The sequence below is a fragment of the Megalops cyprinoides genome, chromosome 23 (genome assembly GCF_013368585.1).
Source record: "Megalops cyprinoides isolate fMegCyp1 chromosome 23, fMegCyp1.pri, whole genome shotgun sequence".
Taxonomy (NCBI): domain Eukaryota; kingdom Metazoa; phylum Chordata; class Actinopteri; order Elopiformes; family Megalopidae; genus Megalops; species Megalops cyprinoides.
In genome coordinates this window covers 16,887,057-17,029,930 of record NC_050605.1, presented here as the reverse complement: position 1 = coordinate 17,029,930, position 142,874 = coordinate 16,887,057, and the positions used below count along the sequence as shown (strand labels likewise).

General features: G+C 45.8%; 7 protein-coding genes across 9 annotated transcripts in view; 3 read left to right on the top strand and 4 right to left on the bottom strand.

Annotated features, from left to right (window-relative positions):
* The window catches only part of LOC118770184 (G1/S-specific cyclin-D2), a 169,985-nt gene extending 138,410 nt beyond the window's left edge, over positions 1-31,575 (top strand). Inside the window, exons 1-5 of one of the 3 annotated variants that reach the window (XM_036517703.1) lie at positions 9,906-10,298; positions 11,740-11,955; positions 17,219-17,378; positions 24,796-24,944; positions 31,212-31,575. In XM_036517703.1, the coding sequence (XP_036373596.1) occupies positions 10,104-10,298; positions 11,740-11,955; positions 17,219-17,378; positions 24,796-24,944; positions 31,212-31,385 (894 nt within the window). In that variant the 5' untranslated portion in view covers positions 9,906-10,103 and the 3' untranslated portion in view covers positions 31,386-31,575. Of the gene's footprint in view, positions 1-9,905; positions 10,299-11,739; positions 11,956-17,218; positions 17,379-24,795; positions 24,945-31,211 lie in introns of those variants that run through there. The other 2 variants (XM_036517704.1, XM_036517705.1) reach the window with 2 other exon arrangements.
* A 7,200-nt stretch (positions 31,576-38,775) lies between these two features.
* LOC118770549 (probable fructose-2,6-bisphosphatase TIGAR A) lies at positions 38,776-44,766 on the top strand. The gene is made up of 6 exons (XM_036518289.1): positions 38,776-38,891; positions 39,869-39,906; positions 41,052-41,173; positions 41,691-41,768; positions 42,111-42,221; positions 43,242-44,766. The coding sequence occupies exons 1-6, from the start codon at positions 38,860-38,862 to the stop codon at positions 43,653-43,655; spliced, it is 795 nt and encodes a 264-aa protein (XP_036374182.1). The 5' UTR covers positions 38,776-38,859; the 3' UTR covers positions 43,656-44,766.
* A 6,295-nt stretch (positions 44,767-51,061) lies between these two features.
* Positions 51,062-53,522, bottom strand: fgf23 (fibroblast growth factor 23). Its single transcript, XM_036518316.1, has 3 exons — positions 52,534-53,522; positions 52,098-52,201; positions 51,062-51,505 (listed from the first exon to the last, which is right to left on the bottom strand). Exons 1-3 carry the CDS (start codon positions 52,769-52,771, stop codon positions 51,062-51,064), a joined length of 786 nt encoding a protein of 261 aa, XP_036374209.1. The 5' UTR covers positions 52,772-53,522.
* Positions 53,523-59,733: 6,211 nt separating this feature from the next.
* fgf6a (fibroblast growth factor 6a) lies at positions 59,734-63,856 on the bottom strand. The gene is made up of 3 exons (XM_036518281.1): positions 63,483-63,856; positions 62,870-62,973; positions 59,734-59,987 (listed from the first exon to the last, which is right to left on the bottom strand). Exons 1-3 carry the CDS (start codon positions 63,820-63,822, stop codon positions 59,811-59,813), a joined length of 621 nt encoding a protein of 206 aa, XP_036374174.1. The 5' UTR covers positions 63,823-63,856; the 3' UTR covers positions 59,734-59,810.
* A 5,370-nt stretch (positions 63,857-69,226) lies between these two features.
* LOC118770512 (solute carrier family 45 member 3) lies at positions 69,227-98,161 on the bottom strand. Its single transcript, XM_036518235.1, has 5 exons — positions 98,086-98,161; positions 79,397-79,694; positions 72,847-73,677; positions 70,361-70,626; positions 69,227-69,681 (listed from the first exon to the last, which is right to left on the bottom strand). Exons 2-5 carry the CDS (start codon positions 79,542-79,544, stop codon positions 69,253-69,255), a joined length of 1,674 nt encoding a protein of 557 aa, XP_036374128.1. The 5' UTR covers positions 79,545-79,694; positions 98,086-98,161; the 3' UTR covers positions 69,227-69,252.
* A 3,982-nt stretch (positions 98,162-102,143) lies between these two features.
* c23h12orf4 (chromosome 23 C12orf4 homolog) lies at positions 102,144-115,556 on the bottom strand. The gene is made up of 14 exons (XM_036518420.1): positions 115,468-115,556; positions 114,633-114,825; positions 114,078-114,223; positions 112,877-113,058; positions 112,253-112,352; positions 111,918-112,039; positions 111,038-111,144; positions 110,665-110,862; positions 110,082-110,210; positions 108,816-108,887; positions 108,461-108,663; positions 106,297-106,354; positions 105,852-105,919; positions 102,144-103,000 (listed from the first exon to the last, which is right to left on the bottom strand). The coding sequence occupies exons 2-14, from the start codon at positions 114,808-114,810 to the stop codon at positions 102,908-102,910; spliced, it is 1,656 nt and encodes a 551-aa protein (XP_036374313.1). The 5' UTR covers positions 114,811-114,825; positions 115,468-115,556; the 3' UTR covers positions 102,144-102,907.
* Positions 115,557-116,167: 611 nt separating this feature from the next.
* rad51ap1 (RAD51 associated protein 1) lies at positions 116,168-120,655 on the top strand. Its single transcript, XM_036518489.1, has 9 exons — positions 116,168-116,184; positions 116,721-116,758; positions 117,107-117,248; positions 118,563-118,666; positions 119,073-119,159; positions 119,313-119,477; positions 119,797-119,979; positions 120,175-120,312; positions 120,519-120,655. Exons 1-9 carry the CDS (start codon positions 116,168-116,170, stop codon positions 120,653-120,655), a joined length of 1,011 nt encoding a protein of 336 aa, XP_036374382.1.
* Positions 120,656-142,874: the final 22,219 nt, after the last annotated feature.

The following is a 142,874-nucleotide window of genomic DNA, read 5'->3' as shown; positions in this document are numbered from 1 at the left end:
TCAGGCATTTTAGAAAAAGTCATGCTTGCAAGAATTCTCTTTTCAAAGCAAAGTAAAAAGACAAAATGCGCTTCTGTTTTGGTTGTGTTTAAGCTTGCAATGATTAATGTTGCAAATAGTGATGTCCCAGGTAGTATTCTTCAGAGAGTTCCTGTTTTTTTTTTCTGGAGAGCAACAGCCAAGCTTGCCAAGGGAGTCAGGAGGGCATTTGTGTGAGAATGAATTCTTTAGGGTACACAACCTGCCCCCTCTAAGGCCTTGCATTCTGAACCAAGGCCCCTCCAACAATGTCTTTCTTCACAGTCTCGCTCGCGACTTGCAAAGGAAGGGAGGGAGAGAGAAAACTGGGCTCTTGTGTGGTATCAGCAAGCAGCTGCTGCGCGAGTGATGAAGTCAAGGGCTGCCGATACGCAGTATGGGAAAATCCTGGGGAGGGGGGGGGGCACAGCAGCTGAACTGCTCCACACACACACACACACAAGCATGCACACGCCCACATGCCCACACCCACACGCACACACGCACACACGCACACACACATACATACTTACATACACACACACGCACACACACACACACGCATGCACAGATACGAACACCGGGACCGAGTCTCGACAAGCGCATGAAAGGGTATTGGTGGAGTTCAAAAGGCCGGGTCAAGCATGCGAAAGGAGGGGGGTTAGGGAAAGGTAAATGAATACCAGATCAGTGCTCTTCTGCCGGTGGAGCGCTCGCCGCTCGTCCTCTCCACAGACATCCGCATTGTCACGCCGAGCAGGAGCGGCTCCCGGGCGCTGGTCTCCCTCCGCCGACAACCTCACGCTTCCTTTCAGCACGTCAGGGGACGGCCGCGTCTTTTTCATCTGTTTGCATCTACCCGTGCCTCATGTCTGTTATTATACAGTAGCGTCCCTTTAGGAATTAACTTTTCAACTCCCTGCACATCTCTAAATAATAATTAAAAGAAAGTTGCGGGGGTTTCTTTTCAACAAGGGTGCTTGTGTGTTGTTGGCGGATTGAGCATGATTCAGAGCATCTTCTACTGCGGCACATGGACATACATGGCTGTATAATAATGCTATGATCTGCAAAACTTTCACTCATCTTAACAGGAGTCTTATGAGAAAAGATGTGGTAATAGCAGTGTAATCCTGTTGTAGCCATCTGTTTTACAGAGGGAAGTCCATACCTTTCACCTTTACAGCAGCACCTTAGCACTGGAACAGTGATGCTATTCACCTTTCCCAGTCAGCCATCACTCACACAGCCCGGTCCTGACTTCAGAGGAGCCGGCAGAGCACAATCAAACCCTGTTCTTCCTCTCCGGCCTTGTTTCCTAACGAGTTAACGAGATAAGAGTTGGTTTTAAAGAATTCGGGAGGATATCTGGGCATGAACAATGTCCGAGGGAGGGTTGCAATTCCAGAGATGTGCTCCTTTGCTCCGAAGCTACGGAGCTGCCAAATCTGAAATAGCCGTAATGTACCCACCCTCCTCTTTCCATGTTGTGATAAAACAGGTGATTATGAGATTAATCTTACATATTAATCTTACACTATATAAAAAATCCAAAATGCCATAACATAATAAAACACGCCAAAGCCCACATAAAAGGGCATCCCCTTAGGTTAAGAATGCAGTGTGTGCAACAGCTGGTGGAAAACAACCCAAACATCCAAAGCGCCAGCTTCATGCTTGTAGCAGCGACTGGGACGAACAGCCTTCATGCTTCACATTTTATCTTCTGGGACCTCCATGAGTTCTTCATGCCCGTGCTTCTTTTTAGACCAAGATTATGTTGTTTCCACTTTCCTGTTGGTTGACTTTCAACATCTGAAACTTTCTCTGGACACATTTATCCGATTCAAAAGGAACACCACTAAACTTTTGGAACGTGGTCGTGCAGCTCGGTCTTACATCCTGGGTCAATATTCTCAAACCAAGTGACCGTACATGTTTTCAGAGGTCACACTGCTGAATTCCCCGAGGTGGACCTCACAGAGTCACAAAGCCTGTCCAAGGTTATGTGCGCTACGATTGTTCATCGGTAAGGAGACATGGATCACGCGAAGCAGAGTAAAAACAGCAGCTTACCTGTCAGGGGCTGTTTTCACCTGACGTTGGGCAGCCGCGTCAACAGGACCGGGAGAACAGAGCAAAGACATCCATGTAAACCTCTGACAAAGTCTGTAGTTTTAATGCTGTGATTCACAGCATGCTGTGAATTGCTGATTGCAACAGCTATGTGCATGACATAGTTACATTTGTGCTGAAAGCTGAATGGACTGCCAGGAGGGTTGTTGTGTTGATGTTGCCTTGGCATCATGGGTAGAATGAATGGGGGTGGTGTGCAAGTCTTATGGTTTGGTGCATAGGGCACCAGTCGGGCTAGAGTGAGCAGATCAGAGAATGGCCTTTACCAACCTTTTTGGTCTCCACCGATTTTGGTAGTATTGTATAATAAGGCGCTGGTTTTGGGACAGGTGTGTGGTTAAAAGTGTGTGAATGTGGAACAACAGCTGTAATCACTGCTGAGAGGGGCTGTTGTTTTGCCAGGTTTAGTCAAGTTAATAAACAAGCCAGCTTACCATCTTTCTTTGGCAATGACATCCTGAAATACGTGTGTTTTAATGGCCCCTGCATCTTACTTTTTGTCCGCTTGTATCAATAAGAGAACATTCACTTCCAGCCATGCTTATGCACATGAATTCCATGGACCTTTTTATGATAAACTCTGTGTGGAACAAACAGAGTTACAAGCTGACATGAATCAAAGATGCCGCTGCTTTGACAATATTGAATCACATTTGACATGGTTTACGGTCAAGGATGTTGTTCACACTGCAGATTCCATGACTGCTTTGACATTACACTGACACAATTGACACCATGGTGAATGAAAGAATGAATGAATGAATGAATGAATGAATGGGAACTGATGAATGAACAAATGCATGGATGGATGGCTGGATAGATGAATGAATGGATGGATGAATGAATGAAAGGACAATAGTATTTCTTTTAGATGCAATCCATTATGAGACAATAACAACAATACTAAAAGGGAACATCACAAGTGTGTAAGTGATGTTAAGTATGTTTCATCAGATTACTGGAACAGAGGATGGGTAAAAGGTCTTGTTGATGTAGTGGAGAGGGACGGAGGGAGAGAAGTTGACTAGGGCCAGTTGGAAGTGAGGGCACAGTTTGTGGACTGGCTGAATTCTGCTAGTGGGATCCAGGTCCAGCAGCTCCTAAAGACTTAACAGACAAAGGGCATTACTGGAGAGGAACGTCAGCTTCCACTGGGTGTATCAAAGCATCAGACCTCCCTCTGAATTACAACTGTAATGAGGTTGTGAATAGTTTCGTGTATGGCCAACCAGTGAAGCATGACATGCCGCACTATAATGAATGATGGAGTTTTATCTTGTGCTATTGTTCTGCACCGACATCTGCATTTGTTCAACCAAAAAATCCTGAGGAAATGCCCTCTTGTTTTCTTTCTGGAACATACAGTAATACAGTCAATAAAGTTCGCTCTTCATTTGCGCAGTTCATGACTTCATGGTTTGCCAACGCTCTGTTTTTAGCTTGAGACACTATGGGAGGATGTCCATGATCATGTTCTGTTTTAATGGCAAGTTTGTGAACAATTGTGAAAACCTAAGTGTCATAATAAATGGCCAACATCAGAAGAATTCCAAGGAAATGTGTTTCTTTTGCTGGAAGTGACATGACGAATTTGGTATCCAAACAAAACCTGTCTGTGGTCTAAACCTGCCGTGCATTTTAGACAAATGGACACTTTGCATTTTTTACTCTTCAGATAATCTTTGAAATGTTTAGATGAGGGGAGTCCTACTCAATTTGTCAGGGTGCCTCTCAGTTGCTGAAATCGGAGCACTGAGGAGGAAAATGAGGAAGGGAAATGTGGATTTTTCAAAGAGCTAAAACAAGCTTTCTCTCTGGAGCTCACTCAAGGGCTTTAAGCTTTCACACTCCTAGTGTCGGGTTTTCTGACCCAAATACGCACTGGATCTAAATAACTTACCAAAGGTAGTAGTCAATGTTTTTTCACTTCTTGTTTTTTTTTTATTTGTGTGTCTTCATTTGTTCTGAACTGTGAGGCAGGCTTGTGGCCATAGGTACCTGGGATGATAGTTTAGGACAATACTGACAGGAAAAAGCACACAGACACACACGCGCACACACACACACACACACACACACACACACATACACACACACACACACATTTTAACGCATACATACACAGACATATGTAGACATAAACATACACACATGCACATATGTACACAAAAAACACAAATACATAAATTCATACACATGCACAAGCGCACATTCACCTGTGCATACACACAGGTAGGATTCAGATTCAGTATGCCCTGCAGGTGTATGAATGAGAAATGAAGATATTTATTATATTGTCTCTAATCATGTTATTTATCTTTGTTCTACCTAAATATCCTTTTTGTCTCTGCTGTGTTAGCTCCTTCAGTCATGCTCCTTAATGACAGTGTTTGATTCTCAGTTAACATCATGCATTTTTATAGTCTCTGTGATTCTTACGTTTCTTTTTCTGTAGTCTTTCGATTGTGTGTCCCTACATGTGTGTCCCTTTATTTATTTTTTTTTTATTGTTAAAACTAGATTCCCTTAGTTTCATCCATTTAACATAAAGGACAACTGGTTGAGATAGAAAGACCAGAAATATAGTAGCAATGCCATTTTTTACACAGAAAAGCACAGGTACTATTAGAAATATGAAATTCTAAGTATTCTCATTTCTGGAGTTATTGTTATAAATTTTTAAGGAGAAACTGGTTGTCTTTACAAAGTGTAAAGACAAAGTGTAAAGTAAAAACTCAAATGTGTCAGTAATTCAAAGTATAACAACATAAAATAGTTTTGGAACAGCTCTAAAATTGATATGAAAAAATGAATGAAGTTGCACACTCCCATTTTCGCAAAATGCATAAATTTTTATATTTTGGAAATAGGAAGAAGTGAAAAACATTGCTCATTCTGCGTGTCTGTAGCATGTTTCAATGCACTTGCATGTCAGTTTTCTCCTGCAGCTGTTTTGGTTTTTGCTGCAGGTGTGTTCCTGGGCTGTAGAAAATTAGCCACATGAATGTGTTTTTGTTTCTCAAAATTGTACTTCTTTAACCAGCTGTTCAAATGTGACCTGTTTTGCAAAACCAACTTTTGCACAACCTAATTATGTCTCAGGGACATTTCCTATTTTTAGAGCACCTATTGTCTCATATTTAATCTTTGAACTTTTCTGTGGTTTAAAATACAGCTACTTCACGTTTAAAATCAGACAAAAAACATAAGGCCACCAACGTTTGTTTGGAATGTGCACATATACATTTACAAAACAGAATTAACAGTTCTTTTTAAAAAGATATAAATAAGACTTGTCTATTTAACAGGTAGATCAAGTTAAAGTATTATCATGCATTATACTACACATATAAAATATATTTTAAAAAATGTGTTCACTGGAAAAGTAAAAATTATGTAGTGGTCTATGATGGTGGCAGTATTACTTTTTAAACTATCCATTTTTGTCCTCAAAAAGGGAACAAATTCCGGGAATTCCTTGATCCAGCATAAACAGTGTTTAAAGAAATAGTTTTAAAAACACGTACATTTGTTAAAAAATCTACTTGCCAAAATATGACTTACATACGAAATAAAAATTCCGTTTTTTTTTTCTTTCACGTGACATGTTTCGTTCTGTTGAATACACGTTTCCCCAGTGTTTGAGATTCCCGTTCTAATAACGGTCTCAGACAGGTACACTGTAGCCTATGAGCATTAGTCACGCTAAGCATGTGGAAAACGAGGAGCGCGCATTTGGAGAAATGCGCAGCACAGCAGGCTCCAGTAAGCTTTAATGTCCGGAAGAAATAATGTCAGGTAAACTGCAGCACGTCAAAAAATAATGAAATATATAAAACTTAAATAACAGAAAATAAATTGTATTATCTTTCTCCTTCTGTTTCTTTTATAATCCTAAATGGTCGAGTGCCCTAAGCCTTCACCCAAATAGAGCACCTGTTCATGAATTTCGGTTTGGCGGGAAGTGCAAATAGCGCTGACCATCAATAAGATTAAAAAAAATGAAATATTAACAAATGTTTATTATGTAGCCGCGGGGATTAGAAAGAACGAATTCAGGACTCCGCCGTTGAAATTTCCATAGTAAATCCTTGTACTGTTTGAGGCGCAAAATGTCAGGTGACGTCATTAATCCGAAAAAAACACAGCATGTTCAGTGTTTTGTCTCGGTTGGACAACGATGGGCTTCAGAAAGTCGTAATATAGAAGACAAAATGCGGTCAGTCACTGCACATTGTAATCTATAAATTATTAAAGTTGAGTCTTGACTATAGCTTCAGTTATATGAATTCGTGAAGGTAGCCCACTGTATTTCAAACTCAGTTCTAAAATGGGGGAAAAATGGTTATGAATACGTTAGACTGAAGAAGCCAAAAACGAATAAAAGTAGCAAACAATTCTCTTTTATTTAATTTTATTTCGATGGCAGCTGTTCTCTTACATTGCTGAAACTACACAGTGTCATTTAACCCCAGTTGTCCATATCTGAAATAGATGCGCTTAACTTTTTTTCTTCTTTTTTTTCCTGGCGGGGGATAACATATGGCACACTTTTCTCTTTTGAGCCTAGACTGTTAAACATCTGCTGTCCCAGAAATGTCATTAAATATGAAAAAAAAAAACATCAATGCGATGCCCCCGGCACGTGCGTGAATAGTGTAACAATGGGATAGGTTCAAGCGCGTTTGTTACCTGGGACAATGATGTGTGGAGAAATAAAAGAAAAAAAGTTACCTATAACACTTATTAATAAATGGGAAGACAATTGGACGAACTTCAGGTACTTTGTTAAAAAAAAGTGTTATGAATAGCTTCAAAGAGGGACAAACTTTATACTCATTCAGAGAGTCGCACGCTGCCTTCTATGAGTGCCCATAGGGCGTGAGAGCTGCGTCACACGTAACACGTCATTTCAATTTATAGGAAGAGACTATTGCTTACTGCCACATATAGCTATAACACCCATCAGGATATCGTAGGTGTGACCACTTTTATTTCCACGCATCTGCAGTTCTGCAGCTCACTTTAAACGTGTCCCCAGTAGAAGCCTAAGAATTCTTTCAAGATATCGCCCATACATTTTGCGCCGCGTTTAACGTTCAGATTCTCGATGAAGAGGTGTTGATTGGTGCAGCTTGGTGGTCCGGTTTCTGAATTGTCGGCTAGTAAGATCTGAGAATTCCGTAATGAGTTGCGCCGAGATTCTGCACAGAAAATAGACACTAGGGGAACTAGTTGCCTTCACCGCCATACAATGACTTAAGTTACCGAACGGAAGGATGCTGGTCATATTCAAGAACAGAAGTCGCCGAATAATATGTGATGTTCTGTTGTCTGCATATTTATTAGCCTACACTGATTAAATAGTTAATTAAACTTGTTGATTCAGTCCGTGTGGTAATAAATTCTAGAATCTGAATCAAAGATCTGTCTACTTTTCTTCCCCTTACATTATTACGGGGGGGAAGATCAAATACGTGCATTTCAATTAGCCAGCACTGAGATGCATGCCATGCCGAAAACAGTTTGCAGCCGCCTCCCAGAGTACTAGCGAGTCATTCATTGACCGCAAACGACTTAAACCGAGACATAAGACCTATTTTCTTACGTTTATGTTTTAATATAGAATACTTGACAGTCAGCTCACGGCACTGTTAAAATAGGTAATTAGACAGCTCGTTGATATATATATTTTTCATGACATTGATTCTGAAGACATACATGTATTCATGTTTTATTGGAACAAAGGTAATGACTGTCTTAACTACTACTTGCTGTAAATTGATCTATCTAATGCCAATTCTTACAGTTTAACCTGCTATACTTCAAAATTGGGATGTAGGGATATTTCGAATTATTGTAGACGGGTACTGCTACAACATGTTTAAACAGACAGAACAACATTTTGTCGAAGTCATTCATTCATTTTCACCGTTATCTAAATCAGATGAATTCGCGTGCTCAGTTTACGCTTCTACCGTTCTGTACTCTGCTCTAATTCTGATTTAATTAAATTTGTCAACTTTTGTTTTGTGTTTTTGTGTGCCATTGTCTTGGCGCGTCGGCTGCACTGTACTGTACGCACACGAATCCCCTGATTGATAAAGTGCCAGTGATGGGTGGCCCTTCCTGCCGCAGACGAGGAATGCTCGTAAAGAGCTACAGAAGTCTGCCCAGTAACAATCCGCGTGCCTCGGTCGCGCGCAGAAGAACTATTGGCTATGCAAATTGTGACAAAGGGGAGGAAACAATCTAGAAACAAAAAAAAAAAATGCTTTAAAGAGACATTTTCCACTTCTCTCAAAAGTATTTAGAAAATTGCCCCGGTCACTTCTGTCGTTGGTTTGTAAACGGCAATGCTTTGCGAACACCTTGAAAGGTGTGCCCCTTTCTTCTCACATATCCACGCCAGTAGTCAATTAATGATGGAATCTCCGTTTGCGTCCAGGTAAATCAGAATCGTAGCCTTTCTGTAAGGCAAACCGACTCATGGCATAACACGTGCAGTACATTTTAAGGCTTGTGTTCCTGCCATTGTGAGCCCCCAAACGTCTCAAACCGGCCATTCCAATGTTCCTCACTGGCTTACATTGCAAATTCTATAATGTATTGCCGTTGAACTTTTTCTTCACATTTTGGTGTAAGAATACACATAACCATCACCATGCAAGGAGGTTTAAATACGTGGAGCAAACAAGCACATTCTCTGTCTTCATCTGCGCATCTGTTCTTGTTCCACGTGGATGTGTCAATGAAACCATTGTCGATATGAGTTCTTTATAAAATATTGCAGCTGAGCTTCAGTCGAAATCATAGTTAGAGCTCGATGGACTATCTCCACTGCGCTATCTCTGCAACGCAAGCTTGTTCTTACAACTTTGCTCTGTTTCCTAGAAAGCTATCTCCTTCACCACAAGCGCTGCTGCTATATAAAAGATAGTTGTGCTAAGACATGTTGCGTGTGTGTGGTGGTTGTGGCAGTGGTGGTGTGTGTGTCTGTGTGTGTGTGTGTGTATATGTTGGGGGGGGGGGGGGGGGGGGGTCATATGTAAAGATCGCTAAAAGTGTAATTAAGATTATGTGAAAACTAGCATCAGTTTAGGAAGTGCTTTGCCTGCAATTAATGAAAGCCCTTTGAAGAAAACATGAGGTTATACAGAGGTGAGAGAAATAGATGTAATGAATGAATCATGTCTAATCTTTCCAAATTTTATACAACTAGTTTTTTTCTGCAGCCACCATCCTATAACTTCAGTCACTGTACCCCACCCCCACCCCCAAACACACTCACACATATACCACCAATACATCCATATAATACCTTCTTTGTTTTTCGATACATGAAAATATGCACCGCGGAACGCCAACATCTAACGCGGTCTTTCTTTATTTGGTCACTACTGTCATAAACATTGCCCTGGTTTCCAGTTTTTGCTGCTCATGAGTGTATGTATGCATGTGTGAGCGTGTGTGCGCAAGACTGTGTGTATTCGGGAGAAAGGGGAGGGGAGCTGTCTGAGGGTGGTCGTTTAGGGTTTTTTTTTAACAATTAATATTATATCCATAAAAAGGTGACATCTATTTATCTCTACGAAGGCCTCTCAGTTCCTTATTACTTTACTGAACAAGAAGAAGAAGAAGGGAGAAAAAAATGTTTGATGTGTGCATGCTAGGTCTAGCCAACTGTTCTACATAATGAGATCGGCTGTGAGAGGCTTGCGTCACTTGCTCAGCATTAAGTAGGCTTCAAATGTAGCGAGAGGAAAGTAAAAGCGCTAAGGGAGAGGAGAAAGTTCGCAAGGAGAGGCAGGACTCTACTGGATAGCCCTGCAGTCTCACTTTATATGGTTCCAAAAAGACTTTTCTTCCAGTCGCTTTGCATTTTCTATTGTTATTTTATATTTTAAAAGATTACGCTGAATTTGAAACGGAACAGAACTGAAACAATCATGGAACTCCTTTGCCTCGAAATGGACACCGTCATAAGAGCCCGTCCCGATCCGAATCTTCTCTATGATGAGAGGGTTTTACAGAGCCTGTTGACCATCGAAGAAAGGTTTTTGCCCCAGTGTTCGTATTTTAAATGCGTCCAGAAGGATATTCAGCCTTTTATGAGGAGGATGGTTGCAACTTGGATGCTGGAGGTTTGTACTGAGAACCCCGTTTAACTGCATTTCCGTGCCCACACCTCCCTTTAAAACCTTCTAAACTGATTTCACTCGTTTTCGTTCTGTCCTTATTTCATACCGAGTGAGAATAAGCTGGTTGCTTTCTCAATTCTGGCGTTACATTCCCGGTGTAATGAGATTCTGTGTTTAAAAAAATATTTAAAAACTATTTTTGGAGTGAGTCGAGCTTCTCTTTCCGAAACAGCCAAGGAAGATGGTGAGAAACGTATAAAACAGAAAGGAAGAAGGCATGCTTCATGTATAATTGCATAAGCGTGGTTTGCAAAAGGTGTTTTGAGTCAAAATGATAATATTTATTTTTTTCGTATAAATATTTCCGTGCACACGTATGCAGTTCAATACGTACCCTTATTCCATAATATAACCATAACGCCATGTTGGTTTCTCACCAAGTTTCTGGCTGCAGATCTTTTCGGACGACTTTTTAGACACATGAATCACCGTAACAGTCATTACAATATAGATGTGTGTATAGATCAGCGTTTGTTCTACACGATCCTTGTGAAAATGTACACAGGAAATGTAACGAAAATTTTGTATATTTTTTTCAAAGTATTTCTTCACGGAAGGGGCGCGGGCCCTAGTCCTTCTCTACGCACTATCCCTCTTCGAAATCCCTCACCAAAGAATTAAGTTCGATAATTGACAACCCCTTAGACATTTCCTTTCAGGAATGGTCGGAAAACAAAGACGACCACCTGAGCTTTATTTTCATGTGAAAATTGTTCATTTTACATGTTCGAAGGATTTTAAACAATTTTTCGAAATAATTATTTCGACTCGGCGGTGACGCACTCGTCAGCGAGCACATGCCACCTCGTTTTATTTTTGGCGTTTTTTACGTATTTAACTTCGATCTTCGATGTTATCAATTGTCGGGAATGATGTAAAAAGGGCTGACGAACATTTGGAGGTGACAATATGGGCTCTAGATAATTTATTTCTATTTTTAAATATTTTATGAAAATATGACGAATTAAAAAAAGAGTTCCCGAACTGTGCGGCATGGGTGTTTTTTGGCTTGGGTGATTGTGACTTGAATTCATTTCTTACTGAATGAACTGAAGGAATGCGAGTGTATTGACAGCCTCTGCTTTAGACCTTTATCCAACCTTCAAGAATATGCTGTTTTGAACTTATTGATAATGTTTCACCAAACTGGGGCTGACTTTAAGTCTACATGGTATTGCGACGGTTTCCAAGGAGATAAAGATATATGATGCTGCTGTTATTGTTCTCTTTTTAATATAAAAAAGCTTAGATTTAATGTTTTGCATTGTGTTGTTTGCTGTAACCAAGTACGCATTTTAAAGTAAATTAAAGAACGTGAAACGCGGTGCCACGTGCTGCACATACTGTAACAGCAACCGCAGTCATTCGATGTCTTTTTCTCTAGGTTTGCGAGGAGCAGAAGTGCGAAGAGGAGGTTTTTCCTTTGGCAATGAACTACTTGGACAGATTTTTAGCCGTGGTACCCACCAGAAAGTGCAATCTGCAGCTGCTTGGAGCGGTTTGCATGTTTCTTGCATCTAAGTTGAAAGAGACGCGTCCATTAACGGCAGAAAAACTCTGCATCTACACTGATAATTCCATCAAACCACAAGAGCTGCTGGTAAGCGACAGTTGGTTTCCACGGATAACTTGTTAATTCAATTTAACAAGGCTTATTAAATGTCTTGTCGAACGTGATTATCTTTAACCAATATCTACCATTACATGAATACATTTGCCAATATTATATCTTTAAGCAATAGTGATTATGATACCATTAAACTTAGCAATAAATGTGTCCATGTATTCTCGTTTGAGATTATTATTTTAGCATCATTGTAGACTATTTAGTTATACCATAATCGTGGTATCTGATAAAAAAGACATCTTTGTGGAGAGAGTATATGTAATCATAATGCAGATTGCATACTTGTATGTATAATGAACGTGACATAGTTTGTATTAAGAAAACCACCACATGGACGTCAAATTCAGGTGAATTAAGGGAATATCACGTGTTAAAAGTATGTACAGTAATAAAAATAACTACCAAGATTTTACAGTGTCATACTCTGTAAAGCGGTCTCTATCGCCACCTGCTGGCAAAAATGCCGCGCTCGGCACCGAGATCTGTGTTGAGCGGAAGCCAGATCCTGGATGTCTGCCATGCAAAGGTGGACCAGAGAGACGAAGGACGAAGTGATTTCAGGTCACCGCTGTGCTCAGCGTTCACTCCGTGTGGTTCAAACGAGTGCGGTTGTGCGCTCAAATGCTGATGCCTTCTATAACAAAATATGGATAATCGTATGCTTCGCAGTGGCCCGGACCAGGGTGCGGTATCAGAATATGATTTTTTTTTTAAGTTGCCCTGGTCTAATTGTTCCATCTGTTGACACCCCATATTGTGCCATCTCTTATGTACCTCCATTTTGGAACAGAGGAACAGTGTGTTGTACTCTGGGGGTGTGCACATTTGACACACCATAGGGTTGATTCTTGTGCAGCAGTGGCGTGTTAGTCTTGAGCCGGGTATCCTACAACAACCCAGCGAAAGACATTGAAATATAAATAGGAATTATATGAACAGATTAGTTTGTCTTTCTGTCTGTGTATTGGGGGTGTGAGAACACAGCATGGTACAGGCTGAGGACTTGCTCTGTGCCATGATACCGCCACAAAAAAAGGTCTTTCTGCTGAAGTCAGACAGAATCACCTGAGCAGGAATCCAGAGTTCTGCTTGCTCATACAAGTGGGGCTGAGGGCTGACAAGTCTGCTTCCTCACAGCCAATCAAATCTAAGGCCTCAGTCCTCCAAGGGTTGCATATTTGCTATGGCCTTTCACTCATGCTGCCAAACATTTTTCGGATAGTTTTAGATGTTCATGTTGGTTTCTCTTGGAAGAGGACCTGTATGTTTTTTTTTCCCTGCGTGTGGAAATTAAACCACAGTTTATACACCAGAATCCTTACAGTCCGACACCTTAAATGAAATGAAGTGTTTTGTATCAGATTATACCTTTATATCCACCTGTCCAGAGTTTTGTTATTTCAGCTTGTGCTGTGGTTTCTTTGTCATGATGATGTAAATTTTCTTTCCCTGCCCATTTTGACCCATAAAATTTTGTGACAACCCTCTCATTACCTAGCATCATACCGTGAGATCTCTCAGAACCTGATACCAAGGTCTGAGAATTTCACATTTGCAGATGCATGTGCAACTGCGATTGATCCGAGTTCATTTTCACAGAATGATTACTGAAACTGGAGTTGAGCTAGCCGCACGTAGCATCCAGCAGCAAGTGTCAGCAGCTGGTTAACACAGGCCTTTTTGAGTCCCGTCCTGATCAGATTGCTCCTCTGAGCTGATCCAAGGTGGCATCTTGCGTGTGCCTCTTCTCTCCAGTGTGACGGTCTTTGACCAGGCTGCCGTTGCCAAGGAGTGTCTGCTTCTCAATAAATCAGCCCTGCAATGGCGGCAAAATTAAATGTGTCGGTTTCTCACATCAGATAAGTATTTCCTCTTTAGCATTGCGTAAACATCTTTTGGTAAACAGTGCATCCCACCCATGTTGTAAGAGAGCCTTGGGTGTATCGGCAGAGTGTGGGAAGCTGGGTAGCGGCATGCACGCTCTCCGATGCAACCGGCCGCGGGGCCAGGAGTAAGGCAGCATGTGCCCTGGGTGCTCCCTCTGCACATCAGCCTTGCCCGTGCACGTGAGGGAAGGGATTCCGTGGGTGAGGATTTCGGAGGCCCCGGGTGCAACTGCGGTGGCATCCCCACCCACCTCCCCTCCCCTCCGCCTCCCCACCTCCCCGAAGCCGTGGCCTCGCTGCAGTGAACCGAGGCTGTGTTTTCGCGAGCGCGTCCTCGGGCTTTCGAGGGGATTTCTGCGGCTTTCTCGGGCAGGCTTGTGTAAGGAAGTCAGGGAGGGAAGCCCACCTCAGCCCCACTCCCCTCTCCTCATTCAAGATTCTTCTCAGCCCAAGCATCTATTTAAAGGTATTGTCGGAGGGGGGAGGGGGGTGGCGGGGTTGTCTGAACAAGGAACCTAGCAGGGGTAATGAGCTCTGAGAGTAGCCTGCCCTGCCACCGCCCCGAAACACAAGTTGCGGGTGGAGGGGGGGGGCTGTCCCTCAAGCTGAGGGAGGTCTGATGAGCTCGGGTGTTGGTAATGTCTTTATATGGCTTTCCTTTGGTTGACGGATTGAAAAAAAAAGAAGAAAAAAAAAAAGGAAACTGGTGATCAGCTGAATTAGTCACATCACTTCTTTTTTTTCCCCTTTTCGGGTGATGGCTTCTCGTAAAAGCCGCCACAGCGATGGAGAAGGTGCGAGCGGGGTGGGTCTGGTAGCGGATGCTGGCTGGGAGGAAGTGGGCTGCTGATGGTGCTTGGAAGGGGGTGCGCAGCCTAGGCCGACCAGCTGGCAGCGACCATGGACAGGCCATGAGCGCGCTGCAGCGGTTTGAGCCCGGGCGATGAGAGAGCGGACGAGGTCAGCTAGGAGACGCAGTTGGTCGTAAAGGGAGGGGGGCGGAGGTGGCGGTGGGGGGGGGTGGGATCGGGGGGATAGAGAGAGGAGAGAGGAATGTGTGGAATTATCCAGACATAGCTGAATGAGGCTTAGCCGATCTTCGTTTCAGTGTTACATCAGGGCCAGCTGGTCTGGATGTTGATAACGCTGTGGGAGTTCTGCTTCGGCTGAAACACTGCTAGTTACGTGGCAGGCATGACTGGGTGTTGCAGTTGTGGTACAATTTGATCACCGAGATCTGTGCTGATTCTCAGCGCAGTAACTTCTGCAAGCAAATGCAGTAAGTGTAAGCAGTGAATGGACGTGGGTACGGAAATACCCACTGCGAAATAAAGTGACCAGTGGTAGCGTGCCCTTTATTGTCCGTTTCCTGGTGGTTGCCCATTATTTTGTAGCCACACACTAAGCAGTGGTTGCTTACTAATTGCATTATCCTTTGTTCGGCAGACACTCTTATTCAGAGTGACCACTTGGGAGTTGTTCATTACTTGGCAGTGGCACGTTGCCTCTTAGTTGTCCATTATCATGCAGTTGCCTGTGTGCTGATGGTTGCTTATCCAGTGGTTGTCTGCTAGCACCCCCCCCACTCCGTTTCTGTTGCGGTGGAATGTTTTTCCTCCCTCTCTTGTGAATTTACCCCATGGGTAATTGTTAATCCCTGTGAGTTGGGTGGTGTCCTTTGTCGGGGTGTAGTAACGCCAGGATGGTAATCAGTTTACTGCTAATTTTACCACCACGGCGCTCGTAAGGAGAGACCCTTTACGCCCAACCCCCCCCCTCCGCCCCACCTCCTCGTGTCCCAGTCTGCGTCCCTCGCACTCAGGAACATCGGTTTGTAGGAGAGGGATGAGGGGGGGGTTTGTGGTGAGCTATCATTGTGTATCTGCTGACAGGGACTGAATGCCCTGGTCTGTGGAATTGGTCTGAAACGTCGGGCATTTCTGGCTGGCTGTCATTGTGCGGATGCAGAAGCCTCAAGGCACTGAGCTCACCTGGGGTGAGCGTTGGTCAGCGGCACAGAGCAGGCCACCACCGGGCTGAGAGACAGAGCGGGTTAATGGGTACCATGTTTGACCACCCTGTGACTAACTGTGGCTCACTGGTGGGGGGAAACCAACATCCCCCCCATCCGCCGGTCACAAGAAAGCAAGCGCCGGATCTCTCGCAAATTACTCACTAACTGCGCCTCTTACTCATGCCTTTTCTGAGAAGAGACAGGGACAAACAGCGCTTAGCTCCTGCCTCTCCTGCTGCCTCCCCGCCGCAGACTCAGAGAGGAAAATGTAAATACAGGGCGAAATGTCACCGCACAATGGCACTGGCAGCTGTGTGCCGGGAGGACGCTTGTGGGATTCGCTGTCTTAAGCGGCGAAGACGGAGGAAGAAGAAGGAAAGTTCCGGTTTTAGCATCACAGATGAGCCCAAGTAGCCATCTGTCGGGGCGACTGTGGGGCATCCTATAATGTTGGAAAGGGCTGTTTTGTCTGTGGGTCAGGCAGTCCCCCGGTGGCAATGCAAGGATTATGATACTAATAGCAGCAGTGTGGCTTATTGGTGAGGAACAGGGCTTGCAACCAAAAGGTTGCTGGTTTGATTCCCTGCTGGGGCACTGCTGTTCTACCCTTAGGCATAGTGCTTAACCCACGATTGCCTCAGTAAATACCCAGCTGTGTAAATGGATAAAATTGCAACATATTTAAGTCGCTCTGGATAAGAGCGTCTGCTCAGTGATAATTACGTGGAGTAACATAACATAAACTTCAAGAGAGAGAAGTTAAAATTTGAAACCATGGGTGGTGGCCTGCACACCAGAGCCTGCAGGAACAGTCGAAGTGAAGTGTAAGTGTAGGACCGTTTGCAGCTGGTGCGTGCTGTGAAGTTCACCATCGCGTTCATGGACTATTGACCAGATACCACAAGTGATCTGTTCTTGGGTCACTCTCACCGGTCCCCCTGGAGCGACGTCTGACGACCGAGTTCTGAGCATTGCGTACCTCCTGCGTGCCTCACGAGCAGAACTGCCAGGCGTCAGACAGACATGGTGTCAGACATGGCTTTGTTGGTGTGTCAGAGCTGGCACCGCTCTCGACGCAGTCTGCTTGCGTTTTACTCCGGAGTAACGTAGCGGTGGCCTCACACCTCGCACCTCACACCTCACACCGCGCACCTCCAGGCATGTCCAGGGGCCAGCAGAAGCCGGCTCGGAGGCAGGATGAGGGCCAGTTGGAGAGCCGTCCCCGCCGGGAGCTCTTTTGGCAGTAGGTCGGCGGCGGCACTCGCCCGAGCGACACCCCTGAGAGCCTCTTGTACCTTGTTTGTTTTGCTCCCTCTCTCTCTCTCTCTCTCTCCAGGAGTGGGAGCTGGTGGTCCTGGGGAAGTTGAAGTGGAACCTGGCAGCCGTCACCCCCAACGACTTCATCGAACACATCATGAGGAAGCTGCCGCTGCCCAAAGAGAAGCTGGCGCTGATCCGCAAGCACGTGCAGACCTTCATCGCCCTTTGCGCCACAGGTACCGCACCACGGGCCCCCGGCACCACGCAGGGCACCTCTGCCCTCTCACCAGAGCGATCCTTTGTTGAATGTTCCCTTTTTTGAGTGTGTGAAGTGCTGTCTTTGCTACGCTACTGAAGGTGCATATACTGTAGAGCTATGTTGGTCTTGTGGGGAATGTGTATTTAAACAAGGAGGAGGAAAACAGACAGACAGCACAAGCAGTATTGACAGTGTGCTGGTAGGAATCCCAGGTGGGCTGGCTGGCCTTGCCAGGCACCCTCCCTGCCCTACCGGCTGCCCTCCCTCTCTCCCTCTCACCACAGCACCGCTGTGTTATGGCTGTGACCCTCCAGGCATGGCTGTGGAAACACTGACTTTGGTACGATCGAACCCTTTACTCCACCAAAAGGAAGAAAAAAAACAAAAAAACAAGAGAAGATGTGAGCGAGTGGCAGCCGTTCGCCCGTTGTGTCACAGCGTTTCTTCTTTTCCTTCTCCTTCCATTTTGTAATTCGGAGCGATAAAGGCGGCCGCTGCCAAGCGAATTGCCGCTATCTTGCATCAACCTCTCTGTGAATGTTGCAATGCAGTATCTGCCCAGCCCTGCCCCCCCCCCCCCCCCTCCCCCCTCCCCAACATGAAATAAGAGTGGACTTCTGAGGAAATATGACTGCTGTAACCTCGCTCACTCCGCTTTATTCGTCGGTCACGTATTGTCATGCATTGTGCGCCGACCTAAAGCGAGGGAGATGCGACGTAATGCATCGCCGAAGCTATGCGCGGTGAGAAGAGGGCGGGTAAGATGGAGGGTATGTCTGAGCGCCTGTCCTCTTGTTATTTTTTTCTTCTTCTTCTCCTTCTTCTTCTTCTGGCTGGCATGTTCATGTTCTGGGGGCATGTCGGGGCGTCTGCTGAATGGAGTGTCACTTCAAAGGGGTCGCCGCGTGCTCCGAGGCCCCGGGGCATTCCCCCGTCCGCCGGGGACCAATGGAGGCTCTCGCTAGGGGTGGGAAGAGGACATTGGCCGCGTTCTCAAGGTGGATCGCTCCTGGGAGATCAAGTGGAGAGCCGTGGGAGGGACAGGAGGCTTAAATCTGATCTAATGTGTTGGAAGGGAGGGAGGGAGAGGGAGGAGAGGGTGGAGGGGGCAGGGGCGGGACGTTGTTCCTTACAGAGGCGTATGCCTGAGCCTGTCATGTTTTCATATCTCCCTCTCGCTCTCCGTCTCCATTCTCACGCCTCTCAGCTGCTCTAGGGCGCCTTCGGCTTTCCCATGTTCTGGGTCTTTCGCGGGGCCGGCTCACCCCCCCGCCCAGTGCTCTCCTTCTCTCCGGTTTTTTGGGATAATGAGATCCAGAACAGCCCCTCGGCGAGTTCCCCCTTCTGGCCGTGTTTCCCCCCCCCCACCCCGCCCCCCGCCTCCTCCGGGGGCCGTTCCCGGAGAGCGTTCCGCAGAGCGTCGTTATGGCGGGATGATTGATGCAGGCCGAAGGGGGAGTGACAGGTCTTTAAAACGCGCCACGGTTTTTTTTTTTTTTTTTGATGTGGAATCCCCTTTCTGATTGTGCAATGGATATTGTCAGTGTGGGGTTGTGTTGTGAAAGTTCTCTGACACGGGGACACTCAAGGTATTCCATGGGAACTGGCTGGGATCCTATTGAAGACACCCTCAGCCATCTCTCTCTCTCTCACACACACACACACACACACACACACACACGTTCTCTTCTCCTCCCCTTAGAGGTATTACTCAGGAAGGAATGCCTGTGTCAGTGGTCAGAGCCTTTTTCCCAAACATATTGCACAAGTGTCCGGCTGAACTTTTGCTTAATTCCTTCAGTGGAACGACTGTGGAAACTTATTTTCTGTCTTGGAATTTCAGCATACATGTCTTGCAGGGGAGCGCAACTATTGATGTGTGAGATAGCGTGGATTAGTAATTGGCTGTTTGTCAGCAGATCCATTTCATCGTCTCGCTCAGATTAAAAGAGCAAAAAGAACTGGTTCTTGGAAATGCATCCATCTGTCCGTTTATTTCCAAACTGAATGTACTGTGTATGAAATGGCTCCAAACTTGCAGTCAAGGTGGAGCTGGTAAAGTAAACTAAACTCCCACCTGGTTTTTAATTGCAGCACACCCAATAATGGAAGCTTCTGCTGCATCTTGTAGCGTGTGCTTTGAAATTCAATTTCTGTCTGTCCCCCCGCCCTTCCACCAACCCCCCCCCACACCCACCCCTCCATTTTCCTTTAAAATCATTGTGAACCGAAGCTTCTGTAGTTTAAAAACAAGAAAAGGAGTGGGGGGAGGTGGGGGGGGGGGGGGGGGGGAGAAAAAGGCAGTTCATTTTTAATGGTTCCCCGCTTTTGATGAAACAGTTCCGTTCGAGGCACTTGGTGGGATTTTGTCAGGCGGCGCAGGCTAGTTCAGTATTAATTAATAACATCGGAGGGCCATTCAGAACTATGCAAATGGTCTGGGGCTCGGCGAGGGCCCGAGAGAAAGGAGACAAAGGCCGGCCCTACATTTCATATGCAGAGGCATGTACGGGTCAGCGCAGCGGGAGCACTTGATAGGAAGCGCCGGCGTTTCTCTGGGCAGCGCGCGGGGTAATGCCGGGGGAGAAACAAGCTCATTAAGGGAGATTATGCTGGATCTTTCCTCAGAGACACCGAGCGCTCCTTGTTTTCCCCCAGCTCCATTCACGGGGCGGTAAACAGGGGCCCTCGGGCCCCCGTCTGCCGGGGTTCAGCAGAACCAGCCTCCGCTGGCTCGCCCCCGCGGTCCGCTCGGGACAGGCGGGCGTAGCGTCAAGGGGAGCCGAGGGGGGGGGGGGGGGGGGTAGATTGATATTTTTGAGAAGCTGGAGTAGCTGGGAGGATGTTGACCTGGCAGGGAGGTTTAGGGGAAAGTCGGCTTCCAACAAGGACTGACCTGGGGTCAGTTTTCATCCTGATCGGCTGAGTGATCCCGCTGCAATGGCAGCTAGATGGTTTGAATTAGGTTTTGGGCCCCTGCCTGTGAAAGGCTTGTCTTGCGTTATGGATGGTTCATTTTACAGTGATGGGATGCCTGAAAAAAGAATACTGTCCTGTTCAGAATTCCTCCCGCATTCCTCCGATGCCATTCCAAAACCACATGACATCATTAGGCTGTGACGCTCAAATCCCCGCTGTCTGCCGATATCCTGTTGGGATGTTTGGGGGGATTTTTAAGGTCAGGGGGGCCGTGCCTGATTGCAGCTAAGCTGCCGTGCGTACAATATGAGAATCTTGTGAGAACACCTTTCCTGGAGACTGGATTGTTTGGATTCTGGATAGATTCCGGTATGGTCCCCCCCTCACAAGTGAGAACCCCTGCACCCCCCCCCCTTCACCCAGGGATCTGTGATTCAGATGCAGCTGGACTGCAGGCCTGCTGTGCTGTTTGTTGACAGAGGAGCTTCCAGGTTCGATTACTCAGAGTTTGCAAACAAATTATGTCCCTTCCTCTCCATTCCTCTGTGTTTCTCGGCTTAAACTGCTGCAGCCGTGTACCGCGACTGCGCTTAAATACCCCAGGGAGCGGCTCACAAACAATGCGTGACTGTGGCCTGACTCATCCTTGCAGCATACCGCCGTGGTATTGGTCTGTCTGCCCCCGTAGCTCTTCACGCACCAATCAGGACCCCAGCAGCGTTAAGGTGGGCCTCCTCGAGCGTCACGCCGGGACGACGAGAGGCCGGTCCGTTTTCGCATCGGGGCGTCTTGTTGCCGCTCGTTCTTCTCATTCATAAACTTAAAAAGTTATTTTGGAGCACGAGAAGACCACAATACAAAAAAAGAGGGCCCCATGGTTTAGAGTGAAGTAAATGGTTGCGGTCGCGGGGTTTTTAAGTTTGCGCCGAGCGCCGCCTCACGACTCAGACCTCTTCCTGCGCGCAGCTGGTCGTCTTTGGAAGGAGATGCTCCCCGGCTCTTCCCCGGGTGTTTATGCAGGGCTATCAGTCACATCCTCTCTGAAAAAAAAAAAAAAAGCCCACCAAAGCCTGGGGATTCGGCTCGGGCCTGAAATGGAAGCTGCCGGGTTTCTCTCGGTCCCCTTTCCTCCCACGCCGGCCCTCCCGCTGTTGCTCAAGTCTTCCTCTGCTGTGAGGCAACACTGAGGCAAGTTCCTACAAGAACTCTGCTGACAGCTTCAGGAAGAATCCTGTCCGAGTGTCTGTTGCACCATAGTTAACTGTGCCACTCTCGCTCGCCTCCCGCGCCCTGTTTGCGGTACAGCTGGAATAAAAAGGAAGCATCGTGACACTGAACACTGTTGAGTCTTGTGATCCTAAAAATACACACTGTCGTGAGAAGCGGCCGTCGATGGGTTTGGATAGTGAAATGAAGTTATCATTTTAGTTATTTGGTCCTTAGCACCTCTTTCTGGCGCGGGGTAACCACGCAGTTAAGCTTTATTTCTGCAAGACCCCCCCCCAACACACAAAACATTACACTCAATGCATTTGTCTTTAAAGACCAATCCTAAAAATGTTGTTTACAGTTTTTGAGTTTGTTTGTGCACAGCCTTCGTCAGTCAGCAGGAACCTCAAAAATTCCTCCAGATTTAAGCGTTTTTTCTTTTTTTTTTCTTGATTAATAAGCTTTTACGTCCGTATAAAATACAAGTGCTTGATTTATTGCCGTTTTAGACCTCTTCTGGCTGTTTTTCAACTTTCCAGCCTTTAATTAATTTACAAGTTAAATGTGTATACAGTGCGCCTGACCCACCCAGGAGTTGGCTGAGCCCGGGGATGTGTAGAGCTTTGGAGATTCAGAGGAGAATGGGCTATTGAAAGGTGAAAGGCCCGGGCGGCTTGGGCAGCCAGCGCTGTTCGTGAGGAGTCTCTCAGGACAGGCGTCCCCACTCAGCCACATACACTGGTCATTCTCCGCATGAATATCAATGAAGAGGCGGAAAATGCGGCCATTCTCGCCCGCCGGAGTGTCACGCTGCCGGCGCGGAGCATCCACGCTCCTGCCCTCGCTCCCCCAACAGACCTGTCTTGTCTCAAGTGCGGAGAGTCAGTCTTGCTGGCTGTTGCCTCAGTCGGCTTTGTGTGTGTGTGTGTGTGTGTGTGTGTGTGTGTATCCGTCTGTGTCCATGTGTGTGCGGACACTCATGTATATATACACGCACACATACTCACACACAAATGTACGCATTACATAAATACAAGTTTTATTTCTTTTTTTTAAAAGCATGAACAGAAAGTCATGGTAAAGGCTGTGCCATGCATGTCTGCAGCCCTGTCTGCTTTCACTTGAGTTGGTCTTTAATAACTCACCCTCTGGCCCGGACCCAGCTCTCAACACAGGAGTGTATAATAAGTTCATTTATTTGTCAACACAGACTCACCAAGATGAGAAAGCGCCTGGTTCTGAATGTTAAAAAGGCAGTGGAGGGCTGCCTCTTTGATTTTTTTTTTTGAGGTGGGGGGGGGGGTGTGAAAAAAAAGAGAGAAAAATCCTTAGAATCATCGAACACAGTTTGCTTTGCAATTGAATATGGCAATATGGTAATGCATAGACTGTTCTGGTGCCTCTGCCCTGTCCTCAAGCCCCTAGGTGGCCCGGCAAAAGAGGAATGGTGGGGGGGGGGTTTCTTTAATCATGAAAACACTCAACAGGGTCTGGACACAGACTAGAGAACGATGCGCAGCAAAGGGATGGCCCCCCTTCCACCACTCCACCCCCCCCCCCCCCCAAACCCTGCTGCCTCCCCTCCCTGCCTTTGTGCGGCCCGTCGGGTTGAATTGGTATCAGCGCAGAGAGGTCAGTGCCATGACACTCAATGGCGTGAGATGAGGTGATGACTCCAGACAATGGAGTCACACTCTCCTGTTCACCGCGCTCGGGCTTGCCAGCCGAGGAACTCAATTAATATGCTAAAAAAAAAATAGGAGCCCCGCTAATACAAATCGCTGCCCGTTGTAGCAACAAAGGCTGGGCATGTGTGCCATTCAGCAGCCCAAACCCGTGTGGCTTGTTTCTGGTGGGGGGGGGGGGGGGGGGGGGTCGAAAAGGGAGAGAGGGAGAAGGGAGGGGGGAGGGGGGGACAGGGGGCTGATAGACATTGTGGAGGAGAGCCTGAATCCTGAGTACCCTTTTTTCTCTCTCTCTCTCTCTCTCTCTAGCGCTCTCTCTCTCTCTCTCTCTCTCTCTCTAGCGCTCTCTCTCTCTCTCTCTCTCTCCCTCTCTCTCTCTATCTCTCTCTCTCTCCCTCTCTCTCTCTAGCGCTCTCTCTCTCTCTCTCTCTCTCTCTCTCCCTCTCTCTCTCTCTCTCTCAGCCAGTTGCTCTTTCAGGCTTCTGGCCCATTCGCAAGCTGTCTTATTTGCATTATGAATGACAGTGAGGGGAGCTAACAAGGTTATTGGGCTTTGAGACGCACGCCTGCGACCACACGTGGAAAAAGGACCTACAGCAGAGAGCGCTGGCATGGGGACTGTGGCTCTTTATTCCACCCTTTTCCAAGGGCTGGGGAGCTTTCTCTCTCGGCTGCTTTTTTTTTTCAGGGAGCACACGATTTACTCCATAGAGGGAAGAAAAGGGGGGGGGACGGGGAAAAGGGGGGGGGGGTGGCCTGGGCAGGATGACTCGGGGGGCCTTTTCGGCCCCATCGCAAGCCAAGTGAACTCTCGTTATCCTCCTGCCTCCATCGTTAGCAAGAGGCTGCGCGCGGAGAGAGTGGAAAAGTGCTTTATTTATCACCGCGAGATTGCCATGGCCTCTCTCTCGGGGTGCACGGCAGCTTAATTTTTTTTTGAAAAGATTCACATATTATTTATTAAGTTCATTTTTTTTAGCGATTTAGCAATGGGTCCCTCTTTTTTTTCTCTCAAGTGTATAGCTGCCATTTTAAGTAAGTAGCACAGCTGTGCTTAGGCAAAGCACTGGGGTAACTGTGGAGGGTGCCCAGAGAGAAAGTGAGTGATGGAAAATAACCTGGGGATAAACAGGTGAGCGAGGGAGTCTTGGAAAGAGTTTTGAAGGTCCTTTTGTCTGTTAAAAAAAAAAATCGCTGCCACTTAGAGCAATTAATGATTATAAGTGTCTGAATCTTTTCTTTTTTAAAGACTCCGTCTTCAGTGTTGGAAAAGCTCTGCACTGCATGTAATGGAATATTGGATGCATAGCCCAGTGCATGAGTCAGAGCGAGGAACAGGCAGGAGTGTGTATAATGTTCGAGTGGGGAACACTTCATCAGTAAATGCATTTTCCCTGTTTTTTTTTTTTTTTTTTTGCGCGTCTGTGTATTTGCTGAGTATAACAACATGCCGATTCCCCTGATGTGAATATTTCCCCTCTGTCCCTCTGTTCCACTAGTACTGTGGCTTTACGTATGAATAACGGAGAGCTTTTTCTGCATCCACCCAACCCCACCCCCCCCCCCCCACCCCCCCCACAGATTTCAACTTTGCGATGTACCCTCCTTCCATGATCGCCACTGGCAGTTTTGGGGCGGCCATCTGCGGACTCCAGCTGGACGACGGCGACCAGTCCCTCTGGGGGGACAACCTGACAGACCTGCTAGCCAAAATCACCAACACTGAAGTGGTGAGTGCCTTCGGGGCTCCTTCATCGCTGTGACCGCGGCCTGACACTGACACCGTGGTCAGACGCTCTGCTCTGAAGGAGGGGAGCAGTCTTAGCCTGGAGTCTTCGGCCGTTGTTATTCTGTGTGTGCGGTGTGCTGCTCTTGGTTTGAGTGAGCGATGTTAACCCTTTCCTGTCAGCACAGTCAGCCTCACAGCGCCCTTGTTTGCCGTAAAGCTCAAATGGACTGACCTGCTCCCGAAATAAGTTGCACCAGGTTTAGTGTGGAGGATTGCAGTGAGACTCTCTCAGCAGTGAGACCTTGCAGAAATAACTGGAATGTTTCTCCCCCGAAAGAATTGGAAACAGAGCGCTGAAGGGTTGCCAGTCTGAGAGGCAATCACAGAGACAAGCCTGTGATTGTTCTCTCCTCCCACAGACACCTGTGGTGTTGTGTGAGGGGTAAGAGGAACAGTATGCACTCAGTCCAATCTGATTGGCTGCGCTCTTTGTTTTTGTGATTCCGTGGTAACCTTGGCGATGGCCGCAAAACACCGCCTCGGATCCCCTTCGGGGTCATGTGACCGCCTTGCTCGCTCAGTGGGGGGTGGGGGGTGCCGGGGGGCGGGATGGGGCCCGAGCGGGACGGAGCCTGGCCCACACCTGGAGTGGAAATGTGGGCAGGAGCTGGCGCTGGCGGACGGGCATCGTGGCCGTGATGTTCCCATACCAACCTGGCGGTGACTCCCGAGCGGCACTGGCCGAAGCCATGCGGAGCGTGCCAGAGGGAGAGAGGCAGCTCGGGGCCAAAATCAATGACACCTCAGATGTCTGAGGTTTTCAGCCTCAGGTTTCAGCCTGAGGCCGGCGGGTGCCTCTCGGCCCCTTGGCGGGAGTCGCTGTACCGTTCCGTTCACGTTCGCCTCCGCAGCACCCAATCCCTGCAGAGTCTGAGCCACATCTGTGCGGCTTCGGGACAGAGGCAGCGTAAATGGGGCGGCAGTATGGTGTAGTGGCAAGGACTCGTAACTGAAAGGTTGCTGGTTCAATTCCCTGCTGGGGCACTGCTGCTGTACCCTTGGGCAAGGTACCTAACCCACAGTTGCCTCAGTAAATACCCAGGTGTATAAATGGGTGACACGTAAAATATTGCAACTTATGTAAGTCGCTCTGGATAAGAGCATCTGCTAAATGCCAATAATGTAATGTAATGTAAATGAGATGCCCTGTGATTATCCCAACGGTCCCGGTCCCCTCCCAGTCCTCTGACGAATAATGACTTAATCCAGCCAGGATGGAAGGGAAGGCGGAGGCGGGCAGAGCGACAGCGCTCACAATCCAAACAGAAGGGGATGCAGGGCTGGGCGCACAGGCCTGGCTTTTGTCAAGGTGTTGGCTCGCTGCAGGGTGGTGGTGGTGGTGGGATGGGGCGGAGGGGGACAGCGCTTTAATTTGGAACAGAGGCGCACAAATGGTAGGCCTGCCCTGGGGTTCGTCGGTAGCATCTTCGTATCTTTCAGGTTCCCCACTTCTGAATTCTTCCCCTCGTGGGGCCGAAGTGACCAGCGATCAGCATGTGATCCCGGTCCTTTCCCCGCCAGCCGCGTTCCCCCGCACTGGCCTGCAGAGGGCGAGCTGTCACAGGACCCGCCGGCCACCGCCGCCGGGGAAAAGAGGATCCGGTAAACGCGCGTAAAAGCAAACAGGGAGCGCTCGGCGTGCGTCGGGTCTCGGCTGACCCCGCGGAGGACCGCGTCGCCGCGGGAGACGCCCCACCTGTCAGCGAGTGCGGCGTGTGAGCGTCCACGCTGCGGCAGAGAGAAGGAAACGGCGTGCCTCGGCGGTGCAGCACCGCGCATGTGTGTGTGTGTGTGTGTGCGCGTCAGGGTGCGGAGCCTGAGTCAACAGGCCTCAACTCCCGGACCTCTGATCAGCGCCTGTCGAATTCCTCTGCACCAACCAGCCATGCTATCAGAAAACATGCCGGGGCGATCCCTGTGACGCAACGTTTTTTTAAAACATAAAAAAAGAATGACATGAATGACATCTGAGGCATAAATTAAATTTATGAAATTTGTGATGTTGAGCGTCAGGGATGAACCAGCGATGAGCCTCTATTGAAAACACAGACCGATGTTTTGGCTGTACCTGGCTGGCCCGTCCCTTATAGAAACAAGGTATTATTTGTTGCAGGCCGCCTACATTTCAATATGCAAGGAAGCTGCTGACAAAAACAGCACTCAGAGGGGAAGACGGGGGGGAGACACATTCCTAGTTTGTCTCTGCTTGACTTGGCAACAGCTCCTTACTCATTCATCTTTTTCACTCACAGTAACAGCCCCCCCCCCTCCTCCTCCCCCTGCTTCGCCCCCTCTTCCACCTCTTCCCCCTGACCCCCGCACACTGCCCCCCCCCAGCCGTGGGGGCATGTGTGGTGACAGAGAGGGGACAGGCCGAGAGCGTGGCCTCCGCTATTTTCAGGGGTCGCCTCGAGTTTCATTCAAAAATAAGAGGAAGCTCTTGAGCCTCATTGACAACCATCCAGCTTACACAGGAAGTTGAGGCAGCATATTTTAGCTCAATGAGAGAGAAAGAGAGAGAGAGGTGGGCCTCCTGGCTTTTGTGCACGTGTGTGTGAGTGTGTGTCTGTGCTGGTCGGGGTATTTGTGTGAGTGCGTCTGACAGTGCCTGTGGTAGTTTTACTGTTCTTTTTAAATTTAGAATCAGCTTGCTTTCTTTTCGGGCAGGCCTCGCTCGCTCGCTGTGCTTCTTGCATTGGGGCTGAAGAAAAGGCTTGGTGCTGCCTAATGCTCACTACAGCAACACTCTTAAATCATGTAGAAATGGAAGACTTGATGGGTCTTTTGTTTCAATTCTGTTTTTTTTTTTTTTTTTTTTAATAAAGTCTTTTTCCTTTATTCTCGCAACGTTTCTGCCTTGGCGTCTGTTATGAAAGCGTTATCAGAGATGGGGAACACGCTTAAGTCATGGTCGCATTAAGCCTGAGTCATCAAAAACCTTTTGTACCCTTGTCATTTAAACAGAAAATTTAGAAGGGTTTCCATAATAACATTCTACAGGAGTTCTTCTGATTTATTAAAATCAGAAGTAAAATACTTTGTGTGCGTGCATGGATCTTGAAATAGTTTTACAGGAAGTGGCAAAGTGTCTGACGTTTTGCAGTGTGAGACTGGAGTGAATTCCAGATAAGAGCTGGGGTGCCTGTACCCTTGGGGTCATATGATTATGGATTGGGGCTCCTCTGACGTGCAGGGTGATCCTAAACCTTCGCATCACCTCTTCTAGCAAGCCCAGAGACCTACGGTTCCTCTGTGTCTGGCGCTTTTGAAAGCAGGGCCAAGGCCATTTTTACCACTGGGTGTCTTGGTCCATACGGCTTCCTCTTTGAAAGGTTTGCCGTCATAGCGATTGCTGGTGGGTCCTGAGAGGAGCATCCTGTTTAATTAACAGTAGACGGAGGATACTGTACGCTGCGTACTGACCTGGCCGTGCAAGAGAGGGAGGAGGGCGGGGCCTGTGTGCGGATTCACCACTGGACACCGACCTCACGTCAGTCTTCCTGCGGCGGAACCCTCCCAGAGCACAAGCAGGAAGAACCTTCCAGAAAACAATATTCCCGTTTCCAGTAGTCACACATTGAAACTATTAAAGTTTCTTGAATTAAGCCTTTGGGTCTTGGCACGGGATCCACGGTGTTGCTATAAAGAGCAGCGGAGAGGGAACGTCTTTAAAGAAATAAGGCCCCGCATTCCTGCGGTAAGACACAGGCAGCTCCTTTATATGTTTTATGCTTTAGTTAATATTCTGGGAGGAATTTATTCTTTATGACTAATGGAGCACATCTTGATGGGAAGAGGGGAGCCCTGGAGGAGATTACGACGACGCTGGTCGGCTTCCACCACGTCGTTAGAGGAGACAGGGACTACACCCTCCCCGGGGTTTGCTGCTCTTCTGCAGTTGACCTTTTCCCAGCGAGTGCGGGAAAGCTGTGTGTAATGTGCGTATATCATGCAGTCGTCTCGACACGGCTCTGCGGGTGCAGGCCTACAGAGCGTGTGCGTCAAGAAATGCCAGGGCGCTAAAGACGAATGAGTCTCCCACACCTTTAGTGTCGCTCAGAGGCCCAGGTCAGAGTGTATGTGGGTCTGATGATTTCCGGGTCAGGGGTTTCCCTGCCCGCCTAGGTGATGTCTCACTCTTCATGGCAGGCTACAGAGTGGGTTGCGAGTAAAAACCGCTTTGCCGGTCACCAGTATAGTTCTCTGTGAAAATCTTGCTAAGATCTTGGAAAGGTTTTGTTGGACGCCTTGCAAAACACTGTCCTGTGCACCACCTGCTCCACCATTCAGAGCCTTACTTGGTCTTTCAGGCACTCTCTGGGGGGGGGTGGGGGGGGATTGTTTCCTGTGAGTGAGCTTTCTGTAGGCGCAGACCTGTTTCCAGGGCCAATATGCGCGGCAGCCTTGATGTAGCTGTTTGTCCCCTGTAACCCTCGGCACTTGCCTGTGACAGGCCTGTGTTTTTATTCCATCCAGGCAAGGGCTCGTCTGGGCCCCGCCAGTCATAATACAGACTCAGACTGTGGCCCATCGTGTTTTAATTAGCTGCAAATTTCAAAAGAATGTTTGCCGCTCCGCAAGCAGTATACATTCTTCAGAACCCCTGGCTGCGGGGCTCTGAGAGACGATCTTCTCACATCCGTCTTGTGCTCTGGAGAGAGAGAGAGAGAGAGAGAGGGAGGTAGAGAAGGGACGGGAGGGGGGACTACTCTGAGGCAGGGTGTTGCAGTACTGTTTGCCGCCACCAGGGGGCAACTGTCGCGCACAGTGTGTTTGCAGTAAATACCAGTGCAGAGCTTTTTCTGTGGGAACCGTCAGACCGGACCGCATCAGTATTTTCTTCCTTTCCCATCCCTACAGCAAGAGCTCCACCCTGAACCTCAGTCAGGCCACAGCTCTGTAACTCTCACCTCCCTCCCAAACACAAGCATAGTCCTCCTCTTCCCAGTTACTGATTTTTCCCCGTTTTGTTTCCTCTCCTCTCGTCCCACCATAGTGGCTGAGATTGTGGGGGCGTAGGCTCTTGAGGGGGCCTCTCGCTTCCCCCCCCCGGTCACTCTTTGAAGCTGTAACCGGAGCTCTGTGGGTCTCAGGTGGAACCCCCTGCAGGCAACGCCTGGCTCTCGTTAAAGAACACCTCCCTCGCGTTCCCATGAGATGTGGATGTAATTAACATAGTTTCGGGTAATACCTGTGTTTTTAACGGTCGTCAAGGCTACTGGCTGTGTGAGGAAGGCTCGGCTCCAGCCCGCTGACGTCATGCCTGGACCGCCGGCAGACCGCGGAGGCGGGGGGGGGGGGTCATCCAATACCTGCACCCCCTTCCCCACAGGCCCCGTCCAGCCCTAGGAATAGTGCCCAGTCGCCGGACTACCTAATATCTCCCTCTGCTGCCGCGGCCTGATGCGGAGATGAAGGATTAGTTTCATCAGCAATTGCACTGCAATAACTCCAGAACGGTCCGTTGGAGCCAGATGGATTTTTATCCGTGGGATTGACTGAGCCGGGGCCGTAATTTACATTTCGGGGACTCTGTTATGTCACGAGTCGTAACTTGCTGCATTATGTCATGGCCGTTTCCCCCTTCCTTGCCTTTTTCCCTGCTCTGGTCTCCAGGAACAGCTTGGATTCCGCCTGCCTTCTTAGAAAACTCCCTGGGTCTCTGTGAGACACTTCTGTGTCTCATCCAGAGCGCAGGAGCAGGTGTGCTCTGCTGTCTGAAGTCCCATAATTTCTTTCAGACCCGCTGACCTGTCAGTATTCGAGAATGTAGCGTTCCCATTGGATGCTGCAGCGGTGACCTCACTGTGTTGCTGGGCTGTGTGCAAGAGTGGAGGAGCTAGTAGGAGGTTTAAGTGCTGTATGTGTGAGGGAAGTCAGACGTCTCCCAGACATACATTACATTACATTATTGCCATTTAGCAGACACTCTTATCCAGAGCAACTTACTTAGGTTACCATTAGGGTAGCATTTTTACATGTTATCAATTTATACAGCTGAATATTTACTGAGGCAACTGTGGGTTAAGTACCTTGCCCAAGGGCACAGCAGCAGCGCCCCAGCAGGGACTCAATCCTTTCGGTTTCGAGCCCTGCTCCTTACCACTATACTACACCGCCACCCACTATACCCCGCTACCCTCATGCAGCTTTTGACAGCGCGGGCGTGTTGCAGGGACAGAGGTGACTCTGTATGTCTCCGCTGCAGGACTGCTTGAAGGAGTGTCAGGAGCAGATCGAGAGGGTGCTGGTGAGCAGTCTGCGGGAGGGCCGGCGGCAGCAGCAGCAGCAGCAGCAGGAGCAGGCTGGGCCCAGGAGCAAGGCCCTGGACGAGCTGGACCAGTCCAGCACCCCAACAGACGTTCGGGACATCGACCTGTGAGCCCCGCGTGGGAGCGTCCGCACCGCACCGCACCGGGACAAGTCCTCAAACCAATCAAAACCAGAAAAAAAAAACAACAAAAAAACGAAAACAAGAAAAAAAGAAAAAAACAAAAAACCCCAACAACAAAGTGCTTGCTAGTATTGTCTAGAAAGATGTTCTTGTTTTTTGTTTTTGTGTTATGAAGCCTGCTCCCATATATCTTCCAAAAATACAAGCTATTTTAGATTATGAAATAAATATTTTTAAAAATTTTAAATTGAAATGAAAAAAAGATGTATGGTGCCTCAGATTTACAGAAGGGAAACCTATCATATTTTGCATACTTGCTGTTTATTGATTGTATATCCATAACAAAGGTATATTTAAGAAGAAAAATATGATAAACTCAAGAAAAATATGATAAGCTCACAAAAAAAAGCTTTTGGAAATTGTGGGCAAACCATTCAAGGCTTGCATTTGTGGGATGAAAACAGTAGCAAATTTTTTTTTTTTTTTTTTTGTTTTTGTTTTTTTTTTTTTTTTTCCGGTGCAAGGCGTGCATGCCTGGGAGCTGAAGCACGCATACTGGGTTTCCATTGGGTGAAAATGGGATAGCTCCGCCCCACCACCCGGGCTGAATAACGTGCATAGGGGCCATGTGTTTGTGTGTGGGAGTCTGTGAGCCTGACCGGGAGGGCTTGCAGCTGGAGGAACTTTACATAGCAATGCTCTGAGAGAAGGACAGGAAAGGTCCTTCAGCCAGGGAGGCCGCCGAGTGTGAAAACGTTTAACAATGCAGCAGCGGGCAGTAGTAAAGAATCAAGTCTGTCGTTATTATAATTATTATAATAATTATTGTCTATTATTATTATTATTATTGTCTATTATTATTATTATTATTATTATTATTATTTTCTCTTGGATTCTATTTTCATAATTCCGTCACAGTGAATGCTTTCAACGCATAGACATCAATAAGCTTAACTTTTTTCTGTTGTCAGGAAATGGCTGCTTCCTTTGTGCGTGTCTGCGTGCGTGAGTCGTGTCTGCGTGCGTGAGTGTGTGCAGGCCTGCCTGTTTGTGTCCGTGTGACTGCGTGCGTGTGTGTATGTGTGTATGATTAGGTGGGGCTGGGCGTGGGGGGGAGGGTGGTGCACACAGCATTTAGAGGAACTGCAGGATGAAGGGAATTAGGGAAGGGGTGCTTGGTCCGCCTGCTTTGTAGTGTGCCTGTATCACGGCCTACTATTGATACGCTTCTATATTTGCCTGAAACTGGGAGAGGGCGGAGCCCGCTCAGTATGCAGGGGGGGGTGAGTAGGAGTAGGGGTGGGGAGCCCACAGAGACCATGTAAGATAAGGCTGTTTCTGAGGTGAGGGGCAGCAGCCATTGTGCCTGCAATTGACTAGGGCATGTGCTGAGGGTGGAGTATCGGTGTGTCGCGTTTTGTTGCCAATTTACCAAGCAGAGATTGCCATTTATTATATACAAGACAGCATATCTTTATTTTATTTTATTATTTGGTTTGTTTTGTTTTATCAGTTGCGGAGCGCCGTAACGGAGGAGGGTATCCCCAGAGGGGGGCGCTAGTGCCTCAGTAGTGGGAGAAAGGAGTTGCCGCGCTGTGGGTGACAGATGGACAGGTAGAGACAGACGCTGGGCGAGCCGGGCGTCAGTGGGTGGACAGGGTGAGAGAGCAGGAGTCTGGGTAAGCAGGTAGAGTGTAGTTGTGAGCTCGGAGTAGCGGGCGACTGGAGTTTTGGGGTGGAGAAGAGGAGTGTAGAGGAAGCGAGAGCATGCTGCTTTTGTGGGGGGAAAGACATTGAAGAGACGGTGGCTGGGAATAGGTGGAGGAAAAGGGCCAGAGTCCCCTTGCCATCAGATTATACCTTTCAATTCTGGGTTTGTGTGCATGTCCTCTGTCCATGAATCAAGCAGATTTAACACTGCCTGGTTATCAGAGTTGATTTGTTTTCTTTTTTTTCGTTGTTGTTTAAGTTCAACGCGGGAGCAGTTCGGAGTGGGGGAACACTTTGCGCCTCTATAGTTCCGTGTAGTAAGCATCTTCCCACCACTTGCTGTGTAACTCGTTTCAATAGAAAAGCACTTTGAAAACAAGCTCCCCAAGGGACAAATGAAGTGGTCAGCATAAGAGGGGACGTAGGGATGTCGTTTAATTTCTCCTTCGAGTTATTATTTTTTGTAGGGCTGGTTTCCCCGCATTAGGTGTTCCCATGGCAACAGCACGCAGGTGTTGGCGGTCATTCCTGACACCTGTGATAGAGGACATTCCAACCGAAAAACATTCCAAAAATGTCAGCTGGAGAGAGGTCAGACCATTTCATGTGTTATGTTAAAAAATGAAACAAGTCCACCATTAAAAATGCAAAATTAAAAAAGAGAAACAGGCAAAGTTTTGATTTATTGTTTTAGGTTGTTTGTTTGTGGTTTGTTTGTTTTTTTTTTTTTGATGTTTTATTTTTTTATTGATCAAATTATTAAAAAAATATTCATTTTACTTGAATTGTTGTCTGCTCCATCGCAAAATCACTTGGATAGAATACAATACAGAAAACCGTTACAGCAACTTTTGTTATTTGATAGTTTTTTTGTTTTTTTTTTTGCACATGTTCTGAGAGCAATTTGTGTTCTTTAAAAAAGACAGCTGTTCTATGCCAGAAGCCACCTTTTTAACAGACTTTTATTTAGCGTCTTGCCTCTTTGTCTGCTGTCACATCCTTTGTGCTGCGTCATGTTCCTAAGCCCTTGCTGGTCTAATGTCTGAGCAATCTGTCAGTGCTACCATATAGATACGCTGCTTCCAGTGGTTACATTGGCAGGGCTAGCAACAGGCCCTCCACACCAAGGAGCAATACTCACTGAGTTTTAAAGATCGCAAAATCGAGTAACGTTTTAGTCAGTGGTGTGTTCTTCGCCACCCACCCCCGTGTGTCACTGCGCGGCCTTTCTTCGCCTGCGCGCAGATCGTCCAGCTCGGCGCGATTTCTGTCGCGTCGCTCGGCGGCGTCCGCCTGTTCAGGGGCGGAGTCTGGCGACGGCCTCGCCAGACCGACACGTGGGCCTGCCTCCAAAAAAAAAGGCGTGGTTCTGGTGTGGAAATGCAGTGCGACAAGCTGTTGCAAGTGAACTTTGGTATGGAAGGCATTCCCCCAAAGCTCGGCGCAAGTTAGCTTAGCACAGGTTAGCTTAGTGCAAGTCAGCACAGTTAGTTAAGAGGCATAGCGGGTGGAGCGAACAGCACGTAAGCAGAGACGGGGGGGCCATCTGGCGTGCAGAATTCGAGGCCGGCTCAAAGAGACTGTCTCGTCTCTTGAATTTGGAGGGGTGGGTGGTGTTGCCTTGGTTTGTGTATGTCTGTGGATGGCAGCGTAGGAGGGGAAGTGTGGGGTTTAGCGTGTTATACGTTTTTTTGGTAGTAAACCAGCCCACTTGCGTTGTCCACACCAGCCTCATCAGAATGGCATCCTCTGCACACACCCCACCCTTGCCATTCATTGTAACGATGTTATTTTATTGTTTTACTGTTCTCTGGTCAGAAAATCAATTAAGATTTTGAAATTTCTTATTGAGGTGGCTTTGAGGTTTTAAAAATTGCTACGAACAGAAAAAAAATGAATGCGCAGTTTTGTCTTGTTTGTTAGTTTTTTTGTTTTTTTTTGTTTTAATTTTATGAATGGGTGAAATGTGGCGGGGTATAGATAATGTATTCCAAAGTGAAGAGGGCAGAAAGGAGTGATGACATCATCAAGTCTATTGTATTGAGTTTTTTTTTTTTTTTTTTTGCGCTGCTAAAAAGCTATGATTTTGTTTCATTCGTATACACAAAATAACATTACCTAGTTGTGATGTCACTTGAGTGTGCTGCTATTTTATAAACATTTTTACTATAATATAATTATTTTACTGCTTAAAAAAATACTGAATACTGAAGTAGATGGTAAAAGAAGAACCTGAATTGAGTATTCGACTGGAAATGCTCTCTGTACAGTTTGTTGAAATAGCATGTTTCTGTTATCTTTTTTTTTTCCTTTTTTCCCCCTCATTTCTTTTTCCTGTCACATTCTGCAAATGCGGTATTTCTACACCTCAGGATTACTGGACATAAAAAAAGAAAAGAAAAAATCAACGAAATACCCTGTCTTTCAATACCTCACAACTCTGCAGTTTTTTCAGGGAACCGGCAAAGTTGTAAGGCAAAGCAGAAGTCATTGTTCTGTTATGCAGTCAGCTGGTGGGGAAGGGTTTCCCCAGAGGAGGGTTCTGAGGGATGTGTGGCTCCCGCCTGGACTTAAACATAGCGGAGGGGGACAAGAACACTGATACACCCGTGGAACTTCATTGATCGATTTATGGGCATGAAAATATTTGTGGTAATCAGCGCTTATCATGTACATTGAGTAATGGTGCTAAAAGTGAGACAGTGGGAAGCTGTTGAGAAAGGGCAATATTAAGGGAAAATATGTGCACACATATGTTCACATATTTTCATTTCATTTTTCCTGTGAAGACTACAGTCTACAGGCTACAGTGTAAACCCATCAAATTGACATACTGAAGGGTCGGTGAATTGGGATCAGTCATACTTTATTTGGTGAGCGGTCCATTTAGCTTTCACTAAATGAAAAATGAGGCGGCCTTGCTTGAATTCTGTATAAGTTTTCGTGGTCAGGCCTGTCACTCGGACACATGAATGCACAAGGCTCTCAGTGGTGGTCAGACCAGTGAGTGTGTCCGCAGCACAATTATGACATCATCATCGTCCACCCATGAAGTTCTGAGAAGAACATGGATTTCACCTTCATTGCTCCCCTCCCCTATGAACCACATCATTGTACCTCAATAATGTCTGTTGCACAATCTCTGTTAAATAAACTTCTGCTTTAAAGAGTGTGACGCCATAAACGTTATTCTCACATCTGTTTTTTTTTTTTTTCCTTTTTCTTTGTTTTTAAATTAAAGTGATGAAAAAAAGTGAAGCGGTGTGTGGGGTGTAAATACAGTGAGGTGGGCTTTGCAGAGCGCTGTACTGATGAAGTGAGCAGCATGCTGGTCAGGGGAGGGAGGTGAGGAGGTGTTTGAGGGGGTGGTGGATGGAGGGGGGGGGTGTCAAATTTTAATACTTGTTGGGTGACCAGTAGGGACAGAATTTGTATTTTTCATAGTTGAAATACACAAGTTCATAAAACAGAACATCTGAAATTTTTTCTGCCTGGAAACCCCATAGAAACATGAAATTGCTGAACCCAGATACACGGGGGGGGGGGGGGGGGGACTTATAGTTTCTGTAAAAAAAAAAAAAAAGTAAAACAAACAAAAAAGAAACAGCACGGTTGATCATTTGTCATCTATATGTTTTCCATGGTTTCTGGGCAGATAGGACTTGCATGTTGCATATTGGTGATAGGTCAGTTCTTTGCAGCCCCCAACCAGGTGTTCTGTGTTTGATCACTCAGACACACGCCCCCAAAGTACCAGTATGGGGAATGGATGGTGTAGTATGTTAACAAGTCAGTTTCAGAGTTAGTGTTAAATTCAGTATTGACAAGTCTCTCTGTGATTAATCAGTTCTTTATCGACCTGTTTGAGGAGGATTCATTTTTTTTAAAGTGTTGTGAAGGATATAGGCATGCTGTACGGTCAATAAACTCACCATGAATGAAACACTATTCTTGTTTTATTTGCATGTGGTTGTCTTTCCCACAACAGTCTAGGTTTTATGGCTGGTTTGTTTCGCAAACACCCACCATGCTTTACCGCCCATGATGCAGGCACATTGGTACACTAGATAAGGCATGGTTTGTAATTATCACACAGTATCCAGAGTCCTTTAGCTTTGGTATTTTAATTTTTCTTCAGTTTTTTTATGATGTATGTGTATGCATCATGCATTTAGAAATGGCCTTAACTATATTACCACCACTATATTATATTATCTCCAGCTGTGTCAATTAAAATGATGCGTTGAATACATCATTCACATTTGCATCACAACATGGTTTCAGGCATCTCCCAACACATGCTTCACAGTATATTAAGGTCAAAGTCACCTGAAAGGGACATTAGTCATTTTTGCTGTTAACATCCAGTCAATGTAAACAATAAAAAAGACAATAAATTGTCATAGATATGTAAATATTGTTCATTCTTGTGAGGTTGATGTGGAGGAGGCTGAAATCTTTTTTTTATGATTGTGTAATTAACAACTATCAATTTCAAGAAAGGTCTCTTATCTGATTCCATTTTCACTTGAGGGTGACATTACTTTTGAGCACATCACATTAAATAATTATGACAAAGACATTGGCTTACATTAAATACATTTGCCAAAAACAGACATCAGACTGATCTCTTTTGTTACAATTTGAGAACACAAAGCTTTCAAAGGTAGTGCTGCTAAAATGCCATTAAACATCAGTATGAAATCTATGATGCTTTACAAATTCTATGATTTTGATTTGTCTATGATACACAAACCAAATCCCATGGTAGTTACGTCTGCCCCCATTTCTTTTCTTTTTTTTTACACAAATTTGTCTGCCGTCTTTGTCTAGCCCTACATCATCAGTTTTGAAACCACTGAAGAGCCTTCACGTATTCCCCGCAAAAATTGTTAAATGATTGTTTAAATGTCCAATAAGATCCTTCTCTTTCTATTTACTACTTTTCAGTGTTTGAGCCCATTCCTATCAATTCCCAATTGCATTCTCAATAGGTTAATTGTTTAATTGTCTGTGATTATAGTGGTCATTGTCTGTCTTAATTGTAATAGACCAGCTATTGATTGATGACCTAAACCCGCTTCATTAAGGATGGTTAAATATAGGTGTGTGACTGGTGATGAGCTTACTGCTGTCCAGCGGTGTGCTCAAGGCTGGTTCCTTTTGTTCCTGGTTTTTTTTAAATAAATTGTTTTTGTGAGTTGTGCTTTTTGTGTTTGTTTTTTCTGGACGCGTCGGCCAGCTTCTCTACAGTCACTGTAGACACATATTGCATTATGGAGGGGAGAATTGCCTGTATTCGCAATGCCTTTATTATTTGCATTATTATAAGTGAAGAGAACTTCTGCGTTAGCGGCCAATCACTTTGGAAAGCGTTCCTCCGTCATCAGTACGCGCGCCGTGGTACCTCATCAAAGATGTTTGAGTTTTCACAAGATAGGCTAATACCTCCATTAACTCGGAATTGTTTTATTTCCTTTGAGCAAATCCCCTATGCCCCTATCGCCCGCTGACGTGTCAGTAGATTGAACAAATTGTCGAGTATCAAACCTTATTGGGGGGGGGGGGGGCATTTCCGTTCATCTCCGTTCCGAGCGGAGCCCCATTATTCACGAAGGGAGTAGAGAATCTTTTTACGTTCACCATCTTTCGCCGCATACCATGCGAATGGGACCGGTGAACAGTTAGCGACCTACGATCGAGAGACAGGAAAGGTTACTGTAGCCAGCTACCTCACATATCAAGCACAGAAATGTTTACATTCGGCATAACAATAGTCCGGCAGTAAGTAGATCACATCTCCGTGTTGTGACTGTATCTGTGTAGTCTTGGCCTATTCCTTATTTCCGGACTGGGAGGTTTGCGGTCATTTCTGTCCGTTGAATGTCGGTGTGTCCGCGCACGTCAGCCTTGATAACGTGTGCCCGCTCTGCCTTTTAACGTTAACTAGCTAATAACATTGTAGGTGTAGATTGTACCTAGCTAATACCAAACCGATGTTATGTGTGCGAACTAATAGCGTGCGGTGCTGCTGAATGTGCTTAGGGATCCTACCATGATTTGCTAGTTCATAAGGTAGTGGATGGGTACGTTCAGTTTCCGTAGCATAACGCTGACTATAACATTAAGAGGCTAAGTATTCACTCTGTGTCCCGACAGTGTTTAGCCAAAAATGAAAGCTGGTACATGTGTTACAGTGAACGGGGCTAGCTATATGTTGGGTAAACCGGGTAAGCCGCTTCCGAAATCCTGTGGCCGCTAGCTATGTACCTGGTGTCGGATAGCCAATCTAAGTGTCGCCATGGCTACAGAAGTAGTTCTTGCCACTATACTGTAATAGTGGCGCTCTTCACACTATATTCGTCTGCAAGTTATTCAAGCCCAGTGCATGATTATTATTTTTTTTTATATTCTGGTTCGTCTTGCTTTTGATCAGGGAAGTGCTGTTAAACGTGAATCAATATGTGAACTGTTTGCTGTAGCAAGTGGGCCGTAATTCTGTTGGTCTCACCTTGCAAACTTCTAACTGGTGCGATTGCCTGTCAGCTGGTGTTCTGGAGAATACCGAAGCCCTACATACCGTTCCTTCGATGCGGCTTAGTAAACGTGGTGGGAAAGTGCTCTAGGATTTTGCTCTAACTTTGACGTGGGATGTGTTAAGCATTGTATATGTATTCAGCTCTGTCGGATGTCATGTGTTTATGTTATACGCAACTAACACGTGTTTAACCTGCAACGCACTCTCCTTTATTGATTTCTAGTGGCGAAACCCAGTACAATAAGGACAAGCTGCTTCAAGGTATAAATATTGCATGTTTCTATGTTTCAAGAAACCAATGTAATTATTCAGCCAGCATATACAATGATTTCAGTTTGATCCTCAAATATTAATTCATATCGCATATTCCTAGGTGTCGCACTTTCAAACATTAATATCCAGGTTCTTGAATAACATGTGGCTAGAGGTCACATTGGAATTTATTATTAGGTTCATGTTTAGATGGCCAAACAAGGAAATTCCAAAGAACGTTGTTAGCGAGAATTCTCAGAAATGTTACTTTGAATTCCTCATGCGGCTTAAACCAGATACCTATCAAGCTCCTCATTTTCCTGTTTGGATCTTCCCCCTTCTGTTGCATCACTGCAGGCGAACCCGGCTGACCTCACCATTACACATGAATCTGGAATATAATATCAGGAATATACGTTACATGCAGCCATCTACGATCAGACACCCACTCTGGTAGCGTGTGGGATGTCGTAGGTATACCACGGGCAGTTGCAGGGTTTAGAGAGTACCCACCAATGAGCTGCTGCAGTTTCCTCCAGCGGTGGTCCTGGGGTCAGACTGTGTAGAGCTTGCTGGTTTCTGGATCCAGCTGAGCTCTTTATTACTTCTGTTTGGTTAAACTGTTAATTGATTACTGATCCAGGTTCAACACCTCGTGGTGTGCAGGAGATTTGGAATTGTACATAATATGGCTGCAAAACCCTGTACTTGAGTTCATACCTGTCAGTGTGCAAGTGTGCGGTGTACGTCCAGTATTTAATCACGTGTATCAGATATAATAAGAAGCAGATGGAAGCAGAGCCAGCATTACACTTTGTGCCCCCAGGACTAAAGCTAGAGAACATACAGCTGCTGCTTTCCTGCGGCTCTAACAGGTACAAGTAAGATGGCTTCCTTAGTTGAGGCAATTAAGATGTGAGACAGAACAAAAACCAGAACAGCCAAAGGCAGGATGGTAATTGCCCAACCCTGTATGAGTTCCACTGATCGCATTCAGTGCAAACGTATAATGGTTAGAAAATAGTGTATACCATGGAGTCATGGGAAATTTCAGAGACCCAACAATCTAGGACTGGGTGGTCCCCACTTCATCTGTGTAGTTTAGTCCTAAATGTGGGCTAATTTGGGTGATGTTGCTGATCTTACCCCACCAGGTCAGGGTGTAGACCTGCCCCTGTCTGAGACGGGGGTGCAGCAGGCGGAGGCTGTGGGACACTACCTCAGGGACCTGAAGTTCACCAACTTGTTTGCCAGCGATCTGCAGCGGGCCAAACAGGTGAGGCCTGTGACTGACTGGTGGTGAAAGAGGGAGACAGTGTTGCTGTTGCAGGCTTTTTCTGTTACATGTTTGACATTTTTACATTGTTTTACTAGTAAAGCAAACATTTTTTTTTGTCACACATCATTAATCACACTTCTGAGTGGGTGGGGTGAGTGGGGGGGGGGGGGGGGGGGGGATGGGGGGCTTTGCACAGGTGAAAAACATTTCCCACTTCATTGTTTCAGCAGTGTATATTCAGTTATCGGAGATCACAGTGTGCTGCAGTGTTGCGTTGGTGATACTTGAATCAGAGATGCCTCCTTACACAATATAGCTTACAGTCCACATATTTGATATGTGCACTAAATATTTTTAGCATTTTTATTAAGGATATGTGTATTGTTAACAGAATTTGGATTCAATCAGTGCTCATTGCATGGGTTAAATTTCTGTTTGGATGCTCAGACAGTATTTCGCAGTTGGCTGGCTTTTGTCGCAGTTGGTCAGAGTCTGTTTCTCTGTTGTGTTTCAGACGGCAGATATCATTGTGAAGAACAATGTGCACTGCTCTGGCATGGCAATCGTCTCGGACCCCTTGCTCAAAGAGAGGGTGAGTGATATCAGCCCATGGGGAGGGGTGTTTCCACCTCCGCAAGACCTGAGGCAGGCTGTGTAAATACTGTTAGCTAGCTTATCTTCTCAACATGCTTCTGTGACGCAAATAAATGGCCATGTTCCTCATTGTTGTTTCCCAGCAATACCTTGGTGTGTGTGAGTGTGTATAGGGTGCTACATGTGTACAGCTGTAGGAATGTGATTTTATTGTCGTGTTGTATCATAAACAGCAATGGGGGGGTTTGTTAAAGTGTGTGTGTAGGAGTGTGGGCGCTTGCATGTGCATGTGTACACCTGAGGTTTCAGTCAGAGAGGGAAATCACTTGTTCCCGTGCAGAGTTTCGGGGTTGCCGAAGGAAGGCCGGTGGATGACCTGAAGAACATGGCGAAAGCTGCCGGTCAGTCTTGCCCCAGTTTCACGCCCCCTGGGGGGGAGACGCCAGAGCAGGTGAGCCAGCAATCCAGGGCAGAGAGTCAATTCACAGTCTCAGCTCTCTCTCTTCTCTCACCCCTCTGACAGTGAGCTTCAAACAAAACATGGAACTGATCTGAATTCTAATATCATTATGCCTTCTTTTAATCGTGGGCATACATGATTAACAAGCATGGCACTCTGAAAAAGGATCACCCCTTACCAGCTGAATAAGCTTTCACTATACAGTATTTAATGTGCTTGTTCTACCTTTCTTTGCCTCGCGTGAGGTTCATTTTTAAATGCTATGTTAATTTCCAGTTTTTGTTGTATTCAAAATTATTTAACATAAACCGACGTCTTTGTTATAATTGAAATTGTTTTGAAGTGACCTGAAGACATGATATGGTACCACACTCTACAAAGTCAAATAAAAACGAATGAACTGCTAAAGGGTGATCCTTATTTAAGGGTGTGCTATGAAGTACCTGAAAATAAATAAGGAACTGGTTTGACAAGCAATACCTCCAAGGAACACTAGGTGGTGATGTTACACCAAGAAAACCAGCTGCAAATCGTCTTGTCTTTGTCAAACTCATGTCTGTGATGTAAGTCTACAGATTTATAAAAGTAGGCTCCTTAATTCATAACAGCCTAAATGGAGCTGGCAACTGCTGTTGAAGAAGGGATAAAACCATCTGTATGTTGTTTAACAGTCTTAAGAGATCGCCACTCAGATGGAGAGCACCCAGCAAGAAAGCAGAGGATGGTCTTTTGACCGATGACTCAGTTTTCACCCAGCCAATCATAACTGGGGCTGCTGATGATGCGTTGCGTGCCATGTGACCCTGTTGAGTCACAGTAGGCGTAGACGTGCCGTAAGCAGGCGATGATCACAGGTGGGGACGTGTCTCGGAGCCGGAGCGAAGCTGCACTGCCTGGCTTGGATCTGGCTCATTAAGGTAGCGCGTGCTGAGTCCGGATGGAACCGGCTCTGGGCAGGTGTTTGTTTCGGGGGAAAGTGAGGGTAAAGAGCTGTCTGTGTGATCCGCCCAGGTGAAGCTTCGCATTCATGAGTTCATGGCGGCCCTGTACCGGCGCATGGCGGCCGACCACTGGCGGGACGGGGAGAGCGCCCCGGCCGGGGGGACCGCGTCGGGGGCGGGGTCCGGGACAGACGGGTGCCCCTGCGGCCAGCCTGACGACGGGCTCCACGGCGTCGCCGCCCATGCCCTGGTGGTCAGCCACGGCGCCTACATGCGCCTGGTGGTCCGCTACCTGGTGGAGGACCTGCACTGTTCTGTACCCCACAGTTTGAGGACCTCCCACTTGTTCTCCGCCTGTCCCAACACGGGGGTGTGCAGGTTCGTCTTCACCCTGAGGCGCGGCGACGGCGGACTTGCGCCCGCCTCCATCCACTGCGTCTTCGTCAACCGGAAGGACCACCTGAAGACCAAAGAGGGGAAATAGCAGAGGGGCGTGGGGCAGGGAGGGGGACCCAGAGCACAGAACTCAAAACGCCGCACCTGCACACAGGGCTGTGAACACCAACTTTTATCTCAAAACTTTTCCAGTTGTAATTCAGTACATACTTACCCCCCAAAAAATGAATGTTATCTGCTTTAAAACTTTTAACTGATGCATGGATAAAATTGCTGACCATTACAGAAAAGATAAAGTCATTTGAAATCAACAGGAGCTCTTCCATAGCTTAGCATATCTGTCATGAAGAATACGCAGCGCTGCTGTCTAATTAGCATGTGATCATCCCAGGATGGTAGATTCCTCCATGCATGAAATAACTCTAAGACACCAGTGAAACCACAGTGAAGCTTCAGCATTTCTTTGCGAGTCATTCAGAAATGCACTTTTTCCATGATCAAGCTGAAGCAGATCTTTATATAAAAAAGTTTTTCATTATAATAAAAAAAAAACAAAAAACAAAAATGCCCCTGCAGGTCTTTTTGAGGAGAGGCATTGTGGTTTTGCTCGGTATTACCAGGCAGTCAGGCCTTCCCTTTCGGCCTCACTGCCTTCAGAGAGATGGCCTCGCTCCCAGATGCAGGGCCTCCCTGGTCATTTCCTCTGTGGTGTACAGTGGTCATGTGCTCATGTTGGCTAAACACAGCGTATCGTTTCCAACCTGGTCGATCATTGTGTAGAAAACAAATCGATGGATCTTTTTTTTTTTTCCCTGAAGGTCCAGCATGTGGCAGTCCAGTGGGGCTCCGGGTTGCAAGTCTGTTTAATGAGATTGAGACGTAACTGCAAATGATCCGATCCGAATGTATTTACGATGCTGTGGTTTGTGATGACATGGCATTGTGGGGGGTGTGTGTGTGGGGGGGGGTTGGCTGTTCATAACTGATACTGTCCTCCTCTGAATGGCTGTTGCTTGTTGTTCCAGACTAGAGCACATCACAGGCCAATAGGGCACACTCCAGAAGAGAGAGCCATTTTGCATCCTAACAGCCACTGTACTACTCCCCACCCCATCCAAGGTTGTCTAGTCAATCAGTCAGTAGGCTAGTACAGTAGGCTCTGTCTGGTCACAGAAACGAGTCCTTAAGGCTGACTTGAGGGAGGGATTTTTGTTTTAGTTCCTCAGTCACATACCTCTTCTACAATGAAAACATTTGTAATTGCTGTAGGAAAAGTTGACGTGTACAGGGTATTACAATAAAAGTCATTTTTTAAAATTGTATCGTTTTAACTATTCTTTTAATCTTGAAAATTGTTTAAATGTAATAACAGTGTGAAGATGTTTCGCATCACTAAACATATTTGGTGTTTCCAAGCAGTGATGTAACACAGCATGGTTGAAATTTGACAAGTAGAAGAAATCGCATCTCACATTCTCACAGAGTACATAAAAAAACAGAAACTTGGCACAGAAGCTACTCAAATGAATTTGTCACTGGAGATGAGATCAGGTTTTTACTTTAGAATTTTAGTGCAGATAGACGTTCTGACGGCCTCATGCCTCCACTGTGACATCATGTGTCACGTGACAATCACCAAGCTGGTTTCGGGGTTCTCATGAACAGCAGGTTGCCAATTGCATTAAGACATCAAAATTCGACATACTGTATGTGGTCATTTCTGTTGCCCTGGTGATTAATAGTCTTCTTAAAGGCTGTAAAGGTGGATTTGCTTTTTTGAAACACATTTTGCGCTCAGGCTGTGATTGTGCTATGTCATTGTTTATACTTGGCGTTTCTGCTTTGACCTCAGTTCCCCTCAGCCTATTGCAGCTTGATTACTGCAGTCTGAAGCTCTTGTTTGGTCATCACTGATTGACTGTTGTGCGCCTGGCCTTTCTTTTTTTCGGCTCGCCTCTTACTATATTTATCCTGTGAAACTGTACATCCCCTCCGAAACTGTATGGTGGGGCACGTAGAAAAACTGCACTGTTGATGGTTTTATGAGGAATAAGTCACTTTTTCAAATTTGTGAAACAAACCAAAAGTATCCAGCTCTGAAGCGCGGCTGCACTACCAGACGAACACGTTTCTACACATTGACAGGTTCTTTTTTCTTCTCATGGTTGTACATTGACCATTTTCACTGTAGATGCTCTCATGGCTTCTTTTGGTTTTGTATTTGTTGTATTGCTGGGTGACATGGTCACGACTGAATGCACACAAACCATGCACACAGTTACCTAAACATGCAGAAATCCGTTAGTTAAAACCCTTTGACAAGCGCGGGGCAAAACTAATACTGGATCACAGACTTGCGGAGCCACTAATATTTTAAATGAATAGATATCCCCTCATTCAGCCTGAAGGACACTTAGGAAACATATATGAAAGCACTGTAATGTCTGTTTATTAAAAGCTAGGGTCTGTTAGTTTTAGAATGGGATGTTGATGTTGGACAATCGGAAGTGAAGACAAATGTGTGTGTTGCACCTACCTCCGCATGTGAGTTTTAGATCATTGCTGGTCCCACTGATGATGCAAAAGGAAAAGCTTTGTGTGGTGAAAGGGACGGATCTCATCCGAAAAGCTGGAGGGTGGAAGACTGTTGGTTTTCTTATCTCTACATTGATAAACAATGTGAAATGCTTGCATGTTACTAGTTAGTTTGTGAATGGAAGTTTGTGGGGGAAAAAAACTGACGACAGTGTGTACAAATCTGTCCTGGGACATCTGTTATGTGAAACGTTTAAATCTTTCGATGTCTAGGAGGCCATTGCGGGATTATAATGAGCCATGTCTGGCATTCAGCAAGCGATAGGCAAATGAGGCCTCATGAACCCCGAAATGAGTCAAGCTATTGTGATGTCACTGACTTGCTGTTTTGCACTGATTTGTACCAATCACAGTGGTCTGCTATGGAGCGTTAGGTCTTTTGATTGGTTAATACAGATCACTGTTCAACAGCATATGGTGGCTCCACCTGTTTTGAGATTCAAGAAGCCTCACTCTCATCACTACCTGTGGTTCATTGAATGCCTGAAGGTGCTCTGTCTTTTGTTTAGCGAGCTCAGTCTTACCTGGGTTCCAAATGTAATGTTGTTCTGTGAAGGATGCTCTCAATAGCAGTTTAGCTGCCCTGTTGGAAAGCTGGAGGCTAACAGTGTGATTCAGCCAGCCGTTATCATCCTGATTGCTGGTTCTCTTCTTAAACCCTCTGCACTGACTACATTGCACAGGTTAGAAGTGCTTGAGTGGTTTCTCAGAAAATCCACTTGCCCCTAATGGTGTCAGTTGTTGGTCTGGCAGGCTCAGTGTTTCATATTTCCACCACCCTTCCACCCACATGTTTCAGGTGGCTAAAAGTGGAGTACAGGTGTGAATTAGGACTACAGGTGTGGATTAGAGCTACAGGTGTGGATTAGGACTACAGGTGTGGATTAGGACTACAGGTGTGAATTAGGACTACAGGTGTGGATTAGGGCTAGCTGAATGTTTTTCCAGTTATTCATTGTTACCCATACCCGTTTCCCTCAGATAAAGATCATAACCTCACCTCTCTGAATATTCTTTGCTTCCCCCTGCCTTATCAATCAAATTGATTTTATAATTTTATTTCTATGGTGGTTTCATTGGTTGGTCTATCAATGCTGTGACAGTTTTGTTGGTTGGTCAACAGCCTTAGGTTGAAACACACTGGTGTTTTTTTTACTAATAAATATTGTTTTATCCAAAGAAGTTCATTTTGTTTTGAAATTAGCAGTAAAATTGAAATTGAAATAGCAGTAGACCTGTTATAACCCTTTGGATTAAATCAGGTGCATGTTTTCCCATGCAAAAATGAAATGTAATGTAATGAGAAATACGTTGTTCAGCTTGAGAATATATTACAAATACATTTAAATCTATTCATACAAAGCAGAAATATGTTGCAAATACCAAAAAAAGTCAATAATTTACATATATTTTTAATATATTAATTGGGTTAAAAAATGTGTAAAATACATTCAACATACACTCAGTGTAGTTGTGTGAAATGTCTGGGCCTTATCCTGCATTTCTTTCTGCCCCATCTTCTTTTCTCCTACCTCCACTTCAGCGTCAGACACACCAGCTCTCAGTAAGAATGCCTTTCCCTCGGGGTGCAGAATGAGGAGCAGCTTGCACAACAAACCCTTGTTTTCGTCAATGGGCCGGTAGTACTGCAATATACAAATTACCATGAGTCATCCTTAACTGTTGCCACCGCTAAACTGGGGTAAAGGTGTCTGAACAAGTGAGAGGATAAAATTACTCATTATACAGGTTCACTGCCATTAGCATAACCGACAGGGTTGTTCGGTCTTCTTAAATCGTCTTTATAAAGGATGGGCTAGCAAAGCCGTGACAGAGATGGAGATGAACTCATAACATCCTGCCTTTGGGGAGAGCCCCCCATGGGATACACCATAGAGGATTTTTCTGTTTGAAGCCCTTAACCTACTGTGTGTATCTAAGGAGTTTTTTTAGCTGTTTGTTAGAATGTACACAATTTGCAAATACATTATTAGTAAAAGAATGGTTGTTTGAACTGATGTAGGGGACAGAGTGGGTGAACTTGCGCTGGTGATCATATCCCATTTAACTATTGCCCTTCTGTTGCTGAGACAAGCCAAATGCATTGTTGTTCCATGCTGTAGGCAACAATTCAGAGCAATCCCAGCTCATCCATTTTCCCCAGTTGTGTGAATAGCCCTTTTCTCGCTCTCTGATTCTCTGTGTTGCCCAGAATGGGAACAGTGACGCTCCTGACATGAGATGAACAGGCTTTGGGTCCCTGTGTTTTCCAGTGGGTGAACCATTTAAAGACAAGAGTGCCTGCAGGCCACAATAAGCAGTTACAATGATGGAACATGTCTGGGTGGCAGCGACATGTGTTCCAGAGAGACGCGGGGTGATGATGTCATGGAATCCTGATAGAGATCGCAGTGGCCGCAGTGTTCGATGAAGCGATGGACATTTTACCATTCGTCGGAAGAAACATCAACAGCTTTACTAGACCGGACAACAACCCAGGCTCTAAAAATAGACTCAGGTGTACATGCGATTCTGGGAACCTGTGAGTGGAAAACCTGTTTGTTTTCAGACAGATCCGATGTGGGAGCGTTCACATCCCACCAGTGATTTTTCCTACAGCTGCAAGTCATGTGACTTGTGACCTGTTTGCACATCTGCGACCTTTTGGATTCACAAACGCGCCACATCCGAGCTGCGTGCATTTATATGAAGTTATAGTTCACGGACAGTAAAATAAACTCACATGAAAATAATTCAAAAAGCTGTTGCACTGAAGAATAAAAATGGATGGGATTGTCAGATCATCTATATTTAACGTGGATTTCGCAGGTCATCATAAGAAATTACCCAAGACTTTGTCATTGACCTTGATATTAGTTACATTACATTACATTGCTGGCATTTAGCAGATGCTCTTATCCATCATTTACAGTTTAGTTATTTTACAATGTTATCCATTTATACAGCTGGATATTGTACTGAGGCAATTGTGGGCTAAGTACCTTGCCCAAGGGCACAGCAGCAGCGCCCCAGCATGGAATCAAGCCAGCAACTTTTCGGTTACGAGTCCCGCTCCTTAACCACCATGCTACCATGCTACACTGCCACCACTGCCACTTAATACTACTTAACACATTCCATGTAACATTCTGCTGTTTTTACTCAGGTATTCTCAAGCCCTTTCTTGTACTGATGGTTTGGTTTAGTCATTGCTAAACATATCAGGCATTGGTCATTGATCCTGCATAACATAGAGCGGAGCTCGACGATCCTGCGTTTCGCTCTCGAAATAGCTACACACAGTAACCAAAGTTAGTAAAACAGATGCTCCAAAAATAGTAAACAGAATATTTATTTTTGGAACAGAGTGTGCGGGGCCGTGACACCCATATGTATCCCTTTTAATTCTAAACTAAACCGGAAGATGAAACACACACCTTAACAGCACAAATTTCAAAGCCAGGAAGTCAATGTTAAACTGAAAATGTGAATTATTTAAGGCAAACGAATAGCAGTTGCCTTCAGCAGGAGGCCTTTGTATGCAGATGCTGATAATGTTTGATATGTTTTGCTAAAGAGTACATGTGTCACTGAACCTGTTTCATAATTAGCAAAACTGACAAAGGATAATAAGAAGCAAGAAATAAGTAAAATGACACAGCATCTTATATTCAATATCTTTTATTTCTCAACAAGGTTGTAAGAATCCAAAAGAAAAAATACATAAAAATGTTTACCCAATCTTAAGATATCCATATAAATATTATAAATAACAATACATGAATACATTTAAATAAATAAATACTTGGTTTGATGTGTTGTTCGCTGGTGGTGTCCAGCACCTCTAACAAAGGATTTTTAATCCCTCTCTAACAAAGATAGATTGGAGCTTGGCACTACAGTACCATTGAGAATAACCTGCCATTTAAAAAATGGTGTACAACGAGAACCTTTTACCTCTCACATCCACTGTAGGCTATGCCTTGAAGGCATAAAAGATACCTGACAGAAATGTTATTAATGGATGTTGCTGGCATATAATGACATGGATGTAACAACCTCTAACTATATATTCTAAAGGTCTCAAAATTGGAAGATTTTAATTGTTCATGTTTCCAGTATTGGAGGTTATTGCAACTACAGGTCAACTATTTTAATTTAACTGTAATTTCACACACAAAGTATCTATTACTGTGAAAATGAATTGTGCATTTCAGTTAAATACAAAACAAATTGTTAGGACAACACAGGTGTGTTTTTGCAATAAAGACCATATTAAAACAGCTTTAAGTTCACTGTGGTCCCCCGTTTAAAGTTTAACTCTGAGTAAAAAAAAATTGGGTGAAAGGACATAAGTACTGACTATCTTCATATTGGCATCAGGGTACACTTAAAAAAAACAGATTTCAGTACATCATGTATATTAACAATATTACCTTCCTTCCTGGTTATAAACAAAGTTTTTCTCACAATGAGCTGTCAATATTCATGGACTACAATAAGACTCCTGATGGAGGAAAAAAAACATACCACGATGTTCCATTTAGTAATGCAAATGTGTCAAAGTGCATCTCGAAATCTTGCATAAGCAGTATTTTTGTATTGCCTTCCCTGATGGTTCAGTCTGCTCCAGCTAGTCTACATCCTTCATGTGGCCTGATACAGATTCTGAAGTGGAAGCTTTAAAACTTGCCGGGATCTATGCTGTTAACACAGGAAGAGAGGTAAAAGGTCCGGTACCGTCGTCAGAAGGATTCTCCTGGTAGTAGCTTGTAAAATCTAAATCAGTGGGTTTTTCAGACCAGCTGTAATAGAGACCCCCCTACTCTCACCCTCCACCCCCGCTGCCCCCTCCCCCCCCACACACCTGCCCCCAGCACCCGACCCCCGCCTCTCCTCTCAGCCCAGGGTTCCCGTTATCCGCGGGCTGCTGGGGTTCATGGAGTGGAGCACCTGCAGAGGGTCGTCATGGAAGGCCGAGGTGATGGTCTCCTTGGAGACGGCGCGGCCCGGCTCCGAGGGGTCCCCGTCCTGGTTCTGCTCCTGCTCCTGGTCCTGGTAGGCCTGGGAGTCGGAGCCCTCTCCGGGCTGGGTGAGCATGCGCAGCGGGTCCGACGGGTCCACCTGCCGGGTCCTCTTCTCCCTGTGCAGCAGACGCTCCAGGGGCACTGTGTTCTTCTCCGACAGGAAGAGGGAGGAGGCTGGCAGGTTCTGCCCGGCCACGAACGCCTGCTTGGCCCCCTCCAGGTTGAGCAGCAGGCCGCTCCTGCAGGAGTAGTACACGTCGTGGTGGTTCTCCAGCAGCTTGTGGTGGAAGAGACAGTCATCCTTGCTGCAGACAGTCTGAAGAACAGAAGGACATAATATTGCTTATGGTGTGCCGTTACACACCTGACATAATCCTGGCCACTCGTTTGTAAGCAATACAATGGAGGGGAATGGTGTAAATGTATTTCGAGATTTTCTAACAGTAGACAGTGGCAGTGTAGCACAGTGGTAAGGAGTATGGCTTATAACCAAAAGGTTGCTAGTTCGCTTCCCCACTGGAGCACTGCTGCTGCACCCTTGGGCAAAGTACTTAACCCACAATTGCCTCCGTAAATGTCCAGCTGTGTAAGTGAATAACATAAAAATTGTAACCTCTGTGAGTCGCTGTGGATAAGAGCGTCTTCTAAATAATGAAAATAATGTAATAATGTAATGTAATGTAATGTAGACAGGCGTGGTAGTATACATATGCAAAAAGGCCATTTATAAATATATCATAAATTAATATTTGATGCATATCTGATGAATTTATTTCTCGCAAGTAAAAGAAATAGCGGATTTAAACTTAAAATTGGATTACGCTGGCTGCTACTTCTCTCGAAGACTGCGCAAAACGTCTAAGAATGACACACTTCTGCTGGCGCAAACTTGGAAGTCAGTTACTTACAGAGCTGAAAGGGTTGCCCTCGGCGTCCAGGCATAAGTAGCGGTTACTCTTCACGCCAAATATTGCCAGACGATCTCTTGCTTCCGCTTTCAGCAAAACCACACCTGTTCAGGAAGAAACGTGGATTAGACAAATCTGAGGAATAAAAGTGAATACATAACAATTATTACTCAATTCATCAGAGCAAATAGCTTTTGCTAAAAGACTATAGGAAAAATAAGAATTTAGCAGATGTTAAAATGCAAAGCAATAAAATAATCCTGTTTAGTATAAAACATCCCAACCAAAATCATTATTTATTCCAATATAAAAGCTTGCCTAAAATGAATGCAATACATATGAAAAACTGTAATCAGACTACATGAAAAGTCATTCATTACTTCCCTATACCAATTAAATTATAAAAAGTTATTAACTGACATATATGTATACTTACTGTAGGAACTACGGCTGGTAGTTTTCCTTACTTGACCACTCAAAGTGATTTCCAAGTAAAAGTTGCTGATGTCCGACGATGTCTGCAGGTGTACGTATCTTTTGGGGTTCCCCCAGTTGGACCCGACTAGCGGAGATGGGTTGGGGAAAGCGTCCACCAATCTGAAGCACTGAAGAGCGGCCAGGCAAAGCGCGATGAACGAGGAGTGCATGTTCGGGCTAGACGCAGCGTTCCACATGATTCTCCGAGAGATCCGAGTCCCTGTGTAAATTATCACAATAAAAAAAAAGAGTCCTAAGGTTGTATTTGCAGCTGGAAAATCCACTGTTGGTTATTCCCTGTCAAGAGACCGAAGTTGCTCTGATGCCCCAAAGTTTTAGTGGCAGCTTTTTAAAGCCACAAGTGTCCACACCTCGCTCGCATCAGTGACAGCCAAACTCGCCCCCTAAACAGATGTGTAGAGGTCCCAAGGGAGCACCGGAAGGAAGAAGGGGCATCGAGAATCCGAAGGCTTTCCCACTACTGTCTATTTACTTTGAAGGTAATTGGTCCGGGCGCGCACAGCGGTTACGCATTGAGCAATCACCATTTAAAGTGAACCAGCTTACTTTTCGTCACCCTCCCACTCAGGCTCTTGAACCTCTTTTGAATCCTAGCAGGTCATTTGTAATTCTCAGACGCGCGCATTACTGAAGTAATGCTTTACACACTGTGTATATTCGAGAAGGGGAATGATACGCGTGTACTGGAAGTTGCGCGCGTTTCATTTTGAATTATCTGTTGGACGTGAAGACAGAGACAGCAACCAGGAACATGTAAGCCTGTTGTCAATTATATTGTGTAAGCAGTACAGCACTTACAACTTATATTTCTGAACATGGATTATGTAGACCTTACCTGATGATGAAGAGGCCACTGCCTGCCCAGTGGGTAAATTAAAATTTACCTATGGTTTATAAACAAACAATTTCTTACCAATGTCAGTTTTGCCGGGCCGAGAATCAAGGAAATGTATAAATCAAATAATAACACTATATTAAAAGAACAATGTGTAATGACAAGCACAATACTGAAAGCTGTGTTGGGCAAGCGTCTGAATTTAACACTGGTAACATGACGATTCCGAAGCTCAAGTTTAGTTACAACTTAGTTTACAATTTTCTATAAGGGCAACCTTCATGTGTTTCAAGAACAAGCGTTCTTACTACGCAAAAATCGCCTTTACAATACTGTGGTAATGCTCAATGCTGTGTCCCATAGAATAAATGTTAGGGTAAAAAAATGTCCCGAGAATTGGTTGAACTTTTAAGGTGTGACGGACAGCCGTTCTTCGAAGCAAATTCGCGTTTCCTTATTTTTACCAGAGGAGGGAGCCATACCTCCAATTATATCAAGCGACAGACCCCTTCATTCACGTGAAATGAGTTGAATGCGGAGTTCGATTAATAGATCACTCGAAACCAGTGATTTTGTCGTTATATCCGTCAAATCTTCAAAGGAGTTTTGTGGAAATTAATGTGCACCTCCAGAGAAAAGTATTCTGATTTATAATTCATTCTGGTGGTTTATTTTGATTGCAAGCTAGTTTATATTGGATCCACGCTGTCCTCCGTATTTTGTGCTGCGTTCCTAAGGTAAAGCGGGCGTGATTGAAATACTAAAGGTGGTTAAGCAAAATGTGATGTTCCATAGCCTAATACGATGTATTCAGTGAAGAAAAATTAGTCTGTTTTCGCATGCATTATGTCCATTACAAAATACTTTAACCATGTTCTTCATGAAAGTTGGTCCTAGGTCATTTTCTTTACAGATTCATTGCATGTCGGTATTTAGAAATTAAAGATGAGTTTTTACGAAATAAAACTGGACCAGTGAAAGTTGTCGATTCTAGGTCTCTACCTGTGGTTTTGAAAACAATTGGAATGCTATCAATTAAAGGGATAAATGTTTCATTCAGCGCACAGTATTCGCATTGGCTTTTCATTGGCTCAAGTGCGTGGCTTAGTCAATCCGAGTTACAACCAGAACTGCAGGGCAAAGCAGTGGACTTTGATGTTCAATTTCATATTTACTTTGGCTGACGCAATTCTGGCGGCGTAACGTATTTTACTTCTTGCCTTTTTTCATCTTGTGTTTTGCCTTCTCCCGAACCGCTCAGCTGTGGAAGTTGAAGGAACTGTCAACAAACATTAGCACTGCAGTCTCTTGTCAACTTTTACCCCGTTTAAGACGTAGCTCTTCACACACCTAACCCTACCAGCCTCCATATTTCTACTACTGTCAACATCTCATTCTCATTTAATGCTGTAATACTACAGCTGCTTGTCTCTTGAGTTTGTTCACAACCCATATGATAGAGTGAGTATTTAATTTCTGCTATTTCCATTTTTACATGTATAAGATGATGTTCTCATCCAGTCAAGTGTACCTTTTTCAAATTTTATTCAAGATTTAATTTAATATTACATTTTTATTGCACAAACTGTAAGTCTCCCTGGATGCAGTGAGAATTAAATGGTTATTCATAGTACTACTACCAGTAGTAGTTATACTGTTACTAATAATAATATTATAACCTTAAATTGTTTTAAAATAATTTAATAATAATTTTTAAGTAGTAAAAAAATACACGCAACAACCCATAAAAAACAACCTTTTATTGTTATTTCAGGAATACAGTAGACTGCTGTGCACAGCACATACGTACAAAAATAAAAGGAAAACCACTTTTTTAATATATTAGTATTCTTACTATAATCATTAGTTTTCAGAAACAAATGATTGGAGAAGTCTGTTGTTTCCTACTAATTTACAATCATCGTAACAAATCGGAACTAAGGCAGAAGGTGAGGTATATGTTAACAGAGAGGGGCAGGGGGCCGGGAGGAAACGCCGCCCCCCGCCCCTCAGTGCAGGAATACAAAACTGAGCGAACACAAAGGATGCCGACACACACAGACACGCCGCTCCGCCCCCCTCTGAGGTGCCCCGCCCTGAACGGTGCGCCCCGCCCCTGTGAATCGCAGGCCCGAGGCCTCCCATAATTCAGCCTGGCATGGTCTGGCAGCAGCGGCCTCTTCCTGCTGTCGCTCCACGGTGTGTTCCGTGTCCTACGGCTCCGGGCCTCTTTCAGATAAAGGCGTACAGCGCAGGGCAAGGACCCCCCACCCCCCAGGGAGCGGGAGGGAAATACTCACACGCACGAACGTGTCAATGTCAGTCCGAAAACATTGTCATAAAGCATTGTGTCCTGTTGCCCATATGGACCGGCACAAAAAAAAAACCAACAAAACAAAACAAAAAAAAAAAAAACTATGAATTGAATACATACATGGTAGATAGATAAATAAACAAGGTTCTCGTCACCTTCGTGAACATTCACATCGTGGGTCTCATTTCTCCTTTGCTTTTCGTACAAACAGGAGGATTGGAAAGGATCGGTGAGTCATTTTTAGACTGACAAGTGATCAATGTTCACCCCACTGTACCTCGGAGCACGTCCCAAACTGACTGAAGCAGACAGACAATCCTGCGTTCTGTTCAGACGGATATGTACACAAGCTACAGTTCGACCGTGCATTCTGCAGCTGACTTTCCACAGAATGACGAACGCCTACCATCAGTCATCACTTGGACTCACACAGTACGCTCCACTTATCAGAGTCCACAGCGACAGCCCTGAACAAACACAGGAGCAGTTTTTTTTCTCTTCTTCTTATGGCCATTATATTTCACTGGCGTTTAAAAGATAATTCCACAAGGCCGACAACAATGTGGTTAAATGCTCTATTCATTGTTGCCAACCACTCTGGCAACAATGTACCGTAAAAGACACCTCTCCCAGCTTAGGGTGTTGGCACAATTCCTGAAGAAGCTAGAATCTCCTCAGCCATCATTATGCAGTTAATCTTTCCTTTTTTATCATTCTTCTATTCACAACTTTCTACTTCAAATACACAGAGACAAGACTGGACTCTATCAGCATAAAAGATCTTATCCATTTTCTTTTTTTTTCTTCATCAGGGTAAAAAGCCTATTGTTGCAAATTTAAACAGCATTTAATACATTCACCCAGGCTTCTGGAGTTTAACTTGTCTCTTTAGAAAGTGTTTTACTTTCTGCAGAATTTGACCCAGTCAGACTGAGCAAATCCTTACCAACAGATTCTCAGTGACTTTGTGACATGATGCACACCCCCCATACGTGGACACACCCCCCCCCTCCCTCCATTACTAGTCCAATGCACCCTTTATCCTGTTTGGATAAAGTTCACACCAGGTGCCACACCCCTAGTTTTACGTTACATTGTTGGGAGTTTGTGAATACGCTACACAGAGATGGAGTTACACCCCAGGGGAGAGTAACCGTGTCTGACTGGGACTACTGTCTGAATGTCTCCTACAGATCACTGCGGGTCTCCCCTGGTCCCCACCCACCCCCTCCCCAAACATCAGACACCTGTCTGTGATCGTCCACGGGGGATTATCTCTTTAAATAGCAGGGTGAGACAATGCCAGGTGATCTCCGAAGTGCAGTAAACTGATCTCACCACATCTTTCAGGGGCTGCAGCAGCAGCAGCAGAGAATGATGGGAAAAAAACAGTCTTTCTGTGATTCGGCTGTTTTTTTTTTTTACTCTCCCTTCACTGCGTCAAGCCTGCAGATGCCCCCTCCAGAGCAGACTCGGATGTTCACTAGGGTGGGGTCCAGCAGCAAAAAAGCTGCCGTTTCAACAAAGCACAGAGGGTGAGGGGTGGTGGGGAGGGGTGCACCCACCTACCCACCCGAAAAAAAAAAACGCTCGGATTTCACCGCACTCTGGATTGAATCAGATCTGACGATCAACAAAAATGCAGCCCAGAAGGAACAGGAATTCTCAGCCATTCGGAAATGACAATAGGCAGCCCGGCCGCCTTCCCAGCAGCATAACACGGTCTCAGCCGTTCAGGATGTGCTCCAAGACACAGGCGCGAGACATTGGTGCTTGTCCTGCTTTGAATGTTAAACACAGTGTTACAGACGGGGACGTCACTCATCGAACCACATTGCAAATGGGAGGTCCAGAACAGTCCCTTCCTTTCCTCCAATCAATAACAAACAGATTAACATTTACAAGTAATTTTAATACACTCAGTATCTCAGACTTATTCATCCGTGCAAGGTTTTGTTATTATTATTGTTATTTTTTGTTTAGCTGTGCAGTATTATTATAGAAATTAAGGAATAAACTGACAAGTGGGGAAGGAATTGAGGCGTTAAAGGTAACCGGGGCAACCTGAAGATATGACCCCCCCCCCCGCCGGACACAGAAGTGCTTAAGTGCCTTTGGCTCTGACCTTGGCCTAAAAAGGGCCTGGGCAGCGAGGAGATGCTCCCGGCCACTTCAGGAATCTCAAGGCCTCTGCTCCATTGCGGCTTTTATAGTGACAACTTGCCCGTGGGGGGTCTGCTCAGGTATGTGGGGAGTAGCCTTGCCACCCCGGTGGGATGCGCATTCTGACAGGGTTACACAAACAGGGGGTGCCGCATGCACTGTCCCATAAGTCTTTTTTCCCGGTTAAAATAGGCACGTTTCCTTTTCTGCTCCGCGGGAGGACAGCTCGGGGGTCACGCAGAGCGGCCTTTGCGCTCGGGTAGGAGGGCCGACGTGCGGTACGAAACTACAAGCCTGTCAGAGCCCTTGGAAGAACCGCATCGCGTCTCTCTGTTTTGCGCTGCAAACGGCATACGCTGTCAAACCCCCAACGACATTGCAATAATACCCAGCTACAGCCACCGCAGCAACCACCCTCGCCTCGTCCTCCAAACAGGGACCGGTGCTGACACTAGGTACTGCGGTCCAAGGACACTTGATGAGCAGTTTACACAAGCCACAGAGCAGCAAACGCATTAGGCAGGAGAAAAGACCCATGAGACCAGTCTTTGTGACCTAAATATCAAGACCATCACTGACAGCCAGATTGTGCAATATGAAATATTGTTTAGCCATTCTCGATCATTCACTGTGAAACAAGCAATGAAAAGCTCCTGTTTTTCCCAGTGGTTTATACTATCGTTATTTACACTTTTTTTTTTTTAATTGCGTGGCAGGCGCCTCTTACCTAGAGCAGCTTGTAGTGCTTGCAATCTTACATTTAACACATTGCATGACCCATTTTTTCAACTGAACATTAACAATTTAGGTAAGCACCCACCTAGATTAAATATGACAGCAATGACCAAATTCATTGGTAGGATTTTTCCAGCTATGGTTAAATAAATTATTAAGAAGGCTCCACCTTTCAGTCCAAACACCTTGACAGTTTGGAGTAAAGTTACAACAAAAAAAAAACTGCTATACCAGGACTGACAGTATCAGTGCTTGGGGATGGAAAGCCAGGATTGTCCAGGTCACCCACGTGGGTGTCCTGGGGGGATCTCTGGTTCCTGGCTTCCCAAAATCAACCTCTTTGGGCTCCTCTGGGCTCTGTCCAACACAGGGTCTCAATTACTTAATTTATCTAATTATGGAAAAAATATAAACTGAAAGTACTCCTGGCCTTCTAGGAATTGGGCCAGAGCCGCCCCCCCAGGGGGGTATCCAGGAGTCGCGTGGCTAGCGTGTCAGCCCTATTTCTGACCGCCGGGGGGGCGTTTTTCAAATGCAAGCAGAGAGGCCACAAGTAGGAAGCTTAAGGCACCATCTCATCACATGGCAAGGGAACTGAGATTAAGTGCTTCCATTTCCCTCACTTGACAGTGACAATGGTGACGGGGGGGGGGGGGGGGGGGGGGGGCAAAAAAAAAAACAGGGAAACGTTCTATTTCTTGGCAGAGGGGGGTTTAAAAAATAAGGGGGGGGGGTCAAGTAAGCGGATGTTCTATTCAGCATAACTTCATGCATCCCTTTTCAGACAGGAGGTGGCTGTTTGAGGTAATAAAAAGTATCCGTTTCACTTCTAAAAAGCGGAGGATATCAGTCATGACCAATGACAGGGTGGAGTCTCGGCCAGCTATGGCAAGCACCCATGTAAAGTGAAGAGGTCAGCAGAGCCTCTTGCTCCTTATATAATGTTAATAAAAATAATAAGCAGCAAAGTATGGCATTTACACAAGTTCTAATACAAAGTGAGCTACCCAAATATACATATATAAAGACAGAATAAATACTAGTATGTATAGTGTTATTTTTGCAGTCAGTTTGTAGTTGTGTGTGTGATATATGTATGTATATATACATATATATTACCTGGGAGAACATCCACATGTGCAAATGAGTGAGTTATTGCAAGTTTTGTTCATATTCGCGGGAGGAAGTGTGTGACGGTCATGGCGGGCGTGGCCTTGTTTCCTCTCTTCAGCCGGCCGTGCTTGCTGAGGGCGATGTAGAAGCCCCTGTAAACGGAAGACTCATAGGCGTTGTAGTTATTTGGCAGCAGGGTCTCCTTGAACTTGCACTCGTTGTGGAAGACCGCCTGAAAATGGCAACGGACAAAAGGTCAATAAAAATGCCATGCTAACAGGCCTGGGACAGGCATCAGGCCACGGAGCATTGTATAGGCAAGGCACAGAACATACAGACACAGGTGGTTACACGCATTCAAACACACAAAGACACGTGGAACGCACACACGCGTTAACATTTCCACTCCTCTCAATTTTTGATTCTCCAATCAAAAATTTGATTCTCCAATTTCCCACAGTCGGGCGATTGTAGAAGAGTAGAAACTGTTCGCCAAAGTCCAGCAACCTGTTTCTTTCATTATCTTCAGTCCCCTGGGAAAATGATTAAGTGCAATTTTTATTTGCTGTTTTGAACTGCACTCCAAGCTGTCTCTGAATTTAATTTACGTCAAATCTCCACACATGAGCTTGTCTGCTGACAGCGTTAATTTTATCAAAGCATCCCTCATCCTTATGCCAACAAGGAATGCAATGGTTGTTTTTGAAAATGGACAACTATATATGTACTCCTACAATTCATTTTGACACTGATGATAGTAATGTCTCTACTCTTAGCCTAATTTTTTCATATGTACTTTTGTGAGTCACTCTGAATAAGAGCATCTGCTAAATGACTAAGGTTTGCACCTTAGTCCTTTAATATGCAGGTGAGCACACTGAACAGTCAATAGCTGAATTGCTCTCTGGCACTTAGTCACCGTTTGATTGTCTGCTTTGAACGGAAAGGCACTTTAACATATCTTGCCATGACAGCCTTTTTAGTTGCGCTGGATAAGACTACCCCCCCAAATGAATACATGACAAAAGAATGAACAGCAATGGGAGACTGACAATGATAACAGTGTTAATCACACTTTTAAGGGAGGCACAGGTTACACAAAAAAAAACCCACGCAGAGTGTGTATGTGTGCTCGGTCATTTGTACTGAGTGACATATAAAGACTAAACTCTCAGTCAGTCTTTCACTCCACCACAACCACTCCTCTGCCCTGCAAATAAGCTTTGAGTAATGCAGCCACAGGCATGAAAATCGGCCTCCAAGCCAGAGCCTATAACGGACTGTAATACACAGTGGAGATCCTAACGTACCCTTTCTCTATTTGTGTATCTCCATCCTCTCTTAGAGGACCCCTACTTTAAGGCTAAAGTCATGGTGGCAAAAGGGTAATGCAGGCATCAAAGGCGGTGCCTGCAGTGACTTTTTTTTTTTTTTTAGAATTTGGGCAACCCCCCCCCCCTCCCCCAACAACCACCCCCACAGAGTAGCCTATTAGCAGTACTGGCAATAATTCCCAGAACAATTCTATATCTATATTCTATCTAATGCTATGTATGTTGTAACATCCAAATAAGCAATATCAATCAATTAATCAATCAACACTGAACTATATAATGTCAAATCATTCTTAAATTAGCATGCCAAAATTAGCAATTAGGTTAGCTACAGCAGCAATAACGCAACAACTGCGCAATTCTCCATGAAATGATTGCTCAGCAAAAATCAGTTCTTCCAGCTGTCTTTTATTTAAGAATATCTATACAAAAATACCGTACCAGGTACTCGTTTAATGTAAGCCATATTCCGTAAAACTAATATTTCACTGTAGCCTAATATTGTTGACATTCGAAATCCCTTTACCAGCCAAGCACAGTATTTTAAACACATGCTTCGTCAGGAAAGTCAATGGTTAAGACATACTGATATGTGAACGACCGAAACTACTTTACAGTTGGAGGTGCGTTTAATTTTCACGGGTGTCTGCGGGTGAAATATTAATTATTTCATTCCAAAGTGGGGATGCTGATTTAAAAAAAAATGTCCGAGCAAAATCGACAGTGGCATATATCGCACATTACTTCTACTGCATTAATTAAATGATCTACTGTTCTGCGAAAAAGCGTTTGGTACCCACACGCCCAGTCGGTGCCTACCTCGCGCGCCTCGACTCTCTGCGGTAACCAGTGCCACAAGAAGGATGCGCTAACGGGCTGATTGGGCTTTAGAAACCACTGGCAACTGTACCTGCCCGGAAAGTATATGGTCATGTTAGAAACACTCTTTCACTATTGAAACCGAACAGCTTTCACGGAATTCTAATGAATGAATTATTGTAAGAGGTGCTCTTGCCAATACCACGCCTGTCTGTTTTCCGCTGCCCTGTGTGCACTACGTCTGTAAGCCTCACTCTCTGTATTACTGCGGCGGACAGAGGATTCACGCTACGCAAATGAATCACTTATTAAGAAAAATGTCCCCACGAGACCTCTTCGCGAAAACACCGTGTCATCGCGCAAGGCCGAACGTGGGCGCAGCTTTGTTACGTTTAAATACTTTGCTAACACGTTAGTCTTTTCAAAATACTAACAACTGACGCTTCCTGCTTAAGTCAAGCGACAGACGTGAATGCCCAATAAATCCATCAATCGAACATAATTTTATAGACCCCACAGAAGGCTACGTTGTTTCGTACATGCTTATCATTACGCGGTTATATTATGCTATTATTATAATTATTATATTATTATCAACACTATGGCTTGTGATGAAATATTTATAATTATTAATAATTTATAAACGCACGAATTCCTTGTACATGTCAAACCTCGGCGCTGCATTATCCAGCTTTATAATTGGGTATACAAGACAAATACATGCACGGACGAACGAAAATATAAGCTTATATTTAAAATATAAAGCATTATGAACGAACTACACATCGGAGTACATTTACATTGAATTGGTATCACGTAATTCGCTGCCGAAATGAAAGCACTCTCATACATACAAAATACAATACACATAGATTAATAAAAGCCCGTAATTACGTCATTTTCACACAGGAAAGGAGAATAACAATAACAGAAGGGAATGATGATAATAGTGAACACCTACCGTTCCGTATAACCTTCCTCTGCTGTTCATTGCGACAAACAGGTCACTTTCCACCCCATACAAGCTAACCACTCCTCGCTCCACCGTGGAGATCTCTATTAGACCTAATTAGACAAAACATCAGTTATACACGGCTGCAGAAACCAATCAGTTCGGCACAGTTTATGGCTTATGGGGTAAACAGCAGCAAGCACTGTGAGGGCGGGTGGTGTAATCTTGCAGGTCTCTCTTATGAATGCATCGCCTTTGCCCTGTATATTGCTCACACAAGAGATTTATTCTTTCATTTATCAGAATATCCATCACAACTACAGCTTCGGACGTGCATGACTATCCGTTTCTGGGCCGCAGGAGCCAGTGTAAAAATAAGTTGGTGTCTAAATTCGTCCAAGCATTCATGTCATGTTTGAGCCTGGGAAAGATATTTAGCACTGATGGATACGTGGTTTTTTAATAGATTTGTCTTTGCTTTTGGAGACATTCAATGCTGCCTGTGCGGCCGCTTAAATATCATGCAAAATTACAAGGACAAGGATGCGGTTCGAGTCGTAATTACTTGCTACCGCTCATGCTATGTGTAGGCGATTGCATTACGTTTCTTGGTGAAACTCACTGTACTGGTTTTCATTGTGTACACCGTTTATCCTGCCGTCTGGGAGGACCTGAAGGTGGAACCCGATGCCCACGTTGCAGTAAAGCCTCCGTACTCTCTTGATGCCCAGCAAATAGTCACTCTCCCAGTTCAGGTCCGATTTCTCCCCTGAGACCCCCAGAATGGAGCGGGAGAACAGGGTCTCCCATCTTTTCTCCAGTAAAGTTGCATTAGTCCTGCTTGGAATCGGATATGATGACACAATCCCCACTAGGAACCCCAGGAGAACAATCGCAGTCAACGTCCAGCGCGTGCTGGCCTCGTAGGACATACTGATGAGGCGCCTCTGCGCAATGGCCATCCGGTTTACCTTCGGGGCACGTGGTCAAAATTAATGGCCCTAAAAATACCACTCTTCTTGTTTTTCTTCCTTCGGCATGGTGGCAGAGGCTTATTTTTGGAAGGCAGATCAGGGTTTCGGGCATGAAACGAAAGCCCGAGAGCAGTGGAGTAGAAAACGGAGAGAGCGCGGCAGAGCTTGAGGTGGTGATGGTGGTGATTACCATGTTTTGCAGCTCCACGCCTCTCTCGATAGGCAACGCTGGCCGTGGAGAACGCCACTCACCCAAAAACCTATTTCACCTTGCCAGGCACCCGCATTTTATATGACATCACTCTGACTCCACCGCTGTCCCACGAAACAAAGTAGAAAGGGAGGGGGAAGAGAGAGAGAGAGAGAGAGCGAGAGAGAGAGAGAGAGGAAAAAGTTGCAAGCCAGCGACTGCTGAAGCGCTGAACTGCAATGTCAAGTCTGCTGGGAGTTCAATCGAATGCTGTCACTCCACAGGCAAGACGGGGGAGGGAGAGCCTCATTGGGTGGCGTTGAGCGATCATGGGATGTGATGGGCACTTTGGCAGAGCCCAAATTGGGCCGGTGGTCATGTGTCTGACGGGCTGCTGCTTCCTTATTTAGAATGGAGGTGTAAAAACAGTCCAGGAGTCACCGGAGAGCAATGGCAATCTTGTGAGCCACTTCCTTTGCTGTTTGTTCAGGAAGTTTACTTTGCGATACATTTCAAATGCCTATCTCCTAAAGGTATTTTTTGCATTTATTATTTTTTTTAAAAATGTGTCCTCTCAAGTGAATTAGCGACGTGAAAAGAACGAGCACTTGGACCAGAACATTATCTTAGTGCTATCCAAAAAAAGACGTGCATACATGCTGAAACTTTTATACTTCTTGCGCTGAATTTCACCGATGGCAATGCCCGTGCGTCAGAGAAGCGCGCTTCCTTACGCGCTTCCGCAGGTGTCGAATCTGACGGGCCATACCGTGTACCTTCGCAGCTCCGAAGAGCGGCGCTGTTTCATATAAAATGCTAGAACCAGCATCATTGATCACAGGTTGTTAAGTACTCCTCATCGCAATTATTGCATCAGAACTCCCACTAGACAATATTTACGCTAAACGGACCCGGAATAGGAAATAATTTAAATGGGTACATTTCGCACACACGGCAACATCTCAATACGGTGACAGATGATTTGAACCATCAGCTGAACGAATAACAACTCCGCTGAACTTAAGAACAGAACATAATCATAAAAAATAGTCTTTGCAAATTCCAACAGCGTTATGCTGCATAGTACAGTTCTACTGAAACTGGACAGCGAAGAAAAGTTAAAAAATCGATTCTGTTTCCTTTTTTACAATGCAGTATATTTATTTCAGTATAAAATGAGTTGAGAAAAATGGATAATCACAGACAACGGGCAGCAAAGAACAGCTTGACATGTTCACAATATGTTACAATGTTTTCCAGATTACAACGATGAATTTCAATTTTAAAAAATGATGACAAATTAACCAGGGCAAACAGTCAGTCACTGACAAGCTTGGCGTATATCCAGATAAAACCACAGTAAACGTCTTGATATTGTGTACATTTTTAAAGTATGCAGGCCCAAAAGGGAGGATCCCTGATGTAAGAATGCACGAGGCAGAAAAAAATTCTTTCCCAAAATGGGCCTTTGGGTTCAATCTCACATGATACACATGCCAGGGACCAGACAAATACATACGGCGACATGTATAAAGTAACACAGTTCAAACAGTTTTTACTGAAATGGTGATTTCCAAAGAGAATGGACTACTGGAATGAATTTGGTAATAAGCACAAAGAGAAAAAGAGAGAAGTGGTTACAAACCGTAACTGTGACATATTAGCTGACCTAAAAAGGATGATGCCCATGTCAGTCAAGCCTGCACTCATGATATGAAAGGAAAATGACACAATTTACCTTTAAATCATGACTTTTAAACATATGGAAACCAGTGACTGATAGTACTAATGGTTCAAGTTCAGCGTAAAAGCAAATTAAAACCAAACATTTCCATTCACTTAAACAGTACTTGCACTTGTCTAGCATGTCAGAGTCACAGTAAGAGCCAAATGAATTTCATTTTTGAAAATTTTCATTTCTACACATCCTGCATTCTAGTAGCAGTAATAGAAAAATCATTCAGTATATTTTTTGTTAACATAATCGTAGCCTAAAAGTCTTGATACATTGGTGCTCTTCTCAAATATCCATGCAACTCACTATTTCTTCCCACCCTTATAAAAAAAAAAATACAGTCTTTATGAATCACAGCTATCAGGCTACTGTGGACCTGTTCATGGACAATTTTACTGTTTTGTTTAACCTTTGCTTTTTTCCTGTTCAGCTTGGCTTCAATGTACTGACCTGAGGGAAACAGCCAAGAATCTTTGGTGTCACAGTGTGACCACATCTTGTAAAACTCTACAAAAATGCCTGTGTGTGAACTTACAAAGCATACAGAGCCAGGTCCCGCAGCCAGACAGACTGTAACCTCCACATACTACGGCAAGTACAAGGATTTGAATTTTAAGAGAGATGTCAGTCCCCAAAGACTGCCAATAGACAGCAATCAGCATATAATTAGAATTCTATTTTAATTTATTTAGATTTTTGTAGAGGCAGAACACCTTTTTTCAGTATTCTATTCTCAAAAATATTAATCACCTATACTCAGATGCTATGACACTCTACTTATTTCATAATGAATGCACTATGATATACACAACAGAACAGTGTGTGGAACACATGGCATTTGGCATTACATTGTGCTTGTGAGGGTGCTGTTATTGGCGATGGTCATTGGCTGACCCGCAGAGCACTCTGAAATCACATTGTACAAATAAATTATGATGTTGAAAATGATTTTCACCGCACATCTATACAAAAGAAACAATAATTTACACTTCTTTTCACAGAAATAGCCTTTGCCCTTACATCTTGACAGATGCAACACCAAAGAAGGCAAAATTTATAAATCGTAATATGTGCTTATGATTTTTTTTATAATAATAAATAGATACCTACAGTATTTACAAAAAAAAAAGATGAAATTTGTTCAGGCACTTGTTGAAATATTGAACTTTGTTTCACAGACATCTGCTAATGCATGTACAAAAACAAAGCATTTTTTTTTTTTTTACAGTGGAAGAAACACTGTGTTGAAGCAGTGATACAGTATTATACTGTAAATAACCATTATGGAATATAGATATTCAAAATCAGAAAAGTAACTCAAAGACTCCAACAGCGGAGGTGAGGGGCCCTCCATAACGCAAGATTCAGAAATGCACTTTTGAAGGTCTAGTGTTGCCAGACCCAAGAGACTTCACATCAAAGTGCATGGATACTCAGCTGCGCTAAACCTGGCCACACCTACTCAAATCCAGGAAACAAATTATGTAAACCCCCCCCCCCTTCTCTTTGGGAGAACGTGTCAAATTTTGTGGAAGCTAAACCACAAACAAATGTTGACATTCATACTTGTGCACTTTAAACTTGCTGTCCCCTGCTTGTTACCACGTGTTGCTCTGGGATTACCCAGAAGCCCCAACCTGTACTTGCTCCCAAACATTAAAACAGGGACAGAGCATCAAGGAAGCCAAGTATTGACCAAACCTCTTTAACAGCCAAAGGGAAGAGAGACTATTCATAAACCCAACAAAGCTGTATGATTGTGCCACTCACACTGACATCTGAGCACTGATGCACCAAATAGAAAAGGATGAGAAAGAAATGATATGCCAACAAGAGAACAAATGGTCAAATAAAACTACCTGATTGGTTAAAAAAAATAACAGCACACCTACATACGCAGATAAACAATTTAAATACCCAGTAACAACTGAAAAGTACATCCAGTCTGAAGACTGGAGTTAGTACGTTTGTGCTGTTCATGCGTGGGCAAAGCTCTTATCCGTGACAACGCCCCTTATCCTGAGAGTCCTGGCCAACCGTTTTGGGTGCCACAAGTCCTTCTCTGTCACGCACTGGTTCCCCATAGCTGCTGCAGGGCTCTGTAGGTCCTAGTTCTAACCTGAACCCTGACCCGCACTGCTCTACTGAGCCACTGTGACCTCACAAAGAGACGCATACAGTACAGTTCTAAAATATGACTCGGCACAGATGACTGCTGTAAAGCTAAGTCTGAAGGTTTTTCAGTAACCTATAGTCTCCCCGCATTCCTGAAGTATTGCTAGCATGTTTTGGTCGTTTGTTCATGGTTATCTAATGTGGGGGTCTAGCATTTGTGAATCACTTCTTAACAGTCCTGTCCTGGGATTGGACTTTAAACCACTCATCTATAGGAGGTCAAAACTCTAGAGAGAAACCCAATGTACCAAACAAAACGTGCACAAAAAAAGTTCTTCAGAATACAACACATATTCCAGAATCACAAATATGGAATATCTGAGGAATGACATCTTTAATATAAGATATATGATATAAACCGACATCAGAGGCATGTTATATTAAAAAATTACGTCTTGTAAAGTATTTATGCGTCATCTGTTGAAATGTAACGTCCCAGTATATATAAATAAATGACAATGATAAAAAACCTGAAAATTTTCTTTAAATGGCAAACAGCTCCCACAACCCACTTAATGCTAGCAATACCACAGGCACACAGTTGACCTCACCTAAACAGGTTGCATAAAAAATTCCCATAGGGATATAAATATATGCTCTTATATACAAAAATATATACAGTAAACCTGTGCTTTACATTAAAACCAAAACTATATAAAGAATTTTAATACACAGCTCATCTGCTCATCGACAGGCTTAGGCTTACCATTGGACTGATGGACACGAGCCATTCATTTGTCATGACTTAGAGTCATGAAGTGGGTGAAAATACCAAACCAACAAACATCCAAACCAGCACACAGCCTATCCATGTTGACCGTAAAGGAGCAGGGGGTCATATCGGCAGCAGGATTGAAGTCCACCTGGACTGAGGGAGACAACCTTTTGTACAAAATGACACTTTTAACACCAAGAAGGGGCTCAGGAATCAGAACTGCAAGCCAAATGCAACAAAATCTGCTGGATCTGCCATCTCTCCTGCTTTTCTGAGGGCTTCGTGTGACCTCTGGGGCGATGGAGGTAAATGTCTGAATGCCTGAGTAGAAATCAACAAGGACAGAACCGAGGAGGGTCAGGTGGTCAGGACTGAGTCACATAACAAGTACTGTCCATCAGGGTGTGAAACAGGGACTAACCAGGAGATGTCCCAACAAACAAAACTCATGTATTGACACAAAGGACAAACCTTCCACAGTACTGTCAAAAAATGCTTGACCTATTCCATGCAGAAGGCAGTAGTGGGGGGGGGGGGGGGGGCGCACACACACACTCAAAGATGCACTTCCTGTCCCAGTTTCCTCCTCCTCCTCCTCCTCCCTCAGCACTTGAGGTCCCTTTGGTCGAAGACGATGCGGTTGGCCAGGTAGATGGCGACGATGCCGAAGATGGTAGAAGAGGCGATGTAGGCGGTGACGGACTCCGTGAACTGCACGATCATGCCCATGAAGAGGGTGGGGAAGACCTGAGAGAGGAGGAAGGTGCTGTCCAGGATGGCGAAGTCCAGGCCCACGCCTCGCTTCCCGTGGTCCTCCAGCTCTGAGGAGGCGGAGCCCTGGGCGGAGCTGTTGTGGCTGTGCGAAGCGTAGTACCCGGGGCCATTCCCACTGAAGTAGGCGTGGCCATTAGCCCCGCCCCGCTTGTGGTGCAGCCCGCCCTCCTCGTCCTCCGCTGTCAAACACACTGACTCCCTTGTGATTGTGATCCCATTCTTATGCGCATTTTTGGTTTTGCTTTTTGGCATATAAACCTAAAACCAAAAAAAAAAACCAAAACCTGTCAATAAAACCCGCGTTTGATTAAACACTCACAAACCAGCTGTATGCCTGGAGATACAGTATAAGTTACAGTGTAAAATACATGTCAATGCTGGCTGGTTTTTCACTCCTACACAATGTATAGCATTTTTACAACATGTCTGTGACAGCAGATTTAGGTCAAAGGCCTGGTATGTCTACGTTAAAATGACATTCTCAGATCATTGATCAGGGTGATTGCCTTCTGCGAGCGAATCAACATACAACCCCCCTACCCCAAATAAAAAAATAAATAAGGGCATAATAATGTTAGGAATTAGTATGACATAATGAGAGTGAGAAATGCAGAGAGACCAGAGAGAGGGAGAGAGAAAAGAGAAAGGGAAAGAGAGAGAGGGAGAGAGAGGGGGAAAGAGAGAGAGAGGGAGAGAGAAAAGAGAAAGGGAAAGAGAGAGAGAGAGATAGAGGGGGAAAGAGAGAGAAAGGGAGAGAGAAAAGAGAAAGGGAAAGAGAGAGAGAGAGAGAGATAGAGAGAGGGAAAAAGAGAGAAGGAAAGGGAGACAGAGAGAAAAAGAGAGAGAGAGAGAGACAGGGGAAAGAGAGAGGGGGAGGGAATGAGAGTTAATGAGTGAGGGACAGAGAGTGCGTGCAGGAGCAGGATGGGGGGCCCACCTCCTTCTCCTTGTGGTAGTGGCAGGTGAGCGTGTAGGGCAGCGTCTGCAGGGTGGCGTAGGCGAAGCCCGTGAGGGCGGACATGACGGTGACCAGCACCACGCTCTTGGACAGGCAGATGACCAGGGCGGAGACGGTGAAGCTCACCATGCTGCTCAGGTAGACCCGCCGTGAGCCGAAGAGGCGCACCAGCCGGCTCATGCCCAGGGAGAAGAGGGTGGAGGTAGCACACTGCAGGAACAGCCCCAGGCTCCCCATGCGGATCCCTGAGAGACGGGGGGGGGGGGGGGGGGTTTCAAGCCTTTATGCTACAAATGCACATGCTAATGTTACAACAGAATAGCTTCCGTTGCCTAGTCAGATTGCCCAAGTTAACTTGTGGTAGGGCTTGAGTGGTGTTATGCCCGCACTCACTGGTCTGGAGTGTTGTTAGCCTGGTCTGATACTGTTGTTAATTTAACATGAATGGGTACATTTATATTCTGTTGTGCTGGAAGTCGCTCTGGGTATGAGCGTCTGCTAAATGCATGTAATTACATCACATTGAATTACATTATTGGCATTTAGCAGACACTCTTGTCCTGAGCGACTTACATAGGTTACAGTTCTTACATATTATCCACTTATACAGCTGGATATTTACTGAGACAATTGTCGGTTAGGTACCTTGCCCAAGGGTACAGCAGCAGTGCTCCAGAGAGGAATTGAACCAGCAACCTTTGGGTAATGAACCATACTCCTTACCACAATGCTGAACTGCCCCAGTAATGATGATGATGATGATAATAATAATAATAATAATAATAATAATAAAACAGTGAGAAGTAGTACAGTTGTATCAGCACTAAAACCTGCTACTGCTCAGTGCCTGTGCCTTTCTGTTTAAATCTAGATGTGGCTTCAGGGAAGCCTGTGCTTGATAACCAGACAGAACAATGACATGTCTATCCAGAGTACATAAACAGCGATTCGCCGGTTCAAGCTTGTCTTTAACCTCCGTAGACACACACGAGAGATGGCGGGCGTATCGTCTGCAGTTCACACGCAGCCCCGCAAACCTCCTGAAAAGTCAGCAAACAGCTTTATCCAGCCATATCGAGCCCTCGCGGTCGGGCGCTGACCCTTAAATAAATTTGGATAAAGCACCGCTGGGCGAAGCACAGGAACTGTTTGCTCACAGAGGAAGTGTCTCCCTCATCCAACCCAGACACAGCAGAGCTCTCGCCCGGCGAGGAGGAATTCAGTGTTCAAACAGCAAGGGGGGGGGCGATTCCTTCACAGAGACATATCTGAGACAGGGCCGTTTCCCCTCACGCTTCTCCTCCTTGCCGTAGCGGAGATAAGCGAGCGGCCAGCAGGGCTCTTTCCGTGGGACAGCCGCTCCGCATACCGAGAGCTCGCACTGACAAACTCGGCCCGTGGCACCTCGGTTCGAGCCCATCTGTCATCCTGATGTTTCACTTAGTGGTTAGCGCACGGGTCTCCTCAGAGCAGGTTGTGCTCGGGATCGTATTCCGTTGGGATGGAGCTGGGAGGACAGGTGCGAATGGGTCCCCCACCCCCACCACCCCCCCCCCCCCCCCCCCCCTCATAGAGGACTGGAGACAGCACACGTGTGTTTACGTTCAGAGCGGAAGAGCGACATGCTCGGGACATGAACTGTTATGAAATATCTTGCTAAAATGAGTCCAAGGTACATTTAAAAAATAGAAAGATTAGCCATGGAAAAGTGCAGGATGGCCTCAAATGTTACTTCAGATCTACATTTCGGGTGGGGGTGGGTGTGTGTGTCTGTGTGTGTGTGTGTGTGTCACTGGGATGAAGGACAAAATTCAGTGATCTGCAAAGGATCCTCACTCCCAATCAGACACAGATAAGACACTCTCAGTCATTCGGTAAAAACCCCAGAAACAGCCTCAGTTCAAGACCACTGCTACGTGTGTTCACATGCTGTGATATTCAGGCTAAATTAAAGTTACGACTTCCTTGTATCTTCCTAGACAGCCCTTTGTCAGCAATCACAATACATAAGGATCGCTTACTGGAACAAATGAAACCTGGCCCCGTGTTTTGCGGCCTGACCATAATGAGGTCGATATTATCTTCCCGTGACATTTATTCATGGTTATGTATTGGTCGTAAAAAACAATTGCTTTTGAAGCATTCACAAGAGAAACGACTGCAGTGTACATTCACTGGAGGCAATGATGCACGTCACCAGGTAACATCCAAAACTCCTGGCATTCGGAAAGAAATGCAAGTGTCGTGGAGGAGCAAAAGAAAGCATGACAGTGACTAACCAGCTCGCAAATCCTGGTAAATTAAATGACCCCGAGGTCTTAGTCGCCATTCAGCCTGCAATGCGCAGAGTGACCAGGAGGTGGCAGTGTAGACACAGTGACGTGGGTGGGGGGGGTGAGGGGGTGAGAGAGGTGAGGGGGGTGGAGGGCGGGATGGGGCAGGTGTGACACGACCGACCGACTCACCCTCATCGTAGCGCTGCCGGGAGGCGGTCCCGGGGGCGGCGCTGGGCACGCCCTCGTAGAGCCCCTCCCCGACGAAGTCGGTGTAGAAGAGCATGAAGGACATGACGGCCATCCAGCTGCAGAGCTGCGCGGCGCACAGCTGCCGCATCACCCGCGGCAGGTGGCAGTAGCTGCGGTAGATGGCGGGGGTCATGGACCAGCAGGTGCGCAGCAGGCAGAGCAGCGGCCCCACCTTCAGCAGCCGCAGCTTGCACCTGAGCAGGTAGCAGCAGGAGCGGGGCACGCACCGCCCCCCCGGCTCCGGCGGGCGGGGCTCTGGGGCCGGCGCGCAGCAGGGTGGCTCCTCCGACACCTTCATGGTGACCAGGACGCTGGCCACGAAGATGAGGACCAGGAGGGAGAAGAGGCACTCCTCCTGACCGCCCAGGTAGAGGGAGAGGAGCCCGCCGCTCCAGTCCAGCGCCGGCAGCAGGTAGCCGATGCAGCCGCCCAGGCTGACCATGAAGGAGAACATAGCGAAGGCCTGGCCGCAGTCCTCCTCCTCCTCGCGGTACAGGTCTGACAGCAGCGCCTCCAGAGGGGTGAAGCACACCTGGCCGCAGAAGTCCAGCAGCCCCACCCCCAGGATGAGGAAGCCCACCTGCAGGGCGCGGCCCCCCCAGCTGAAGCGGGCCGCCAGGACGTCGGCGTGGGGGATGATGAGGAGGGCCAGGAGCACGCCCAGCGACAGCAGCCAGATGAAGGGCCGGCGCCGGCCGTAGCTGCTGGTGCAGCGGTCACTGGCCGAGCCGATCAGAGGTATGAAGAGCAGGCCCAGCACAGGCCCGATGCCTGCAAAGACAGGAGGGCGTTAACAAGGGCGGAAGTGTGAGCATTACATTACAGCATTACAGAATACAGAGAGAAGGCATTACAGGGCAGCGATACTGAGAGAGAGAAGGCATTACAGGGCAGCGATGCTGAGAGAGAGAAGGCATTACAGGGCAATGAAGCTGAAAGAGATAGGGCATTACAGTGCAGTGATCCGAAGAGTAAGAAGATATTACGAGGCAGTGATGCTGAGAGTGAGGCTTTACAGCAGAGTAATGTTAAGAGAGACCACTACAAGGAAGGGATCCTTAGAGAGATATTAGTTTGATCTTGAGAGATGACAAAGCAAGCAAAGGAGGGACATAATCAATGGGAATCACAAGGTGAGAATCCAGAGGGGATGAGTAGAAAAGGATAGGTGACGCATCAGTCATTTACTAACGCATCGATTTTTTAAAAGTTTATATCACCAATGAAGCGAGCGTAGAACTCCCCTACTCCGAAACCCTTTCTTTTGTATTTAAAAATCCAGCCAGAGGAAATTGAATAAATGTCATCATTTGTTTACATGGCCGTTGCCTTATTCACCCACGGTGGCTGAGTCCCAGTCCCTGGGGAGAGGCACTCACTCTAACAGCCAGAGAAAATGGCGCAGATCATGGCCCATGACTCAGGGGACTGTGCCCTAACGTCTCAGTTTACCCTGATTATTAATGAAGCTTTCAAACAACTCCTCTTTTGCTCCTTCTGAACGGACAAGAGTCATTTAGCATTGGCTCTTACTTTCCTTCACATGGGCCTGGGGGACATGGCCTTGCTTTGGACCAAAACTGAACACATCATAACCACGCAACTGCATGCAAGTCACAAAAACACCTTTGCTAACTACAACAAGCCGGACTAACCAGCAATGAAAACGCTGTGCACTAACGTGGTGAAGAAACAGTAGCCTAATTCATGGTTTATCATGAGCCGTGAAAGCTAATACCTCAGAGGGGTCCCCTTGCTTCAAAATGGGAGGTCGCTCGGCACATCTGTCAGTGTGGGTAACGTTTCGCAAACTTCCCCTTCCCCTTTTCCCCGATGATTTTTTTTTCTCTGTCACCCACAATTGCAAGTTAGTTCTCAGTTATCAGCTGCTCCTTTTCATATGTGAATTTGCATAACATGGTGCGATAGCAAGTAACATCAGGAAACAGCGTGAACAAAACTGTGTTATGGTGTGAAGCACAAATGTAAGTCATTCCCTAATAAGGTGCATGTATTATTCATTTTTATGTTTTAGATAAAGTCTGAAAGGACACAGTCATTGTACCTGAAAAATACAACATTGTGGAGGCATACAGATGAAAAATATTCCATCAGAAAAAGAATAAAGTAGATGGGAATTTTGTAGAAGCTGGAGTGAACACTAAAAATTAATTCAGTATGACAGCAAACTTTATTTGCAATAATTCACCTGTCTGAAGTGAAACACCTTTTCCACACATGGTGTCCATCTTCCCTATTAATGAAATTAATAAGCCAACATTTTAACAAACCATATGTTCCTAAAACCACCACAGCCCTGTACTGCCCAAACGACAAGAATAATTAAAGTGGTAACACCATGACAAATATGCAACAATTTCAGCATGAGTATTTTGCATTACAATTATCTGCTTTATGACAAATAATCCTGTTAATTTTTCCAGGATACAGTACCACAGCTCTTCATTCATAAAATGCTGTCTAAGAATGAGAGAGGATTGCCAAGATGCCGTTTCTCCATGCAAACATGCAAACATACTAGTTGTGCTCAACCTCCCAGGACTCCTCACCATTGGCTTTATTTTCACTTAGCTAACACAATGTAACCATGGAAGGAGAAACTAAAAATGATAAGTGAAAATAAGCTATAAAAATGTGAATTGCAATAAATTTACATATGCAACATATATTCTCTTATATTTCACAATGTATTTTCTTCTATTCTTTTTTATTCTCAATTTTTAGATGAACTGAGTAGTCAAGTCATTAATATTAACATTCCAAGTTTGCATTCATTCTTGCAGAACTGAGTCAATGTTGTGACACCTCGCCTTTATCAGTTCCTTTCCACCCCACCATTATGCCGGGAGGGAGGGAGGGAGAAGCAGGGTTGGCGGAGGGGAAAGAGACGTAAAGTGGCCCTCACCAGCCAGCGTACACAAACAGACCGGCTCACATTCCTTGCCCCGGACAGCTGTGGAAACCCGTCACCCCAGCATTCTGAGACCCGAACCTGCCTCCACCCGAGGCACAGGCGCCACAGGGAGACCCGTATGTGCGTGTCTGTGTGTGCGTGCCTGCGTGTCTACGTGTGTGTCCGCGACGCTGTCCGTTCTTCTGAGAGAGGGGGTGAAACCGCTGCTGCTCCACACACGCACACGACCGAGACAAACTCACACGGTTCGCTTCCCGTAGCAGACAAAGCCGCCCTACGTAAGCAGTGATTTACAGGTTGGCTGCCGTGGTGCTCACCTGCAATAAAGTCCATAAAACCCAGGCGCCAGAGCAGAGAGGGCAAAATCGCACAGGCAGGCGATACAAAAACTAACATCGGATCTGCAGTGAAATAACAATGTACACATTCCAATGCCGAACACTACACTTATGCCGGTTCAGCTGCTAAAAGAAGACATAATATTAGATTTTTAACCATCTAGCATAGTTTGATGAGAAGAGGAAACCTTGGGAAAGTGCTTGGGTAGGCATCGTGGGAACATATAAATATGCTTTGCAAGACCCACTGACTGCATAGTGAGTTTGGCAAATTACACTATATATCTTCTCTTTAAGGCTGAATCCTGAACCCTTCTCAGCTTTCCTTTTCAGAAAACCTAACTGTTTTCAGGTGACAGTTAGTTTCAATACAGGTTCAGTGGCAACTAAGTAAAAATACTAGTCTACCTCAGAGAACAGCGCGCTTGGGCGTACTGTTCAAATTCACTCAAGGTGCACTTCAAATTCAAACATCAGTCCGATTGACACTGCAAGCAACAATGAGTGCCGGACTGGATCTGGTGCCGTTTCCATCTTACATTACATTACATTATTAGCATTTAGCAGATGCTCTTACCCAGAGTGACTTATATCAGTTACAATGTTATGCATTTATACAGCTGGATATTAACTGAGGCAATCTGGGGTGAAGTACCGTGCCCAAGGGTACAACAGCAGAGCCCCAGCAGGGAATCGAACCGGCAACCTTTTTGGTCACGAGTCCTGCTCCTTAACCACTATGCTACACTGGGTGGCACAGAAGGTGTTTTGGAGCAGCAGTGAAGGCTGTTTAGGGTGGGGCAGCACTCTCCACCCCACTGCCACAATCAGGGATATGATTACCACTTTCACATTCCAGGGCATAAGAAGAGCTCTCTATATTCTGGTCTAAAAGATAATCTTCAAAAGAGGTGCCTTTACTGTAAAGCATGTGGCTGCATGATAACACAACCACACACATGGTTATCAAGAAAAAAAAAATGTGCAGCACCTCAAAAACAGCTGAGCTCCACTTTCAGTGGCTTCACTTGTAAAGTAAAAACTTACCCGGTCAGACCTACTCAGATGTGTTATTATCTGTTATTGCTGAAGGTGCTTCAATACTGTTGGTTGATTTTAAGATGGAAAATAAAGTATACTGCAAAACTTCAATGGCTTGATGTAGAAGGCAGTTGTGAAACTACAGCTCAGAACCATTCAATTTTCAATACTATTTTTCAGTATCCGCAAAAAAAAATAAATATATTTATCTTCAAATATCTTTTCTGTTGATAAATGAAGTTCCTTGTGTATGCACTTTCCCCAGGGAGGAAAAAACCTATACTTACAGCAAGCAAGCAAGACGCAGCCCAATTACACAGCCATGGTGCACTCAGACTAGCAATCCGGTGGTGGAGGCTCATCGGGAGAGGGCAGGGCTGTGTGTTTGCTTTCCCGCAAGACTCTGTGCCAAGCAACGGCCCACAAGAGACAACAGGATGCTTTTTTACCCCAAATCAGACAGGCCAGAGGGGCTCCCTGTCTTCGCCAAAACACCTCCACGACACAGGACCGTCTCCCGCTCTTTCCCCCCAAGACGATGAGAGGAACGTCAGCTCCTTCCATCCACTTCCCAATGGAGCACGCAAATACACTTTTCCTCTCAGGATCCACAATGCCAGTGGTACGCTTGTGAGAAGCATTGGGATCTGTTCCTGTTAACCGCAGCCACTGGGAGCTTCTTCACACCCTACTCTCTCTCTCTCTCTCTCTCTCTCTCTCTCTCTCTCTCTCTCTCTCTCTCTCTCTCTCTCTCTCACACACGCACACGCACACGCACACGCACACAACATACACACAACATACACACACCATATATGTGCAACATACATCAGTTAATCAAACACTCTGCACTGTAAATGACCTCTATCTTCTGTTGTTCTGCGGCTCAGCTCCTCCAGAGAAGAGGGCGGCTTCCTGCGGCTCATTCTGAAGCTACCTTTCAATTAGCACCTGATTACGACCTGGACAAAGGAACAGGTGACTATGGCCTCTGATTTAGATAATGACCTCCATTATGTAATTAAGGCCCGAGTGGGAAAGCGAGACAAAGCTCCCCGCGGGCTCCAGTGGGGCATGAGCTCCACCCCCTACACCCGGTCACGTGACCCCCCGGCCGCAGAGGGGACGGGACATTCTCCCCCGAGTCTGGAACACAGAGTGCAGTTTCTGAAAACCGTGCCCGAGAGCACCGCAAACGTACCTGCCACGTTATGTGAATGGGCTGGCTGCAGAGAACCAAGTCCAGCTGGCTGACGTACCACGCAAGTTTTCAAACAGCGTGAAAATCTCTCTTTATCGTTCGTAAACATTTATGAACCCATAAAAAATTCTCACTGTATTTACTCATGCTGTCTCAAATAAAAATGCTTTTCTTGGCTGTCATTGATCAACATCTGACAACAGGCTTTGGCTCCCCTAACAGGCCACAAAAGAAAGGCGTTGTTTCAGCCCAAAATGTCCTAAATGAAAATAACATGTTCTTAAGGCAGCTGGTAAACAAATGCCAGCATCAGAAAACCAATATTGTCTGCTTTAATTTAATGGACTTAAAGGTTGTTCATAAACAACTAGGGGGAACTCAGGAAAAAATGCTTTTTCAAGGCTTTTTCTAGTTTCAAGGCTCCTGAAGATTGGAGTGGTTTGCCAAGCCATCTAAAATCCACGAGACCTACTGTTTCAAAAATCATTTGTGATGTTTTTAGATAGAATGTTCTTTCTTTCTGACATGTTACAATCACATTATCTCATATATTTGTTTCATTTAACCCATTTTGTGCACTTTAGACTCTTTCCCTGCTTTACTGCTTATACAGTGCTTTAGTATACTGCCTTGTTAAAAGTACACCATTCCATTTTTAACTCTAAAGGGTTTGTGCTGACTATAAATTTCTTTATAAATACAAAAATTCTTTTCATCAAGCGGCAACACAAGAAACTGCAGGAAAACGAGAATGTTATTCAACCGGCTGCTGAATTACTGAGGCACTTCAAGCGGCGAACATCCACTCAAGCGGTCAGGGCAGAGTGCTAGGGGGAAACCATGAATCTCAGTCAGGGCTCCAGTTTCTCCCCGAGGTTAGTGTGTGTGTGTGTGTGTATTATCTTTCCCCAGGAGGACCCTTTCATGTTTAATTAATGTCTTGTCACAAAAGGTCATTGGTAATCAGAGCTTTACCTAGGACCATGGTCATGTACTGCTCCTCCACCCCGGCCTCCAGCAACAGGGGGGGGACATATGTGATTCCAGCCGCCACACAGATCTCCAGCCCGCAGGTCAGGGAGTTCAGGAGGACAAGATGCCATTGAGACTTCCATCCAGGCATGGTTAAAAAGCTTTTGTGTCCCCTCGGCCGCTACTGGGAGGTCAGAGAGGTGCGCGGCGCGGCCCCCAGAGCTCGGGAATGCGGGAGAGCTGAGCGGGGCGCTGTTCTCAGATACCCCGGGGGCTCCATCCTTCTAGGGGCATGCTGGATCTGAAAGGACGCCAGAGAGAGAGAGAGGGGCGTTAGTGAGAGGAGTGAGGCCAGTGTGACCGTGCTTTGGCATTACTGAGCATTGTCAAGACATACCAATTGTGATGAGTAATTTGAGTCTTGATTCTGGAGTGAGAGAAAGAGAAAGGAGCAAATGACAGTGAGAGAAATCAGACTGAGAGAAAGCCAATGGAAATCAATGGCCTCACCCACAAACATGGTAACAGTGAAGCAACTGGCCTCTGGAAAGGTGGCCATTCACACCAGTTGTAATTCCTCAACTGAATGCAATTTATGAGGTTTGATTGAGCTTTTTACTGGATATAGATGTTATTTATAATTTAGCAGCCAGTTCACGAACTTGGAGCATCCATATGGAGAAACGAGCAGAGATCCCACAGCTGGGTCACATGTTCCCCTGCCAGCTACCTCGCAGCCCACGTGGCAGCCATACCACCCTGTACCTCATCATGCTGAACAGATGAAGCTAAGTAGAGCTGGGATTGGTTAATACTTGGATGGGAGACCTCCCAGAAAACACCATGTTGCAGTTCAGAGTGACGTTGGTGTGCTAGACAGGTGTACTCTTCCCTCCGATGCTCCAGAGCAGGGACGGGGACACTGTGTTGTAGAAGGTGCAGTCTTTTGGACAACACATTCAATCATGGTCAAGACTCAGGCTGCAGTCATCTAAATCCCCATGGAACTTATTCAGAGAGAAAGGGCGTTAACCCCAGTGACCTGGTCAAATCCACGATCTGATTCTCCTCTGCAACTGGCCAACTAATTGTCCCTCCTTCATTTGTTTAATTATAGTTAACTCACTGATCCTTTCATTCTCAGTCTCTATCAAATTTTATTCTCTGGGTCATCACTTTACAAGAGACATTAGCTCTTAGCTGACACCCCTGGTTAAATGAAACAGAATAAAATCTGACAGACCCGGAGACATGACAGTTGCTGACGGGCATGACAGTGGATAGTCCCATCTGTCCCACCCTCCTTTTTCCCCCCAAACAGAGCTGAGCCCTGAGAAAGGTTGAACTCCTGGAGATATGTCTCCCACACCTGCAGGCCAGCACTGGCCCTCGGAGGCCCACCCTCTTGGCCCACTCTATCATTAACCAGCCGAGTTCAGCCTGATTACGCTCAGCCACGTTAAGTGCTTTCTCGGGAAAAGAATTGCTGTAATTTTCACCTATTGTTCGGGAGAAATCACGTTATCGAGTGAGTTAATAGCACTTCCTGCAAAAAAAAAGAAAAAACTCACACAGCTGAAGTGGAAACAGAGGAATCGGTGGTCCAAAATAACACCGTGCGAAACGTCTTTTTTTCCCCCCAAAGCTTGGGGAGATGCAGACCTCACAAAAGGAACAAAGAAGCATGTTTTCATGAAACATGGCAATCTAAGAGAGACGGGTGAGATGAAGGGCTGTACTATAATCTGCAACCCACAACAGTCCTCACGCTCAATGGCTTCCAAGCCCTGATATATAACCCACACTTTAATTACACTCACACACAGCAGAGAGTGCCAGGAGTGACTGGCAATGTGTATTTATGCAAGGTAACCACCGTAAAACAAGTGCACCACCAGCTTAGCCTCCAGATATCAAAAGGTTACCAAGATAACCAAGAAGAGCATTCATCCTGCATTACCGGAACAAACTGCACCACTGGACACAGCCTGGCACACAGGCGGACACAAAAACCCCACTTCCCTCACCTGCCCACTGTTGTACAGGAAGCTCCCACCTGTAGCCTGCCACAGCCACCGACAGCAATCACTACAGCAACCTAAGAGCCTCTGGATTAATTTACAAGCCTTTATTTGTTACATTTTCAATTATGTTTTCCATGACCTTCTCTCAGCCACTTTTTCAGGGGGGTCAGGGGATCATTTTCCAGTTTTTCCTGAACCGGCTCTGGATTTTCTGGTTTGCTGATTCCCTCTGGGCAAACGTACTCTGCCCAGCACTTTTTGATAATGCAAATGTAACAACACACTATAGCAAATACATTTTTGATTGACAGATTGAAACCCATTCATTGCTGTACCTGGCCTTTCAGGATTTTTTTCTCTGGAGCAAACAAACCAAAGGATATCATGACAACTCCCTAACAGAGCTGCACAGGAATAATAGCATCGGATCAAACCTGTCTTCCCTTTCCAGCCTTCCCTCCACAAACTGCTGGACTACCGCTGCACCTGCTCAACTCACTTTACCCAATATAAGTTACTTACTTACTGGTCAAGCTCTGTGAACTGAAATCAGGTGTGGAGATCTATTAAGCGCCCAGTCCTGGTGATCCTGTTCCAAGTCATGCCAGCATGCCTGTCACCACACACGGCGTCAGCAGATCGATTTGTCAGGCTAGTGTCCTTCGCAATGCCATCTAGTCACCAAACCCACCCCCCCGAGTAACAGGACACTACAACGCAACCCTCTTTTAGCATTTCCTCCCACAGCTCTCCAAGGACTGACATGTCAATCTTCTCTGAAGGATATCTTCAAGATGATCACACGCGATTCCCTCTTTTCACACGGATTACCGCCAGCAACCCACAACCTTTCCTGTCCTTAGCTGCACAATCTGCTCCTGCCCCGCAGAAACATTTTACAACTGAGGTGAAATTAACCACAAGCTTTTTGCTGCAGCCGCTTCGTATCTTTAGCTTCGTATGACACTACAGAGAACACAACAGAGAAACAGCAACAAACAAACAGGGAAAGAATTCACTTACTTGAAACCTGTAAACGAACGTTTTGAAGAAAGACAGTCGCACGTACATATGAATGTAAACGCGAGGTCTTCAGACAGCATCAAGTCCAATTCCCTCAGAGCAGGCGTTCCTCAATGCACCGAAACTGGCAGCTAAGACCATCTTTTTCAGTCGAGCAAAATAGATAATTCTGCACGACGCTGACCCCGAGCATCGTCGAACGGATTTCTCCTGAACGTCTGAGTCAAACCCGTTTGCGGGGGAAAGAGATGTGGTGCCTGAACCGGCACCGGCAGGGTGTAGGACGGCCACCAATCCCTCTCCATCTGAGCAGGAGAAGAACTGTGAGGACACTGAACAGACACCGTGTTCACGGGGGAAGGAAAAAAAAGAAAAAAAAAAACAACGCCGTGCGAAATTCATATTTGGTGTTAAATTCCTCCACAAATGTGGCCCATCTGTTCTTCTATCGCAAACAAAGCCATGGCGGCGTTTTCTCTGCAACCCTCAGTCAGTCAGCTGTGAGGAGTGCAAGCACATAAATGCGGGGATATGCGTGCTGGTGGTGCTGTCCAGCAGGTGGGACATCGTAGGGGGACGTGGGTTTGTGGCCCATGGGATGGAAGAGGAGGCGTGTGTGTGTGTGTGTGTGTGTGTGTGTGTGTGTGTGTGTGTGTGTGTGAGAGAGAGAGAGAGAGAATGTGTGAGTCACTGGGATGAAGGACAAAATTCAGTGGCCTGCCAAGGATCCTCACTCCCAATCAGACACAGATATGACACTGACAATCATTCAGTAAAACCCCAGAAACAGCCTCAGCTAAAGGCCGCTGCTTCGAGTGAATACCATCACTGATACTGTGCAGGTCGTCGTCGTTGGAGCCGATGGCAGTGGCAGTGTGTGCCGGGCGAGGCAGAAGCCCACGCTGCCGTCCTCAGACAGGAAGCAGCTGCAGCCTGAATCGCCGGGGGGAGGTCACTTCACACCCGTCAAATCCCATTCCCCGCAGCCCCAGACGCCCTGAAAAGAGCCCATCAGGGGACCCTCACATTCCCCCGCTGCCTGCTCACTCCCGCTAAGCCCCAAACCCCTCCCCGCTCCAAGGTCAGCTGCTCCACTGACCTGCATTGTGGGGGGGGGGGGGGCTTTTGAAGTATCTGCCCATGGCTGGTAACTAACTTAGTATTTCTCTGAATTGCAACTGGGCTGCCACCTGCCCCCCTTTCCTTTCCATCTCCCTCCCTCACTCTCTCCATCTCTACCTTTCCTCGCTCTCAGTCTCTCCTTCCCTCTGGCATCCCCATGACGAATCCCTCCAGATGGCGCTGAGACAGTTTACAAATGGGCAAGCATTGTTTTCGGATGCTGTAGTTCGGAATCCCAGCTTGCAACGGTGACGCGATTCCCAAAAAAAAAAACTCCTGATCCCAGAGGCCCGTGCTCGCTTTCAGCTAAAGCCGAGATGGGGAACCTCTGCGGGGGACCAACATGTTAAACAAACCCCCCCCCCGAATTCCATGTCAAATAAGCCCTGCACGTTTGCTTTAAAGCTGGCATGCCTGATGAATAACATGGCACTTAACAGACCGCCATGAGATGGATGCCTTGGAAGAGGGCATATAGCCACCCACACAGAACAGCCCCAAACCAGTTTAATAGTTCTTCGGTCCCCACAATTTATTCCGGTCATGTCCATTGATCGGCTTGGCATTGCCTCGCCCATTCTAAATCAGAGCTCTATCTGGCTGTCTGAGAGCGAGTAGGCATGTTGTAGCGGTAAAAGGAATGGGGGGGGGCTTTTGTCATGGTAGCTCTGCTCTTCCTCTGTCCAACACCCCACTACAGGGCTCATTCAGGGAAGGCCTCCCAAATCTGCTTTAATGGGCCTGACGGGTGTTGCCATACAGAACAGCCTTTGTGTGCATCACTCTGGTTTAAGTAACTTGATACACTGGGGCATAAAGCTCTTTCAATTACATTTTATTAACGTCGGGTCAGTAGCTACAAAAACCAACCGGAGAGACCAGTCCTGAGTCAGGGAGTGTTGGGAGGGGGGGGTGGGGACAGCTCGACAATGATGTCAGAACCACAGGCGCTGCACGTCAAATCCAAGAACCTCTGGCTCCCACAAACACTCTTTCTCCCGTCTCCCATCTCCTATTAAAGGACTGTGGCCAGGTTTAGGGTTTTTAAAAAGGGAGGGTTTGTCCAAAACTGCACGCGGAGCCTCATTTGAAACCAACCGCTGCAAAATTCCAGATTCCAAAAAAAAAAAAAAAAAAAAACGGATTCCAGTCAAGTGTGTAGGAGACGGGAGTCTGATCTGAAGATCTCTTCCCCAGCAGGAAATCCAGCATGGGGGTCACATGACTGTGGCTTAATCTCCACCCCACATCCCCTACCCTGACCCCCGACCCTGCCTTTTTAACTGTGACTGACAACGGACGACACTCCCCCCGATACTTGGAGAAGAGACTCGCTGGGTCTTTCCATAGCTTATTTCAAAGGGCGACTGTTTAAAATGACTTATCCATTTAGACGCAATTCCCAACGCAACACGGAGGAAAATTCTGGACAAAGACTCCACAGCCTACTGTCATTGATCGGTCACAGTCTGACAGGTCTGCTGTGGGATCAAACTGCAACCTTTAACATTTATGTCAGCAGACCATGTGAGGACACTTTTGCCATGACTTTTAAATACACACCTAGGGTAGTTGTATGAGAAAGTACCACCTTGGGAGGTTGCTTGGTTGGATGTGTCACCTAATTATAAATCACTCTTGATATGGCACCTGACTGGGTTGGTGCTTGGTGCTTGTACACTCAACTAAACACATTCCGCGGGGTTCATCTTTCAAACACTAACTGACCTTTTCCTGAAAAATAACCACACAATCAATTTCAATGGTCTACTTAGACATGCATGTTACAGGAAGAAACGCATGGAGGAGCCAACCAGGTTTCCCTGTTTATCTGTCATTTGGAATGGATACAGATGTATTTTTTCATCCGGTTATCTGCGCTTTACGATAGGCTGCACTTTCACTGGCGTGGAGGTAATTCCATCATCCACGTTTTTAATTCTATATGCTGCTCCCACCGGGGAGCCGTGATTGGCTGTCTGACAGAAATATGATACAGAGAGGCTGTTATCAGGTGAAAAGGATAGGAATGCAGGACCTTTATGGACGCTGATGGTGGGGCAGCATGCCTTCCAACCCAACGCGCAATTTTCCTGGGATTAAAAAAAGAACACAATAGCATTCCTTCACAGTCAGTGACGTCTTCTACCGCATCCCCCCAACCCCCCCCGTGCTCCCTTCTGTGCAATTGCCCCGATCAACGTGATTTCTGTCTTGTCCCTTGGCAATTTATTCCTCCAGGAATCTACTCAGAAGCCACACAGGCCGACCCGCGTATCCGGCATTGGCCACCAAAAGTATCCGCGTTGTGACTCGGGTGTTGAAGTGCAATCCAACAATAACGTCTACCGTAAATGAATTGCCACAGGGAGAACTTCGGTGTGGAAGACTTGCAACCCATGGTATAGAAATCAACACTCCTTCTCCCATCCCCCAACAAAAGTAAAATGATCTCAGTAACAGATCCGAAAGGTGAACGTTATCAACCTGAAAAAGCACACAGCACAACAGTAACACACTGTGGAGATGAATACTTGTTTGAGTATTACTAATACATTTTTAACTGCACTGTGCAAATGAGTAGACATGATCAGACAGCCCCTCAGAGTCTCAGTTCTGTCGACAGCAGAACTAGCTGGAAGTGAATGACATAATATGGAATATTTGAATAACTTCTAAACTTTTGAATAACATCTGAACAAAACAAAAAAAAAACCTGAATCACAGCCTGAATACAAGACAAAATTTGAAAACTCAGCACACACAGGCAGCGAAATACAGTGCAGTCAACTAGCCAACCCATTCTCCCTGTTTACACTACATCAGACAGAACAATGGCATTTTGTCAATGACTTCATTATCTCTCCCAGTTCTCACTGTCCTACGAATCCATTGAGAGTCCAGACAGCACAACGCTGTGTGAATTAAAATCCAAAGATAACCCCCCTACCTACCACCTGGAAGGGATTTCTGAGGAGCCCACTTCCCCTGGGAAAAGCTCCTTCTGTGAACATCGCTCCCCGGCAGTTACTCAGAGCTGAGAGTGAGCGAGAAGTCTCAGCCAACTGACTTCTAGGAGAACGCTGAAGCATTCTGTGTTTCCCTGGCAATAAGTTAGGTCTCTTCGGTCCATGAGACGTGAGAATAAGTACAGCTGACCCGTTTTTTTAATCGGAGAAATTAATTTAAAAAAATATTAATTTTTTTAAATTAATATTTAAAAAGACATTTCTCCGCCACAATTCCTACACAACCCTGCCATTATATAAAACTGAGGTAACTCTTACTTGGGGCTCACCAGCCAAGACTTACCAGCAAGGACAGCAGGTCACAAAGTTGAAGACACTCAAAAGAAGGGTTGCCATATAACAGATGGTAAGGAAAAGCGTAGTTAAATGTTACTTACTACCTAAAGCAGAGCTGCAGCGAGGTCCACTCACAAAACCGCATCACCACCAGCTCTGTCCGGCACAGACACCGCACAAACTCTGAAGACCCGAGACTGAGGACTGACGGCATGCCCTCTTTTCACAGAGACATCCCTCCAGGTCGTCACTCTCTTCCTCTGACACCTTGCTCCAAAACTGGGCCATGCACTTTCTAACCGTCTCCCTCCCCCTCTCTCCCTCTCTCACTCACTCCTTCTCCTTTTCTCACCTTTTTTCTACATTAGTGTCCATGTCTCTCTCTCTCTCTCTCTCTCTCTCTCTCTCTCTCTCTCCCTCTCTCCCTCTCTCTGTCTCTCTCTCTCTGTCTCTCTCTCTCTGTCTCTCTCTCTCTCTCTCTCTCTCTCTCTCTCTCTGGGGAAAACCCTGATCATTACAGGACTCCTCCTCTCCTGAGAGGGGGAAAGATCCTGCTGGTTTGGTTCTCGTCCTCACAGGCACACACAGAGCAGGAGGCCGGAGGACAACAGGCTGCTCTGAAACAAAGAGCGAATTCATATCGGTTCCACCTCAGAACAGTACACCCCCCCCCCCCCCCTCGCTCTTTCTCTCTCTCTCTCAATCCATTACCCCTCCCCAAAACAGTGTATAATCACCCCTGACCTAGTATCATGTTTAACTGCCTATCAGGAGCAACCGTTCCTACCCCCTCCCACCAACAGTCACCCTACCCTTGCTCCTCTGCCCAAAGCCTTGCTCGTTCACTCCATCAGAGAGAGGCCTTTTCACACATACACGCACACACACACACACAAACTTCCCCCAGGCTGCTCCTGCCAGTACTCTCCCTCCTTGCGGCCAAGCCTGGCCCTCCACAGACAGGCGTCTAATTTGATAACAGACGGGAGAGGAGAAGAGAAGCGGAGGTGAGTCAGTGAGAGTCAGCAATCAAAGCACGCCACAGTTTAAAGAATCCTCTTTTCCTGTGCCCAAAGGTCACATCAATGTGAATAGGCAGTTCTACCATTCAGCTTTGGGAAAAAGAGGTAGCCAGAATTTTAACCTCTGCAAGGGTGCAGTCAAACAGGAGATGCACCCAAACTCACAAAAAAATTTCCAAGTCAATTACAGTCCAAGTCCAATCACAAAATGCCCAATTTTTTTTTTTTGTGTTGTGAACACAGAAAGTGAAAAACATCACACGGAGGGAACTAAATATAACAGTCCGATGTGACAGCGTTAACATATCTTTAAAAGGCTACAGAGACGGCTTCTGTGATGTCAGTACCAGAACACATTTAGCACGTGACCACTCAGAATTAAGATTCAGTGGAAGCAATCTGTGCAGCTTGCGGTGTTCGTTTACTGCACTTGAAACATTTAACTGCTGTTTTTCACGGTTAGTTGAAGCCAGTCTTGGCCAGAGAACTATCAGCAGGGTCTGTTTATATCTGTTGTTGTTGCTTCTTGTGAGCGTTTGGGCGTTCCAAAAAAACTCAGCTCCTGCTCAACACGCCAAAACCTTACACGGTATTAATGAGCAATGACGAACTTTCTGCTCTCTGATAACCATTAGCGCACAGGCACAAGCACGTCGAACAAAAAAAAAAGAAAAAGTGGTTAGCACACTTGGCAAAGGGAGGCCCCAGTAAAACTTTTAAATGTCACCCGCGTTACGGATGAGTTGGGGAGCCCTTAATCACTCACTGCGAGCTCCTGCAGCATGTTAACCTTTAAACAAATACGTGATTCTGATGTTAAGCGCAGACCAACATCCTTATTAGCTTTATGCCGATCTGCCCCTGCCTTGTCGATTAGCACACGTTAGCGACGATGGAGCCATTGTTCATTGCTACTCCTGAACGGCGGCGTCCATTAGCTTCAGCAAAAGCATGGAGGGTAACTGTGAGAGAAAATTAAAAGACTGCCGCTGGCTTTAGCCAGACAACAGTTACCAGCTTCTCATTAAATAATATTAATGGCAGGATGTTAACTCCCAGGGAAGTCACAAAAGGGGGGAAAAAAGGTAGCCATTATGATAACAGATGCACCACAGGAGAGGCAGACGTTAGCTCCATAGAGGGTCACTCTGAGGCTGTCATTCTGAAGGTGAACGTTGAGTTCAGCCACGGCCTAGCGAGGGAGGAGTCTGGCACTTCCACCAGCATGACCTACTGAGCGCTCACGTTTCTTCATAAAGCAGCAGCAGTCATCAAAGAAAGTGATATTCCACGCTTGCTTGCACCTCGCAGGCCGGGCTCTGAGGCCGAGGTCGTGACCGGGCGCCACACGGTCCCAGCCAATCAGAGGTTAGAATGAGGTGAAGCCCTCAGCTCAGCTGGGAGCTTGGTGGCTCCATCATCGCGAGCTTGGAATCTGACTGCAGCCCCGAGGTTGAGTGATTAACACCTCTGTCGCAAACCCTACTCAAACCAGATGGTCACAGCAGAGGGGGCCATGCCTTGAGATTGTGTACACACGCACACACAAGCATGTTATACAAACACACTTGGAAGGAGACATTTCATCCCAGACAAATACATTCACAATCCTTCACACACACACACACATGCACACACAGGTACACACACACTGAGAGACACACACAGACACACACACACACACACACACAGAGAGAGACACACAGTCAGCAAAGCAAGGGAACATGAATTCAAGACAAAAGGCTTCTGTCTTAGTGATTATTTCATGAGATTTCTAAGGCTCAACACACTGCGATTGAAAAGTTGATAAAGTGTGTATCTAGCATAATATTTTTGAGTCAAGAGAACAACTCTGGAAACAGCTTACCTGGACTTAAAGTGATGATGCAGACTGCTGGCTGAGAGATTGACACATATTAAAACTAAAACCAAATAAAAGATATTTGCACCAGTGTTGACCCAGCTTCATACCACCATAGGCTTTATTTTATGATAATTAACTATGAAACTACCTACTGTGAAAACCACCTGCTGCAGTTCGGCTTTACATTTATTCATTTTGGCAGACGCTTTTATCCAGAGCGACTTACATAGGTTGCAGTTGTTTTACAATGCTATCCATTTATACAGCTGGATATTTACTGAGGCAACTGTGGGTTAAGTACCTTGCCCAAGGGTACAGCAGCAGTGTCCCAGCGGGGATCGAACCGGCAACCTTTCGGTTACGAGTCCTGCTCCTTAACCACTATGCTACACTGCTGCCCAAAGAAATCCCGAAGTGCGGCAGTTACCTTTCCATTTTCTCTCTGCTAGAATTCTCAACACTCAACACAATTCTCTCTTTTGTGTATATCACCAGCATGTAATTTTGAAGATGCTAAGACAGTCCAAAAAAAAAAAAAAAAAAAACTGCAACTTCAGCAGCAGGCAGAACCAGCACCATTACTACTTAGCGCATAATTTCCCTGCCAAAGCAGCAAGATTCACAATGCAAATATTATTATGTAACTACGTGCAAGAAATTTGTCTTCCAGGATTTTTTTTTTTTTCCATTTTCTCACAGGCCCTGAAATAATCAGTCTAGTTATTTATTAATTTCCACAGAAACACCAGGCTTTAATGGGGTCCTGGTTGTGAGTGTCTGCGTCTGACTGTGTCTGCATGTGTGTGGGTGTGTGGGTGTGTGTGTGTGTGTGTGTGTGTGTGTGCGTGCGTGCAGACAGCTACAGAACAGCCGTGTGCCACCGCAGCAGAACGGCAAGCCCCAGCCACCGAGTGGAAAGTTCCATCACACTGGAGCAACGCGTGGAAAGGCAGGTCAGGGACCGGCATCAAGCGGCTGGCTCGCATTCTCACTCCAGCGTGGCTGGAGTCTCGGATCGGGGCGAAGAGGCTGGAGCTCGTCGGTCTGTGCCTCCCACTCTCACTGCTCTTTCCTGACCGCCTGTGTGACTCAGAGGCAGAGCGGGCTGTCTGAGCTACACTAGCAAGCAGGGACTTTTAGCGGAGCCGTCTAGTGATTCGTATTTGCGTACTCAAGTGTATCCGTGTGGGTGCATGTGTGTGCGTGTCTGTATTTGCGTGTGCCGGTCTCTCTGCATTTAAATGCGTAAGTGTGAAAGCATGAGCATATTTGGATGTATATTTGCAGGCATGCGATTGTGTGCGCATGGCATGCGAGACATGGACGCATGCCTGTGATCCCCATGCGCGCAAACGCAACCTCTGACGCAGCAGTGCTGATCTCAAACTAAACCAGACAGTATGAAACATTTCTAAAAAAAAAAAAAAAAAACAATAATCCATCTCAGAAGAGCATCAAAGCTGTCAAACATATGGACTTAAATCACAGACTTGATCCTTTCAGAGGCTACGTGCTTCTCAGATATCAAAGGCCCCCCCGTTCCCTCAAACGCTTGCATCCCTTTCAGCTACATGAAAGAGAATCCTCTGCCTTCTGCATCTCTCATATTTTCCAGTGCTCCACTGGCGTGGACAGCTTGAAACAACAGTGAACCATATAAACTATTTACCCTCTTTATACTTTCGCTGTGCTCTTCCTGTGCACTCGATGGGTGTTTATTTAGCCACGGACTCCTCTGCCCTGCATCCGAAACCCTTTTTTCTCCCACAGTGAGGGACCGGACTCCACGCTCGCTCCGGCCCGGGCCCTCGTGTGTGTATTATTAACATCTGGTCCAGGCCTTATCACCCTGGGAAAATGTCTGCGGACGAAGCCTCTGTTATCCTAGCTGCGGGGCTGCAAGCGTGCAGAGGCAGCGGGTGCGAGTCCGGCCAGCGACGGTGGGGCTTCAGGCGGCCGCCTGCTTCTCGTTAGCGGGGGATTAGCGAGAGCCGGGAGCCGTGGGCTGCCGCGTCTGTGAGTTCAGGGACCGCCACACGGCGTCCGACTACACCCACGCTGCCACCACTGCCTTCCACAGGAGGCCCCGCACGAAAGCTCTCCAGCCAAGTGGGTGCAACTGAGTAGAGCTTTAAAAATCTAATTACGCCCAGAGGGAGGATAGCAGCCTGAAGTGTGGCTTTGGGGCGTGGGGTTGGGGGGGGGGGGGGGGGGGGGGGGGGTGGGGGCATTGCTGACATGCTAAGGCTTTTTTCCCCCCCGGTGCAAAGTGTACAGCAATGCATGGGTTAATGAGGTGAGTTACATTCCAAAGCAGTTTGTAGAGGTAATCAACCAAAACATCTTATGGTGGGACAGGGGTTGATGAACACCGCCACAACAGAAGAGAGCCTCTAACCGAAATTCTATACAGGCTGGAAATAGGTATCATCATTCCTGATGTGCCACTTTCCTAATAAAAGACCTGAAGGCAGAATAATGGGATTGGGGAGGTAGGGTAACAGAGACATGAATACTGACATTGAGGTGGACTAGATTTTTTTTGCTTGCTGTTTGTTACAATATATCGCATTTGCTTGTAACAGACAATATTACGCAAATTGCTTGGAAGACACTTCCAAGAGTGAATTATTTAGCTCACACATTATCCAGTTCAATAGCTGGATATTTACTGTAGCAATGAAAGGGTAAGTATTTTGCTCCTAGGAATCAAACTGGCAGCCTTTGGGCTACAAGCCCTTCTCCTGACCACTGCAGCATATAGCTACCCTTTAGTTACCTCATCTGTTTAGACAGCTGGATATTTACGGAGGTCATTAATAAGTACCTTGCCACAGCATACAACAGTAATGCACAATGAAGTATAATTTGAAGCACAGCAGACACTAGGGATGGGAGAATATAGTTATCTCACGATTTGTTTTGATGTACGAGATGAGGTTCGCGATTCGATATCACCACGCTTCGATAGAGCCTAATAACAGTTCAGTGACAAAGAATGAATGTTCAGAATTGATATTTAATTTTTAGCCATGCAAAATACAAAATAAATTCTCATTTGAATAAAGTTCTCTACTAGACAACACATAAAGAGATCAAAGTAACAACAGAAATTCTCATAAAGATCAGAAGTACAACAAATCATTCCAGATCATCTCATTTTTGGTTAAATACCAGGGTACACAATACAAAGTAGCAAATATCACAATATCATTTTCTGGCTTACAAAATGGATCGTAATATTTTTGGATGGCAATATACTGAATTTCAATATTGTCCCATCCCTAGTAGACACTTTGCTAAAGGGTAAAACAACAGCACTCAACAAGGTGATCTGTGGTACGATAAGTGCCTCTCTTAAAAGGTACAGCAGCACTGCCCCACCCAGAATTTCAACCCACAACTTTGTTGAAGTTCATTTTCTTAGACACTGCACCACACCACCGCCCCTGTCGGACCCATAAAGACAGGCTAGCATTGTACACTCATCAAAAGGCCACAAGCGCACAGCAGCAACACCACACCCAAGAGCCCAGGCTCCCTGTTCAAGGCACGCCCGTCTTCCACACAGCTGAGCTCTCTCTGCGGTGGGCAGTCTAACCAGCTCATGGTGATTGTTTCTGTCAGAAAGGAGATACCTCTGCAGTAAGATCACCGTACAACGTGGAAGAATAGCTCTCTGGCCCGAGGACACCAAGCGGGGAGGTTTGTGTGTACAAATGAGCTTACTGCTTCAAACAGACGTCTTTACACTATAGAACCACGGTCTGATTTATTGATTGAATTTTTCTTTTCTTTTGTTGATTAACAAGCATGTGAATACTGATCCAAGCAATCGGTGAGGGATCTTGTGATCTGATATCCAAATAATGTTAAATTAAGTTCTTGTCCTTACATTGATGTTATTCAGATTTTTAACAGTTTGGTTGCCTCCAGAATTCAAACTCAGCGACTCAAGCAGGACAATAAGATATTGAGGGCGGCCAGGCGCAGATGCGGCATTCTTTAGCGGGGTGGCTGTCATCGTCTTTATTGATTTGGCCTGCAGTTAGAGGCCTGCCCATCTTTTCTCCCGAGCCCAGCTGGCTGCGAGGACTCCTCCAGGCAAGCGGTCTGGACTTTGACCTTGAAGGATGGGGAACGCTTTTGTGCTTCTCTGACACAGTGAAAGGCCCTGGACGAGAGTTAATAATACCGTCCAGGGTCCCGTGGCATGTTGTGGGGCGACAAAAGTGCATTAAACGGAGCACAGATTACCTCATTCCTCTGGCAGGTGTTATGATATTTATAGTTGGATCCTATTTTGGGGAGGCTTTTCAATGATGTATTCTACCAATCCTCAAACCCAACAATTGCTTAGCTCATTCAAGGGCCCTGCCTTGCAAACAAATGATCTCATTATTTTCATTGCGATTTAGGCTTGGGCGATGTCCAAGCGCAACAATTAAGGCTCGGAGGCCCAGGCGTCCACTTTGGCACCGGGGCTTCTTATTAACTGCCCGGGGAGTCAAAGTTCACCCCGCTGATAGTGAAACGAGGCCCCGCCATCGCCAAAGAATGGGCCGCGGCTCACGCAGAAGAAGAGCGGGAATCTCGGGGAAGCTTTGGAGTGGAAAAACACTTGAATAAAAAAAAAAGGGAGGCTGCAGCAGGGGAGCTCAACGTGTAATTAAAAATAAAACCCCTGACTGGCTTAAGTAGCTGGCTGGGTGGATCTTATCCCACTTCCTGCTGCATTAGCGGAGCGGAGTGCAGCTGGTCTGACAGGGGTATTCTGGGTGAAGATCGTTTCTCGAGGATACAGCAGATGTGCACGCAGAGAGGATCAGAGTCCGTGACACTCCCGGCACGGCAGCGAGCAACTACTGCTCCAGGTATCCACATACCAACAGTACCAATGCAAACTCATTCCAAAGGGGGTTTGGGTGTGATGTGGGACCAATGGCCCCTCAAACACTGAGTAGACTGATGGTATCAGATTTATTTTATATTGGGAGTGTTGGTAAAAAAAAAAGTTTAGATTTATTTGTTTTAAATTGTTTCAGCCATAATCCAAAAGGAAATAATTCTTCCGTTTCGTAAGATAATCATAAGCTAACCGTAATAGATGCAGTTGTAGATGTTGTACAACAAATGGTCCCTACACAGATATAACAGAGCGGCTGGACACACTTCTCGCATGCCTAGTTGCCCTCCTCTGTCATTTATAACATTCCCCCCCAAACTATTTATTGTCATTTTCCTTCCATCCATAAAGCATGATAAATAACATTCCCTCAAACATAAGTGCAGGTATGTTGCAACTCATGTTGAAAGGTCTTTGTGCCTCCTCTCCCACAGTGCAAACACGACTGAATCAACAGTAATGTGAATAGGATAACCTATAGACTTACACAATAAAAAGCTGCCAGGTTTGAGTAAAAAAAACAACAAAAAAAACCATTCATTTTATACAAATAGCAACATATGCACATCTACTCACAAACACACACGAATTATGCTACGTCACATAATACAGTACTGATGAGATCTGGTACCCTTTCCCTGAATAAACATTAGGATGCTTCACAACTGCAGCAACAGTGGTAGAAGAAACTCACTTCAATGTCACCTCTGCCTGAGTCTGCTCTGACTCCGAATCGCTAACTCTCCCGTCTTCTTGATCCTCTTATCGTATGAAGATGAGAGCCCTGATTGCGAAATAATAGAATCATCCAGCAAACAAAGACAGGTGATTCCAGTCAGATAAACACTATTCATTAGGTGTTAATCTGGGTGTATATATAGGCTAAATTCACTGATTAGGTCTACCATATGAGCCACTTAAAGCCAAACAGAACTTACTAACGTTTCTCCCTCCACCACCAATGCCATTCGCCTCCTAATCCTAACCGATTCAATTTGTGTTGCTGTACGTATGTTTTTCCAATTCTCAGAAGCGGCAAAGCCCTTTCTATTTTAATCACAATGCACAGACGCTTCTCCAGGTCTGATCCCAGCTGAAAGTGGCTCCGTACATAAAAAGCAACCCCGACGACAGAGAGAGAGAAGAGAGGCTGCACATGATCAGAACTTTCAGATCTGCTCCTGTTCCCTAACCGAGCACAAAGTCTCTACTTTTCCCTCGCCACATGAAAAAAAGAAGAGAGAAAAAAAAAAAAAAACTGAAGTGGGTCCTGCAGTTGGAAAAGGCCCTTTGTATAGTGACAGAGTCATGACCACAGTGACAATAAAAGTCCCTCTGTCTAGGATTGGAGCTGTTTAACCTTTTGATCCACTGCATAAGTACTGTGGTTGAATCTCTTGGGTTATGGTTGCTGTAAAGGGCCCAGACATGTTAACATGGAAAAATTAAGCTCCTTTCCATTTCCATATTGAATAATCTGGAAACCTCTGTTTACAGAATGACTGTCATGGAAAAAAGTATATTTCTGTTACAGAGATTTTGTTCAGTCATTCCAGGCCTCCAGTTTGGTAAAACGAATTTAAATCTCCACACACATGGCATTGGTAGGGACCATTTGTTGTACAACAGCAACAACTTCATCTATTACGGTTAGTTTATGATTATCTTATGAAACGGAAGAATTATTTCCTTTTGGACTTTGGCTGAAACAATTTAAAACAAATAAATCTAAACTTTTTTTTTTTTTTTACCAACACTCTCTATATAAAATAAATCGGATACCATCAGTCTACTCAGTGTTTGAGGGGCCATTGGTCCCACATCACACCCAAACCCCCTTTGGAATGAGTTTGCATTTTGCTGATTAGAGTCGGCTTAAAGCTTTAAGGTATTCTATCCGCATCCCCACATTCTTTCTGTCAGAACTTTCAAACACCTGACAAATAAAATTAGAACTTTATAAACTCTCTCCTTCTCTGGTGCCGGAGCTGTCATTTTACTTAAATCCAGAATGGAGCAACACAACACATAAAGCTGGCACATAAAATTATGCTATTATACTTTATAAACCCAACGTATTTGAGATCTCGTGCTAAAGCAACCGTAAATGTTTGTTACGGACCAAGTTTAACAGACTTTTAAAATGTCATTTTTTTGTTGTTTAACAGGGCTCTTAAAACGCAACATCAACAGGCATATTATACCATAACTCCGGGAAAAAAAGTATCTGGCTGTATGTACGGCTGTATGAATCATAAATGACTCACAGACTGGTGGGCAAAAATAGATGGAAATGCCTAAATTATTTTAGGCATTAAGTCTTGTACAAGCTGGTTGGTCTCTATGATTAAATAGGGTAATATGTAAGGTACAAAAGCGGAACAAAGCAGAAGTCAAAACCACACTGATTTACAAAAGAAATTTATCAGCAAGAACACAAATTTAGTGCCTGTGGAATGCCACGTGAAACCGCCCATCATGTATTTGCTTTATAGTGAGCTGTAAGAGGCGCAACCCAGCAACAAGTGGTCCCTTAGAACTCATAGCATTTTAGCGCAGTATGTAGCTAGCTAGTCATCATTCACTGTAACCAAGTTACGGATATATCGCATGGTCTATCGCATCCATCATTTTTGCAACTACTGCGTTTCTCATATGCCCTGCTGAAAAGGTCCGCACGCTCAACGACTTTCACCCATCCAGACTGTATTCAAGCGTTTACGCTGTATTTCTCCTCGCAGCGGCAGAAATCTTACAGCAATGTATACGTCGCGTTGCCAATGTGTGGGGTTAAAACTATATAAATCTCACACAACACTCAAAATACTTCCCTGCACCTCCTCCCCCACACGCATGTGTCAAAACAGCGGGGGTCTTGCCAACAGCGCCAAGCATTTTCAGAAAGGATTAAACGCTTTCGTAGAGAAAGAAACGTGGCGATTGCCATAGTAATTGGTACGCAACTGCTACCGCGCTGGCGTTGGAAACTGTCCCAGTTTAAAGAAAGCGAGATGACCGGAACGGTGTATAAACGGTGTAACTTCTAGTTAAAAACTATCCCCAGGTAAATGAACACGCAGCGAGCAAGCTCAAAGATGGGATTTCAAGGAAATCCGGAACAAGTCTTTCACGGAAAACATATCGATCGCGTCATTCATGAAAAAGCTACTTTTGTTTTGTCCAGTGCTATGAAATAAACAAGGTGTTGGTATCTAATTTTTATAAGGGAATACATGCATGCAGTACGCGCATGTTGCAGGAAGCGGAAGTTATTAAATGAACAAGTTTCATTTGTTGTTTTCCCGAAGCGTTGCTTCATTAAGAATCCCCCCCCCCCTCTCTCGCCTCTCATCAGTAATCACGTTTTCACTGATTCATCATAAAGTATAACACGTTTGATTTTTTTAAGAAAACGTGGCTATTTACCTTACAAACGAGACTCTCGTAGATCCATGTAGCAACTTGTTCAGTTTTCCTGCGCTCCGTCTTTGACCAACTTGTGGGAAGGACCCGGTGACGTGAAAAGATTCACCGGGAAGGGGGGAAAAAGCCCGAGGGTGGATGGAGGCAAACCTATGCATGTGAATGACGGGTTTGCTCTCCGACACAATTTTTTTTCTCGTATGGTTTTGTTAGTACGGTTGTGTATAGTGAGTTTGACGGTTCCTTCTACTGTAGCCAAATTCTGTTGAACTAGTCTTTATAAAACTATATTTGTCTTAAATTTTTCTCTGTAATAATTTTGTTGCAATAACAGTGTTGATGTTGCGCCGCATAACAGCGACACACAGAATTCTTCCACGTTTCCTCAGACATCGTATTGAGCGAAAATAGGATACAATAAGATTTTTTTAGATGCTTGTTGCACAGTCCGTGTGCTCTAATTATGATTACTATGCTATTCATTTTTAAGATTCTGCAAGAAACAATTTTTGAATAGTCATGAGATTTGTTTGTGAGGTCTGAATGCATTAACGAAATTCTCGATGAAATACAAAATTTAAGGCACGGTGAACGATCGGTAAATGGTGTATTTTATAATACGGAGAATGAATACACGATGTACTGATAGGCTGGCTTGCTGTACACCTAGATAGTGTGTCCTAGCTGAAAAAACTGGTTTGTTATCAGAGATTCTGTGGTTCGAGTCCCGCCTGGTATGAAACTGTTGCACATTAGATTAAAGTACTTGGTGCGAGTTGCTTTTGTAAAACTAGGCAGATAAATGGTGCTTTGAAAAACCTGCAGCCACGTCGGTCGCACTAGATAAGAGCGACAACTAAGCAAATAGATGATAATACTTTATCTGAGGGATCAAAATCACAATGGTGCCATGAACGTTTTCTTGGAGAACTTCATAGATGCAACCATCCTGTCATACATACACTGGTAATTATTATTTACGCAGTAATTAAGTAAGCGCATGTATCCCAAACAGAAAACCTACAGTAATTAAATGCATTTTGGCACTTTGGGGCAGTGTGATCTTGCGCTTACTCACAGATGACAGTCCTCCCACACAGATGACAGCACCAGCAGCTTGAGTTCACATCAGAGGGAAGTGACAAATTAGAAGGACATTAATGCGTTTATACACTAAATCGTTATTGTAATTTCAGTTATTCACCTGGTTGCGATTGATTCAAATGCTTACTCAAAGACAAACAGGCCGTGGACGGCACGAAACGGTGTAGTTCCAATCTAAACGCTCGAATTCTTGAGTAACAGGCCATCTGTCTCGCTAATGACTTTAATTTAATAAGTAATAGCAATGCATGATGAGAGTTCAAAACCTTTTTTTGCGTCCTTGTGGTTTTGGAGGAACGGAGTCATTCCACCCTAGTATGGACCGCACTCAAAGTATTAGATAATGGAGAACTGGGGAGGACAGTGTAAACACTATCATAAATATTTGTTCTTGAAGATAGGAAACATGTACAATGTAACCTTGTTGCACTTAGTGCCTGCATACCTCTGATGTCACAAACCCCAAACTCCACAGCCCCCACCCCAGCCCACCCCACCCCACCCCCCGGCAGACGTCGGATCCGAGTCCCAGCACAATATGTAAATACGCTGATTACCCCTTTTTGTTCTTCTCTAAACAGGAAGAACATAGCTGACTCCCCCACAATTCCAGGGAGTTAAAGTCCTTGTTCCTCTTTATCCCGAGCCACGATGTTGCGCGGTCCGCCAGTCCGCGTCTGCGCGCAGGGTGTGGCAGGGCTGATTTCACCGTCTCTCATTCTCCCGGCGACAGTGATGAACGATGTGGAAAACATCGACTGGGGCAGACAATGTGCAGACTCCGTGGTTGTTTCTTCTCATCTTTTGCCGTTTTGCGGTTGCGACGCAGACAATGTTACGATTGTAATTTCGCCCCCCGAAGGTAACTCGGGGATTTAACTCTTGGTTTCTCAAATTTCACAGATGTCAAGCATGACAAGCATAACAAAGAGTTGCATTTGAATCTGTCTGTCTCAGCGGTTTCCCATTGTGTATGTTTCATTCAGCTCTTATTCAGTTTTGGAACACTTCCACTATTGAAAATATACATCTAGTATTCCATGTTAAAATAGGTTGTATCGTATGTAATCTTTTCCTTTAATTATAATGATCGATTGTAGCCTTGTGTTTAGTTCTGCCATGGTCTCCAGAATCTTAACCACCAAGCAGCTGTACTACATGAAAGACCATGAGCGCAGAACCAGAGTATGTCCAGTGTGCTCCACCTGTAGGATTCATTCAGCTCTGCGACTCCCTGCATTGCTCTGTCATCAGTCCTCCAGAGCCTTCCCATGGGGCTTTGGGTGAGCCACAGCAGTCCACATGCACTGTCCTCTGTCCAACCTGCACTTCTGAATCTTCCCATCAGTAAAACGCCAGGAGCTGTGTCAGCCTACGAGCATTGATTCACCTCTCCGGCTACAGCTTAAGCCTGGGCAGGGAGGGGAGGAGGTGGGGGTGTGTGTGTGTAGCAAAAGGCATCTAGCAGGAACTAACACCTCCTCAATCAGCTATGTTTCAGAAGAGTGGCAGGTCTGGCGTTGCACAACGAGGGCACCGTGTAGGTCAAGCTCAGTGCTTCTAGCACAACCCCTGCGGGCCTGAGCGGAGAGGCAGTAGATGTTAAGTTTGGCCCACTCAGCGCATTTATGGCTTTAACATCCAAGGCAGAGGCAGCCTTTGTGCAGGCCACAGCGGGAAGCGGAGAACACCCCCCCCAAACTGCGAAATCGCCCCAAACCTGCCTGCGAATGTTCTCGTAATTAACAAGCACGTCTAAGCCAGACTCACCCATTGGCGTCTTAATCCTGTTTATTCAAGGAGAGGAGGCTACGCGCACAGCGGAAGGAATCGAAGGGTCTATGAAACCAATTTGGCTGTGAAAGGAGAAAATTATGGGTGGCATACTATTATGGGTGTGAGTCACCGTGGATACGGATGTGAGTTTTCTGCCAGCAGACAGAGCCGCGGAGTAGCTCGCAAAACAGAGGTGATGTAATCTCGCTGCCGAGGCCTTTTGGAGGAAAAGCTTGTTCATATTAACTGCCACGTTAGCGCTCGACAGATGATTTGAACACGAGCGCTCCACAGTATTATACACGGCATGTTTGTGACACTAACATAATACATAGGCAATCAAGGGCTACTCCCAGCAGCACTAAATCAAAAACTGGTGAGTCATCTCAGACTCAGAAATCTCTTCACTCTTCACTTGTTCACAATTGCTAACATTGAAGACATTAAAATGTAGTTTGTGGATCAGGTTATGGAATGATGTACTTACTGCGCTCCGAATACTCTCAGTTGGATTAAACTGTTAGGTCTTTATAAGACAAGAGTAACAACACTGGACAATAAATCAAAAAAAGATACAGCTTTCACATTATAGGTTTAATTTCACATCATATGCCAAACAATATCCTTTACATAAAAAAACATATTTACAAAACATTTCTAACATTTGGCTCAATAACATGTGCACTTCCACAATTACCAACATAACTGTGGGATCAACATTAACACCATAACATAATTGTTTAATCTGTTGGCATGCAAACTAATTCTTCTATAATCTCACAGAACCTCTTGACTATGAACTCACATTAGAAATGAATTGCACAGTTGCACAGAGGCCCTTTTTGGGTAAATCTCCAATAGTCAATGACACAACCTTCCTGTGATCCTACAGCGTGCTGCTTTTAATTCACAAGAACGATGATGGTTTAAGGCACAAATTCAAACTTTACAAAGCAAGGGTGTGCCTGAACAGAATGTAAGCCAACAGTGTTATACTAGAAATGCAAAGTCTCTCCAAGTCTGACTGTAGCCAGTCCTGTTTGCATATATACATGAATGTTGAATAATGGATATATACCATATGAAAGACATGATTTGACTGCATTTAAAACCACGGCTGATGAAACATTCTTTTTTAGAAGTATTCATTTGTCTTACTTCTTGCTTAGTGAGGGTGATAAATACAGCTGGTTTCATGGATGTTTTTTTTTTTCTTTGAAGAAATTAAGAGCAACATGTTAAAACACTCTCTGATCAGAAGTGGAATGCAACTTGGCTGCTGTGCGCTTGTGCGTGTACATGTCTGTCTGTGTTGAGAACAGCGCCCTCTGGTGCAGAAAAAGGGGAAAGGCAATCATACAGTATTAGTCAAATAGGTAATGCACTGCAATGCAGCACAGAAACACTGGTGTGCGGCTGGTTTCTGCATCAGCAAAAATTTGCCTTTTTAACAACGGGGCTTGCAAGTGATGCCGAATAAAATTACAAAGAGGTTTACACGGCACGGAGCTTTGAGGGTTGCCTCATCCAGAGAATTTCCCTATGTTAAACCTTCCGAGCAAGTAAAAGTTTTTAGTTCTAAAAAAAGGTTCCACGCATATGTTAGCAAAAACACACTTTCCACTGCAGAGATCTGAAAGCACCTGCATTGCAGATAGCCCCTCTCTCTGTGGGACTGGAAGCGCCAGGGCAGCACACCACAGCGGGCATCTAAGTGTGGTAAGGGATCTGAAGGATCTGGGGCGTGTTTAAGAAACTACTCAAAGTCACACACAGACTTCTCTGTACGTCTGTAAATGGAACTGTGATGGCGGGACCCGTCTTCGGCAAAGAAGCCGCCAAATTCCCCACTGAACACACGGCTGTGGGAGCAGTGTCACGTCCCCAGGTCCGCGGAGGTTCCCTGATTGGTCCGGGGGCTTGGGGGTGCGGCCCCTCCGCCGCGTCAGCGCTTGGATGTGAGAGTGAGGGTGGATGAGACCCGGAAGATCTGAGGCAGCATGTTGCTGAGCTGATAGAACATTTCATCGGAGATGCTCTGCCGACACAGGACACACAGACAGACAGCTCTGCTTACTGAGCGCCCAGAGGACCCAGACCTCCACCCCCCCCGTCCTCTAGGGCCAGTGGAACCACACCTTTCACCACCCTGCTCACATCACGAAAAGCATCCTTTCAACATGGACAAACAAGCAGGTTTAAACGTGTTTTTAAAAATACATCTCAGTGTAACTGCCACGCCACGACAGCCTTGAACTGTAAGTTGTTCTGGTTAGGAGTGTCTTCCTAACAGATAAATAATTCAGAATGAATGCAAATAAGAGTGGGCAAAAATATTAACAATTAGAACATAAAGTGGGTTTGCCAAGGTGTTTGCCAACATGCCTTAAAAGGTCACGGTAGAACAGGCCCGGACTGGTAGTTCAGACACACAAGACACGCTTCCTGTCAGGCAGCACCAAACGAGGCCAGGCCTCTCTGTGTGTGTTCTGCCTGCTGTGGATTTAAGGGGAAGTGCGTCGCACCGCGGTGCGGACTAACAGGCCTTCAAACAAGCGTTCCACTCCCGAATACCTCCCGTCAAGCTCTCACACAGCATATATATTTAGACGTACATGCCTGGCTGAAGTGTAGAAAACAAAGGCGTTTCAGGGGTGCTATTTTGAAAGGTGTCGGAGCATAAGGCCAGCAGCCCTGGCTACGGAGAGCGAAGCTTTGATGCTCTTTTTATCACCTGAACCTGTCAGCATGTGTAATCATACAGCAGCCACCTGGCCTGGAGCCGACTGCTGCCGTCGGGCCAACGAGCTCCCAGCATCCTCGTGTTCAAGAGCTCGCATTCCAGTGCAGATAACCCTGCGTGTGTGTATGTATGTGTGTGTGTGTGTGTGTGTGTGTGTGTGTGTGTGTGTGTGTGTGTGTGTGTGTGTGTGCAGGAAAGAATGAAACTCCAAACACAAACATCAAATGGAACAACTCGGGGGAAAGTTTGTTCCAACATGAATGTTGCCTCATGTCTGAATACTTGAAAATGCTATGTAGTGTGAATTTGTGGGCAGCTGTGTGGGGCACTGGTAAAAGAACTGAGCCTTCTAACCACACTGTTTGATTCCCAGATGTGGTCACTGCTGTTTTGTCTTTGTGCAAGGTGCTTCAGGTGAGCTGCTTCACTATTTATCCACCTGTATAAACAGAGTGTGCTGCTTAGCAGACAACAGAATGTGAAGTTACAATTTTAAAAAGAAAAACCGATAATGGATGATGGATGATCACCTTGGCAATTTTATATTTAGACATTGTTCAGGAACCTGAACTAAATTAAAAAAAACATTAAAGGAAAGTAAAGCTGTGAGTAAACACTGTTTCTGGGTATTCACATAAGTAGACACAGGGGCTGGAGGGTAGAAGAGAAGGTGTGTCAGGGCTTGTTTAAGACTCTTTGCCAGGGCTTTTACTGATGGGGAAGCGCAACAAGAGAGGGAGCACACGGCCATACAGCCACAGCTGTGCTGGGAAATAAATCCCCACAATGCCGTTTCCCTGGAGCTGCTAACATCATGACACCCCCTCCATGGCTCCTGTGAGGAGAGCCTTTTCATAGAGGCCTCACAAGAAAAGCAGTCCCACCATGCGATGCCATACGAGGCCTACACCATGCAGGAGGTCGTGTCATTCCGCCAGGTTTCAGGGTTCAGCTGTGAATGGCTAAAACAGCAGGGGTTTGTGGGTAATTGTGTAAAGGAACCTTTACAGTGCTATGGTGCTATGGTATCTGCTCCCCTAAGACAGTCAGAGCCTGTGCATAACCCCAGACTTCCACTGTGACAGTATCAGAGGCGAGAGAAAAGATCCAAACCCTGCTCACCTGAATCAATTTTTACATAATCGATTAGTCCAGGTCAAGTAATTGATCAATCAACCACATTACTTCCACTGTAAGCTTTTTCTGACTTGATTTCTCTCTGAGGGTGCCATCTATAAATTTCAAAGCACCCAAAAGCCTTGCCAATGTAAGACGCAAGATTTTTAAGGCATAAGCAGTCAAATGTGGGATTTAACAAATTACTGTTCTGCCTCACCTGACGAACCCCAGTCCAGAATATTCCGAAATTCCACAGGTATGAAAATTTTTGTCAAGTACAAAGAGATGGCACATTGACTATGAGGATAAAAAAAAACAACCATGGCTCTCGTCTCAGGGATTTGCAGCTTTCGTCTGGCAGCCATTAAAAAGCAGAACACAGAAATAAGAAGCAATGAAGTAAATAAATAGAGTGTGTATTACAGAGTGCGTCTGCCTCAGTTCACCCAGCCGTTTAAATTTAAACCCAGAAGCGTCTGTGGCTCAGCCTCGGCGCGATGGCTGGACGCTGGGTGCTCTCGCACTGTTTATTCTGAAGCGCACAGCTGCAGCCAGAAAGCGTCCCATCATGCTCCGCTCGCCATAAATACTTAAGTGACACAACTATTATTTTAACATCAAAGTTTTAAGTTTTACGGCTCCCCCCCGGCACGAATACTTTTTCGCGAAAATGTTACGAAAAGCATTTCCATGGTTGGTAATGCGTGTGAAACGAGAGCTGTTGCTGTAACGGGGTTATCAAAGCGTTCTTTGTTTGTTCACGGAAACGGAACGAGGTCTGACATTCCAAACGCATCACACTAACCATTGTTCCGTGCAGCTTGTACAGCTCTGTCTCCTTGACGACACTGCGGAGGTGAAATAAAGCTGCCGGCCTAACCGAAGCACAGCAATGACAGTTACTCTCAGCATGCAGAAAATAAACATGAAGGCAGCGCTGCACATTTGGTGCTCTCTCTCCCGAGCTATGACATCACCAGAGGGCACCAGTGATGTGTGTGTGTGTGTGTGCCACCTGGCCGCTCACCTGTGGAACCAGGAACTGGACCGTCCGCGAGATCCCTCCGTCCCAGGATGCCATTTCCATCATGAAACCTGAGGGGGACCAGCACAGAGTCGGAGATCGTCACCAGCAATCATCAAGTCAACAAGACCTTCAGATTCACATCAGAAGTTGTAACCTATGTAAGGGATGCTCTGGATAAGAGCATCTGCTGAATGCCAATAACATACTATAAAGTAAGGGTTCAGCATCTGTGAACCACATTCTCGCTCCCTCTCATTCACCCCCAATCCCACAACAGGCCCCCGCTGACTAGCACCATGTCAGTCATGGGCCCTGTTTACAATAGCACTCACTGGTTACTGATTCTGGATAGGGCCATGTGTAAGCACTAGACAGCGCCTACTGGTGAGTAGAGGAATCCTACCTGGAGCTACAGGAAGCTACCGGGAGCTATCCTCCCACTCACCTTTGACGCACTTGAAGACCAGCTCCGCTCGCTTCAGGCACCACGGTATGGTCATCTCCTGCAGGGAGGGGGGCGGGGAGGAGAGCAGAGGAGAGCAGGATGAACCTTCTGCCTTCCTGTCCCGCACCGCTCCGCATCCCCATCAATTAGCACCGCGGTGGCGGCCAGGCGCATACGAAAACAGACGCTAATCAAAAAGCCGGCATTTTGCTGGGAATAAAAAAGCAGTCGTTAAAAAAAAAAAAAAACAAAGTCCGGAACAGCAATTAAGATCTGTGATTCGGGCGGCCTACTCTGGCTTCGACGAAAAAGCTGGAGGGACTGTGGTTTCATGGTGGTTAGAACCTGTTTGGGCCAAAAGAAACCTGAACCGGGGCCATTTCTGTCTGACAACAACACTCCGCAATGCCGCGGCTTCAGGAATGGATCTCCGCTCGCAGCGCGAAACTGGACTCTTCAGTTCCGCCCACAACAACGAAGGGACGTATAATCAGCCTGTCCAACTTTTGGTTTTCATCCAAGAACCCAAGAAGTAAACAGGACAGATGTCCAACTACTGAGCAATAAATGTAAAAACCCAACCTTTTGGTGGAGGTATTTCTGCTCCCTATTCTCACTTGGATAATCCCTTGTCATCATTCTGGGTGTCCCAACATAAAAATAACAGGCAAACACAGGCTGCCAGTTCCAGACACCTGAATCCATCATGTCTCAAAGGTGGTCTGACCTCTTTTTGAAAGGACGAGGTCTTCGCTACATCAATTGTCTCCGAAACAGACAGTTTAACATTTTCCATTATTGAAGTGAATGTCAACCTTTAAACGCATAAACCCTGCTTAAGTGTTTTGGGTCTCAGCTGCTGGGGCGAAGCATGCACCGGTATAAACACAGCCTTGCTTTTTCAGCAGACTCAGTCCCGCGTATTAGCAGCTTAACCCCTTCAAAAGCATGGCTTCCATCAAGTGCTGGCTTGTTTGGAGAGAGCTGTATTATGGGCACTTCTAAACGAGTGCCCCTGAAAGCACGTCCCTACGCCCCGCTCCGTGTAAATAAAGTTCGACTAAACAGACACTGCAGGGCCACTGACTCACTCTTTATTTCTCCATTTCACAAGATGATGAACCAAGTGAATGTTCCACGACGTGAAGCTGCCAGAGTGGGTAACTGAAACGGCAATTTATTACGGCACAACATGCAGCAATGCACCCATTCTGATTGGAAATGAGAGAGGCCGAGTGACGCACAGAGGGTGTGTGTCGGACCAGAGCGCCAGCAATGGGGGGCAACTTCCCGTCCCCGTCACTGTTTAACCATAGGAGGGGTGGAGGCAAAGGGGCAACTGTGACCATCAATCTCAATTCGTTGCGTCAGAGTTCAGACACATTAATCGCTCCTCGAGTTTGTTTGTGTTCCAGTTTCCCCCCCCCCCCCCCCCTTCACTTCGTAATTGTCTCCTTCCCTATCAATTATCCAACCGCAGAAAGAGGAGCAGCCGGTTCGTCGCGCCCGCTGACATCTGCTTGTTAGAAAGCGCGATCACGTGGGAGGTCAATCGTACACCGTGCGGTTAAATATAAAATCGGACGACGCAATGATCCATAGCGCTTCGACCATTCTTTTCGGTCCTTCTTTAAACCCGTACCAACTCAATTATACATTAAATCCCACTATGTGTGAAATCCCATATAAAGTGTGCCAGGGTCAGGACTGGATTTCTCATACCTCCAGGAATTTTACAGCCTGGATTTCTTGGAAGACCACATGCACCAGTTACCAGGAGCGAGTGATTACCAGACCTGGTTCAGATCTCCTCTGTGTCAATATGCAATGCTACATTCATTCAACTTTAACCATTGAGTGAAGGCTTTGAAATTGACTGGGCCCCTTTCATGGCTCTGTGTGTGTATGTGTCTGGTGAGGGTAGCAGTGTGGCGTAGAGGTAAGGAGCAGGGCTTGCAACCAAAAGGTTGCTGGTTTGATTCTCCACTGGGACACTACAGTTGTATCCTTGCTCAAAGAACTTAACCCACAGTCGCTTCAGCATAAATCCAGCTGTAGAAATGGATAAAACTGTAACCTATGTAAGTCATTCTGGATAAGAGCATCCGCTAAATGACAATGATGTAGCGTAATGCAAATGCCCGTGCGTCCGGCAGACTCTCACCTCCGACATGTCGTGCACCAGCAGCAGGGGGATGGAGATGGTGGTGATGTCGTGGGTGCAGCACACCTTCAGGATGTTCCTCAGGCCCATTATGGCCGGGTCGCGGGCCGTGATGTTGCCCGACCGCACGTTGTCGTCCACGCAGAGGTGGAACACGATGTGCACCTCCGACAGGTTGGAGTGCCGGGTGATGTAGAACTCACCTGGCGAACAGGGCGAGGGATAACGCACGGGTGAATGGAACAAAGGCGGCTCCGGGGACACACTGTTAAAACAGCCTCAGGCCGAGCTCAGGCCATTTTACAATATCTCTCGGTTCAAAGCTAAAAGTAAGAGCTGAATGAATGCTTCTGACCTGGTAAGATATTTGAGGGATTTCTTTCAAGGTTCTTGGCTTTATCCTCGCTGGCTCCATTTCTGGGGACCTCTACAGGAGAAAAAACGGTAATGTCGCTGAAAACCACACTGCAGAAAAAATGTGACACACTACACGTTTCTCCTTCTGTGCGAAGAACGGAAGCAAAAGTGACGCCCGAGAAAGGAACAACCATATAAGGCCAAGGCAGCTCGCCGGAATGCCGTTGTGGGAACGGTCCCCTCGTGCTGACCGTGATAAGACCCGTGTCAGTGGTTTCCAACGCACACAAGCAATCACGCCCAAAAAGCCCATCCCTCCCAACCACATCCGCACGCCCAGTTTCCCAGTTTGGGCACGCGGCTGACATCACCGCTGCCTCAACCCTCAGCCCCGGATAAATAAACACAACTCTAGTGCTCAGTGGACTGTTTATTTCTGTGACCTCATTCATGAATTGTTATGGTATTACAACTCCTTTCCCATTTTTTTAAAATACATATAATTCTCCATCTTACTTGACAAAGTTCAAATCCTTCTTTGTCATCAGTCCATGTACTAAAAACAAAGATGGATGACAGGGATATTCCAACATGGCAGGCAGGCAGCAGTGGTATTAACAGCCACAGAAACCCTAAGCATGATGTGGCTTTGCATGACAAAAGAGTGCAGAAGCAAACTTTCAGATTTCAGATATTCATATAAGCCATACAGGTAACAGGCGAACTGAAATGAGAAAATAAAGAGTTCCAATCATGACAGATACCTACAGCACACACTTGCAGGAACTTTGCAGGGTTGTATCTGAACTCAGAAGAAATGGCTAGGTCACATATTCTGTGCGCCTTCAAAACAAACAGCCCCTAATTCCACTACACTGAGTAACTGATACTCATATGGCTGAGAGAAAATGCACAGAAGCATGAGTGAAAGCTGCCCCTGGGTGTCGGGCAGAGGGGGTCGGTATTTTTGGTTGTCGTTTTGTGGGCAGCGCTGTGGGAGTGGAGGAATGTTTGGCCTCCCTGCCCACGGGGTCTCCCTCCACGCTCCGCAATGCCACCTCACATCCTGCGCCTCCCCAAGGACTCCAGCACGACACACCAAACCCGCAGGCTGGCAAATAACAGCTCTCCACAGGAAGGAACTCTTTCACCTCTCACAGGAGTGGAAGTGAAGGGGCTGGCACTGGTGTCCCACGCGCACACGTACATGTGAGGTGTGTGTGTGTGTGTGTGCGTGTTGCTGGGCTGAGGAAGTGTCACTCACCAGGCTGGTCCCTATTCTTGCTGCTCCTCTGTGCCCGGGCATACAGCACCACCTGCTGGACCACCTCCAGCTGCTCCTCCAGCCGCGGGAAGTGGAAGTCTGTGCACTCCTTGGACACAGTGGCAAACTCTGGGTGGGACAGGAAGTCAGCGATGCTCATCAAGTATCCAGTCCACAGCATCCAAAGGATGCACATCCCCTCGCTACCATGACAACGGGACCAGGTTGCTGGAAAGCTACCCCAGCTTCATCGGGCGGGGCCCTTTAATTTAACCACTATGCCCCTTTGTCTCTGAAGTCACAAAACAATTGAAAAAAATCTAACACTCAAAGCACTACAGCATTTATATCACTCATCTGCCTAAAAGCAGTCTTGTTGAAGTTGCACAAAGTGGCATGCATCCATCCTATTCAGCTGAAATTGTGGAAGCGTCAGTCACAGAGAAAGACATCTTATTAGTTATCTAGCTTTGCTTCAGGAGTCAAAACTGAAAACCTGGACCCAATTTTAAAAAGCCTGTAGTGAATTGCCGTACGAGGCCACGGCGGCAGGCCTGATGTTGCCGCGGCGCACGTTCCTGACCTCTCTTGATGCCGCTGTAGGAGTTGACGCGGTTGTCCACCAGCAGCACCAGGCCACAGAGGGAGGTGGAGTAGAGTGAGAGCGCTGTCTGCAGCCGCCGCAGCTTGGCCCCACTGCTGCCGTGGCGACGGTGCTTACAGAAGTCCAGCACATCTGCCCGCACCAGCCGCAGGTTGTGCATCGTCTTCAGCTGCGCACCTGCGCCAGAGCACGTCCATATATATACGTAACGCAAGCCTACGCACTTTTCTGCATTTCGCTCAAGGTCGTTCTCAAGCTAAGGGGGAGAGTATTAATCCCGCTGCTGTCGTTACTGTTTATTTTTACTCCGGCGTGCGGCGGACGCCAGCGTGTTTCCAGGGAGACGCGGTACCTAAGTGGATGGTGAAGCTCTCCTCCAGCTGTCGCTGCTCCTCGAACAGCCTGTCCCCGGGCTCCTGTGGCTCTGTCAGCTGGCTGGGCTGCACCTTAATCTCCTCGCTGAGAGACACACAATATTACATTAAAGCAGGAAGGTCAGCTGAGGACCGATTCCTGTTTAACGTAGACAACCTGGAGAGTCAAGGTGGGTGGAGAATGCCAGGGACTGCCTGGTAAATCAGCTCTAGGATGGGGGTGATGAGGTAGTCGGACTGAAACAATCAGTTTGGGAATCTGAACAGGACAGCCCAGTTAACAGCTTTATGAGAAGACCGTAACAATGACAGGTAAAGACCACAGTGAGTCTGGATCTTGACTGATCTTGAAGACAGGAACTCCTAAAGCACAGTGTCCTATCTGTTTTGCTCAGAGGGAAGAATGCCCCCTTCTGGTCCACCAATGCCATTACTAGCGAAAACCTGATTTTTTTACAGACTCTGATCCAAGCACTAACTTAACTACTTCAACTGTGAAGGGGGAGGCTGCAGGGTTGTATAGCTGCTGGCAGACCATGCGCCTTTACGGTATCAGCTTCCAGGCCTTTTTCAGCTCGGTCCTGGAGTGTTGCTGTCTATGCAGATTTTCATTCCACTGCATCTGCATGCATTCACTCTATCTAAGCCCCCAACCACCTGACTCAACTGTTCATTATCTTGATTTTGCTTCCATCCCAGTTCTGAAAGCGCAAGGGGTTTTTTAGAAGAGCTGAGCAAAACCTGCTGAACTACACTCTTTAAGAGATAAGGAGTTTGCTCCACACACAAACACATGTGCACACAGACACAGACACACACACACACACACACTACCCACAATGCAACCCGTATGCCTACGTGATGGTGCTGTTGTTCGGGTTCTGCAGGTCCTGGTGCAGCTTGATCACCCACTCCTGGTATTCCTGCTTCTGAATGCCTGTCACCTGTTTGAGCTCGCTGGCCCATTTATTTTCCAGCTCCTGGGCATATTCAAAAAGAGGCAATCAGGTGACCAGGGGGTACAGCCAGCAACAATTCAGCACAACATGTTCCAAAATGTGTTGGCACATAATTAAAAGTGATTCCAACTTCCTTATTGGCTAACAATGGGGTCAACGTGGCTTTGTTTATGGGAACAACCTGCTCTGATAGGTTATGCAGTAACTGCACTGCTCTGAAGCTCTGCTGGTTACCTGCTGGGCATCAAAGTGCTGGGAGGCCACCACATTCACATCCTGGTCGCTCATGGTCTTCCCCAGCTCCTGCATGACTTTGTCCATTTCTGCCGCTTGCCTGTGCATCACAAGGAGAGAGGACAGAAATGGCCTTTTGATAGGACACTGAAAGCTGGGGCTCCCAAGGCCCTCCCCTTATCAACTATTATTATTTTTAAAATATCCATTAGTTCATCAGTGATTTGTTTGTTTGTCCACAAGCTGTGTCACAACAGAGTGAACAAATGTTCACAAATATGGAAAGAGGGAACAGAGTCAACCATTAAGAGAACACAATTAATTCCACAAAAAACTACCTCCATTTTCAGAATGCTCAGAATAGGAACAGGAAAATGTGAAGTGATTGGACTGCCAACACATCCGCCATTACACACAGACAGAACAAATTTTATATTCTATGACAAAAGAGCAAACCAATATTATTAGCCAGACAAGACCTAAATGAAGAGGATTAACTGAAACTTATGCATAGGAGCATTTAGTTGCACCTTCAGCCAAACCACAAGCAAAATTCTACACAAGAAAGCAGAAGGCGGTTCTTCTCTTTGACCTTTTTCTGTCCTATCTGTGGAGCTCACTGACCTCTCCTGCAGCTTCTTTATCTCCATGTCCCTCTCGCTGATGAGCTCGGAGATGCTGAGGAAGTAGTTGTGCTCAAGGTTGAGCAGGGTGTCGGAGGCCGGGGAGTGGATCAGCTCGTGGTACACGTCCGCGAAGTCCTCGTCCCAGCTAGGCTCCTCAGGGCGGGCATGCTCCAGGGTGGTCTACACAATTCAGATTCACATTCATTTTCACATGCATTCGTTCACATGCAAAAACATAAAATTTACCTCGTACATTGGCACAATACATCACACAATACATTAAACAGGTAGACATCACAAATCGCCACAGTGGAGAACATTAACTCCACAGCAACTTATTTGTACGTGTAAGATCGCACACACGAGCAGAAACATCTCAGAAGTTATGCAGACTCATAAAAGCAGGCCTCTAAAACAAGCCAAACGAAGAAAAAACTCCCCCCCATAAACAAGGAAGCTAAATCCTGACATGGACCTAGAGAGTGCTATTTAGTAACGCCCATCAATCAACCTCTCCTATTAATCTGATTCCAGGAATCTTTATGCAACAAAGATGAAGATGATGGATGTTATAAAATGTTTTTTTGAGTCCCTTTAAATAAACTGGATGGCTTCCATGGGTATTTATGTGCCACTGCAATAAAATGTTAATGGTTATCCTGTATGTACTGCAGCAGCGAGCCAGTATCGCTTTATAGGAACGGGGGAGGCCAGATCCTGCTTTCTTTTTATAAGCGTCTGAGCAAGTGGCAGCAGAATTTAAACTCCGCTACTTTGAAGCGAGAACGCAAATGATCTGTTCGACCTTCTTAAAAGAGGAAAGCGAGGGATATTTTGCTTCAAAGGATTTTTTTTTTTTTTCAGTGTTTGCACAGGAATATTTTCCACTTTGATCCATTGTAAAAAGGACATGCTACTTCCCCAGTAATCCTCCATCTGCCACAATACTTAGGGCAGTCATATATCCTCTTCCCACACAACCTGAGGTATAGTTCCAAGACAGCTGTGCGATTTTCTATTTTAATAATTTGATATGAGCAACCGAGCACAGTTCAAAGACTTACGTCGAAAAGGGGGAGAAAATACTGACTCGGCCAACATCTACTGAGAAAATTGTAATCCGCTCCTTGATTGCATCTAAAGAATCCATGCATATCGGCTTGCAAACTTCCCCTTCTATTTTAGGCTGCTGCACCTACTTCAGAGTACACCCGGGCCCAGGCACTTGTAAGCTTGTCAGCGTCTACTTCTCCGGTTGTTAGTCTCTGCAGAGCCAACTCCGCTTCTTTGTCATAGTCCTGAATGGTTTCTTTCTCGATGAAGCTGCAAAGGGCACTCTTCAATTCTAGAGAAAAAATACAAAGTAACAGTGACGTTGTTAGATTTTGCGCCATTTTACACATTAAATATGCAGAATGTGTAAAACTGTGTTCATGTAGCACGAACACTGCAGTATAATTCTTTTTAGAAATAAAACCTAATAAATCTTATATAACACAACACAATATAATATACTATACCGTATTATCAGGCACATGTGTTTGGAAATACAAATGTGCTTATAAGCTCTTTAAATGTATCCAAATTTAAGCAATTTAGGTAAAGCCACTGAGACAACAGGCAAAACAAATCTGGATGAAAACTAGATGCTTGTTTATTTAAAAACACTCCCTCCACACCCTGAGAGCTATACCTACATATTCTGCAGAAGTCTGGTTTGTTTGATTCTCCCCCCTTATTTTTGGAAACCTCACCGTTTTCAATGAAACAGGGCATGTTGTGTAACAGCATAAGCCTCCCGTGGAGGTCGCTGACGTTTTCTTGTACGGGGAACTGCAGGGGAACGGTCAAGGCGTAACGCAGCTTCCCGGCCGTGAACTCGAACAGAAACTCTTTTTCCGTGGTGTTTACTTTCCCTTTATTTCTCTTCATTTTGCTTACTTTGTCCTGGAAAAACGAACAACAAAGTTTAATCATGTGAGTGAGAAATTGATGTTTGTTCAAAATGGTAGTAATCACGGAAATTATCCTCCCAGGAAAAATATTCTCACGTTCTTCTAACACTGCGAAACTGTTCAGGCTATGTAGCTGGGTACGAGTTTTCCTTTTGTGAATAACATTACAAGAACGAGAATTTACTACTTGTCAGCTAAGTGGACTTTACAGATAATTTTAATAGAATATACTTCATGTCATACGATGTAACATGTTAATTCGGTATTAGCCTCGCTATCAAATAAAATTAAAACATGGAACGCCCTCCCAGACCCAGCTAGCTCGCTACATCCATTCATTCATTTTAGTCTAAAATATAGTCAAATTTGTTTTTTTGTGTACAACAGAAAAAAGTTTTCATCAGAACTACAGAAATGCAGTACTTAGTCAGCTATGCAGTTATCGAGTTACCTAAATCTACTACCACCAACTAGGAAACCGCATAAAAATACTGGCAAAGCTATGATAGCCAACGCCAGAGTAGCTAATTTAGCCAGCCAAACAGATTTAAGATGAGCTTAACTGGCGAACATTTCATCCGATAACTAACTAGCGTATGCAAAAAGGCAAACAAATGAAATTAATAAGTCTTACCGAAATAGTGACATATGTATTTAATTTCAATTTTTGACGTTATTGTTATTTCTGATATCTTAGCCAGTCGTACCACTTGACTTTCTCCAATCAGCTGACCGCTTGTCATAACAAAACATTCAGTCTAACCGATTCGTTATATCATCTGAACATAATTGTTCAAATATGTCAGCCGTTGCATAATAATACATTATAAAATAAAATGAATCAAATTTATCTCTGGAAAGTAATTTAGCACAGATCATTGCTGAGAAATTGCTTTGCTTAAAAACGAATCTGCAATTCTAATCCAAGGATGCATGCGCTTAATTCATTTTCAGGCGGGTGAATAGTCTTTCAGAGGACCAAAACAGTAACTGGAGATACTGTTTTAGATAATTTAGTGTAGTCTTAATATTTTCAGCTGGCAGGCTAGCTGTGTTTTATTTTCTGGATAGATCAAGCAAGTTAGCTAGCCAGCTGGCTGGCTGGCTTCTTGTTTGATTGCTGTTCGTGTGCTTTTTTCTGTTTTGGTTACTGAGTGGCATTGTAAATGTGCTTCGTGTTCTCTGTGCATTGATAATCCATAGAAGAAAATAGCTTATTTGCTGTCAAAACAAAGTTAACATTATCTTGTTTGTTTATAAGCCGAATGTTGGATTTAGTGTGTTTTTGATCGTTAGTTTTAATAACTGGTTTAATCACGGATTCATGACTTGACATGGCACGGCCATCGAGGTACGTAAGTACGCTACCTTAACAGCTGCTCGCTGGCCAGGTTGCTGGTCGGTGGCTAACGTTACGCTGTGTTATGAGACTCTTTTTGGCATAGCTAGCTTTCTGGTCAGCGGTATGGTCAATGTATCAGAGTATAGATAACACACTGTACATCTGAAGACATTCTGTCAGTGTTGTAAAGGTCATTTATACTGTATATCACCATCTCTTATTCGTATGATACAGTGATGCTAGCTGGTTAGTCATGTCTGGCTACTCAGTTCGGTGTGTCAAAACTTGTGACGTGGTGTTTGCGTGGTTAACACTGCAGTCTTGAATGTTAGCCCAAATGATTGTACTAGAATAGTGTTCCATCACTTGTGTGATTTCTGTGATGTCCTTCGTCAGCAGTTCTGTGAAGGGTGAGAAATGTGGTCCAATCGCCACTTCATCTATCTTGCTGTTATACTCTGTGGAAGGAAGTTGCATGTCTTTGTCCTGCGTCGATCTTTGTACCCTTTATTGTACATCTCCTTTGCGCTCTTTTTTTTTTACAGGGTTAAGAAACAGATTAACTATGCAGAGTTTGAAGATGGTGGGTATTTTCTTTTTATTTCTTTAGTAGTTGCCCTTCAGAGTGACAGCATTTACATCACATTACATGCATTAAAGTACAGTGCAGTAAACGAAAAGCAGAAAGGTATGCGCAGTTCAATTAACACACAACCGCATGACATTTACCACAGAGCAAATGTGTGTGAATTTTGTTTTGTCTTGCTGAAATAATAAAATGTGAGCATGAATATGATAGTGGCATTATAAACCATGTAAAAAAAAACAAAACAAAAAAAACCTTTCACTGAGGAGACATCAATTTCGTTGTGTATTTGCTAGTGCGATATTTCAATGATATTTATTCTTGTATCCAATCGTTGTGTCTTAGATGAAGACTTCGCCTGTGTGAAAGCGCCCCCCAGTAAGAAGGCTAGAGTGCCTGTGAAGGAACCAGAGCACAAGAGCGCCAAACCAGCGAGCGGGGCCGCAAGCCAAGAAGACGGCGCACCGCCCGCGGGGCGCAAGGAAAGGTAGCAACACATAACCCTGCTGGTTTTGGGGGATTCGGAGCAACACATAAACACATAACCCTGCTGGTTTTGGGGGATTCGGAGCAACACATAAACACATAACCCTGCTGGTTTTGGGGGATTCGGAGCAACACATAAACACATAACCCTGCTGGTTTTGGGGTTTCAGAGCAGCACATGACCCTGCTGGTTTTGGTATTTCGGAGGGGTGCTTTCTGAGGCCTTGCCTGGTGTGGGCGATGACCAGACCTCTCTGTCCTGTCATCTGCAGTGCCCCATCACATGGTGCTTCCGTCACATGGAAGCAAGCACTTCAAATCTTTTCCCTTCTATGTCCACTTTGTCATTTGTCTTCACAATTTAGGCTAGGATAATCAGGACGGAAAATAACAGTATTCCGTGCTACGCGATGGGAGGTGCTTTGTGCATTAAGCTGTGGCCAAGCTGTCTGCGTCTCAAGGTGCATTTGATGTCAGGGGGTGATAATCTGCCTGGAGCGGTGCATCATTAAGCCGTGCCCTGACCCAAATGAGCCTTTAGCCGTGCCACTTTGGCCGCGATCTTTCGCGCACTGCAGTCACATGAAACAACATGGTGCAGTGACACATTAGTAGAACTGAGTATCGGTTGGCTGAAACTGGGCTTGTGTCACATGGCACTCTGACACGAGGGAAGCAAAGTGCTTGTTGAATGTACTCTGTCCACCTGCATTTAATGTGGCCGTGCATGGGCAGTCAATGTCCAAGTCAATGTCAATGTCCAAGCAGGCCATATTGGTCCAAAAGGTGATTAAGTTTAGGACTGTGCCTTGCGGCAAGGTGAAATCGCAGGGCATATTTGCAAGGGGTAAGGATGAGCAAAAACAGTATACAACACACTGTACACAATGAAACAAAAACTCAGATGATGCTGGTAACTCGCCAACCCAGGTAAAAGTTAAAATGTTTTTAGGCCTAGCAGAGGTGGTGAGACACTCTATCACATGCTTTGAGCAGAGCACAGTCCCGCAGTTGAAACTGCCTGTTAGGCATTGACATCAGAAGGTATCAGGCACTTTGGTCATCATAACAGGTCTACTGCCTCTGTGCAGTGCGGTCGCCATGGCCAGCAAATACCAACTCAGGATCCGGGTTTAGTGCCTTTCGATATACATTTAAATTCCAGGTGCTGCATGTTGTCTTATATAAATTGTCATTTTATTAATGAAAATGGTGAGTGTCGTACAAGTATGCCTGCCTTTATTGGCGTTCCTCCAGATGGACTCTGTTTATGGCCAGAATGAACTTATTTCTGGATATGTTTTGTCTCTTTCAGACCGTCTCTGGATGACAAACTTTATGAAAGGGATTTAGAAGCAGCCCTTACATTGTCTATGCTCCGGACTGAGCCAGTAGAGGACCTGTCGCCCTATGACAAAGGTTAATACTGTTGGATTTTCAATTGATTATTAACCTGTAGTGAGCCCATTATTATTCTGTATACAGAAACACTGCTGTAAATATTTGTGATGAGAGAGTTTTAAAAACCCCAAAAATGGTCTGTGCCATCATGTTATCAGTGACTGATTTGAACAAATCATAGTTGTTTGCTGTGGAGGGCCAGTCTATGTATTTGTTCAAACAGGGCAGTTATTGCCAGCACATGGTAACTCCATCCATTATGCGGTCCATGAAGCATGAGTCTCTCATCACAAGTAGTTTTAATTCTGTAGCTCTTTTCTTGCGATGAGTGACCTCCCTTAGTAACACTTCTTTTGCATGGAAACTGAGGCGAAAGGACCACACTGAAATGTTCTTCCTTTTTCACTTATTTTGTTATGAAAAGGTGAAAGGAATCAGCCCCTTACAGACACCAAAACTGTTGCTCCATCGCCATTGCTTTCAAACTGCAGTGTGGATGTCAGCCTCTTGGGTAAATATTGCATGGACTTTTAGGACTTTTTAGAAACATTGTGCCCTACAACAACAGCTCAGATTCCATTCAGCTGAAACAGCAGTAATACGCTTAAAGCAGACAAGCTAAGTAAGTAACCCCCATCCCTGCCCCTGTTGGCCTTAAACTAAGGCCTGGATAAGATCTCAGATGAGAGGGGCTCTCCCAGCGCACCCTCCAGACAGAGGCAGGCTGCGTCCAAGGCTTCTGAACAGCAGAGACGCATGCTCCAGGAGGAGAGGAACAGCACCACTGAGAATGCCAGGGACGAGGACTACCAACCCACCTGCACACCAGGTACCGTCAGGCCTTGCGTTAAACACACTAAGGCCCAAACCCAAAGTTTGCTGTGGCATAACCCAGTGTGCTCTCTCATGTCATTTCCACTCTTGCTTTTCTTTGGATCTGAAAACGTTCCTTCACTTAGTCGTATTGCAAAACAGAGAATCAATGTAGTGCTGTAAAACAGTAAGCCAGTTGCATATAGTGTGCGCACGCTTGCTTGTGTGCACGCATGTGTGTGGTTAGCTTATGTTGTGTCTCCATATTGTATGCTTACATGCCAATGTACATGTTGGATTCCTGTTTAAATCACTGGCGCTCGGCTCATTTTAAGACGCAGAGTCTGAGAGTGATGCAGATTTCGATGAGGAAGATGAGAGCGACGAGGAGGAGTTCACTGTAAAGAAGAAAGTGGAGAGAAAAAAACCCACCAAAAAGGAGAAAACGGCTCGGCCACCGGCCCCAAAGAAAGAAAAGAAGCCCTCTAAAGTCCCTAAATCGAAGCTGCAAGCCACAGGTATTCTTAATGGTTCTAACTGGGTTTATGCTCACACAGCCAACAACTAGCAAGTAGTTTTAGACAGAATGAAGGTTTGAACAGGCCTCAGACGGATACTGAAGTGCAAGAGACTTTCTTTTTGACAGGAATGGACAAGGCACGTCAGTCTGATGTTTATATTTAACATGTTCCTCTGTATCTCCATACCCACAGTGACCTCCACTGTGAGTCCCATCCCAGCTCCGGCAAAGTCTGCTGTCACTAAAAGGCCAGCTACCAGTTCCCCAGTGTCCAGACCTGCAGTATCCCTCAGTCCAGCAGGGGGCAGACTTCCCAAGTGGAATCCACCAGGTAAGACTGGAGAGTTAGTGTGTTCACACTAAACAGGTACACTTGAGTTTAGTAATGATACATGGGCAAGCCACTCAGGTTACTGTGAACCCTGAGGCAAACATAATCATTAAAGGTAATAAGAGTAAAAATAATAAAATAATAAAAGTAAATGAACTTGGTAAAAAGTAAATGGTTTAGCTAAGACTGGGCTCTTTTGTCACCAGCTCAAATTGGAAGGAGCCCCAGCACACCCCAGCCTGTCCAAGTGAAGTCCCCGGGTCAGGGGCTGCGTTTGGGGCTGTCCCGTCTGGCCCGGGTTAAACCCCTGCACCCCAGTGCTGTGAGTGCTGTGAGTCACTGACCCCCCCCCCCCCCCCAGGCCCTGACTATACTCCCCACTATCCTACTGTACCCCCACTGACACCTGCAACAGCCCAGCCTTTGTCAACTAGTCTTATTGTTGCTGTGTTGGAGCTTTAGTATGTTTTTTATTTGACACATTGCTCTTTATATTTATTGGACAGGAGATCAGCATAAAAGGCTTTTTATCAGAGAGTTAACTGTTAACTGTGCAGTAGCAACAGTGATAAAGCACAAACCAAGAACCTTAAGTCGTTTTACATTCTGTTCTGTTGCATCTCTGTCATGCTACATTGTGGCAGTGTGATGTCAGTAATTTGTGTTCTTTTTAGTTACCAGAGCAGATTCTTTTTATCATTTTAACCAATTTACTTTACATTCCCTTATGCACATAACAAATGTGATTATCGGTTTCACAGATCTGTTATGATAACATTTATATTTGTAAAAATGTGTGCACATGCCACTGTAAATCCATTGAAAATTTTTCATGGTCAGTACAGCCTGACAGCTCCCCCTGCTGTATGAATCTGTGGTTAAAGTTTTCTGCGGTCCGAAGCAGACCTGTAGAGGAGAGTCCTGGTCAAAAATAGGACGCTCACTAAAACAACCAGAGCTATTCATTAGAGTGAACAGAGATGTGAAAAAGCCAGTTGAATGGGGAAAAAATGCTAGAATAGCTTGCTAATAACTTAGATATAAAAAAACACTCTGGCTAGCAGGAAGACCAGCTTACCTCACCAGCTAGAGGAGCAAGATTGGATGCAAGGCTGACTGGACACAGTTCAGGGTACTCTGGCAGGCATAGACTATAAATGCTTGATACATATGATAATCTTCTTTTAATTTTTGACTGGAATTCTCCTTTAAGGATCTAAGCTTTAACCATCAACTATTGCAAATACTTGATTATTTCACATGTTAAGTTGCCAGAAAGTAAATTTGTACATAGTGATGTAATAAAGATGTCTGAATTGATAAAATTGTTCAAAGCGTCAAAGTTCTTTTGAATTTTTCATTTTATATTTAATTTAATGAAAATCTTAATTTAAATGATTTAAGTGGATTTCCAAAAAAGAAAAACAAGGTCTTCCATATATTATTCTCTGTGGAATGTGCACAATGAAGCCTTTATACTGAATTACTTATATAGTAATACTGAGGAGGCACATTTGCACATTTAATTGCACAGTACAAAATCGATTTCTTCAGCACTGGTTTAGCATTGTGTGGAATATCTCCTGTTATGTAAATGGAGATTATGTCAAATGTGTGCTATTGTGCATACCGCACTGCAAGCCACCCTTGCATGAAAGCGACTCCTTAGCAAATGTAATGAAACCCCCACACACAACAAAATGTACAGCTTTGCATATGTCAGACAACCCCCTATTAAAACCTCCGGAGTCTATAGGCGTTTGACATCCATGCATGAAATATGGATGATTGTGGTGATGTAGCTATCACCGGGGCGAGAGGCGCGTAGCGACCCAGAGAAAGCGGCCCTTTGTTCCCGGGGCCCAGGTGTTGGAGACATCCCTGCCACCCGAACAATAAGGGCACACTGGTGGGAAACCGTGGGATAGAATGGGGGGGGGATCTGATTTCACAATCCTAATGGAAGACCCCTATTAAAGATGCATGTTGTATCAGTTACAGGTATTTAACTTATTTGCTTTCATACAGCTCCATTTCCTGCCTGACAGGTGTTGCTGGCCCGCCACTGCAGAGTCTGGTCGGTTTTTCCAAGACATTGGACCAGAGTTTGTTGTGGCAGTTGGTGGTGTGTTTGTGTGTGTGTGTGTGTGTGTGTGTGTGTGTCTGTGTATGTGTGTGTGTGAGACACTATCCTAAGGTGTCTGTTAAGAGGAGGACATGTGCAGATTAAGATGGGTATTGGTTTCTTACGGGAAATGATTTCATTAGTTTATTGCGTTGCCGGCTGATAGGTGAGCCCTCTAAATACATCTGATCAGTGTTCTTCCTGAAATAATTGTGAGGTGACGTTTGCCCACATTACATGGGGAGCTGTTACCTTTGCAGAATAGCTAAATAATGTGGATTATGTTACTGAGTTTCTACAGGTGTGGGGATATGGATGAGGAATACAATTTCAGGAAATGCCAACATTTTAGCATTGACACACATCACTTTCAAAACTAATCGGGTGCTCATGTTTCCTGCAAATCCAGCAACTTTGATAATGATTATTCTGCGTAAAACACCGCAGCAGGTGACAGATGTAGACATAAGAAACGTGTTGAATAAAATTGCCGGGTAGGGTCACCTAGGAATCACACCGGCAGTCTCTAGACTGAAATTAATACATGTGGGGGTTGGCTCAGGGTACTGGAATGAGTAGATTGAAAAAGTCCCGGGTGGAAACCTGAAGCTGGCTGGCGCCGAACCCGAAAGATTAAACCAATCGAACCGATAAAATATAGAGGTATCGCTGAAGGGAGACGGGCGGTATTAAATGAACGGTGGCAACATATGACGTAACGATTGTGATTGTTTGCGGAATCCCGAGCAGTTTCCTTGGTTACGGGGGTAGCTGGACACGTGCTTGCAGGCTGCGTGGGAGGCGCGTTCCCCCACACACGGGTCCGCAGCGCTGGTCTGGAATCAGCGGCGCTCTCCTCCCCTCGCCCTCAGATACCATTGTAGCACCGCCGCTGAGGTTCTGGTTCAGACGTCCAGTTCGGCCGAGCGTGGACGCACCTATCGCCCAGTATTAGTCAAATCATAGTATAACAGTCGCAAGAAATGCAGCAGCTCCCGCCATGAGCTCCACGAATCAATCTTCGGAGAGGAAGTAAGTAAAAAGCGTTTCGTCTGGAGGAAACCGTAAAATGTGCGATTTTGTATAGTGTCATTGCGTTTCATCTTATCTGCATAGTGAAACATTAAAATATTAAAAAAGTAGCTTGAGTCTGCGGTAAGTATACATATTTTTCAACCGTTATATAAGACAGGTAATGCATAACAAGTAATCGATCATGTTAGAAGAACTACATGATATAATAGATTTTTGGTAATTTACAGCACTGTCGAATCATTGAGCAAAGTTTGGTTTGTATGAAAGTGTATATTTGGCATAATCTAAAATATTCTGGTCGCTGGTATATTCTAGGCTACCACAGAAATGAAGTGCAGTATTTGAATGCAGAATTGTCTACTATTGGCCAAAACCTGTCGTCAGGTCATCTGACGTGCTCTACAATAAAGTAATCACAGCCACACACTAAGTTATGTAAAGTGTAGCACATTCAGGAGGTGAAAATGGTTTTCACCCTGTTCTTTTTAAGACCATTCTTCCACAGGTTGTAACAATCGTGCGCTTTCATCAGAGAGAATTTGTCCACTTGGACATTATGTTTACTTTTAACACATAATAATATGGTAATATAATATTTAGTGGTTCAGATATGGTCCTACAGGCCTCACCTTTATGTCACAGAATGGGAAATGTGCAGTTGTCATTATGTGACATGAGTCATTACCACACAGACACCCTTAGGGGTAATTTCTTTAGCAGTACAGGCAGCATGAAGTCATGACTTTGGAGTGTTAGTGGAAGTTATTGTGACTGGGGTAGGAGCCATCTACCCATGCCCTGGTCACAACCCAACTTCTCAGTTCCACTCTCTTATTAAAGGAGACACATTCATTGTTTCTGGGTGTAAATTATCTAGTGTGATACTGACATTTCTTGGACTTTAAAGTAAAATAAGGGAGTGAGAGAGTCGTGATGAAGAAAAAAATGATCCTGGGATATATGTAGTTCTATATCATGGCATCTCAAAGGTCAGTATTGACTAAAAAAACCTGAAGAGAAGATGCACTTTGCCAGTGGGGGTCAGTAGTCTTCCAGCGCATGTAAAGGTCTGTAGATTCCTTCATGCTGGCTACAGAAATGTACACTTTAAACCTTTTGTGTGCTGGATTTCACTTACAAAAGAAAGCTTTATCAGAGAATGAAATAGTTACTAGGGTAAACAGTGTCAAGTAAGAAATTCAGTTCCGGCATATTGTGTTTGGGAAAGGCAGGAATGTCCATCACTATACAATAGCATATTGTGTGTGTGTGTGTGTGTGTGTGTAAAAGAGAAGTTGAAATTTAGGCCTGAAAATGTGGCTAAGACCATATTATTTCTTTTGAACAGAAGAGCGATGAAAGCAAAGTTGGAGAAGCTCATTAAGGACAGAAACAATGCTCTCCCATTGCTGAAGAAGGTAGGCCTGTGTCAGCCAGTCTGTTTCCTTTGGGCTCCATCCAGGGGTATGGATGGGGGGGGGGGGGGGGGCATGAGTTTAACAATGCCGACAACACAGCAAAAAGTGCAGTACATCTCAGCACCCTGACTCTAATTTAAAGCCGTTTCATAACCAGACACAGGTGTGCCCAATTAACTCCACTCAACGGGAAAAACAATTTCTTAATCACCTTCCCAAGACGTGCCCTCCGTCTGCACATTATTTACAGACAGCAGTGTTCCCTGAAGAAAGAGGGCTTCAAACGTATTGTCACCGATTTAGCAGCTGTGCTTTTTCTTTCACGCCTTCGCACTTTAAGGCATTGCACAGGCAAAACGTGAAAGGTTCTCTGGTGAGCCAGCAGAGGGCAAGGTATACTGACTTGACACAGTCAAGTGATTGAAGTGGCTCTGTTTGTGTACGGAGGAGAGGCTCCTATCAGTCCTTATGCAGGAGCTGAATGTCACTCTCTGGGATGCATTTGCTCTCTGTCGGCCGGCAGCCCCTCAGATTGAAGGGCAAGAGAGCTGATCTTCAGCGGTGTGTTTGCCGCGCGGTGATTTATTGGCTATTGAACAAATGTTTTTGGACCGTTATGTGTGTGTTCAGTCTGCCGAGTTACTCAGGAACGCATTCTTCTCCCGTGCGTTGGGCATCTTGACCCTCTCCAGGCTACGTGCTGAGAGGAAGAGGCCAGGCTGCTACCCGCAGCCTAGTGAGCGCTGTCCAGGCGATGACCTGTCTCTCTGCCCATTCTGATTCCTCCAAACCAATCCATCCCTTCTTATCCATCCAGCCAATCATCTCTCTGCCCATCTGTCAGAGCATATCTGTCCATCCATGTCTCAGTAAGAATCTGTCCTCATGCAGTGCAGGTGGACCATACAGATCTCCAGCATGTCACTTTGATTTGCGATGTATTCATCTATCCGTCTCTCCATACGTGCAGGGGCATCCTGGCTGTTAGCCCACCCACCTTGTTTCCTCTTGGTTAAGTTTTTTAAGGGGTACTGATCCGTGGATCTCTGGTGTTTTTCTCTCAGCAGCATGTCTTAAGGGCTTGTTAGCATCCAGGCACAAACAGCAACAGACTCAGTGCCTGGTGTTCTGGCGGAGACGCACGTGTTTTAGTGTGTGATGACTTTTTTTTTTTGGTTCCTGCCGTGCTAAATTTAGCAAGCAGATAAAATCTGCATCCAATCCCTCAGGTAATGAATCACCCGATAGTTCAGTAGTAAGTGCCAGGCCCAGGCTCCAAATCTCAGCTAAAGGGGGTTTTAGTACTGGGTGGCTCCAAGTGAAATGACCACAACAGCCAGCCAGGGAGGGCGTAATCCCTCCCGAGTGAGACGGAGCAGAGAAAACGTGCTCGGAGATGGATGATGGAGTCTGCACTACATGGGACCCAGGGATATAAATAGCTCCCCAGCAGGAAGGGTGGAAGAGTTGCAGGGACCTGAAAGGGAGGCAGGTCTGTTTCATCTCCCAAGAATAGACAAAACAGCAGGAGGGAAAAAAAAAAAATTCCACTTTGTCTGGAAACTCTTTTAAAAACACTCAGGACTTGGACAGAGAGGGAGAATTAGAATGTGTGCTGCAAATCGTTGCACAGAAGACATGATCCTTTCTCAGTGTTTAAGTGGAAAGTGAATGAGAGGGATGATGGTAATATAAGTATTATGTTGGTGAAACATTGGGCATAGTGGTAAGAAGCAGGGCCTGTAACCAAAAGGTTCAATTCCCTGCTAGAGCACTGTTGTTGTACCCTTGGGCGAGATACTTAACCCACAACTGCCTGAGTAAATATCCAGCTGTGTTAACGGGTAAAAGGGTAACCTATGTAAGTTGCTCTGGATATGAGAATCTGCAAAGTAACAGTAATGTAATGAAATGCATTGTACCAGTACTCATATTAGCGTTCAGAAGGGGCAGTGGCTCAAATTCAGTGAAAATCCAACAGGTAACGTCCAAATGGGCAACGATACCTCTCCTGTCTGACACCTGTTTGGCATTCCCCTCACAAACACATCAGCTTTGACTAATGAGCTCTGTGACCCTGTGTGCACCATAGCCGTGAATTACTGAGTCATTGCGTCAACTCTTCACTTTCTGCTCAACCTGATCAAATGCGGCGCACAATGCTAAGGAGATTATAAACACGGGGGGGGGTGCACACAAACAAAAGCTGTTCAAGCAAAACCGCCCAACAGAGTTTTCCCCGCAAATGCGGCAGCGCTCCGCGAATGCGGCGCGGTCGGAGAGTTTAAAATCGAAACTTGTCAATCACCCTATTTCTCAAACTCCAGCGGCTCATTGTATGAGGGAGGGGAAAAAAAGGGCACAGAGGCCCTGACGTGTCGGCCCGCTCGCCACTCTGAACTTTACCATGGTATTGTAGTGCCCTCGCTGGGATATTTTTATTAGTTGGCATAGGAACTGTTAGAGTTTGCGCTGACGCGCTCGTCGCTGCGGACCGAGAGAGCGGCTATGCCTCTCACATCTCTGAAAGGGCCCATTATGTTCAACAAGTGCCGTTGCTGTGGAAACGGGCTGGAGCCTGGACGCGGAGGCTGGCTTTCTTTCAGACTCTTGTATCTGTAGGTGTTGTCGCTGTTCTCTGAGGACAGTGTTGAGCGTTGCCGGTCTGAATGCAGGGGGAAGAGGCAGGGTTACCTGGCCGGAAACACTCCATTATGTGCTGTCTCCCACGTCAGATGTGCTTCTTCTGCTAGTCTGATAGGTGGGCGTGTTCGCTTCTGGACACAGGATGGTGACATGGGTGGGAAAAACATAGTGTTCAAGGTTGTTGCTTTTGTGTTGTATTACAGTGTAGTTTTCTCCCACTCTTTCCATCAGTGACCTTTCCGGCACAGTGAAAGTGGCATAGTCATATCCCTCCATTTGCGTGCAGATGTGTGTGCCCATTAATCAACATTTGTAATCAGGATTTGTGAAGACCTATTTTATGTAGTATTTGTAAGATGTATGCTAGTTATAGACAAGACCAGATGGTGTGTGTGTGTGTGTGTGTGTTTGTGTGTGTGTGTTTGTATGTGTGTGTATGTGCGCGCGCATGTGTGTGTGAGTAGACGCTTGCTAACTAAACGCTCCTCACTGCTCCTGCTCGGGTCAGATCCGCTACTGTTTTCATCCCCAGGGGACCAGGCGGCTGTACGCCACCCATTATCCTGATGAAGTCTTTACCTGGTAAGGTTTCCCATTGGAGCTTTGTTCAGTGGTGACACTGGACACTCTGAATTAAAGCAGGCAATTTAGTGAGGCCTCACCTCCGTGGCATTACAAGACTGTATCAGTATCAGAGAGCCAGGGTTCACACAGGAGCTTTACATGCATGGCAGGAGTGTGGCCTCAGCTTCACTACGTCTCAGCCACACACTCACTTACCCAACACTGTTCTGTGTCTCAGCCACACACTCACTTACCCAACGCTGTTCTGAGTGTCAGCCACACACTCACTTACCCAACGCTGTTCTGTATGTCAGCCACACACTCACTTAACCAATGCTGTTCTGTGTGTCAGCCACACACTCATTTACCCAACGCTGTTCTGTGTTTCAGCCACACACTCACTTACCAAACATTGTTCGGTGTCAGCCACACACTCACTTACCCAACGCTGTTCTGTATGTCAGCCACACACTCACTTAACCAACACTGTTCTGTGTCTTAGCCACACACTCACTTACCCAACACTGTTCCGTATCAGGGGGATTTACTCATATCTCTGCTGGTGCTGGTTTCATAGTTGTAGTGGCACTAATGGTGGGGACATTGGCTGATATGTTTGTGGTAGCTGGGGACTGTAACAGGAGCACTCAGTAGTGATAAACTACTCAACACGACACTGTATTGTAATCAACAGCAGTTACAATTGCTTGATTTTGCTGGGTACCCCAGATCATATACAAGTAGAGGTACATAAATTCATGTCCTGAATGAAACTTATTATTATTCATTGTTATTTATTATGCTGTTATATTGTCAGTGCATTTCCTGGTTGCAGTCATAAAGAGAACAAACAAATAGACCGCTGTTGTCTGACTACGTTGGTGACGTGTTTTCTGCAGCGTGTGTGTGACACAGTACGACATGAGACAACGCAGGGGCCCACGCACACGCACACAGGGCCTTTGTAGCTGTCGTCACGCAGGCAGGCCCCTTTGTGTGTGTGGCTTCTGTGCCCAGCGGTTGTGACAATGGATCGTACAGTGCAGCGCTCTCTCTGCCACATAAGGATGCTATCTCCCCTATTGTTCCGGAACGCTGGGAAGGACGGCTTGTTGCAGCTATTGTTGCCATGGTGCAGCAGAAGCTGTACAGTGAGGATGCCAACAGCCAGCTGGGGACACCCCCCCCCTCCCACATCCCAACCCTCAACCCCTCCTCTGTCTAATTAGCACTAATGGGATTTGCAAGGGATCCTGGGTAAATTGCACCCCTTGGGGGTTGGGGGTTGGGGGGGGGCTGTTAATGAGTGTGCAGTTTTGATGCATTAGACTCCCGTATCGGGGCGGGAGTCACGGCAGCAGACCTGGCGTCCCACACAAACAACGGCCCACTTCCTCCGCTGAGACAGCGCAGAGCGTGACAAACAAGTGGCGGAAATCGTGTTCCGCGTTCAGCGACACCTCACTCACCGGGAACACACACAAAAAAAAAAACGAAACCTTGGTAAAAGAGCCTTTCACAGCACTCTCCGTTTCTGCGCCGGTAATTGACCTATTTCCAGGGCCATTCACTGAGATCGTCCCGCTGGGGAGGAAGCACTAGCACTCAGGGGCAGAACTCGAGGAGAGGCTGTGCTTTCTGTGTTCAGTGTGTCGGACCGAGAAGGCCAGCGTGACTGCCACCAGCATAGAAAGGATAGCATCTCCTCCTGCCCATATGCTCCTGTATGGGAGAGGTCCGAACACCTTGCTTTGACCGAGTGATACATGAGCTTCATCTGCTAATGGTGTCGGAGGTGGAGGCGATGTCTTACATGAGTGCTGGCTTTGAGCTCCCATTGTTGTGGTTTAATTACAAGCTTTGGATCAAACCCTAATTAATAGAAGTGAACTGCAAATGGATGTAGGCTTGCATAAGAGGCTTCAGGGTGGATTAATGGCAAACATGTTTACAAGAACGGCTACAGGGCTGTGGGACTGGTTAATGCTGTTGACACCTTGGAGGTCTCTGGAATTCAGTGTGGAGAGTTTGTCTTGATGACCCACAAAATTTAGACTCAGGTTAAACATTACCACCGCACAGAGGAAATGACACTTCTCAGCGTCATCATGTCTGTCATTACTGTACATAACACTGTAAGATTATTACAAGACGTATTACAAGTTACCAAGAATCTGTACACACTGTTTGTGTTACCTTAAATGAACCCCCTTGGTACTGAGCAGAGGAGGGTAGGTCAACAAAGCTGCTTTAGAAAGATTGCTGCGAAGGCTTGTAGACCCACCTTAAGTATAACAATGACTTTATTTGAACCTCTTTGCTTTGACCCCGGCCGTGTAAGCAGATATGACAAAGCCATTTAGCCCTTAAACAAGCTAATTCAAAGGTAGTGCTCCTTCCACCTGCCAGGGTCACACTGTTACCCAGGTGGATTCTGGGAACCGCAGTATTGAAAAGGGGTTCATCCTGGTCCAGCCAGTGGGTACAATTGATTTTGAGAGACATTTTGAAGTAGCATTTCTTGTATTTATAATGTGTTTTCAAGTCTTGTTTCCTCAAGCTTGGGCCTCAGAGGAAGGTTTTGACACGTTTATGCTGCTGTCTGTTATCTTTGCTGCCATTGGTCAGCTTAGGGGTCATGGTCATTTGCGTTAAAACGTGTCACTAGGTTAATAGCCTCAATTTACGGTAAGTGGAGGGGGTGTTTTTTTGTTCGTGGACACTCACGCTGTGAGCTGGCTATTGTGCAGCTCCTGAGACAAAAAGGGGGGGAAACGTGTGGGCCGTGCTTGTTTTGGAGGGTGATGAATGTGACACCCTGGCAGGGGGGCAGGCAGCCGGTACGTGACCGCTTCGGTGTGCGGGATGGAGCGGCCGGTGTCATAACGCCTCTCGGCTTACAGGGGTGACACAGAGCCCTTTTTACCCCGTCACCCCCGCTGGACCGTGGACGCTGTCCAGGGGACGGACAGCATAGCGCGTTGCCGGAGGTGCGGACAGGGAACTCGGAGCCAGAGACAATGTAGGCCGGTGATTTACACCGTGTTCGGGGTACAAAGAGAGCGTTAAAGCAAAGGCGTTCAGTCAGCAGGGTGTTACACGCTTCACTGAGCAGTGTTTCCTGGGACGGAGGAGGGCAGCCCACTCTCAGATTGTCCATTATCGGCCAGCTGGGGTCAGCATTTGCAATGTTTGAGGTGTGGGAGACCCTTGCTATTTCCAGGGGATGTGCTGTAGAGATCCCTCTCAAATGGGGATATCCACATACAGGTCATACATGTCCCAGTAACAAAGAACTGTGCAATAACTGTATAACTGGGCTACAATGGGGATTCATTCCTAAGACGCAACAGCCATATTTTCAATATAAAAACCAATGTAAGAATGCAGCAAACAAGAGATTAATTTGTACGTGTATGTAGAAATTTCTCAAAGACATTTAATATGTAGAAGAAACTTAAAAGCTTGTGTTGGCACACCGTTCTGTGGCCCAGGGGCAGAGTGCTGCCATGAATATTTCAAACTGCAAATGGCAAAACCACAAACGGCAAGAGTCTCCTGTATCTCACTCCTGCACCCAACATCTGTCAACAGCAGTAACGATGAATTCAAATGTCTGCTGGTGTTTCTTTTAAAACTGTTTAAGGAGGGATGAGAGACAAAACCAGGCCAGTCTTTTGAAATGGGAAAGGGTGTCATGATTTTTGTAAGTAATGAAAATTCAGCCATATTTCAGCCTTTAAATTGACGAAACAAACAATTTCATCATGAAATAAAACTATGCATTTCATAGTGACCACTGATCTGCAGCAAGAGCAATAGTGAATGACAGCAGGGATCACTCACCACACCGTCCTCAGGTTCCAGTACAAGTTGACCCCGGTAACCCGTCTGGGGCAGACGTGTCACCACCAGCACTGAGTCCGGGAGGATAGGGTTTATCTTGACCAGCCAGGCTGTGGTGTCCCTGACCCCGCCCACCTCCCTCTCCTCCGAGGCCACAGCCTGGAGAAGGAGCAGCCAGAGCTGGACTCTCCTCTCAACCTCATGCCCTTACTGTGCGGTCTCTCTCGGGGGTTGGCAGAACCGGGTGTGGGTCTCTGGGCCGGGTCACCGCCTCAGCGGACTGAGTCGCCCGTCCTGTGTGTGGAGGGCGAGGGTGAGGTAAGATATGGGGGGGGCTACCAAAGCTTGAGCATATGGGGTTCAGGTTGGGCAGTACCTGGAACTGCAGCAGTCAAACACTGAGAAAGAGAGGGATGTGTGGGAGAGTAAGGCTCTGTTTCTCTTCTGTCTTATTTGAGGCCATGTCTTTGTTTGTCTATCAGTATGTTTTCTCAGTTTTGTCAGAGGGATCCGGTGGGTGATAGGGTTTGGGGGTGGGGGTGCACTATAACACCTGGGGCACAGTTGAAATACCACTCTATTCAGAATTTTATGCTGTGCAAATTTACATACCTTATCTAAGTGCTGCACATTATGCTCCAATTAAACCTTAGCAATTCCCTGAATGGGGATCAGTGATGGATAAAATTATTTAAAAATTGCAATGTACCATATGATTCCGAGTTATGTATTTTTTAGATTTGTTTGATGTTCAGTGTCTGTGGGGGAAGGCTGTTTATTTTTTAGCAGACATTCTTATAGACATTGGTAGAGTTATAGTCTGTGTGGGCTTGTGTCTCAGCTCTGAAAATAGAGGTGTCATAAAACATTTTGTGTGGTTCTCACAGAAGGGTTGACTGGCTTGGATTTATGCGGGATATATATTTTTTCTCTCTCTGGGGTTGACTCCATTAGAAATATAATTCATTAGACTTTGTGTCATTCTCTGTAATACAAATACTGAAGTGGCAGACAAGACTTGGTGGCCATGACTTCTCCTGGTGTGTGTGTCTGTGTATTTTTTTTTGGGTGTTATTAGCTTTGTGTGTATGTGTGTTTGTATGTGTGAGGTTTTTGTGTGTGTGTGTGTGTGTGTGTGTGTGTGTGTGTGTGTAAGACGTTGTGTGTGTATGCTGCATGTGTATGTGAGGCTTGTGTGTTTGTGTGTGTGTAAGACGTTGTGTGTGTGTGTGTGTGTGTGTGTAAGACGTTGTGTGTGTATGCTGCATGTGTATGTGAGGCTTGTGTGTGTGCGTATGTGAGGCTTGTGTGTGTGTGTGTGTGTGTGTGTGTGTGTATATATGAGGCTTTTGTGTGTGTATGTGTGTGTGTGTATGTGTGTGTGTGTGTGTGTGTGTGTGTGTGCACAGTATGGGGGGGGGGGGGGGGGGGGTGTATTTGAAGAGGCAGAATTGAGGCCAGGGAGTTGTTTTAATCCCCTGTTGTTAATGGGATAGACCCTCACTCAGTGGATTGCCCTGTAGCTCTCTCCATCCTCTCCTCTCTGCATCTGTATCTGCATCTCTCCTCTCTGTTCAACCTCCTCTCATAATCCCATCAAAACTAATGTCTTCAGCTTCATTTCCCTTATTGCGCATAGCTGGGGATGACTGGCTACATGGAAGAGCCATGTAATACGTACAGCGCAGTGTGCTTTTCACATTCATTGTGTGAGCAGACTTTCAGTGTGTGTTTTGGGTCACTGGTTTCTTAGCTGCAGAGAAAGAGACGACAGAGGGGACAGAACGATCTGGCTGTGTCACATGACTTTTTTGCCAGCGGTGATATTGATTGGTTGTCTGACTTTTCCTGCAGTGGCTACAATGGGGTGAGGACACAGATGTTGTAATGTAGTCTGTGCCTGTATGTGGGTGGTCATGCCGGGTCAGACCACATAGGAGTACCTAGGAGTGGGACCTAGGAGTGGGACAGTGGGCTGTAATCAGAGCAAGCGTGACAGTGAGAATGCTCACCTGTGATCAGGCTCTACTGTTGAGGATCAGTGCACCAGCAAATAACAGAGCACATAGAATGGGACTTTTTACATTGCATTATATTATTGGCATTTAGCAGACATTCTTATCCAGAGCGACTTACACAAGTTACAATTTTTTTATGTACCCATTGCTACAGCTGGATATTTACTGAAGCAATTCTGGGCTACGTACCTTGCCCAAGGGTACAACAGCAGTGCCCCAGCGGGGAATCGAACTGGTAGTCTGTTTGTTATGAGTCCTGCTCCTTACCACTCTGCTACACTGCTGCCCATAACTGTGGCTTTCATACCTGCAACGAGTAGGTATGGGGTTACTGCTATGGAAATTTGCGCACAATCCCTTCAGTAAATTACCAGCTGTATCAATGGATAATACCTAAAACTCTGGGCATTCTGATGTATGTTTCCCCTCATGAAGGTGTCTGCTTAGCAGTTCATTGATGATAGTTACAATGAGGCAGCTGTCTGTGTCTGGAATATGTGTGCCACGTCCTCTATGCGTCATCCATCGACTTAGGAGTTCTGGCCTTTTTGTTCTAGGTTGAACCCGTGGGGAAAAAAAAAAACAGTAGTGTGATTAAAGAGAGTCTGGACCATCCCGCAGACAGAATTGGAATATTGCTTGTGTCAATATGAATATTATTCATGTCAGTCTGTGTACATCAGCGCTGAGGGATTATGTCAGGCGTGTGTGCTGCCGGGCCAGACGGCTGACCCCGATATATCTATCATTACACACGCCTGAGCGAGGGTTTTTTTTTTTTTTAGCAGGGTGGTAGACAGGCTGTCATCATGTCCTCATACCCATTATGCTACATTATTGACATTTAGAAGACACTCATATCCAGAACGACTAACATACCTTACAGTTTTTGTATGTTCTCCATTTATAGAGCTGGATATTTACTGAGGCAATTGTGGGTTAAGTACTTTGCCCAAGGGTATAACAGCAGTGTCCCAGTGGGGTACCGAACCAGCAACTTTTCAGTTACGAGCCCTGCTCTTTACCACTACACTACATTGCCGCCATCCTTTATTCATGGAACTATTACTTTACTTAATATCAGTGACTGATTTCATACAATCATTCATCCTAGTTGATCTGCATTATTATGGTGGCTTGCCTTTATAGTTGAAGTTTTGCCTGACCTCACCTTTCTCGTCTGTCATGCACAGGTATCAGCCCTGTGCCCCTCTGTCAGAATCCATCAGGTATTCTCAGCGGGTTATTTTAAAGTGCAATCCTCAACCGTGACCCACGAGGTCAATAATTTCTTGGGATTCTGGTTCCGTCTGAGCTCTATATAACCTCATCCGCTGTTGGCTTGAACCAGTGGCCCTATTCTCGTACACTGCCGGATCTGAGAAGGTGTAAACAAGTCCCCTGATGGTGGAGCAACCTTTGCTGACATGATTCTAATGTTGGACTTTCCTTAAGGGTATTCAGCTTTTTCATATGTATAGTGCAAGTAAGGATGGTGAAAATGTCATATGTTTAGAGTTCTAAAATGAGAAGATTGGGTCTATGAATTAGTAGAATTCTGATAATTCAAAGTTTCATTATTTTCAGGTTAACAAAAAATTAATAAAGAATTCTGGGATTCAAATCATGGATGTTCAGTTTACCTCCTCCTCTGCTTCATAAGATGTCATTGTGTGTGCCAGGAAAGATTTTTTTGCATTAGCTCTTGTTGTCTGGTTTAATTAAATTACAGTGCTGGCTCTCCTGGTTCCACCAGCTGGTCACATTTTTCTCCTTCAGCCAGGACTCTGCGCAAGGCATCCCGCACACCTAATTGGATTTGCTCTGAGCCAGATTACAGCCGGCCCTTTCCACGCCCCTAGTCACCTCCCCACGTAGCATGACTGGCGCCAATCTCACAGATCCGCACGTGACACCTCCATTTCACTGCCATTCACAAAAACACGTCTCATCTTACTATATTTCAATTTTGCGTCACTGCCAGTAGGCCAAAGTGCCCGAATGTGAAAATGAAATTATCAGATTAAACAGAGAACTGTAGATGGTGGTGAGCAGCTCACCTTAACACATAAAAGAAATGGTACTGGCATTTTTAGATTTAGTTCACTCCAATGACATAGACCTGCAGGGTCACTTTAACTAGGCACAACAAAAACCTATGTAAACCAGTGCTGTAAATACTTTTCCATGACATTGCAGTTGTCTGCCTAAGGTGCCGTCACTCATTCAGGACAGTCACCAGTGCCAGCACCTGTGTGCGTATGACCCACATCTTTCTTGCCAAGTGCCAAAACTGAAGGTGCAACAGTCTGCCAGCCAGGCCATTACCCATCAGCCCCTGACAAGGCACCCGTCAGGGGGCACTGACACCGTTCTTGTCCCTTAGCGGCCCCACGTCGTGCCTGGCACCTGACAGGGATTAGATCGGCAGAACAGACTGCAGGTTAGGGCTTATAGGGAGAGGTCTGTGCTGGGCCACAGATACGTGCTGTTTGCTTCCCCCCCGCCCCCCCTCTTAAGGCCCGGCATCCTCTGGGATTGATTTGCCCACCTGTCAGATCTGGTGTTCTTGCTTTATTTAGTAAGCTGCGTGGGAAGCAGACAGCTCAGGCCACAGGTGATGCCTGGCTGCTGGCATGGGAATGCAGGAAGATGTGCTGTGTGCTGGGGAGAATAGGAGAGCTTTAATACTGTGCCCACGACTGTGCCGCCATGCCTCACCTGCCTCACAGATGTTTCCATGACACCCACGGTGTGTAGCAAACCTTTCCGCCAAGTCAGCTGGGGGAATTACTGACGTGCACTAACACTAAGCACTGCATATAATATCTTACTGTGTTTAAATTTATCCTGTCACTATGCATATATTCGTGAATAATTTAGTTGGAACACACCTAGGGAATGCAAAACGGGATATGATTTGGACCAGTGAGAAGTGAAGTCGTTTTACGGGAGGCAAACTTAGAGGGGTGTTGATGTTTTTGGGTTAGAACCTAAACAATGAACGCTTCCCTGGATCCTGTCAAACTGTGTGGTTACCTGGCTCATAACAGCACCCAATCGCATGGCCCATAGTGCCAGTCTCATCAGTGATAAACACCTATTTATCATCTCTTGTCCAAATGGTCTTGTTTTTTTTTTCATTGCTCTGGTTGTATCTGCACTGCCTCTCTGTGGAGACGATGGCATTCAAAAGCGTCCATATGTCTGAGTGTCAGACCCAGCCCTGAGACCGGACTGTCTTTCATCCGTACACATCAAGGAGACATTAAAGAGGAGTGATGGGGGCGCCCCCCCCCCCCCCCCCCCATTCGGGGACGGGCATGGCCCTGTTGCCCTTGCCAGTGTGGAGCTCATACCCCCCCACGCCCCACCCACCTCTCTCAGACCTCTCTCATTTCCCCGCTGATGTCCTCCACACAGTGTGCATTAGGTGAGATACAGTTTCATCTCCGTAGCTCTGGCTGTTTGTCAGTGAGAAGGCGCCCCCGGGGAGTTGGACTCGCGCTGCCTGCAGTGGTGGGGGAGGCGGGCGGCGGGGGCGTCGGTGGCTCCGTCTCCAGGAAGCAGCAGCGGCGGCGTCGGCAGGAAGACGAGCAGCAGGAGAGGCGTCCGCCAGGGAGCTCCTCCAGAGAACGCAGCCCCCCCCCGCCCCTGTCTGACTCCGCTGTCCCGAGACGAGCCCACCTGCAATGAGGAGAGGGATCCGTCACCTGCACGCACACCGCCCCCCCACCCCCCACCTCTCCGAGGCCCGTCCCACGCCAGCTCTCGCGAGGCCTCGCCGGCTTGGCGCTCCGCTTCCCGTCCCTCTGCGGGACGGGTCCCTCGCCGGGCCTCCGCCACACGTCACCAGCCTCCCCGCCCCGCCCGCCTACCCGCTCCCCTCCCAGACCCAGACGGAGGGAGACGAGAAGAGGACGGGGAGACCGAGGCGAGGGGGACGCGGCTAAACCTGCCGGATTCTAATCCCTTCCTCTCCGCTGTTTTGCGGGAGTGGCCCTGAGAGAGGAGCGGGCGACCGAAACCTGACAGGAGACTCATAAACGGTCTGTCTCAGCTGAGAGGGAAACTGAAGGAGCAGCACGACAATAACAAACAGCACCAGTCTGCAGGCAGAGCAAAGACTGTGACTTGCTTCTTGCGAAGGAAACCTTTTCCCTTTTCCCTTTCCCCCCCCCAAGTGCCTCTGAGTGAAACCTCGGAAAGCTTGCGGCCGGAGATGTAGAGGGTAGCAGGGAGGCGTGCCGTGGGGGTTTGGCAGCATGGGGGAGCCCCGACATGGGAGGAGACGGGATCTCACCTACCTGCTGTGGCTTTGACCTGCTCCAGGGCTGCTGGGGGAGACAGGGGCGCAGAAACAGGAGGGTGCAGCCTGAGGTAACAGGAGGCAGGCAGGGAGGAGAGGGGGTTGCACTGGGTCCCCCGCCGCTCCTACTTTGACTCACACTGCCCTCTCTCTCTCTCTCTCTCTCTCTCCCTCTCTCTCTCTCTCTCTCTCTCTCTCTGTTTCTGTCTCACACACGCACACACAGACACACACACTCAAGACATACCTGTCCCATATCTGCACCTCAGATTTCTATTCTCAAAAACACCCTAATACACACTCATTTTGTAGACTGGCAGGCACACACACACACACACACATGCACACACAACATGTAGCATGGAAACACTACCACCTAAAGCGATTTCTTATTTTGTAAACTTTGTTTCCATATTTAAAAAAAACAATCTATGGTTTCACGCACTTGTATCTCTCCTAGCTAGCTTGTACCTTGTCTGGCCAACTATTGAAATCTGGTCATGCTGTGCCTCTAATGTTGTTAATTCCTTATATGGGTTTTTGCTTGTGTTGTACTCTACCTCACCTGTAAGTTGATTTGGAAGAAAGCATGTGTATATGTAAATGTGACAGTGGGCATGTTAGTCAAGCGCAGTGAGAATTCCTTCTCAAAAGGAAACCCAGGACAATGTTAAAACAGAGAAAAACAACTGAGATGATTATCCCGCTGAACGGTCTCTCAGTTTGACAGCATTAGAGCGGCAGATTTTCAGTCCCTTCAGTCTGCTAATGACAGGATGGGTGCCTTGTGTTCTTTACATTGTCTCACGATGGCAGTCTCTCTTTTGTGTGTTGCTGGCCGTCTTTGTTGGATGTTCTTTGTGTGCGTATTATCGTCCTAAGTCACTTGAATGATCAGCATTTCCATGTGCTTGTAAATGAGAAGGTTTAATGTATTGTAGCTGGTAAAATGGGCAGGGGAATATGAGGCCAGGTGCATGCATGTACAGAACTGTATGGAACTCCAGCCAACTGAGGCCTTTTGTTACCGCGGTAACACAAGATGCCACACAGACTGACCTCATAACCCCCCGGATGACCATGAATTGCCCACCCTGTGTGTGACACATCCATAAGCTGCTTATGTGCCAGGTGTTTAATTATTAACACTCTATTGTTACTGATTTATCAGGACCTGAATAGTGTGTTTTCAGTTCAATGTTGTACATTGTATCGTAGGTGTCACTCTGAGGTTGAATTATTAATCTGTGATGGCATTCTTCAGATACCCACTGTACGGGAGTTAGGATTGAGTTACTCTGACCAGGTTCAAAAGGAAAACTGGTGGCAACAAATGAATCTTCTAGATGCCAGTATCTGTTTTTAATGTGTGTTATGACTGTAACACTGTTGTTTATTTATCAAGGATATTCAGCAGATGTTCAGTGATTGTGCTTTGAAGTCTGGTTTAGTACTTGCATTTGTGTATGTAATTAATTTATTTCCAGAAGCTGTTATTCTTTACTTTGCTATCTGACATCACGTAACGAAGGTAGAGAGCAATGGACAGTGACTTGGCTGGGGGTTTTTTTTTTTATTTTGTGAGCTTCGGCTCCAGGCGATGTTATTGGTCCCAGATGCCTTCTTTAACTGTGCATACTTAACCCTGCACTTAACACAGCTGTGAAATGCATTGGGATAATTGTGCACTCGTGAAAGAGTTGAGAAATGAGCATTGGAGGAGTGGTTTTTAAACAAGTTTTTTTTACAGATGACATGGAACTCATTACAATGTTAGTTATTTGTGTGAGTTGCACGCAGAGATTATAACCTCTTTATAAACTGCTGCTCTGTGCTTCAGTGCTGATGCAGGGAGGGTAGCGTCTATGTGGAGAATAGAGAGAGAGTTAGAGTGTGATAACTGTGATAATTCCTTTTTGAAGAGGAAGTTCTCCACTGTATCAGCTGTAAGTCCTCTTGCTTCTTCATTTTCAGACATGACAGTCAGACAGTAGTAGCATCAGATATGTATAACAGATTTAAAGGCATTAGGTTTTGAGGCAACAGATTGACAGCCATGTAAGGATTGACTGGTTTGTGAGTCACTTATCTTTTTATTGATTATCACAATGTTGTTATTTTATGCTGCTATAATCTGTATTTACTGAGGCCATTAACAGACGTAGAGATCTGAACAAGGTCTTATGGTAATGCATATCAGAACATGCATCTGCTGGAAGCTAAGGATTAATGGAAACTACAAAATAAAACCTATGGTACAGATGTTGGATTACAGATTACAGATTAGTTTTTAAAAGGTGGCGGCACCTACGGTACCATGGTGTCCTTCCTAAATCAACTTTATTGAGCACATGTTCAAATCTATAATCTTCATTTTAGTGCAAGATGCTGTACTAAATGTTCCGGAATAGTTGCCTTGACGACTGCTAAACAGTGTTTCATATCAGGATAAAGGAGACGAGCCAATCTCAGAGCGGTGTCTGTGTGTTGCTCAGTAAGGCAGTACTTTGAGCAGTTATGGGATGGAGCTGTGGAAAGCCACACTTTTCACAAGATAAAGGCCTCTATGAAGTGGCTGCTGAAACACACGTCATGGTTGGAGGGACCCAGTAAGAAAAAGATATATATAGGGATTGAAAAACCGTGTGACATGTCAACCCTTTATTAGCATCAGAATAGCGGCACAAACATATGGGACAACAGTGAAAGACAATGGAATGAGTCATTTCTCAGGTCTTTGAAGCTGTTTTTTTGTTGTTTTTTTGATCTCATACATTTATCATATGTTGGTGGTGGGGGTGAGGGGGTTGGGGGGGTCAAATAAATGAATGAAAAAAAGCATGTGCATGTACATGCATGAGGTTTGGTCACGTGCACATCTGTGTGTGGTCACATGATCATGGGTTTGGCGGCCACATGAGAATGGAATGGCAGCTTAAATTGGTTGGGCAAAGTTAAGGAAAAAAGTGTGGCAGCAATGTAGTGTAGTGGTAAGGAGCAGGGTTCGAAATCTGTTTCGACTCCCCAGTGGAGCACTGCTGTTGTTACCATGGGCAAGGTATTTCACCCAGAATTGCCTCTATAAATATCCAGTTGTATAAATGGATAACATGTAAGAACTGTACCCTGTGTGAGTCTTGCAGGAAAAGAACAGCTGCTCAGTGACTAAAATGTTATGTAAAAAGTGCCGTAGCAGCAGCCTATGGTTGTAATCAGGAAGCCACGTGCACAGGTGAAGGGCGGAGCCGAGAGGGCGGAGCCGGCCGCCGTGAGCCCTGTTGTGCTGAAGGAGCAGTACGGCCGGGGACAGATCATCCTCCAGCTCTGGCCGATTCCTAGAGTTCCCCTCGGTTACATAACCGCCTCGCTCATATTCATAATCATATACATCCCCTGCTTTTCCTTCAGCCTTACCTCCCTGTGGGCGTGCGGGTCCTCTGAGAGATGAGTCGTCTGTGTGACGTATGTGTGGGATGCAGCGCAAAACAGGCCTTACATCACAGCCGCTGTGTGTGTGAGTGTATGTTTATGTAAGCGAGCGCATGTCTCTCTCGCTGCAGAGACCAGGGCATTGTGCATTCTATTTGTGTGTGTGTGTGTGTGTGTGTGTGTGTGCGTGTGTGTGTGTGTGTGTGTGTGTGTGTGTGTGTGTGTGTGTGTGTATGCGTGTGTGTGTGTGTGTGTGTGTGCGTGTGTGTGTGTGTGTGTGTGTGTGTGTATGCGTGTGTGTGTGTGTGTGTGTGTGTGTGTGTGTGTGTGTGTGTGTGTGTGTGTGTGTGTTACCGTTATGCAAAGGTAAGGTGGGGTTTTTTTCTGTGATGATGAGCACATTGTGTGTTCAGCCTTGACGTTCCTGTCAGTTCACATCTTCAATCCAAAGAGAAAAAAAAACATAAAACTCAGTTCTACATGTTAAAAACTATTACCCTTCCATCGACCAGACTGGCTACCAGATTTAAATACAGGTGTAACCAAAATGGTGTGTGTGTGTAATTGCGTATATAACCATAGATATTAATGAGCACTCCATTGCTATTGTAGTTACTATGCATACAGTCCAGTCCTGCAGATTAGCTCACAAGTTGTGGGTGATGTGTATGATCTTCCTTTTTTGCCTCTGGAGATCATAGACACCTGATTCATTAATTCGTCACTCATTAAAGTTTTATGGACATAACACATGGATCCATAGGTTAACAGATTGTAGTAACAGGTTTATTAAAGAATTCAAGCGTTGTATTATAGTTTCTCATTCTTGTAACTAAAAAGGACTACCCAGGGTATAGTCGTTGAATCTTGTTAAGACTAAACTTTTTAGTGTGACTTTGTATTTTAGTTACATCCAGGAAAAGTTGTCCCTTTAGGGTGGCGTTAGAATAAAATGCGAACGGGATTTCTGAGAGGGGGCAGTGAATTAATTAGAAATTTTAAGGGCGTGATCTTTGTGATCTTTTATTTCCTGCAAAGAATGTAACCGCTATCTCTCTCGAAGACCTGTAGATGAACAGTAACGAGTGTGCGCTACGTGTGACCGGGTGGCTCTTTTCTGCTCCGATCGATTTCAAGGGGGGCTGGATGCTTTGTTTGACGAGTCAATCTTC

Coding starts and splice junctions, on each gene's coding strand:
- LOC118770549 (XM_036518289.1), top strand. CDS start 38,860: ATGTTTACATTCGGCATAACAATAGTCCGGCA. Junction 38,892..39,868: donor GGCATAACAATAGTCCGGCA/GTAAGTAGATCA, acceptor ATTGATTTCTAG/TGGCGAAACCCAGTACAATA. Junction 41,174..41,690: donor ATCTGCAGCGGGCCAAACAG/GTGAGGCCTGTG, acceptor GTTGTGTTTCAG/ACGGCAGATATCATTGTGAA.
- fgf23 (XM_036518316.1), bottom strand. CDS start 52,771: ATGTGGAACGCTGCGTCTAGCCCGAACATGCACTCCTCGTTCATCGCG. Junction 52,202..52,533: donor TACCAGCCGTAGTTCCTACA/GTAAGTATACAT, acceptor CTTCCTGAACAG/GTGTGGTTTTGCTGAAAGCG. Junction 51,506..52,097: donor AGGGCAACCCTTTCAGCTCT/GTAAGTAACTGA, acceptor TCTGTTCTTCAG/ACTGTCTGCAGCAAGGATGA.
- fgf6a (XM_036518281.1), bottom strand. CDS start 63,822: ATGGCCATTGCGCAGAGGCGCCTCATCAGTATGTCCTACGAGGCCAGC. Junction 62,974..63,482: donor ACACAATGAAAACCAGTACA/GTGAGTTTCACC, acceptor TTGTCTAATTAG/GTCTAATAGAGATCTCCACG. Junction 59,988..62,869: donor GAGGAAGGTTATACGGAACG/GTAGGTGTTCAC, acceptor TGCCATTTTCAG/GCGGTCTTCCACAACGAGTG.
- LOC118770512 (XM_036518235.1), bottom strand. CDS start 79,544: ATGCCTGGATGGAAGTCTCAATGGCATCTTGTCCTCCTGAACTCCCTG. Junction 73,678..79,396: donor GTACATGACCATGGTCCTAG/GTAAAGCTCTGA, acceptor CTGTCTTTGCAG/GCATCGGGCCTGTGCTGGGC. Junction 69,682..70,360: donor ACTACCACAAGGAGAAGGAG/GTGGGCCCCCCA, acceptor TTTTGGTTTTAG/GTTTATATGCCAAAAAGCAA.
- c23h12orf4 (XM_036518420.1), bottom strand. CDS start 114,810: ATGAAGAGAAATAAAGGGAAAGTAAACACCACGGAAAAAGAGTTTCTG. Junction 112,353..112,876: donor ATAAAGAAGCTGCAGGAGAG/GTCAGTGAGCTC, acceptor TGTGATGCACAG/GCAAGCGGCAGAAATGGACA. Junction 108,888..110,081: donor CAAGAATAGGGACCAGCCTG/GTGAGTGACACT, acceptor TTTCTCCTGTAG/AGGTCCCCAGAAATGGAGCC.
- rad51ap1 (XM_036518489.1), top strand. Junction 117,249..118,562: donor CCCGCGGGGCGCAAGGAAAG/GTAGCAACACAT, acceptor TGTCTCTTTCAG/ACCGTCTCTGGATGACAAAC. Junction 119,980..120,174: donor ATCGAAGCTGCAAGCCACAG/GTATTCTTAATG, acceptor CCATACCCACAG/TGACCTCCACTGTGAGTCCC.